At 38.2% G+C, this 144,179-nt stretch overlaps 1 pseudogene; it reads left to right on the forward strand.

Moving 5' to 3' along the window:
* The first annotated feature begins 9,901 nt into the window (after positions 1-9,901).
* On the forward strand, positions 9,902-10,676 carry LOC116643198 (annotated as a pseudogene).
* The last annotated feature ends 133,503 nt before the right edge of the window (positions 10,677-144,179 follow it).

Genomic DNA, 144,179 nt, shown 5'->3' on the forward strand with positions numbered 1-144,179 from the left:
CACTAGACAATGAAATTCTTGACGTCAGAGTCTTGCCATCACACCTAGTTCAAGGCTAGCATCTGGAAGAATCCAAAAAGCCTTGTTGAGTAACCTAATGAAGAAATAGTACCTGGCTAATTCTAAATTTGAACCACGAAAGAATCCAGTGACTGGCATATAATTTAAACTAGTCATTTTTGTTCACAATCTGAGGTAGATTGAAATTTCTAGGAAGCAAATTTCCACAAAGGCAAGGATTTTTGTCATTTTGTTCACCGGTGTATCCCAAGTGCTGAGGAATGACCTATCCCCATCCTTACTCCCACACACAGCTTCCTGACTATTACCAACATGACTTTACTATTCCATTGCTTTCATTAGCATGACTTTCCCAATCCAGGAGACTCTTGCCCAGGCACATAACTTGGCTGTTCATGATGTGAACTTCCAGAAAGACCTATGAACAATAGGAAACACAGCACTTAACTGATGAATATTCTTTGGATTTCTTCAAAGATTTTTCACCTTGCTCTTCCCACAAATTCCAAACTGTTATATCCTGATCCTTATCCAATCCTAAGCAAGCCTCCTCCTCCCATTGAAATACCTGCCTTAAACCAAACTACTGATTCTCAGTAAATCCTGACCTTGCGTTCCTCATTAGAGACACCACTGCAGCTTGATTCAGCTGATAATGCCACTTATAAATAAATTCAATAAACTCAGCTTGGTCTTGTCAGCAGATTGTGTTGTTAATATTTTGGGGAGCCAGCTTTCAACATACCTAGCCTAAGGTACAGAGTAGGCACTGAATAAATATTTGTTGAATGAACGAGTGAATGCTATATAATGGTACATGAAGGGATTTTAAAAGCCTGATTAAGCCTAAATCCAAATGAGTCAGTCCCTGTAAATCCCCACTGAAAGCATGACTAATCTAGTAGAGACACATTATGCCATAAGCATTGACATGTTACAGGGTGGCTCGTCGCCAAAATTGGCATATTTACCATATCCTTTTTATTTTAAATTACTTTTTTAGAGTTTGAGCCAAATAGTGCGAATCAATTGTTCTTGAAAGAGCAGTGGATGAGTGTTTTCTGACCCACGCTTCCTTAAGAGTGACTGAGGTGACATGGTGGGATACTAGTTTATTCATTATTTGAAAATGTTTGTTGATTTACTTCAGGTTTTTGCAGGAGACATTTTGATTAGCTTTACCACTTTTTTTCTAGGAAAAACAAGTTTTCCTGGAAGATTTTCTAAGCTCAAAAAAAGGTCTTCTTTGTTTTATCTTTAAGGCATCCAGATGACAGTGTGAAGCCAACTTACCTGATTTTATTTTTTTTATTTTATTTTTTTTAGTAACTCCCAGTTGTAACTCAACCCATAGCTGCATGCAGTCAACTAGTAGATCTCTCAACTAAATGTATGATTTAATAGAGGGGAAAGAAAAAGAGGCTAAGGCCACTTTATTTTATCTTTTTAAAGATTTTATCTGTTTATTTTTTGTGTGTGAGAGAAAGAGTGTGCGTATGTGCGAGCTCGGGAGGCAGGGAGCGGCAGAGGGAGAAGCTGACTCCCCGCTGAGCAGGGACCCTGCCCCCCATGGGGAACTCCATCTGAGGACACTGGGATCATGACCTGAGCCAGAAGCAGATGTTTAACCCACTGAGCCACCCAGGTGCCCAAAACCATTTTATAATAAAGAATTTAAATATGGGAAAGTTCCGCTGCCCGTTCAACTGGAATAGCACTAAGGAGCAGTACTTAAAAATAATTTCAGAAAAGGTAAGATTACGTGCCAAGTTCAAATTGTAGTATTAACCCCAAGTAGGAGCAAGCTCTTTGGCTTTTCCAGTATACTAACATAAGACCGTCAGATTTTCTTTTTATTTTTAATTTTTATTTTTTTAAAGATTTTATTTATTTATCTGAGAGAGAGAGTGAGTGAGAGAGCACACAGGCAGAGGGAGAGGGAGAAGCAGACTCCCCTGCTAAGCAGGGAACCCAATGATGCAGGGCTCTCGACCTGAGCTGAAGGCAGGCGCTTAATGACTGAGCCACCCAGGCACTCCTGTTTTTATTTTTTAAATTATTTTGGGGTTTTTGCTTGTGTGATTTAGATATTATTTGCAGAATGTATAAAACCCCAGGAGTTTAATCGAAATATAATTCAAACTTGTGTTTTGCTTTCTTTCTCACAAGTTTATTCGAAACTAAAATACAAAATAACATGAGAACAATTTTTCTTTTTCCTTTCTTCAAAGGAACAATAAATACCCTGGTATTTATCAGGAGTCTGAAAAAGATTTTAACAATTAAGTATGTTTTGGGAGGCGGCGATAGAAGGAAGATGACTTAGGTCAAGATTATTTGCTGAAGCTCCTGGAAATTATATAATTATAGTCTTCCCTGGGCAAAGATTAGGGTAACGGATCTGTTACAACTCCATTACCAAAACTGTAAAATAGCGTCCGTGTCTCTGAAAAGAGGTGGAGTTGGGACATCAACACTAAGCTGGACAAATTCCCAAGAGCCCAATCTCCAGGCAGATTCCAGGAACTGCTCATGTTTCCCGGCCTCCAGAGAAACCCAACTCTCTAGAAACAATTGATATTTCTAGAATTTACGGAAAAGTATACAGCCAAATAATTTTATCTGTGCTTACTCAAACAGTACAGTTTTGACAAGAAATCTCTGACCTGGGTTCTGAACCCAATATATGTTTTGGCAACTGAAGGGGAGTAGAGTTTGTCACCGAAAATATTTTTGACTTTTTGGCATATGCATTATTTTTGAGCTGATTATTTTAAAGAAACTACAGACACAAGAGAAGCTCTGAAAACAAAGTGAAAGTTACCTTTTGTAAGGGAAATCTACATTTATAAAGGAAATTTATGTTAGCAACGGGACCTGTACCAGAAAGATAGCTGTTACCAGAGATCACTTTTGCATCTGAGAGACCTACTTACCTGGCCAGGCAAACTTTGTTTGACAAACATTTCCTCTTTCACCTGCCAGGTGAATTGCATTCCCTTCTTTAAAGCCCCAGACCCTATCCCTTTCCTTAGCTCAGGATGGTATACAAGCTTCAATTATCTGGCTGTCTTTTGAATCTCATATCTTTGTAGGGCTTCCACAGGTAATTAAAATTGTTTCTTTCTTCTGCTAATGTGTCTTTTATTACAGGGAAGTCTCAGCCAAGAGCTCAGAAAAGTAGAGAACTATTTTTTCTCCCCCACAATAGATACTTTTGTTTCTGAGATTTTCTGCAAAAAGCATGGAAGATGGAACCTGCATCTTGAAAAATATTTTCTATAAATCATTGTAGTAGTCATAACCTAGAAGAAAACTTCAGGGGACAAGCAAAAGCATTCAGCTAACTTTGTGGCTACAAGCAAATTAAGCCTGCAGATCACTTTTGCAAGACAAAAACATTATTAAATTATTAGTTGCTTTGGAACTGCCCATACTGGGCTAAGGACTAAGCTGCCTCAAAATTTCCTATGAATCTCTGACAGCTATTATTATGTAAATATCCTTAGAATTTATGGGAGCTCTACAGGGGGACAGTGAAAACTCAAACTTGGTTTCTACTACTATTAAAGAAAAATGATTGAAATGAACAAATTATCCCCCCTTCCCCACCAGCTTAAAGTAAAACATGGTCACAAGTCACCGTGAAAAGTTGATTTCAAATAGAATTAAGTCACTAACTCCCAGCATACACTTTTAAACCTCTAGAAATTACAATCAGAATGAAGATTCTTTTGCTGTTAATTTTAGTTATTTGATGGGTTACAGTCATCTTCAATTATTTGAGAGTGAGAGATGAAGAAGGGAAAAAATATGCCATTGCTCCTATGGGATATATTTAACAATCTCTCCTCTTTCTCCTCTCAAAAAAAAAAAAAAGTAAGAAAAGAAAAAATAGAAAAGGAAAAATATCACTAGATATTGTGAAAGGATTTCAATCTAAAATGGAACTAGAGGTTATGAAATGGAGAATCACACGTGCAACCTCAGGAAAACAAAACTTAAGAACTGAAAGACTAATTTCCCATAAATGCCTGACTTCCGGAAAACCAGATTTTATCTCCTGACCAATGAACATCCACCAGGAATCTCTCCCCATCCTCAAGCCAATGAATTTACTGCTTGGACTCTGGCTGGACTTCTGTCTTTACACTCTTGCCCCCAAAATACAGTTCACCTCAAACCGATGGACTCACCTATAGATTGTAATCATTTGCATTTCCCAAATTACAGTTCCTCTGCTACTCCAAAATGAACTCAATTTTTTGTAGTTTGAGTTGCCTTAGTTTACCTCTTTATTTAGTTTGGCAAGATAGATGGAATAGAACGATATGACATTGATGTAAGACATTTTGTAGGGAAAATACAGATTCTGAGTTGAACAATTCTGTAAGCGGACCTACAAAATATGACAAATGATGGTGTCTTTAAGTTGGATAGTTTACAATGGGAAAAATGTTAACATGCCTCTCTGTGGTGGATCTTACAAGATCTAGTTAAAATGGACAATGAGATTCATAGTAAGATTCAGATAGAATTACAATTTAATCAGCACATGTTTTGTAATTTATTTCTACTACATTTCAGAGGAGTTGTAAGACAGAAATAATCTTGAAAAGCTCTGTAATCTTTATATCTGAAATCTCACCCTCAGATAAAAACTTGGAGGAGGAACACTCCATTTGGTATTCTAGCTCCATCACTAATGGGCTAAGACCATAAGCAAGATATTTGACATTTCTGGGTCCCTTTTCAACCACCATGATGCTGTGGCTCTTACCTTCTACTCATCCTTTGGCACCTACCAAGATTCCATTTACACCAGCACCTGAGAGCCGCCTCACCTAGAGGGCTCTGTGCCCCCAGCTTAATCTCATGTTATCAACTGTGGTCTACTTCCAGGCTGAAAGAATAGAATGTGTCGCTAAATTTGGTTGCTAAAAGTGATGTCAACTTTTTCATCGGCAATCTTCTATATCAGCAATTCTCAAAACTTTCTGGTTTTCAGACTCTATTTACACAAAAATTATTAGGGATCCCCCAAATCTTTGGTTATATGGGTTATATCTATCAAAATTTACCTTACTGAAAATTAAAACTGAGAACATTTCCCTCCAGTTTTATTGAGAAATGATAGCCATACATCACTGGGTAAGCATGATGGTTTGATTTACCTATATCGTGAGATGATTACTGTAACAGGTTCCGCTAATATCCATCTTCTCATGTAAAGTAAAAAGACAAGAAAGAAGAAGAGACAAAAAGGAGAAAGGTTTTTTTCTCCTTGTGATGAGAACCTAGAATTTACTCTCTTAATGACTTTCCCACATAGCAGCACTAGCTCTAGACATCATGTTGTCCATTACATCCCCAGTACTTCTGTAGTTTGTAACTTGAAGTTTGTACCCTTTGACTTGCTTCTTCCAATTCCTCCTCCCCAGCTGAGAACTTTAAATATTCAGTATTTATTAATTTGGTTCTTAAAAGCCTATTATATAAATAATATATGTTTTATGAAAAATCGCTTCCTAATTCAAAAAAATTTAGTGAGAAGAGTGTAAAAGATTTTTACAAATCTCTGTAACGTCTGGCTCAATATATGACAGCTGGATTCTCATAGCTGCTTCTTCATTTAGTCTGTTGCAATATCACATACGTAGCTCCTAGAAAACCCCACTATAAACTCATGGAAGAATGAGAGTGAAAAAGAAACTAACTTCCTAGTATCTTTATGAAAATGCTTTTGATCTCTCAGTACTTCTGAATGAGTTTTGGAGGGCCCTAGGAGTCCCAGACTTCACTTTGTGACTGTTGTTCTATATGATGGAGTAGCTGGTCTAAATTGTAAGGCTATATTATATATAAAATATATGTTTTTATATAATATATATATTTATATATTGTATATAATATAATAAAATATATAAATATATTATATATTAAATAATTATATATTATTATACATTAAATATATAATATATTATATAATATATTCACTTATATATTTGTATATATTAATATTATATGATATATAAATAATATAAAATTATATATTATAAAATATATATTACATATAAAATACATACTTATATATGCATATATTATATAATATATAAGACATATATTATATAGTATATATGCACATATTATATATAAAATATATATTATATATAATCATATAATTATATTAATTTTGAATGAAGGCTGTCAGCAAAAATTTTTATTTTTTCTGAATTGATCCTTAGAATAACCATGAAAATAAGACCTAACTCTCATAAAGAATTTCCTTATATCAGGCACTGTGCTAAGAGCTTTGCAAATGTTGTTTCATTTAATCCTCAAAACAACCCTAGAAGACAGTGCCACCAATATTATTTACCATTTAGCAAGTGAGGAGATGGGCCTTGGAAAGCATAACTCGCCAAGGTTACACCAGTAGTGGACTACTGACTTGGCCTTTGAGCTTCGGCAGTCTGACTTCAGACCACACAAGATCCTAATTAAGGCACCTAATTCCCCTTCAAAAGAGATTGCTCAGCACTGAAATAATTATCTCGTGTAATTGTCACAAAATTTCATGAGGATGACTTCATATTCCTCATTTAACAGATGAACAACAGACTAAGTTTGCACAGTGGGCTTCGGGCAAGACCAGGACATGCAATATGTTTACCTATGCTCATTCTGTGTCACTAGTCACTGATCTCCAGAAATAATCTGGGTATGATCCAGAGACTGTTCAAGGCAGTTCACAGGTGGGGAGCACAGGGGAGGGAAGAGAAAATATTAGCACTCATTTTTCTCTTTATTTTAAAAATGAGAAAAAAATTGGCTTTTTCAATATCTAGTACATAGACTGACACCTGTCCTTCATTGAGCCATAACTGAGCACTTAAGATGTGGAAAGTGTCCTGAGGAAAGAATGGGTAGTCCTTGACCGAGGATTTTTCCTCTCAGTGCAGATGATGAATGCCCAGTCAAGAGGCTTTACAGATTCAATATTTTTTATTTTGAATAAAATAATACTTACAGAATAGACAGTAGTGTACAAAGATTCCTGTGAGAAACAAAACAAAACAGCAGACTGAATCAGATACTAATAATTCAGGCATAAATATACAAGAAAATGGCACAGCTGACATTTTTCCTAGATTTATTACTAGTTTTTTGTTAGCAACACCACACAATTTTTTTTTAAAGTCTATTTAAACAATACTGGAAATAAGTTGGCCAAAATATTTGAAATTATCAAAAGAATAGTTGGACTATGGATTTTCGTTCACCATTGTAGTGATGAATCCTGAGAAGTGAATATTGTGCAAAAAATGATAACACGAAGCTGTCATGGTTAGCAAGACATTATAAAATATCATCTATTTCATCTTTAAAATGGTTCTTCTGTAATTTTATTTTTAGTGTACATTTTATAATATATTCAATACATTAATAGAGTAGTAGAAGATTATAGTTCATTAGTAATATACACACATATTCAGTAATTTTCTATTCATAGAAGACCTTGATCAAAATGGTTTGGAGAATCCTGCACTATGTTTTACTACCTCTAATGGTGCTTATCTCTATAATAAAGCTCCAAACATTTCCCAGCTCTAGTATCCTATAATTTTAATTTCCTGTCAAGTATATTGAGTTTTTAATTATGGGTCTGAATGAAGAATGGGAGAAAAACCCAAAATTCTATCTAACTCTACGGGTTATTGTAACACAGAGTAACACAGGAAATTATTTTCTTTTGAGAGTTAATACACTCAGAACATGGCTTGACAAATGTTAAGTGCTCAGTACATGTTAACTGATGGTTAAGTGACATGTTACCACTTACCACTAGATGACATTTGTTGTGTTATGGCTGCCTATTATCCCATTTCATCTTTTTTGCTTGTTTAATAACACCCTAAATTTCCCATGTAAGCCATCCTTTCCCAGTGCACAGTCATAAAGCTCAGGGAAGAGCGTGTTATCCATGCCTAAGTCAAGTGGGCATTATACCAACCTGCCCACGTGACTCAACTCAGGTCATTGAGAAGCTGGAATTCTACTGCATGTGCATTTGGAAGGTTGTAGGGCTGCAGTGGCCGGCAGATGTTGTGATACCACATGGATCCTGCTCTCGGAGCTAATGAAGAAAAGAAGGGCAGAAGAATGGAAAAAGACTCCAACCAACATGACAGTAAAATCACTACCATGTAATTTCTTTATTATTCAATATTACTTACGCTTAAGGGCAAGTGTATTCTCAAGACTTCTCTTCATAAATGAGCCAAAATTGACTAACATTAAGCTCTTTAAGAAAGTAAGTTTTTTTCCCTTTGAGATTCAGGTCATTATTTGAAGTGGCAATAGTCTTTCAGTCCTGGCAAGATAATTCTGGGACATGAAGTCTTTCATTGGCCTGGAGAAGGAAGGGAGTTTTGGTGTGATTTGGTTGGATATTATATCTCTTATTACTCACATGAACAGTAACTATAAGCTTCTACATTGCTCTCCAAGGGGAAGAAAGGGTAAGGAAATCATATTTCAAACTAAATCTGAAGCAAAAAACAACCGAAAAGCTAAGGCACAAGCAGAACAATAGAGAAATCAAGCATAGTCTTTTATATTTTCAAATGTTCGGAACTCTATTAACTAGAATGTTCTACTAATCTGCATATATGCAGAACCAGGTGCAGTAATTACTACTTTATGTAATAACAGTCCTGAACCACTACTGTAAGACCCCAACAAGTTATCAGGCTTACTTTGGTTCTGATGGCTTCGGTTTAAACATTCCTGACTTCATATCCTAATAATATATTCATACAAAGTGATATCTGCTCTTTGATATTTCCAGCATAGCCATAGGAAAAAATGGAAAGAATAAAAGGACTAGGGTAGGCAGATGGGATTGATGAGTGTGAAGAAATAGCACAGAACTCTTGGGTGTATGCAACCTATTTAGACACAGCTTGAGATGATGACAGTGTTTTTCTTTTTTTTTTTTTTTCCTGGAGGACAAAGATACACAAAGAATTACCAGGTGCTGGTAGAAGAGGTGTGAAGCAAGCTGTGAAAATAGCACATTTACAGGGGGCTGTTGTGATGTGCAATCTTAATTAAGCACATTTTCTGCCTTTATGAAGTAAGAGCCAGATCCACTGTTATTATCACAGTTGAACAATCTTTTGGAAAACCTAGAACAAATGAAATACATCGAAGTCATTTATGATCAAAACAAAGCCATCTCATTAAGAGAATGCTTATTTTCTCTAGTGGGGTTTCCTTTTCTTTGTCAATATTTGTTATTCCAATCAGGTAATTAAATGATGGTAGTAGTATCCCAGAGTAAATACACTGTGTTAACTTTACCAGTTAGGTGGTAATTTAGTTAATGTTCCACATAAATAAATCAGTTTCATACTCCGATTGCGAAGTATAGTTATGTCTATCAGCACTTACCATGTTATGTTGTAATTATTTGTTACATTTCTCTTTCTCTCTCTCCTACTGGACCATGAATACCTTGAGGCATACACTTTTTCATTATAAGAAGAAACACCGGGTGTTTAATTATGTGCCAGATTCTGTTTTAAGTGTCAGATCAATTATTTAGTTTAAACTTCACAAAGCTTTATAATATGGGTACTGTTAGCATTTTCATTTTAGCAATAAGGAAATTTGAACTCAGGGACGTTAACTTGCTTGAGTTCACAAAGAAAGTAAAAACTAGTAGACCTAAGAAATGACCTCAAGCAGCTTGATCTGAGTGATCTTGCTCTTAATCCTTATGCTGTTCAGCTATGAAGGCTCTGGGTTGATTACAACCAAGAATGTTACATGAGTCAATATTCACGGCTCGCACCGCAGCGCATCAGAGCCCTGCTTAGGCGCCCGATTAGAGTGCAGGGAGCTGGGTCAGGCAGTCGCTGGGGCACCCGTGCCTGGAAAGCGCCGGAGCGCTCTGGAGAAGCCTGGACAGACCCGCTCCCCAGCAGCCAGGTGCGAGGGGCCGGAGCTAAAGTGAGAGTCCGGGCGTCCTCGAGCGCCTGGGCCACGGTGGCGGCCCTGGGAGCAGAGGTGGAGCAACCCCGTTACGCTAAAGATGAAAGGCTGGGGCTGTCTGGCCCTGCTTCTGGGGGCCCTGCTGGGAACTGCCTGGGCCCGGAGGAACCAGGATCTACACTGTGGAGCTTGCAGGGCTCTGGTGGCTGAACTAGAGTGGGAAATAGCCCAGGTGGATCCCAAGAAGACCATTCAGATGGGCTCTTTCCGAATTAATCCGGATGGCAGCCAGCCAGTGGTGGAGGTGCCTTATGCTCGCTCAGGGGCCCACCTCACAGAGCTGCTAGAGGAGGTATGTGACCAGATGAAGGAGTATGGGGAACAGATTGACCCTTCCACTCACCGCAAGAACTACATACGTGTAGTGGGCCGGAGTGGAGAATCCAGTGAACTGGACCTACAGGGAATCCAGATTGATACGGACATCAGTACGGAGTGGTACTCTCAAGTTTGCGTGTAAGAGCATTGTGAAGGAATGTGAGGACGAACTCACTGAATTCTTTTCACGAGAGGCTGACAATGTTAAAAGCAAACTTTGTAGTAAGCGAACAGATCTATGTGACCATACCCTGCACATATCGCATGATGAGCTATGAACCACCGGAGCGGCCCAGACTGACAGGCTAGATGGATCATCCCCAGGAGGGGAAGAGGCTGGCAATGCCTTTTATATTATGTTTTTACTGAAATGAACTGAAAAATTGTGAAACCAAAAAAAAAAAAAAAAAAAAGAGTCTGTGCTGAGAATGTTCACCAAGGCTCTTATGTCTGTTAACTCATTTTTATAACCCTATAAAGTAAATACTAATATTATACTTATTTTATAGGACAGGAAACAAAGAGATGTGACAGAGCAAGGATTTTCAGCCACTTACCATTGTATGACATGCTACTATCACATGATTAGAACCTATAAAAAGTTGGTCCTATCTCTGAAACAGCAGGAGTATAAAGCGTCTCTGGGGTATTTAAGGAAGCGGCCCTCAGTGAGTTTCTCCTATGTAATTGAACATGAACCGTGCTCTTGCCATCAGTTATCACATCTAATCTTCACTAGACCCCAATGGGAAAGACATCCGCCTCTGCATTTACAGTTGAGGCTCAGAGGGAGTTGAGTTGAGCACTGTTTAGCTGAGTTTCTTGGCAAATAAGTGAAAGAGGGAAATGGATGTGATATTCATTGCCTGATAAAAGGAAGTACACCTGAAAAAAAATTTTTTTTTGTCCCTGGATTCAAAAAGCATACCTTTAAAATAAATGTTTTCTCTCCCAATCCTTACCAGGTTTAGGGATAGTTCAGAGGGGTGACAATTCAAAAATACTTGAGACTCAGCTCTTAACTGGTTTTATAATTCTGACTCAAAGGCTCCCGAGGTCCCTCTCTTCATGGAACCTGGGCAACTCAAATACTTTGTCATCCGTTACTCTTCTTCTAAAGTCATTTTGTGGTCTTATTGTTAGGTCTCATTCATTCATTCATTCATTCATTCAATAATTATTAACTGAGCATCAGCCATATAAGAGGGAATGTGCCAGGTGCTGGGGATAAAAAAAACAAAGTGAACATGCATAGTGCTGTTCTCTTGGAATTTATAGCTTGACACTAGCCAATAGATGGGCAGAAGGATATTTGTGTAACATTTTTCTGCCTCACCCAAGTTCTACTTGTATTTTGTGCTCAAATCCAAGCATTGCTTGTTTATATTTCAATGAGTAGAAACAAGAGAAAACTGTCTTTACCTCCCCAGCACCTAGCACAGTGTCCAGCAGATAGTAGACACATGATTAATGTTTGCTGAGGAAGCAGAGTGGCTTGGTAGGAAGGGAGAGAGAATCAGAAGGGAGGAAGGAAAAAATAAAGACTGGAAGGACTAAAGAAGATGGCAGAAAAGGAAGGCATCTGGGTATTCTGGTTAGGTGAAAACTGGAGGGTAAGAATCTCCCAGTCTGACTGGAGTGTAAAATCATCTCAAGGAAAGTGAAAAACGGGAGAAAAACATGGAAAGATAGCTTGAGCCAGCTTCTGGACTCTCTTAATGAAAGATTGAGGAATTTGTTTTTAAAGCAGAAGCTGGGGAACTACTGAAAGTTTATAAGCAGGCTTATAAAATGATTGAAATTCTGCTTTGGGAAAATTAATCTTCAACTTTGCTAGCAAAGACATCTGTTTCGTCAGTGATGCATCCCAAGCCCCCAGCAGAGTGCCTACCATATACTAAGCACTTCATAAATTTGCTGTGGAATGAATAGAAGATGCATATGCTCTAGAAAATAGCCATGGAGTTAGGAAGGTTGGCAATTTCTCCTGATAATATATTTTACCAAATCCTTGCTCAGACACAAGGCTACTTCCAATACCTCTGCATTGGATAGGTAAAATTGTCATGGTCTTCCTCATTCAAAGAAAGAACTTAAAAATATATGTGGGATGGTCAGAAATGAGACAAAGGAAATATAAATTTAAGAAATATAATTCTATTTAATTTATATTACCCTGAAAGATTTTGACACTACTTGTAAATTCATCACTTGAAGTTTTCAGAAAGATTCATGTGAAACACAAAACATTTCTCTTAAAGGACAAAGTTTATTTTCAGAAAGAACTCTATAAACTTGGGCCTAGGATCTAATGGATTCTCACACAGGAACGGGTGTGAGTGCCAACACACCTGACTCTTGGTTTTCTTCAATCCTTTGATCATGTCCTGTGATCACTGTCCTGTGACTTTATTCCAAGTAATTTTGTTTTGACAACTTTCCATGTTCTAACACAGGGACTTCATTAGCTGGGCTAATTTAGTGATTCACTTTTTTCCCTTCTACTTCAACAAGTATCACAAGTGATGTCCAAATTTGGGACATATTCCCATGGAGATATCAGTGCTTATGTACAATTCTCAAAGTATAACTTAAGATGTCACCTGTTTTTTTTCTCTTTCAGGAAAGCCTATCTGCAGTGAACTAAATGTGTTTCCCCCAAATTCACCTGTTGAAGCCTGAATCCCTAAAATTAGGAGGATTAAGAGATGAGCCTTTTGGAGGATAATTAGGCCGTGAAGGTGGAGCCTCCGTAGATAGAATTAGTACCCTTACAAGGAAAGACAGGAGAAATACCTTCTCTCTCTGAGCCATGTGAGGATATAGCCACAAGGTGGACCTTCGCTAGGCATTGAATCTGCTGGCTCCTTGATTTTGAACTTCCCAGCAAACAAAACCATGAGAAATAAGTCCTTATTGTTACGCCTCTCAGTGTACAGTGTTTGTTAGGAAAGCTAGAGGTAAGACACATTTACTAATGAATTTTAGTGGGAATAACATTATAGGAATAAACTTGAATAATTTCTAATTATAAGAAATTCCTCTAAAATTTGATAATTTTTTACTAGTAACAAATTACAACACACTGATGTGAGGAAAATGTGATGAGAACAGTTAATCTAACTCACATAATGTGTTAGTCCCAGGTTCTTTAGAGAATCAGAAGTAATAGGTTATATACAGATTTACAGAAATAGATTTATTATGAGGGACATTATGGGGCTCACATGATTATGGAGGCTGAGAAGCTCCTTGATCTGCCATCTTCAAGGTAGAGGCCCAGGAAAGTCATTGGTATAGTTCTAGTCCAGACCCAAAGACCTGAGAACTAGAGGAGCCAATGGAGTAAATCCCAGTTGGAGTTGGGAGGCCTGAGGACCAGGAGCACCAATATCCTAGTGTAGGAGAAGATGGATGTCCCAGCTCAAGCATAGAGCAGATTCATTCCTCCTCCTCCTTCTTGTTCTATTCAGGCTCTCAGTGGATTGAATAATGCCCACCAACATTGGTGAACGTGAGTTACTTTACTTAGTCTACTGATTCAAATGCGAATCTCTTCCAGAAACACCCGCACAGGCAAACCCAGAAATAATGTTTTACCAGCTGTCTAGGCATCCCTTAGTGTCAGGTTGACACATAAAATTAACCATCACATATAAAAATTAAGATACATGAAGATTTAAAAATTCCAGTATAAAAATGGTATCATAATATTTTCAATTTTATTGATCTTTTCAAAAGCCATTTTTAGGGCTTTATTAACTTGTCAATTTCTACTTCATTTCTTTTTGCTTTCATCTTTGCTATTTCCTTTTTTTTTTTTTTTAACTTCCTTTGGCTTTAATTTGTTCTTGCTTTTAAAAAAATAGATTTCATTTTTATTTTTTTAGAGCAGTTCTTTGTTCACAGCAAAACTAAGCAGAAGATACAGAGATTTCCCATATATGCCATGCCCTCACATATGAATAGCCTCTCCAATATTAGCATCCCCACCAGAGTGATATCTTTGTTATAACTGATGAACCTACATTGACACATCATTATTACTCAGAGTCCATAGGTTACATTAGAGTTCACTCTTCATGTTGTATATTCTATGAATTTGGACAAATGTTTGACATGTATCTATCAGTATAGTATCAAACAGAAAAGTTTCACTGTTCTAAAAATCCTCCTGCTCTGCTAATTCAATTGAATTCAATTCCTTTCTATCCCTCTACCCTTACCACTGGCAACCAGGAATCTTTCATTGCATCCATAGTTTGCTTTTTCCAGAATGCTATATAGTTGAAATCATACAATGTGTAGCCTTTTCAGATTGACTTTAATATTCATTTAAGTTTCCTCCATGTCTTTCTATGGCTCAGTAGTTCATTTCTTTTTAGTGCTGAATAATATTTCATTGTCTGGATGTACCAGTTATTTAACCCATTCACTTATTCAAGGATATTTTGGTTGCTTCTAAGTTTGGGCATTTATGGATAAAGCTGCTATGGATAAACATCTGTTGTTACGTATGTGTAGGTTTCTGTGCAGATATAAGTTTTCAACTCCTTTGAGTAAATACCAAAGAGTGCAATTGCTGGATTATAAGATAAGATTGTGTTAAATTTTGTGAAAAACTTCTAAACTGTCTTTAAAAATGGCTGTACCATTTTGCATTCCCACCAGCATTGAATGAGTATTCCTATTGTTCCATATTTTTGCCAGCATTTGGTGCTGGTGTTTTGGATTTGGGTTATTCTAATAGGTATGCAGTGATATCCCATTGTTGTTTTAATCAGCATTTACCTGATGACCTACATTGTGGAGTATCTTTTCATATGCTTATTTTTCATTTGCATATCTTCTTTGCTGAGGTATCTGTTAAGGTCTTAGACCAATTTTTTAATTGGATTATTTGTTTTCTCATTGCTGAATTTTAAAAGTTCTTTGTATATTTTGGATAACAGGGTTTTTTAAAAGTATTTATTTATTTATTTATTTGACAGAGAAAGAGAGAGAGAGAGAGCACAAGCAAGGGGAGCAGCAGAGAGAGAGGGAGAAGCAGGCTCCCTGCCCAGCAGGAAGCCCCATGTGGGGCTTGACATGCAGAATGAGGCAGGGCTCCAGGCCAGGCTCGAGGTGGGGCTTGACACAAGACCCTGGGATCATAATCTGAGCTGAAGGCAGAGACGCTTAACTGACTGAGCCACCTAGGTGCCCCAGGATAACAGTTTTTTATCATTTATGTATCTTGCAAATATTTTTTTTCCCAGTCTGTGGCTTGTCTTTTCATTCTCTTAACAGTGTCTTTCACAAAGCAGAAATTTTTAAGGAGTCCAGCTTATCAATTCTTTCTTTCATGCATCATTCCTTTGGTGCTGTATTTAAAAAAGTCATCACCAAACCCGAGGTCATCTAGATTTTACCCTTTGTTATCTTCTGGGAGCTTTATAGTTTTGTGTTTTACATTTAGTCTACAGTTCATTTTGATTTAATTTTTGTGAAGGGTGTAATGTCTGTGTTTAGATTAATTTTTTCCTTTGCATGTGAATGTACAGTTATTCCAGCACCATTTGTTGAAAAGACTGTCTTTGATCCATTGTCTTGCCTTTGATCTTTGTCAAAGACCAGTTGACTATAGTTATATGGGTCTGTTTCTCAGCTCTTTATTTTGTACCATTGATCTATTTCTATATTCTTTTGCCAATACCACAATGCCTTGATTACTGTAGCTTTATAGTGATCTGGAAGTCAGGTAGTGTCAGTCCTTCTACTCTGTTCTTCTCCTTCAATACTGTGTTGGCTGTTCTGAGTCTTTTGCCTTTCCAAATAAACTTTAGAATCAGTTTGTCAATTTTCATAAAATAACTTGCTGAGATTTTGATTGAAATTGTGTTGAATCTATAAATCAAGTTGAGAAGAACTGACATCTTGACAATATTGAATCTTTCTATCCTTGAACACAGAATATCTCTCCATTTATTCCGTTCTTTCTTGATTTTGTTCATCAGGTTTTTGTGGTTTTCCTCATAGAGATCTTGTACATATTTTGTTAGATTTATAACTATTTTATTTTTTGGAATGCTAAAGTAAATGGCATTATGTTTATAATTTCCAAATTCCATTGGTTCATTGCTGGGATATAGGAATGCAACTGACTTTTGTGTATTAACTCTGTATACTGCAATCCTGCTATAATTGCTTATTTTTTCTAGAAGTTTATTTGTTGATTCTTTCAGGTTTTCTAAATAGATGGTCACGCCATCAGCAAAAACAGTTTTATTTCTTCCTTCTCAATCTGTATACCTTTTATTTCCTTTCCTTGTCTTACTGTTTTAGTTAGGACTTCTAGTACTTCTAGTTGGAATGCAGTAGTGGTAGGAGATATCCTTGCCTTATGATTGTTCTTAATAGGAAAACCTCAAGGTTCTCAACATTAAGCATGATGTTAGCCAGAGGTTTTTTTGTAGATATTCTTTATCCATTTGAAGAAGTTCCCTTCTACTTCAAATTTGCTGAGAAGTTTTATCATGAATAAGTGTTAGAGTTTGTCTAATGCTTTTTCTGAATCTATTGATAAGATCTTGTGGTTTCCTGATTTAACCTGTTGATATGATGGATTACATTGATTAGTTGTTGAATGTTGAACCAGCCTTGCTTACTGGGGATAAATCCCACTTGGTTGTGCTAATTCTTTTTATATATTATTTGATTCACTTTGTTAATATTTTGTTGAGGATTTTTGCATCATATTCATGAGAAATATTGGTCTGTAGTATTCTTTTTTTTAAGATTTTATTTATTTGTCAGAGAGAGAGGGAAATAGAGAGCACAAGCGGGGGAGTGGCAAGCAGAGAGAGAAGCAGGCTCCCCTCTGAGCAAGGACCCCGACCCCGGACTCATTCCCAGGATCTGGGGATCATGATCTGAGCCGAAGGCAGATGCTTAACCAACTGAGCCACTCGGGCGTCCTGATCTGTAGTATTCTTTACTTGCAATGTCTGTTTCTGGTTTTGATATTAGAGTGATGCTGGCCTCATAGAATAAGTTTGGAAGTATTCCCTCTGCCTCTATCTTCTGAAAAAGATTGTAGAGAATTGGTATAATTTCATCTGTAAATGTTTGGTAGAGTTCACAAGTGGCCTCACCTGGGCCTGTAGCTTTCTGTTTTAGAAGATTATTAATTATTGATTCAATATCTTTAATAGATATAGGTCCATTCAGAATATTTTTTCTTGTGTGAGTTTTGGCAGATTGTGTCTTTCATGGAATTGGTTCATTTCATCTCGGTTATCAAACTTGTGGGCTTACAATCGTTTATAGTATTCCTTGATTATTATTTTAATATCCATGGAACCTGTAGTGATACTTCCTTTTCTTTTATGCTATTAGTAATTTTTGTCCATTGATCTAAGAATTGTTGCTTTTTCAGTTTGATCTGCTTTTTACTTGTTTTTAGGACAGAGTAGAGACTTCCAGCTTCTTTTTTTTTTTTTAAAGATTTTATTTATTTGACAGAGGGAGAGCCAGAGAGCACAAGCGGGGCAGGGGCGGGGAGGGGGGTTGCAGCGAGGGGGTGGAGGGGAGAAGACAGCAGAGGGAGAGGGAGAAGCAGGCTCCCCGCTGAGCAGGGAGCCCAATGCAGGTCTTGATCCCAGGACTCTGGGATCATGACCTGAGCTGAAGCCAGATGCCCAACTGACTAAGCAACCCAGGTGCCCCAATTTCCAGCTTCTTACATGCTGGACTAGAAACCAGAAGTCCCTTTTTTCTTTTTTAAAAGATATTAAGGTGGAAACATAAGTGACTGATTTTATACCTTTCTTCTTTTGTAATATAAGCATTTAAAGCTATAAGTGTCCTTTTAAGTACTGCTTTAGCTATATCCCATAAATTTTGATATATTATATTTTCATTATCAGTTCAAAATACTTTGTAATTTTCTTTGTGATTTATTCTTCAACCTGTGGTTTATTAGATTTTCAAATATTTGGGTGTTTTCCAATTATCTTTTTGTTATTGATTTCTAATTTAATTCTGTCCTGGTAAAAGAATATGCCTTGTATGATTTTCATCTTTTAAAATTTATTTATTTTATAACTTAAAAGATAGTCTCTCTTGGTATTTGTTTCATACGCCCTTGAATAGAATATGTATTCTGCACTGTTGAGTGTAGTTTCTGTAAATGTTAATGAGGTCACATTAGTTGATAGTGTTGTTCCAATCTTTTATATCCTTAACTCATTTTTTGTCACCATTTTCTAGCACTTATCGAAAAAGGAATGTTAAAATTTTCAACTATAACCATGGATTTGTCTGTTCCTCAATTCAACTTTATAAGTTTTTACTTTGTACACTTTAAATATCTATATTAGGTACATATCCATTAAGGATTAGTGTATCTTCCTGATGAATTGGCCCTTTTATCATTAATTAATGTTTTTTTTATCCTACTAATACTACTAATCTTGAAGTCTACTTTGTTAAATATTTTCCTAGCCACTCAACTTTTTTTTTAACTGGTGTTTGCATGATACATATTTTCCTCTAATTTTGCCTCTAACTTATTTGTATATTTATATTTAATGGACATTTTTTTGTAAATAGCTTGGAGTCAAGTCTTCCTTTTTTATGTAGTCTGATAATTTCTGTCTTTTGATTGGAATGCTTAGTATTATTGGCATGTTTGAGGTTAACTCTACTATTTTGTTGTTTGTTTTCTATTTGTTCCATCTGTACTTTCTTTATTGTTTTGTTTTTTTCTGCCATTTTTAAAAATTAATTTTGTATTTTTACTCTTCCACTTTGTCTCACCTTGGCTTTTTTAAATATACATTTTTTGTTTGTTTAGTGGTAGCACTAGGGATTATAAAATTTATCTTTTATTTATCATAACCTAAAAGTTGATATTATAAATTGATATTATATTACATCATATAAAAAATTGATATTATAAATTGATATTATATTACATCATAAGAACTTTACAACAATATACTTCCATTTACCCCTTCTTATGTTTTGTGCTGTTTTTACTTCCATTTTTTATATAAACCCTACAATGTGTTGCTATATTTTTGCTATAAGCAATCAATTATATTTTTTTTTTTTTTAAGATTTTATTTATTTATTTGAGAAAAGAGAGTGAGAGAGCAAGCACAAGCAGGGGGAAGAGCAGAGGGAGAGGGAGAGAGAAGCAGATTCCCCGCTGAGCAGGAAGCCCAACATGGGGCTCAATCCCAGGACCCTGAGATCATGACCTGAGTCGAATGCAGATGCTTAACCAACTGAGCCACCCAGGTGCCCCTCAATTATGTTTTAAAGAAATTAAGACATAAGAAAAAATTTGTATTATTTACACACATTCTTTATTCTATTGTAGATCTGGGTTTGCAAATGTTTCATTTTCCTTTATTCTGAAGATTAAAAAAATTTTTCTTATACTACAGGTCTGTGGGCAACAAATTTTTTCAGTTTTTGTTTGTCTAAAAATATATTTCACTTTTATTTTGAACATATTTTCACTAGATGTAGAATTCAAGATCAGCAGCTCCCTCTGCTTTCAGTACTTTAAAGAACTCATTCCACTGTATCCAGGCTTGCATTATTTCTAGTAAGAAGAAAGTAGTAATTTTTTTTTATCATCGATCCCTTGTATATGAAGTGTCTTTCCCCCCGCCCTGGTTGTTTTGAAGATTTTTTCTTTATCTTTGATTTTAACAATTAGATTTGATATGCATAGATTTGTTTTTCTTGTGCTAATTCTATTTGGAGATTGTTGAGCTTGGGTTTATAGGTTAGTATTTTTTGCCAGATTTGTAATAAATGTGACCATTACTTTTCAAGGATTTTTCTGCTTCATTCTTCCTCTCTCTCCTCTCTTCTGGTATTTCAATCACAAAAATATAAAACACGTGATATTTTTTTACAGGTCATGGAGGCTCTGTTCATTTTTTTTAGACTCTTTCCTCTCTTTACTTGGGCTTAGATAATTTCTGTTGTCCTGTCACCAAGTCATTGATCTTTTTATCTGTGAATCACTGTGAATTTTAAACTTCAAATATTGAATTTTTTTGTTCTAGAATTTGTATTTTTAATAGTTTTTATTTCTTTGTTGAAACTCCCCATCTGTTCACTTATTATGCAATCTTTAAAATCTTTAAATTCTTGAACATAGTAATAATGGCTATTTTAAAGTTTTGTCTCTCAATCCTGATATCTTCGTAATCTCTAGCTCTCTTTTTATTGACTATTTGTTTTCTTTTTTTTAAGATTTTATTTATTTTTGCACGCGCGAGAGAGAGCGAGCATGGGGGGGTGGTGGGGGAAGGGGCAGAAGGTGAAGCAGGGAGCCTGACTCAGGACTTGATGCCAGGAACTTGAGATCATGGTCTGAGGTGAAGGCAGATGCTTAACTGACTGAGCCACCCAGGCACCCAACTATTTGTTTTCTTTTTTATGGGTCACATTTTCAGGCTTCTTTGTATGTCTAGTAATTTTTCTGTACGTAGGACATTTGGGGTGCTATATTTTTGTTAATCTGTTTTTTTATTATCTTCAGAGCATTGAATTTAGATCTGACAAGCAGTTAATTTATTAATGAAGCATACTGATATTTTAAGCTTCATTTTTAGGCTTTGTTATAGAAGGTTTTGAGGAAGGATCAATAAATTACACTCCTGGGCAAAATCTGGCTCACCAAATGTTTTTGTAAATAAAGTTTTATTGAAACACATCCATGCTTGCTTATTTATTTATTTATTGTCCATGGCTGATTTCATTCTACAATGGCAGAGTCAATTAGTTGTAACAGAGACTGCATGGCCTGCAAACTAAAATATTTACTATTTGGTTTTTTATAGAAAAAGTTGGCTGACTTCTAGTCTAGAGTAGTTCTTACATGAAAGCTTGGCTTTTCTGAAGCCTCAGTTAAATACCAGGGTATTTACTGAGGTCTGTATATTCTGTTTGGTCAAAACTCCAATGTTTCCAAGCATTGTGTGGCCTCCAGAATCTACATTCAGCTCACAGCTCCAGAATATCTGTTCTGTGCCAGATCTTATAGGGTCTTGACCTACATGCAGAGTTTATTATTTAGCCAAAGACTTAAGGAGATTTTTGTGCAGATTTTAAGCTTCTTTTCTGCACAGCTCCCAGTTTGTTTTTTCCTGTTTCCAACTCCTCCTATCCCTGGCATTACTAGGACCCTCCCCCCCAACACACACACTGGCTATACCACCTATGTGAAGGAATGGCCACGTAGGGCAAGGGAACCAAGGTCTATCTAAGGGATCTTCCGGCTTCTGGTTCCATGGGGCTTATCCCGGTGGATTTCGCCTCCCTGGGTGCCCTATCTTGTCCCTGCAAGAGTTAGCCTTTACCAAAATGATTATGTGGCTATGCCAGACAGAACAATTCTACTCAGTCTAGTTGGTCATAGTGGGTTCCCCTTGAGTCCCGTGGGCAGGAAGCAAGAGGACAAAAAAGGAAAGGGTAGGGGAAACCAGGGTCACTCTCCGGAACTAGGGTCATGCCTGGGTAAGTGTAACTACTCCTAGCACCTCGCAGAGATGGGAGATGCTCTGAGTGGCAGGGGCCACAAATCAGGAAAGGATAAGGAGGAGCTGAGGTGGGGGTACGCCTTCTCATCTCTTCCCAAAAGTCTTCCTGATCAATGATAATTGATAAATGATAAGACATTGAGGTAAGGGACACCTTTTCTTCTTTTCTTATAGATGGGCAATTCCCTGACCCAAACCCATTCTCCTTCAGAATGCCTTCCTGGTTTTAACTGGGATGAGTTCAACTTGTAAAGTTTGATGCCTTCCTGGTTTTAACTGGGAAAAAGTGGCTCATTTTCTTTTGTTCTGAGGCATGGCCACAATACAAGTGGACTCCTTTAGAATGTCTTCCGGGTTTTAACTGGGAAGAGTTCGACCTGCAAATGGCCACGATACAAGTTGGAGGATGAGACATGGCCACCTGAGGGAAGTATTACAACTGGAAGCGTGAGGGAAAATGGGAGAAGTACCCTACGTATAATGTTTCTGGGCCTTAGGAGAAAACAAAGATCTATGTCAGCAATGTAGGATTGATCCCAGCCTCCTGGCTGTTCTGTCCCACCGCCTGAGGTGTGGGGCAGAGGGCACAAAGGAACAACACATCCACATCAATAGAAGCCTTCCAAAATCTCACTTATGTGTTTGAATTAACCTGGAAGGATGTAATGCTTCTGTTAAATCAGACCCTCTCTGAGGCAGAAAAACACAGGGTTCTGGCTGCCATTGAAAGATACAGGGACCAGTTACTTTGTTATCAAGGGACAGAGGAGCCCATGGGTGGCTTCCGGTTTCCAACTGGAGCCCACGCTGTACCTTCTCAAGACCCCAATTGGGACCCTAACGATTCTTTTGGAAACTGGTATCACTGTCACTTCCAAGCCTGCATCATAGAGGGATTGAGCAGTGCGTGGGGGCTTCTGCTTCATTCATTTCCTGGGTTAATGGCTACAGTTGTAGACTGTGGTTAGTCTACCTCAGGACAGAGACTTTAAGGAATATTCCCAAGCAGCTGCCAAAATTCCCTTTGTTTGGGGGGAAATTCCCTATATTTCTGGCCAGACATGGACTGCATATTTTTCCTTCGGTGGAAAAAACAAACAAACAAACAAACAAATAAAAAAAACATGGCATCTGCTGCCTCTTTCTCTGCCTTCTAGCAACACTTTGCCTCTTCTGTCTCCCCTTCACCACCTTGGGTGCAGCCCATAAAACTGGTTCCTATATCATCTCCGATGCCTACTGCATCATGGCTCCTTCTCCCCTTGCTGTCAAGGAGCAAGACTCTGGAGCACCGCGCGGACTTAACACTTCAGATGTCCCCACCGGTGCCCCAGGTAAAAATTAACAATGGGGAACAAATGGATTGAATAAATAGCTTTCAAAGTCTCTGGTAACCTGAAACTTTAAAGGTTTGCTTGAATGATTTTGCTAAGTTATTAACTGTTACCCAAACTCAGGAAGAAAACCCAAGAGTTTTCTCAGAAAGATTGAAAGAGGCTCTCATTAAATACACAGCTATCCTCCCCAGTTCTCCCATGGCTGACATAATCCTTAAAGACAAATTTGTCACCCAGTCAGCCCCAGATATCCAGAAAAAACTCCAAAATTTGACTCTTGGACCCCAGGGAACCCTAGAAGAGCTCTTAGGAGCTGCCAAGCTAGTCTTTACAATCGGGACCAAGAGGAGAGAGGGGAACAGGAGAAGAAGCTAAAGAGGGAGTCTGAGGCATTTGTTGCAGACTTACATGCCATTACCAGCTTGGCCTCCCAAGGCTTTGGCACCAAATGCCATCTCTGTGGCCGCCCGGGATACTGGAAGCGAGAATGCCCCCACTGGCAAAAACCAAGGCCCTGTAACCCATGTCCCACTTGTGGAGGGGGACACTGGAAATCTGAATGCCCTCCGGGACCTCAGTCTGTGAGGGCTCAGGAGCCCAGCACCACCGATCGGGACTGAAGGGGCCCGCGGATATACACGGTGACTCCTAGAAACAGCTCATCATAGGAAACCCAGAGCTTCAGGTAATTTTGGAAATAGAAGCAAAACCAGTCAATTCCTTTCTTGATACTGAAGCCATGTTTTCTGTTCTACTCTCTGCCCCAGGCCAACTGTCCAATCGCAGTATTGTCATTAAGAGCATCACTGGACCGCCCATAACAATTTTTTTCTGGCCCAATGGGATGCACCTGAGGTGATCTAATTTTTTCTCACTCTTTCTTAATAATGCCTGAGAGCCTCACACCTCTCTTAGGTAGAGATATTATGGCCAACCTAGAAAGGGCCTCAAACTAGTCTTTAAATGCCAAGAAAACACAGGTAAGTCTTCTTTTTTAAAAAAAGACTTTATTTATTTGAGAGAGAGAGCAAGCCTGAGTGGGGTGGGGGGAGAGGTAGGCTCCTCACTGAGCAGGGAGCCCGACGCAGGGATTGATCCCACTAGGATCATGACCTGAGTGGAAGTAGATGCTTAACCTGTTGAGCCACCCAGGCGCCCCGAGATAAGTCTTTTTTTTTTTTTTTTTAAGATTTTATTTATTTATTTGACAGAGAGAGAGGGCACAAGCAGGGGGAGCAGCAGAGGGAGAGGGACAAGACTCCCCACTCAGTGGGGAGCCCGATGCGGGACCTCGATCCCAGGATCTTGGGGTCATGACTCGAGCCAAAGGCAGACACCCAGCTGACTGAGCCACCCAGGCACTCCCAGATAAGTCAGTCCTCTTAAATGTTACTCTGCCGTATCATACTCTCTATTCTTTGGCTCATTCTTGTTTTGTTACTGCTTTTTGCTCACCTCTGTCTGCTTGGACCCTGTGATGAAGGATAGTTGGAAGGCAGGCAGGCAGGGGCAAGGGGCTTCGTTCTAAGAGGAAACCACCCTTAAAAGGATTTTACATCACCCTAGAAGGAGCCCTCCACCCTTTTCCACATGATAGGTAGATGACAAAAACCTGATTGGATGACGGGCACAGGAAGGGTTAATTAGATTAAAACAGCCCACACCAAAGGGCCCATAAAAGCCTCTAGATTTAGCCACCAAATCGCCAACGCTTATGGTCCCCTCCCTCTTCAGGAGCTTTGTACTATTTCTCAAACTTAGCTTCGCTGCCCACCACTCTTCGTCTGGTCTACCTCTTCATTCTTGGAAGCTGTGTGACCAAGAATTGTGGGCACTAAAGGAAAAGAAATCCCACAACAAACACCAAATCTTCCTCTCCAACTCAACAGGACTTTAGCGCTCTGCTTGGGCTCCATCTCCCATGGCACTGTCTAAAAATGCCTCCGGCCAAAAGCCTTAGACAATTCTTGGACCTGTCTCAGGTTATTTCCTTTTTTCAAGGACCACAGTCTTGCTGCGCCTATTGTCTTAAACCTGACAGTTTCTTCATATATTTGTTTGTGGATGAAGGGCGAATCTGATACCAGTTAAGCTCCCATGATGCAACTAAAGTCTACATCCCAGTATTTGAGACGCAAATAAATTGCAACTTATTTTGATGTGGGCATCTTCTCCCTTTCTCCTCATTTTTTAAAAATTCCTTCTTATGCCTTTTTAAGGTTTTTTTTTTTTTTCAGACAAATGCTTTAAAATGTGTGAGGCATTTGCTTCTTATCAGTCCGTAGTATCTTTATAACCCCACCTGTTTTGACCTATTTGTCATGCTTGAAAAAAAGAAAACAGGAATACTTTGCCTAGATTTTGGGAATGTCTTCAATATATATTTCATATATTTCAATAATTTTAATGTCTTCAAATACTAGAGGGATAATGACAATATTATTTTCCTGTATTTGAATATTTTGCCTTGAACTTATTCCTTTCAATTATCATTTTCATCAGAACACATGGAAATTTTAAAATAAGGCACTCCAGACTTGTCTGTTATTTATCATATTTTCATATTTCTCTGTAATGATTGGTTGGAGGCTATATAGATTTAACAATCTGACAACTTTACAATGGCACTTTATAGCTTGCACACTGACTAGGTTACAAATAAGCCCCTGCTATAGGGTGGGTAATTAGCTCCTATAGTGTCCCAAACACTAATTTTAGAGAACCCAAAGTCAGAGTTAAAAACTACTTTCTGTGACATTTATTTACTACTTTTTAAAGAAAATGCACCTAACTCACCCTCCAATCTTCACAACTGTCACACTTTAATACAAAAATCTGACACCTACCCACATCTCTGTAGACTTTTCAATGACCCTTAACCCTGATTGCTCTTGAGACAATGCTAGAACTTCGAAATATGGACTACAAAGACTTGTATGATCTTGCCTTTACCTCTCCACCTTTATCTCTGGTTCCTCCTTGCCCTCTGGAAAAACTGGTCGTCTTTCTGGTTAACTCCTACTTCTGCTTCACATCTTGTTTTATACATTCTTTCTTCTGAGAGTATTTCCTGACCTCCAAATTCCTTCCTGTCACAGGTTCATTCCCAGTGTTAATACCTACTCCCCCCTGTAGCACACTTCAGTGATTAGGATTCTTTGATTTAGGTCTATCACTACATGAGCTGAAAATGGAGACCATGCCTCTTTTTCCTCTCCATAATGCTAAGCACAGTGAAAGCGTACAACATGCACGCAATAAATATTCAACTGAATAGATAGGCAGGCAGGTAGGTAGGTAGGTAGGTAGATAGATGTAAACATATAAATATATCTTTAAAAGAACACTGAGGCCCCTTAGCCGCTTGGGAACAATGCTCATGCTCCAGTCTTAATCTTCCTTGGACACACTTTATAACTAAATGTTTACCCCAGAACACTAAATGATTGTTATCAACATATAACTAACACACTTCAGAGGTTCCTATCTCAAAACTTAAATTAGATCCTTCTGATAATCTATTAATATTTTTCATATCATGGTTGGCTAGTATAGGCAGTTGGGTTTTGTTTTGTTTTGTTTCTTTGTATGTTTGGTTTGTTTTTTAATTTTCTCCTAAGGACCATTGCTCATGTAATTTATGAGAATCCTTGGAAAGTAACTGAGGAAAATAATTGTTTGCTGAATAAATGTCATAAGACATCGTGTTGGTTCTGTATGCTCTTAAAGTGATTCAATAATAATTTACTAGACCCAGCAGGTGTCTGGCTCCTAGGCAAGCCAATTCTACATAGTCCATAGGTAGAGAAAAAGAGCATCCAAGGGGCTTTTTGTGAGCAACTTTTTTTTACCCCCTGTTTCGTTGGGTACATACATTTTTTATCCCTTATTGCATTACGTACATAAGTGTTTGGTTGTTACTATAGTGGAAATTATTTCTAAACAGAACAACTGGCTAAAGTCCATCAACAGACTGAAAATGATATAAGCTCCTTGAGGGCAAGAATCCACTCATTTTGATTCTGTTCACCCATCTCATCCCCATCCCTCTTTTTTATAAGGCAATGAACACAGTTATTTAAAAAGTGCATTCTGAGTAATTGTCTGAAGTAATTATTCATATCATCTTTATAAAAGCAAGATATGAGCAACTTTCAATATCTTTGAAACTGTTTTAAGTTTCAAGCAAAGTGGGCTTTATTACTCCTTTCATAAGGAGACACCTGATGTTAAATGTATCCATTATAAAATGAGGACCTAAAAAAATAGCTTCATTATATTAAAATATTGGGCAAACTTCATATTCAACAGAAATCCTAAACCACCTATTAATGTAATCTTTCTCTTTCATTGCACCTACACTCATTTTGAATATCACTCTGGAAACCAAGGAAACTGTCCTTGGTGAAACATAATGGGGCTTTTAAAAATATATTTAAAATCACCCGCAAACAATAGCCTCTAAACCAAGAGCTCTAAAAACAGCTTTTTTCCCTTTGAGAGTCCTAAAAATAATTAAAATCATTCAGTTATCTAAGAAAGGGCAGTGAGCTGCTTTTGAATAAAGAAATTTCCCCTCAATATTTCTTTAGATTGGGACAAATGTGAATAAGCATTTTTGTTTGTTTGTTTCTGTTTGTCTTTTTGATTATTCTGAACTAAGACAAAGTAAGAATACACTGGGATACAACAATCATCTGAGTTCAAATTTTCCAAACTCAGCTGTAACCGGAAATGCTGAAAATCTCATGAAAAATTACTTATATATACTGAAGAAAAAGCATTTGGGAATAAACTTTATATCAATTGATTTTCTTTTTTAGAACTACATGCAGTGCTAATGTTAACTGATGCCATCTGTTTGAGAAAGCTGAATGGGCCTGTGGTTCCTTACATCTAGCACTGGCAATAGGTTGAAACAATCTACTCAGTTTCTGGAGGGCGAGAGACTGTATTCTGATTGTCGCTCTATTTTAAGTATCTAGTTGAGGTGTATAGTATAAGTGTGCATAATGTTTATCCAGTGTTGAACAAAAGACTAAATATAAATATAAACAGAAGAAAGCTAAATTCCCCATGTATATTCATTGACAAAGCCCATAGTTCATCTAACACCTGAGAAAGATTTGAGGGTTATAGAGAAATGACAAGAAATGAAAGGATATGATGCTATCTTAGTTCATGTTGATCTAACCCAGTTGTTTTCTAACCTTGACTGCACCAGAGGTACCTTGAAAAAATAATGAATTTTAATCCACACCTCCTGAAAATTGTACCTAAGCGGTCTCGGGTACGACCCAGGAATCTCTCTCAGCAACACATTTGCCTATGTTCTTTTTTCCAAAGTCTTTACTTAGACCGAAGAGTCCAATTCAACAGTTTCAAAGAATCAGAAACAAGAAAGTATGGTCAGTCCACTAGACAAGATCCACTTCTAATGTTAAAATACTTTCTCAGGGTACACAGGAATTCTCTGTCCCAAATGTAACATTTGAACTACAATATTCCATGCCAAAGTGGGTTGAAGTTCCTAAGGTGGTTTGCTTTCAGTGCTCAGCTCTTGTATTTCAAATACACAGTCATTTTATTCAAGGAGGGCTGAATCCGGTACGTATTTACTGCTCCTCTAGTTCTCCTCTTTGGCACCCAAAGCCTTGACATTGAACACAGGTCATTCCATACAAGACCCTCTCTTGTGATGAATTTCTTCTTGGGGTTCCTGCTAACCTTGGATAACAACTGCCTCTGTCAGGAACACACCAGTCCATTGAATATTCTCAAAATACTGTGAAACTTTAAGGAAAGACTTTGGAATTTACACCACTTGCTATGAAATGGCTCTTTTGTCCCAAAATGAAGCCAAAGTTTCAGACATCTGTACTAATGTACCTAATTTCACGAGCACCAACGTTTATATCCCAGATCACTGCAAAGCAAAAAAGTACTCTAGTATCTCTTACCCTTAGGATATTTCCCTAACCTTTAAAAAAAAAAAAGATTTTATTTATTTTGAGAGAGAACGCTAGCAGGGGAAGGGGCAGAGGGAGTGCGAGAATCTCAAGCAGGCTCCCCTAAGCGGGGCTCAATCTCACAACCCTGAACCCCTGAGATCATGACCTGAGCCAAAATCAAGAGTCGGACACTTAACCTATTGAGCCACCTAGGCACCGCCCCTTACCCTTTTTTTTTAAATTAAAAGAACCATTTGTTGATTATTACTAGACAAATAAAATCTATGAAAAAATTATTTAATTTCTTTATCTATCAAAATAGACTGTCAGCAGCTTTTAAATGGTAACTCTCTCACATAAAAATTTTCAAAATTAAACCATTCCAGAAAACCACAAATTTTGAAATGTTCTCTGCTGTGGTTTGGCAATAATATAATCAATTTGTCAATTGCTAAAGTGTCTATGCAGAGTAATCTTATCCTGCAAAAGAATGGTGTTCTCTAATTTGTTTTAATTTGGAAGAAAAAGGTATCATATGGATATGGAAATGTAATTGTAAAAAAAAAAAAAGAAACCTATTTCTGAGAAGGCTGTATTCATGGTATAGTATTTTGTGGACAAGAATGGCAGCAAACTTTAGCTTCACTTTGCATTTTTTCATTTCACTTTTTAATGATTTTATGTATAAATAATGATGCTGATTAAGTTGCTTTAGCTCTATTTGATCTTTTTTCACAATGGAATTTTATCTCTTTTAATGAATTGGCTGAAGTAAAAAATAGTGCCAAATTAATAACTGTATCTGGCCCTTGAAGTCTTGTATTGAGTTGAATGGCTATTATGTCAATTAAACAATAAATAACTAGGGACCACATTATCCTTCTAATTAAAAATTTTAAAAACCTGTGGGGGAACAGAAAACTAACACTCTGGCTTTTAAATGCATCAATAGCTCAAAGCAGACATGTGAAGATCTAAATAGAAGATTTCTGAAATGTAATTTTTTTAAAACCAGGATTTTTTCCACGCAACTTACAAACCAATGGTGGTGTTCTCTGTTGTGGACGTGTTGGAATTTCATGCAGCTGTCCAGCCCAACCTCCTTCTAGAGGGCTAAAATACTAAAATTACATTTTTAAGGAACTCTTGCAGCTACGTTTCTAGATGTGATTAGGTTCGGCTTGTCATTTACACCGCTCTTGGAAGGCAGAAAGGAGGCCTAGGCCATGCTTCCCTACTTCTGCTTCTGCTCCTTGGAGAGCCATTTTTTTTCCCCCTTTGGCAGCATTAGCAACGGTACAAGGCTCCAGGTAGTTGATGGGGATTGAGTGACAGGACGCGGGCATCCATTTTCCTGGCAGAGAAGGCACGTGGTCTGGAGTTGTCTGCAGAAACAGTAGCTTCCTGATCACAGCATTACACCATTGGGGCAGGTTTCTTCTTGTTGCTGCGACAGTTTGGTTCTGGTGACACAGCCCCCCTGGTTAGCATGACCATAGAAGAGTACCCAAAAAATAGATCTGGAGTGTTTCTTTAGCCCTCTCAATGATTCTTTTTTTTTTTTTTTTTAAGATTTTATTTATTTATTTGACAGAGAAAGACACAGAGAGAGAGGGAACACAAGCAGGGGGAGTGGGAGAGGGAGAAACAGGCTTCCCGCCGAGCAGGGAGCCCGATGAGGGGCTCAATCCCAGGGCCCTGGGATCATGACTTGAGCTGAAGGCAGATGTTTAACCGACTGAGCCACCCAGGCGCCCCCTTCTCAATGATTCTGAAAGCCATTTAATACCCTGCAAAAGTCATTTTTTGCTTAGAATACTTTTTTTGCAATGAACATTGATAGATACATTCACTCTATATTAATATCTGGTTGTTATAAGATTTGTTGTCAATATTCTATTCTGCTGAAACCAGCTAGAGTGAATTCTGTTCTCTACAACTAAACACTGATGAATGCATTCACTCTATATTAATGTCTGCTTAATACAGGGTCTATTATTACCATTCTAGACTATTGGGTCTGTATGTGCAGAGACTAGGTCCATTTTTTCCCCCCAAATCTAATCTAGAATAGATATAACACAATGCTTGACACATAATAGTAACACAATAAATATTTTAAAAATTCATTAGCATACTATAATTCTTTCAAAGAATTCAACATTCTTTTCACATAGTAAAACAGCCAAACTTAAAGGATTTATTATTTACTTTAATAAGTTTGTGTTGCTGATTCAATAAAGTCTTCCAAATCCTTTCAATGAAAAATTCCTTAAAAGTAAAAAAAGAGGGGAAAAAAAAGCAAAACAAACCAAAACAAAACAAAACAAAAACAAAAACAAAAGCCTTTCATGATGGCATCTAACACACCAGGAAGACATACTTTGCTTTCTTTCCACATTATCTTAACACAAGCTTTTTAAATCTTTTTGCAGGAAATTGTCATTTATTATTTAGGGTTTTCATGCTTACAAGTGACAGAAATAGAACTCAAAGTAACTTAAGCAAAAGAACTGAAGCAAAATAATAAAATATTAAACAAATATACACATAAAGGGAATTCTCGGTTGGCTTACATAGCTGAGTTTTGCTGTCTCTCTAGATGCAGGGTTTCCAATGATGCTGTGATCGCCTTCTTTTTTCTCTCCTAATGGGTGGGCTTTCTCCATGTAGCAGGTAACACTTGGACTGAGTCATGTACCCATTTTTGAGGCTGGGAGACTGTGGACCCCCTCCACCTGAAACATCCAGAATAGGTACCTATAAAGGATGTATAGCAGTGCAGCTATTAGTCTGCAAACAGAAGATCAGATTCATAAATTGTTCACATAAGTAATTTAATCATCTTTGAGGTTACAATACAGAAGTGTAGTGAAGTGGCATGGAAAGGGTACTTCATCACTTTGAAGATCCTGAATATTTATAGAATCAGAGTACCTGCAGAAGCCTGCCCATCAGACTAGCTTCTTTCTATACCCTTTTTCAGTTGTATGAGGCACAGTTTATATTTACAAGCTACACTTGATCCATTTGTAACTCTAGGCAGCTGTTCTTATAGAGGTCATACTCTAGACAAACATTCTTCAGTAAAAGCTCATTAATTCTATTACAGTTCCCCAAGGAAGAGATTCTATTATCCATAGAAAGGAAAACGGGTACTGGATAGGCAAATATAACAGATGTCAACAACATTTCCCCTCACAGCAACACAGCATTTATATACATATATGATTATATATAATAGATACATACAGATATAAATATATATACACTCACACACATATACATATATATACATAATACATATGTATGTATATATAGATTTTTATATATTTATTATAAGAGCCCCCAAAGATTTATATACATCTTTATTTAATACATGTAATTTTTAAAAATTACTTGCTTTTGCCACATACAAAATTGAAAATGCCTTTACCCATACTGCATATTTAAGGTAACTTAAAAGTCCCATCTAGTTACTGTATCCGATTCCAAGTTGGTATCTCTGAATGATGTACATTTCCCCTTGGTTAGTTCAAATGAGGATTAACAACTTTAATTTACTGGTAAGCCCATTAGCAAAACCGGAACAAAAGCTCCCTTTTGGAAAAGGGAGGAAGAGTATGGCATAGAGGTCTCCAGTCCATGGCATGGACCCTGTCCCTTTGGATGGGAGAACAGAGACCTGCTCTGGCAGAGGAGTGAGTTTCTTGGCCAGCCAATCTTTGCTCTCAGCTCTGCTCCCTGAGAGGAGCTTTGTCCTATTGTCTGATATCGCCTTGTATACAAAGGTGGTTTGACAGAATTCCTCAGGAATGTTCTGTTTTAGCCACGCTTATCAGTGTCGGTGCAGAAACCTGAAGGTGACCTTAGGTTTGAGCAGTCAGAGACTTCTGCTTACCGGGTTTGGGTTTTATCTGGTTCTTCAGTACTCTTAATGCCCCACCTTACTGCTGACTGAATTGAATTCTTGAGACTACAGGTTAGAAACCAAAGCTGAACTCTATCATTTCTGCCTTTTGTCACTTAGCTTCTACCCTTACCCTCCGCCTAAGGTTTGTGTTGGCCTGCCAATACGAACCGGCGGGCTATAGTGCCGAGGCTGGGCTATTAGCTCCGTAGTACCAGGCCTCCACTTCAAGGGGTGACACTATAATAGAGATTGTTTTTCCTTGTGTGGGGCTGGGAGTGCTCAGCCAAGTGTTTGGGGACACTTAAAAACCAGACTTTACTCTGTTCTCTGGCTTTTCCAGTGTTCCAGTCTTATTTTCCTCTGTTCTTCCTGTTTCCCTTTGTTTATATTAACTTTAAATAACTTGGGTCAGAACATTCCACGTTTTCATTCCCCTGTGGTCCATGGCTATTTGGCTCTCAGCCGTCGTGAATGTCTGGCCTCCAGCATAAAGGACTTCATCATCTTATCATGGCTACATACTGTTTCTGTTTCCAGGTGTGTCTACTTTTAGGTATGTGCCTTTTTTATGACTTGACTAAAGGCTGCAAGAAATGACGAACACACTCTGACATATTGATGCTTTTTTCCTGCCTCCTAATGCTCTAACCTCAGTGGTAACATGGCCTATGTCACAAGATACAAGTAGCCCATACATCAGCTGACATAAGCACAGCGTAAGACTTGCCACATATTCCAAAATAGGGATAAAAGGATATTCTTTGTCTTTTATTGCAACTTACTTAGAATAATTTCCTATTTTGGTGTTTACCATTTATAACATCCCACTCCTAATACCAGTTTTGGCTAACCGGGACTCTTCTGGATTGAAGTGACAGAACCTATTTTTTTAAAAGATTTTATTTATGGGCGCCTGGGTGGCTCAGTTGGTTAAGCGACTGCCTTCGGCTCAGGTCATGATCCTGGAGTCCCTGGATCGAGTCCCGCATCGGGCTCCCTGCTCGGCAGGGAGTCTGCTTCTCCCTCTGACCCTCCCCCCTCTCATGTGCTCTCTCTCATTCTCTCTCTCTCACATAAATAAATAAAATCTTTAAAAAAAAATAAAATAAAAAAGATTTTATTTATTTATGTGAGAGAGAGAGAGTGAGTGAGCAGGGGGAGCAGCAGGCAGAGGGAGAGGGAGAAGCAGGCTCCCCGCGGAGCAGGGAGCCTAACACGGGGCTCCATCCCAGGACCCTGGGATCACGACCTGAGCCGAAGGCAGACGCTTAACCAACTGAGCCACCCAGGCGCCCCAGCACTTATTTAGACAGAAAAGGAAACGTGAACATATGTAATGGCTTGTATGCCTTCAGGCACAGTTGAATCTAAGGGGCTCAAATCATGTCAGGTTATCAAGTTGCTAACTCTGTATTCTTCATATAGGCCATCTTCCTATGATAGGACAAATGGTTCCCAGCACCCCCAGACTCATATCCTATGAGCAAAAAGAAAGTCTTTCCCAGTAGTTTTAATAAAATATTCTTAAGAAGGATCTTCCTGGTTCAGCTTGTGTCAATTGTCAATACACAGTCACTTACTGTGACCAGAAATAAAAAATAATTTGATTGACCAGGTCTAGCTGGATACAGACCCTATAGTTGGGACAGGATGGAGGGTGAGCCCCAGCTGAGCAGCATGGAATAGATTTCGTGAGGAAGGAGGAGGTCTGATCCCAGAAGCAGTGGGAGGTGATTTGTGCATAGCAAAATGGCATATGTTCACTGTACGTATATTAATAAGTGTGTATGAAATATTCTTTGTCTGTATAAAGTCCAGATTATACCAAATTATTCTAAAAGACAAAATAATTTACTGTGATATTGTTACATAATCAGTTTTATCATATTCCTTGCAATTGAGCAATCTAATTGATAGATATGTTTTAATGATCTCTTAAAGTCTAGCTCACAATGATAAAACCTAGTTATTGGCATATAGGACATTGCCCCTTTTATTCACTAGGTCAGGCGACAGGAGAGAAATATTGACTTCATCTAAAGCCTCATCTCATTAAGACACACATTTAAATAAAGATGGTATAGAATATATCTGATTTTTATACCACTTGAAATGATTGTATGGTCTTTCAAAAGACTATCGCTCTGATTCTGGTTGTGTTATTACAATACACACTTTACTAAAGTAGTCTTCTTTTTTTTTTTTTTCAATTAGGAATTGTATTCAACTGCTAGGACCTAAAATGGCTTTACCAAAATAGAGGTTTATTTCCCATCACAGCAAAGCACATTTTGAGGCACTCTTAGAGCTGTATGGGGTTCCACAATGTCAGCGACGTCCGGGGCTCCTTCTATCTCTATGCCTTGACAATCTCAGCACACAGCTCCCAGGCTCAACGTAGCTTCCTGCTCACAAACTGGTCACTGCCACTCTAGCCATAATTTCTCAGAAAGAAAGTGATAAAAGAAAAAGAAGAAATATTCCTTCCAGATTAGTCAGCTCCCTTTATTTTCTGGAACACCCACCCAGCAACATATACTTATAATTAATTGGTCATCCCATCAACAGTGGGAATAAGACATATAGTTTTGTATCTGGGAGCATTGCTGCTTCCCAAAATATAGGGACTCTTTTACTAATGGAGAAATCGAGAATGGATATTAATTCCACAAGTGGTAGTTTTAGCATTAGCATTTTTAACTTGATATAATATCATAAGCTCAAACATATAACCCACCACAGCTTCTACATAGTAAAAATTAGTGAAAAATCAGTAAAAGCCATAGGCTTATGCACTTCTGATAATTTCTCTATAAATTAAAAATATCATATAAATTACCATCATCAACACTAGAGTTTTATGCCTGAAATTATTTGTTCCTTAATGTTAATATTGGACAAAAGAATCTAAACTTTAATTCATTAAGAAGGAAGCCATGATAAAGTTTGAATGAACCTTGAGCATTTTTCTTATATACAATTATTATAACAGGTAAATAATTTAGCAAGATGGGTGTAATATTTTTAAGAAATGGAATAAACTTCATTTTAAATTCATCCAGAGGGAATCATATTTAAGGAATTTCAGGGACCAAAAAAAAAAAAAAAAAAGGTAGCTCATGAGTCAGAACCAGTGTTAGTGTTAAAGAGTAAACAGTCCTGTTAGCCAGTATTTGAAACATTTCCACCTGCTTCCACAAAGATGAGGACTTTAGAACAGAATGATTGCTTCCGTGAGTTGGTAGAGTTCTGGTAAGTGCATTAGTGAACTCATTGTAAAGGGGCCAGTGAAGGTGAGTACAAGACATCTCCAAGGGGAGCTATTGAAAATCTAATTTTGCCAATCAGGACAGTTACAGCTGATTAGATTCCAGGTTAAAAAACAAAAGGATTTACACAGTTGTCTGAGGGCAAGTGAGCAGGAAAAATTAGGGCTCCTAAGCATCAGTGACATGTGCCTTTGAGTCTTCTGTACTCTGAGCCATAATATATTAAACTATATGAAAAATGTAATCACCGGGGTCGCCTGGGTGGCTCAGTTGTTAAGCATCTGCCTTCGGCTCAGGTCATGATCCCATGGTCCTGGGATCGAGCCCCACATCAGGCTCCCTGCTCAGCGGGGAGCCTGCTTCTCCCTCTCCCACTCCTCCTGCTTGTGCTCCCTCTCTCACTGTGTCTCTCTCTGTCAAATAAATAAACAAAATCTTTAAAAAAAAAAAAATGTAATCATCGTTAGAACTAGGAGCCAATGGTAGAGTTATCTGAAATTTTATATGCCCTATCATTTTCATATTTTGCTGACCCAGAATAGGATTTATATGATATAAATTAGGTAATTCATTGGTATTCCCCTTGATACACAGCCTACTAATCAAGTCAGGTGTTTTATTTGCTTCTCAGAAGTTACTATTAAAATAAGAATAGAATGGATAAAGCCCAAATTTGTTCACACATGCAATAGCAGGAATTAACTTTAGGTATTCACCAGTTAACATGAATTATAAGGAGAAGCCTATTGAAAGAAGCAATTAGAGATGAATATAAAAATTATTTAATCAAGGGCGCCTGGGTGGCTCAGTCGTTGAGCATCTGCCTTCAGCTCAGGTCATGATCCCAGGGTCCTGGGATCGAGTCCCACATCGGGCTCCCTGCTCCGCGGGAAGCCTGCTTCTCCCTCTCCCACTCCCCCCTGCTTGTGTTCCCTCTCTCGCTGTGTCTCTGTCTGTCAAATAAATAAATAAAATCTTTAAAAAAAAAATTATTTAATCAAAAAAATTCTTTTGTCAACAAATGTATCTTAGGTCCCTTAACTCTCTGTATTTAGTGGTCCCACTAATAGGTTTTTGTTTTTTTTTTTTATTTTATTTTAAAGATTTTTATTTATTTATTGAGAGAGAGAGAATGATAGAGAGAGAGCATGAGAGGGAGGAGGGTCAGAGGGAGAAGCAGACTCCCTGCTGAGCAGGGAATCCGATGCGGGACTCGATCCCGGGACTCCAGGATCATGACCTGAGCCGAAGGCAGTCGCCCAACCAACTGAGCCACCCAGGCGCCCCCCCACTAATAGGTTTAAGCAAACTTAAGAGCTGCTTTGTAGAGAAGCAGTTTGAGGATAAAATGGTCACTTTAAAGATCATCAAAACCACTTTTTCAAAGTTTTAAGCTAAGAGGAGCTGTCTTTCTGTAACATATTTAAATAAAAATGAAAATAGAAATATTTATTCATCTGGCAAGATTTTAGGTCTGTGAGTAAAGTTGGTTTTCTTTTAAAGTCCTACAATTACCACTAGGGAGGTAAACTTTGAGAAATATTCAACTGGAGTCCAGATTGTGTATGTATTAAGATTTAGTAGTCTTACATATTACTATCAGGCACATAGACAAAAGATGTCATGTTGAGATTAAATAGGTTTAGACTGTGGCAGGAAGTATAGGGACATTAAGTAATATCACCTCCATTTTATTGGCAGAAAATATTCCAAATGGAAAGAAACTAATTCCTGTTGTGAAGTTGGAATAATGAAGACCCCATGATGCATTTGAAAGGTCACTGTAGATAAGTTCTAAGCCAGGCTCTGACATTGACCTGCTGTGTGACTTTGGACATGATACTTAGCACCACAACCAAAAAGACAAGTCACCCAATTTTACAAGTAGCAAGTAATATAAACAGAAAATTCACTAAAAAAGAAATAAAAATATAAAATAGACATGAGAGATGCTCAACTTCATAACAATTGAAAAACTGCAAATTAAAATTAAAACAGGACAAATTATTTCCATTTTTCTCTGCTGCCAGAGAGTTGTCCATCAGTCTGGGTCCTAAAGTAAACCTGGACACATGGAGCATGGCCCTAGCTGACCACAGTGGACACACAGCTGGAGCTATAATGAATACACCCTTGTAGTCGTAAGTCACTAAAATTTTGGTGATATGAGGTTGTTTCTTACTGTAGCGTAACTTAGCCTACACTGACACAGAAATTAGTGCCTGAACAACAACAACAAAATAAACTAATCTAGTGTTAATGGCTTCAAAGCCAGGTTGTGGGTAGAAAGGAACAGTTACTGAAGGTTGTTTACATGGTAATTCATGTTATGAAATGGTGAAATACTTTATAAAAACTGTGGCCTCTAAAAACTTAAAGGACAAATAACATTCCTAATGAGCTCATTGCTCTTGGCCAAGAATTTGGGAAAGAGTATCATGTGTCTTTAACATTCCTAATGAGCTCATTGCTCTTGGCCAAGAATTTGGGAAAGAGTATCATGTGTCTCAATTGCTGTTGACCGCATTTGATAAGGTACATTTGACCAAGAGCTCAGACAATATTGGCCAGTTTGCAAAAGGAAATGAAAGGAAATATGAAAAGACAAGACACTTAGGAACTTGCAGGGTTGAAAGATACAAGTGATTCTCATGTATAACCCATGAATGATAAAACTAAGACAGCTTTTGTATGACAAAGGGAGCCAATGAAAACTCAGGTAGGAACAAATCAAGAATATGGTCATTATATCCTTTGTTAAAACCTTACATTGATCAGTGTGACACCACGTAAGTACATCTTGCATCAAACAAATGGCTCAGGGGAAAGGGACTAATGGTGTGGCATGCCCAAGGGAGCATGATAGGCTCAAATACCTGGACTGAATGCAGAAAGAGAGGCATGTCTATTGACAAGCAGAGTTGCTGGAATCAAGTAGATGAGAAGCCAGCTACATTTCTGAGTGAGTGGTACTGTCAAAAAAACCAAAAAAAACAAAAACAAAAACCCCACCACCTGGACTAAAGGAGACTGATTTCTTGAGGCTTGGGCCCCTATATTTCTATGGGTAAAAAGGGACTACGAATATACCTCAGCTCCCAGTGAAAGCATGATCCCCAATATTCTCTTCATATAACAGAAAGGGAGACTTCTCAGAGGACAGAATTAGAGCCAGGGAGAATAATGAACTTCCCAGGGTTGGAATCAGAGAATTGTCAAGGAACATTCCCCACCCTCAGGTTAGGGGCCACTTAACAACTTCCCAGGGTGATCTCAAAATTTATGGACCAGTGACTGCTGTTAGCTCCCATTCTTTCCTCTTCTGAATGAAAATACCTATTATAGTTATCCTGATCCTGCTTAGACATCAAATATTGGATGAGTATGGGCTTGATAACTAGTTAATAAGTCTCCTGACCAATGTAAAAACCATTATGAGCCCCAGGATTTTGAGCCTGATGCCATGAGTAGCAGGATTATCTCCTGTGGGGAGTGGGTAAATGTGTTCTGTATGTGGGAGTTTAGAGAAGTGAATATTTGTGGTATTTGATGTGTCTCCCTGAAAGCAGATTGTATTATCCCAACGAACTAATGTCAGGTTTATACATATGACTTTCCTCGGTCAATGAAAAAAAGCATCATGAACAGAGCCACAACTGAGCCTGATGGACATAAAGCATGGGCAAGAAATAAACATTTGGAGTCATTTGTTACTGCAGCATAACCTCGGCTATCCTGACTGATATATATTTATTAATTAATTTATTCAACATTTACTAAGTAATTACCATACGCCATGCACTTGAAATACAAAGATGTGGTCAGAGGAAAATAATGGCAGTAGAACAAAGGGGCAACTAGTTATATCTGATCTGAGTGCAGAACACATGCTGAGAGTTCAAGATATGGAGCTAGAAAAATATACTTTTATTGCTTAGGATTAACTGTATACATATTTGTGTGTGTGTATTTTTAAACAGTGGGGAGCAAGAAGGGGTGAGGAGTACTATGACATATGTAGTATGACTTTTAGTTGTGTATTTTCTATCAAAAGTTCATGCTTTAGACTTGCAATAAAGCTTCCTTGTACCATTTAAAAAAAAAAAAAAAGGAAGAAGAAAGAAAAAAGGAAAATGTGAAAGCATCCTCAAAGCCCTGGCTGCCTTTGTTGTTGCTATTTTTAGCCTGCCCTGCTTCTGTCAGACTGGGTCAGTGCTGAATGCCTGGGGCAAGATGGCGCCCTTGGCAGAAGCAAGTTAGTGTGGTAGGGATGTTTTTAAAAGGCTGCGCCTAAAGAACCCAGGGTGTGTAATGAGGTAATTCTTACTTTTGAGGGAATTATGTTGTGAACCCTTAAATGTCAAAAGACTTTGAATTGAAAAGATAACCACAAATGCCCTTGATCAAGTGAAATAAGCACCACTGGCCACCTTGGCCTTTCCTTCAAAGCACGTTAATCTGCGCACTGGAGTGCTGATGGAGCACACTCCATAAAGGTCAACGCTCACTAGATCTTAATTTGGAAAGATTACCTAAGCATCGCAATGTCTTAAAGTTCAATTTAACTGACAGGGTCAGAAGCAAATCCTGAACTGTACATCAAAGGAATATCTCAGAAAGAGGAGAAGGTTTAATCTTGATTTTGGGGTTCTTATAGTCATTACACAGAATTGCTAATTAATTGTGATACAATCTTCCAAAAAGGCACTGCTTTATTGTTTTCTCTTACATTTTTGTTAAAGAATCTGGATGACTATCGTATAGTTTCTTGAATCCAGGTGAAGGGTGAAAGATGTGTAGTTTAATATTCTCAGACAGAAGGCTTCCCATATTTAGCATTGGCTGGGAGGAATCTGCTGCTAAGTTCCCAAGGTCCATTCCAGATGGTCAGAGTTAGACTCAGTCATTGTCCCATATTCCTCATTTGTACTCCGACTTCTCCAAAATTGGCCATCTGCACAAAATAACATATCTTCCTAGTCAGTCTTTTTTAGATTATCAATTCCCCCTTTTATAGCAGGTAGTGTCCTGAGACAGCACATGAGTCTGAATTTTCCAAGTTCAAACTGTCTAACCGTCAAGTTTCTATCTTCAGCTGGTTCTGAAAAAGACAGGTCCTTACCAACTGGTCATGCAAATCCAAACTGCAACTGAAATTATGTTTCTCTTAAATTTATTTTTTTTCTTCCCACATAGAAAGCCATCCTTTTCACTTTTCTTTTTAATTAGAACATGATGGAAACATGTGTTACTGAGTTGACTCAAAGAAGCTATGACATTGATTCTGTTAAATAATATAATACTTTGGCTATTGAATAAGTGTTTTTGCTTTTGAAAACCGCTATTAAGTTCTAAAAGTTTTGTGTTTATCTTTCCTAAGGTAATTGTTAATCAAAGTCATTGTGTCATTGTACTCTATTACAAGGGTTTCTCTACTTAGTTAGGAAAATCTTTGGGCTGAAGTTAATTTTTTAAGAGGTGAAAGCTACTATGACTGCAATCATGAGCATACACTAGATATGTTTATAGATTCAACATACACCATATGTCCTTTACACACAGTGACCTGTTCAAAATTATACTATTCCTTGTAGGAGGGTAAGGCACAGAATGTTAGCTATTTTACTGTGATGTAGAAGTGCTTTAGAGAACTGAGTGAAATAAAGACTTCGGGATCCAAGAAGGCATATTTCCATGCTCATTATTAAAGGTTGTGTAATTATATTGGCATATTTCAAAACTTTTTCCAATAGTGATATTGGACAAAGTAACAATTTTGTTATGCCCTCTTCTAAACATTTTGCATGTTTTATCTTATTTAATCTTCACAGGTTTATTAGAAGGGTCTTATTATTAGCCCCATTTTTAAATAAAGAAATGGGATACTGAAACAGTAGGTTACAGGTTTAGTTAGTGGCAGATCCCTGATAGAAGGCAATAAAAGGCATGTTTTCAATTCATTGAACCAGTGGTTTATAAATATGTTGTGAAGTTGTAAAATATATGCAAGTTGTGAAAAAAGCATCATGCAACTTTTAACTATAGAGAACAAACTGAGAGTTCCTGGAGGGAAGGTGAGTGGGGGAGATGGGCTGAATGGGTGATGGACATTAAGGTATTAATATTGTGATGAGCTCTGGGTGTTGCATGTAAGTGACGAATCACTAGATTCTACTCCTGAAACTAATACTACACTATATGTTAACTAACATGAATTTAAAGAAAATCTTGGAGGAAAAAAAAAAAAAAAGAGAGAAGGCATCATGCAAATGTCAGCATTTTTTAAAGAGGTTCTTTTCTGAAATATCATATAAATCTATTCAAGCCTGTTTTGTCATATTTATGCACGAGTGTGTGTATCATGCTTCACTCTACAGGATTACACTTAAGACTAGAAGCCAGGACTCTGTACTTTAAATCTTTCTAGTATCCAGTAAGGAAATATTCAAAAGAAGTGGCATAGAAATTAACCCTCTAATTTGCCTCTGTTTATTCACAAGGCAAATGAAATTATTTTCCAAAGTCTGGATGAAGGATGACATTTAAGAGGCAGTAACCCAGGATAGATAGCACTGAGTCACAGGTTTAAACAACTAAGCTTCACTCTTAGAAAGCATGACTGTGACCGACCTAGAAATCTATACAAATAATCTGTGGCTCGCTTTACCAAAAGATATAATTAAAGTCATAGGCCCTTGAAGTGACAGAGTGCTACTTCTCTGTACCGTAAACTGTGTGTTATGAATACAGTTGTATAAACAGTTGTATAAACACACGTGTGTGTTGTTTTCCACTATCCATAAAAAAAAATCCACAGCTCAATTCAATGAACAGATTTAACAGGGTAAGCCATACGCTGAATGCTAACTGTTGATGATGTATCTCCTTACAAAGCTGGATTGCCCTCTTATCTAAAAAGGCCTGGTTATGTGATCTGTCCTAACCTTTTTAGTGGGATGAAGGTAGACCCTGTTCCACAGTCAGCCTGGAGGGTATTTCTTCTCTTTCCTTTTCTGCCTCTTTGCTGAACAATGCCAGCCAGTTAAGCGTTTCTCAGTCTGTACATTAATGTTAGGAAGAACTTTGAGAGATTTTAAAACCTCTCACTGTACAACTCACTCATCTACCTGTGAGGTACACACACACACACACGCACACACACACACACGCACACACACACGCTGAGTACCTTAAGAGCATGAAGTTTTCATAACATCCTCATGGGGAAACATTATATTCTAGTGATTAAGAAAAGGGCTCTGGAGTACAATTTCCTGAGTGTGAATCCTGTGACTGACTTGGGAACCTTGGGCAAGCCATTTAAATCCTTTGACTCTTCAATTTTCTCATATTTAAAATTGAAAAATCAGTAACCATGGTCATCTTAAATGATTTTAACTAACATGTTCCAAACATTTACCATGTGCCAGGTACTGTCCTAATCGCTTGACATACACTAAATCATTTAATCTCTACCCTAGCTCTAAGAAGTAGGTATTATTAGTCGTAGTAGTACTTCCCCATTTTAGATAGGGAAATAAATGAAGGCACAAAGAAATTAATGTATTCAAGGTTACACAAGATAACTGCTTTGTCTTTATTTAAAATAATGATATTTTCTTCATCACTGATTTATTTGGATTACTTTTGATTTTTAAAAATAGAACATTAAAATATTGTTCATCTTGATCATTGAATTTTTTGTTGCCCCCTTAAATTTTGTACCTGATGTGAGGGCCTCGCTTGCCTCACCCTAATCCTGATCTGGAATCGCTTATGTCCAATGGTTGCTGATGAGCTTAAAAACTTAGCACTGCCAGGGGCCTCTTAAATGGCAACTGTCACCATCATTACCATTCTTTCATATAAATAAAGAAAAAGAAGAGCTAAGCAAGTTTTCTAAATAAGCACATAATGACAGTGTGAGGAAGAATTTACCAGTCTTACCTCTCTTCACAGAATAGCATATGACTTAAGAAATAGGCTTTTCTTGTGGGGAGTCTGCTTCTCCCTCTCCCACTCCCCCCACTTGTGTTCCTGCTCTCGCTGTGTCTCTCTTTGTCAAATAAATAAATAAAATCTTCAAAAAAAAAAAAAAAAAGAAATAGGCTTTTCTTGCTACAGTTACCAAAATTTATATAACACTTTCTCCTTTTCCAAAAACACTTTTATAAATTATATATAATATTATCTATGCTATCTTTTATTAGGTATATGTAGTATATATATATTGTATACATATAATTTGAGCTTTCCAACAAGAAGATTAGATAGTAGGGGGAGTATTTGTATCTTCTTTCTAATATGTGAGAAAACAAAGGCTCAGTGGGATTAAGTGGTTTGCTCAAGGGATCTGGCTGTCAAGTCGTGGAAAGCTTTATGTTGTCTTTTGCACCCGTTCAAGGGAAATTCTTCGCGATTGCATGAGCCAGACACGCTTCTGACTTCACATCTATGTCATGCCAGTTCAGAAGTTTGCCTCACATTTCTGCCTACTGCACCCCTGCTCTTCTGTAGACAAAGTGCTGGAGGGGATAGAACGGATGGGGAAATGCTAGCAATTGCTGAATCCCACAGACCCTTCTTTTCGCTGTGAAGGAACCATAAATGCGTGCTGCTTCCACTGAGAGCCAGAGTAACGAGAGCGCCAAGCAGGAACAGCGGTGATTGTAGTTCCAGGGAAATAAAGAAGTTACAATCTTTGTTTCTTTTTTGTTGCTTTTACGTCTTCAAAGTCATGGATAAGAAACATGCCATTAGTATTGCAACTTTATTTGTGAAATGATTTTTTTTTTTAAAGAAACCTTTGAGTTTTTAGTTTGAGGGGTCTCAAGCCCCGTTATTTTTTACTAATATGCCCAGAAAACGTAGAAAAATTATTGTTGTAATTTTATTCTCTCAAATAATTTAATTTTAAACATTTTTATTTTCATCCTGTGCTTTATGATTAATCTGATCTTACCCTTTCTCATTTCAAATTTTGATTATAGTTTCCTAATTATCAAGTGCAATTAACCACAGAGCAAAAGTTGATGTCTTTAATTTTCTGGAAATAAAACACCGTCTTATGACTTCTGAAATCCGCTGTTCACACTTGGGCTCTTGCAGGGAAAGAGCAGCTCTTAGTACAAATATCTTTTTCAAGGAAAATGGAAATAAGCAAAAATCTACTGTATAGCACCAATAAAATAGTCATGGTAAAATGCTGTTTTCTTATTTTTTCATCTAAAAAATAGTTTTAATTCTGATACTCTTTTTTAAAAATTATTCTAAAGCTATGAGATAAACTCTGTCACTCAAGTATTTTAAATTCTGAGGGTTTTTTCTCTCATTATTTTCAATTAGTGTTTCTCATTTTGAAGTCAAAACACCATGTTCATGAAATATGGAGGACTTACAATTAACAACTACAGAAAAGTCAATGAATAGTTGATATACGACAAATTCTTTAAATTAACTGCCTGTCACAATTTAACACTAGCTGCTATTCATTGAGCATTTATTTCTTTTTTTTTTTTAAGATTTTATTTATTTCTTTGACACAGAGAGAGAGACAGCGAGAGAGGGAACACAAGCAGGGGGAGTGGGAGAGGGAGAAGCAGGCTTCCCGCCGAGCAGGGAGCCTGATGAGGGGCTCGATCCCAGGACCCCGGGACCACGACCCCAGCCAAAGGCAGACGCCCAACGACTGAGCCACCCAGGCGCCCTGAGCATTTCTTTGATAAGAAGTGTCACCCAGAGGCTAACCGGGTGGACACTGGAGCCGGATTGCCTGGCTTCGCATCTGGAGAGCTCTGTGACAATAGGCAAGTTACTTAATCTCTCTAACTCTCAGATTTGTCCTTCATAAAATGGGACAATTAATACACATATCTCAGGATCTCTTAAAGGATTAAGGTATCAATTTATTAAGGCACACAGAACCGTGTCTGACACATAGTAAGTACCTATAAACATTAGCTATTATTATGAAGTGGTTAGAACGGAATGAAATGCTTTGTGATCGCTCTAAGGGAGTGCTAAGATAGATACTGATGCCCCAGTTTTGTACACAAGGAAAACTCACACTCTATGAAGTTTGTCAGCAGTATGGAATAATAAAGGAAGATGTGACTTAGCTTCTGGTATGACCACCCGCTATATCTGCGACACGGTCGACCGGTAATGACCTTATTCAGTTACTCATCCACATGTACTTAATTGAGAGCATCCATATCACTATGAAAATACTAAAGAAATACCACTTTACAGACACAAATGCACAACAGTGTTGAAGAAAATTCTTACGTCTTTTGGAAAGATTGGCATGGGATGCAGCTTGAGTTAGGTGTTGTGTGAAGTGCAGGACTTGGATTGAAGAAGAAATGGAATGCCAGTACCTGCAGAGAAATAGTCATAGGCAAGGTGAGGGGTCAATATTGCCAACTGAAGTGTGTCTTCCTCAAACTTCATGTACAGGGAGACTAGCCTCATCTTTCTAAACAACATATCCTCAGTGTTTACGGTGGGGATAGGCATAAAACGTACTTAATAAGTATTTTATGAGTGAGAATGAAGGAATGAGTGAGAACAAGCAGCGTGTTCAGGCTACAGACCCACAGCAGCACAAGCAGAAAAGTCCCTCTTGTAAGTTGACTCCTGCACAGAATGGAAGAGACCTACGGAAGGATCCGTAATTTCATTTAGAGAAATTTATCTGGCAACTCTTTTAACCTTATGGTTAACATCATTATTTTCAACTGAGTCAAATTAAGTTATAATTTATACCATAATTTTTCTTAACTCTCTCCTTTCCCCAAAGAATTAAAATTTGAAATCAATTAAGCAGAGCAAGTTCCCTACCTAATATCTCCTAAATTGACTTTCTATTATATAAAGAATATGTAACTGTGGAAAACATTTAAAAATTTTAATGTTCTTTTCAACTTGGCTTTTATTTCTATTAAATTTTTATGTACACACTGTCCATTTTTTTCCTACAATTTTTCCCTCACAAGATGTGAAAAAAATAGAGCAATTCCTTCAGGGTCATCAATTTCGTTGCATTTTCGCTCTCCAAAAACAACCATTTTTCAACTTTTTAAAAAAGGATTTTATCTATTCATTTGAGACAGAGAGATACAGAGAGGGAGAGAGCAAGAGCAGAGGGAGAGGGAGAAGCAGACTCCTCGCTGAGCCACGAGCCGATGCGGGACTCCATCCCAGGACCCTGGGATCATGACCTGAGCTGCAGGCAGACGCTCAACCATCTGAGCCACCCAGGCACCCCCATTTTTCAACTTTTTAAGCTAATTATTGGGGAATTTACCACCATTTCTCCTAATAATTGCCAATATCTTCCTTCTTGCTTTTTCAGATTGGTTCATTATTTATGGACTTTTCACTGTGAAATATAAGGATTTGGCTCTTGTTCTTTCCCCTCCTCTACTACATCTTCCTATAACACTAACTTTGCCCCATGCACTGAATCCAGTTATATAGTAATTTTTATTGAATCAACATTCAGTGTATGTCTACTTATGACTATGTAAGTGCTAAATCATGTAGTATACCATGATCATTTTTAATATCTTGCACAACTCACTACCTCACCTAATTAATTATGTATATTTTTTGTTTGAATCATTATCACTAATATAATTATCACTAATTCAATACTTAAATTTACCCCCTGCCGCAGTTGTGTAAATTTTCTCCCAGTACATTCAAACACTTGAGTGCTTCAAAGAGAAGCCTCTGCCAAGAACCTTCTGGCCTTCTCCAACCTGGAGTGGTTGCTGTGTGGGATCACTGACAGCTACCATTTTAGAATCTCCCTTTACCAGGATCCTGCGAGTGCCCTTTGCCTCTCTTACGTTTGATCCCTTGTTTCCTAAATTCTGTGTGTATCTCTTTCTTGGTTTACCTGCTCTTTTGATAAAACAGAACTTCTAGTAGATTTCTTATAAGTGGTGCAGGAAATGTAAATTATTTGATATATTGCATATCTGAAAATATCTTCACACCCAACAATTAGCAATTTGGCTTGAAATAGTTAAAACTATATATTTTTCAAAATATTAAAGATATCATTCTATTGTCCTGTATTTTCCAATGTAGTTTTAGAGATATTCTCCATTACTCTTCAAATGAATTCTATACTCTTTAGTTACTGAATTTCCTCCCTCTCTCCCTTTTTCCTTCCTTCTATATTCAATATGTAACATTTACACAGCTTTGAGGACCTGTACAAGAAAAAAATACAAAATTACATACGAAAATGAATATTCCTTTGAATGAGAAAACAAATCACAACAAAATATCAGCAATAAAAACTATCCAATATCAAGATACAACTAAATCTAGGGGCGCCTGGGTGGCTCAGTCGTTAAGTGTCTGCCTTCGGCTCAGGTCATGATCCCAGGGTCCTGGGATCGAGCCCCGTGTCGGGCTTCCTGCCCTGCGGGAAGCCTGCTTCTCCCTCTCCCATTCCACCTGCTTGTGTTCCCTCTCTCACTATCTCTCCCTCTCTGTCAAAATGAATAAATAAAATCTTAAAAAAAAAAAAGATACAACCAAATCTAGAAAAATAACATAGTACTTTTATTCATTAGATGCCTGACACACTTCTAAAGTTTTGTTCTACGTCATTTGTCTGTAAACACTTTGATCACCTACATGCATAACAATAATTTTATCGTGTCATTTTCTATTGTGAGGATAATTCAAATCTTTCTTTTAGTTGATCACATTATGTTATTAATTGGTCAGTTAGAAAAGTTTCTTTCAGATTTATAACTCATTGTAATGTCACAAACTTTTAGGATTGTTATCAAATTTGGGATAAACTTCCCTCAATTTTCTTTCATATATGAGCTATAACATTTCGAGGCAGCATCAAGTGCATTCTTAACAGCAGAGGACTGTCGACTATCATTGAGGAGAACTGTATTCTCTGCTTACAGTCTATGCGTCTGATGGATGATAGAAGAATTTTCCACATTTCAACTTCAAGTTCCACTTTTGTCACCTCTTTGTGCTGGGTGCCATGAGCTAACACTACAGTGCAGTGTGATCTTTGGTTCCATATCTTCGTGTCAGGACACTGGGTAAGCCTGTATAATATTAGCTTTGAGGTAAGTCTACTTATGGTACAAAGAATATTCAGATCAGGAAGTCTTCACAAGTAAATTCTTCCAATCAATGAAGAAGTGACATCAATCTTTACAAATCCTTCAGCAAATAGACATAGAGGGAATACTTCCTAACTTGTTTTATGAGGCTAGCAAAATTTTTGCACTGAAACCTAACAAGGGCACTGCAAGAAAGAAAAACTGCAGGCATTCTCTCATGATCTAAACCTAAAAGTATTAAACAAAGTATTAGCAAACCAAATCTAGTAATATGTAACATGAACAAGTTGGGTTTATTCCAAGAATTCTAGGTCTAATCAAATACTGAAATCAATATAAACATTAACAGAATAGAAGAGGAAAAAAAAATCACATGATTATCTCAATAGAGGGATAACTGCCTTTGTTAAAATATAACATTTACTCATAATAAGTGGTGGGGGGTGGGAGGGATGGGGTGGCTGGGTGATAGACATTGGGGAGGCTATGGGCTATGGTGAGCACTGTGAATTGTGTAAGACTGTTGAATCACAGACCTGTACCTCTGAAACAAATAATACATTATATGTTAAAAAAAAAGAAGAAGAAGAAGAAGATAGCAGGAGGGGAAGAATGAAGGGGGGGAAATCAGAGGGGGAGATGAACCATGAGAGACGATGGACTCTGAAAAACAAACTGAGGGTTCTAGAGGGGAGGGGGGGAGGGAGGATGGGTTAGCCTGGTGATGGGTATTAAAGAGGGCACGTTCTGCATGGAGCATACACAAACAATGAAGCATGGAACACTACATCAAAAACTAATGATGTAATGTATGGTGAATAACATAACATAATAAAAAAAAAGACAAAAAAAAAGCATTAGCAAACTAAGAAAAGAAGAAAACTTCCTTAATACAATAACGGGAATTTATAAAAATCTTAAAGCAAACTTCATGGTGAGATCAGGAATGAAATAAGAACATCTGCTAGCCAAAATTGTACTCACTCTCCTAACCAGTGCAATAAGGTGAGAGAAAGAAATAAAAGATACAAGGATTTAAAAAGAACAGATAAAACTTTTTATTCACAGATGGCACATTTGCATATGTAGAAAACCCAAATGAATCTACCTATAGGTCTTTAGAATTAATAAGGGAATATAACAACATTGCTAGATATAAGATCCATATATAAAAGCAATTGTATTTTTACATAATGACAACAATTAAGATATTAAAATTTTTAAAGTTACAAATGCAGAAAAATAATCCCATCAAATATTTATGAATTAAAGATGTGTAAAACCTCAACAGAGAAAACTACAAAAAGTGGTTGAGGAATTAAAGGTAGACTAAATTGAGGCATACACCATGTTCATATATTAGAAGGCTCAGTATTATGAAAGTTTGATTCCTCTCAAGTGGATCTATGAACTCAATGTAATCCCCATTAAAAAATCATAGAGGAAGGGAGGGAAAACTGAATGGGAAGAAATCAGAGAGGGAGACAAACCATGAGAGACTCTTGACTCTGGGAAACAAGCACGGTTTCAGAAGGGGAGGTGGGTGGGGGGATGGGGTAACTGGGTGATGGACATTAAGGAGGGCATGTGATGCGATGAGCACTGGTTATTATACGCAACTAATGAACCAATGAACACTACCTCAAAAACAAATGATGTACTATATGTTGGCTAACCGTATTTAAGTAAAATAAAATAAAATAAAATCTGAAAAAAAATCTCTTTCACTTCTCTTATCATTGACTGACTAGCTGGGTAAGTGTGGACAAGTTAACTTCTGTGTCTCAATTTCCTCATCAGTAAAATGGGCCAGTAATAGAACCAACCTCATAGGCTGAAACAAAGTTATCACAGAGCTGACACAGTACCCTTATGGTTTTGTAAATTTGCAAAAGTAAGATATATAAAGCACCACTGACAACCAAAGTCACAATTAAACATAAAACCTGCGATGCTCCAGTTATTTATCCATAATACTTCCTTCTTCATAAAATGGCACCTGACAAGCAAATTTTTTAAAATAAGAATTTCTTAAAAAAAAAAAAAAGAATTTCTTTTGATGATTATAAAATCAGGGAAGGGATTTTAATTTGGGGAAACAACTCCTCTAACGTCTAGGGCAACTTTGATGAAATAACTGCCACCCATGTGAGAAGATTGCTCTAACCTCCCAAATGCACTGTCTCTCACTTGACTAGTGCTGTGTGAGCTCTGTGGATCTTGTCTGTCAACATGCTGTCTTTCCTGCTGACCACTACTTCTCTCTTGAGATGCAGTCACTTTCTTTAGATGCAGTCAAAGTCTGCATTGGCCAAAGGCACATTGTGTCTTTAGACCTACAGCATTTTGTCTCCTTTCATTACGTGCTGATTTAATTAAGCCATTTCTCAGAATTCCCCGATACCTGACTGGCAGAGCCCACAAATCACTGTGGAATTCTTCACTACAAATCCACAAGCATTCAGCCAGCACCTATGTAGACAATCTTTTGTAACATGCAGTTTTTCTCAACTCAGTTCCCATTTTATATAGAAGGTATGTACGTTTGAAATGCTAGAAATTGTTTTAATTATAGTTAGGAAGTTTGCTTTCAAGTATTATTTATAATGTCCTTTAAAAGATGGCATCATGTTGATCATAACGATGAGGCAGATATACAAAGCAGCCTTTATAGGTTGGAGAGAAAAGGAATGGATCCAGCAAAGACAGGAAGAGTTAAGTGCACAAATTACACAATCAGCATGGCAGAGACAAAGGACTTGCCATGTTATTCTACCCACGCCGTGTTTAAGACCGTGGTTTGGTGCCAAACGAAACCTCCACACTGGGCTGTGGGAAGATACAGTCATCCCAAGTTATGTCAGTCCCAGAGACAAAGCGGATCCCACCTTCTCTTTGCCCTTTATTGTCTCTGTCACACACGAATTGGTTCAAAGCTTTTAAAAATCTAAATTATCTTTATCCTTCAGTTGGAACAAATTCTATGGTTAGTTCCTTAAGTGAAACCAATTCTGTGTGACAATGTACTTACATCTTACTTTATTATTTTTTGCCTCTCAAAGATTATTCATTCATGTTAATGTTTCAAGAGCTGGTGAGCAAATTTGTGCTCCCTTTATTCAAATTAAGCTTTGTTTTCTAAATTTTGCCTTTGACCCCTTTCAGTCTTTTAGGGTACAGACTAATGAGTTATCAAGTTTTGTGAAGCACTGACAGGGGCGTCATTGGTCTGCTGCAGAGAGAAATGCATGAGGACTCTTGTATCAGAGAATTTTAGAAAGTTTAAAGAGGGCAACTGTAACTCATAATTAGTAACTTTTTAAAATACAGCATAGAAAGTGAGCAGGTGGCTAATAATATTGGAAAAAGATGATTGTATCCCTTTTCTAAGAAATTACCACAAATTTAGTGGCTTAAAACAACACAGGTTTATTATCTAAGTTTCTGTAAGTAGAAGCCCAGGCAGGGTATGGCTGGATTCTTCACTCAATGTCTCATCAAGCTGAAATCAAATGCTATGATTTTCATATGGGGCCTGAGGTCTCAGTAGTCATTGGAAAAGTCCATTTTCTCGTGGTTGTAGGACTGAGGTCCCCGTTTTCCTGGTAGCCTTTGCTAGGGATCATTTTCAGTTCCTAAGACCTGCCTGCACTTCTTTCCTCCGTGGCCTCCATCGGCAGTTCATGCATGGAAGTTTGGTTTCTCCTGGACTAGCCAGAGCACATGTCTGATTTTCTCTTCTGTGACCAGCCAGGAAAACTCTCTCATCATAACCCTAACTTCCTGGTCTTAAAGTCAGAGATTTGAGAACTTAATTAAGTCTGAAAAATCCCTTCATTTTGGTACATAAGTTGATGTTTAATTGAATCACTGGGAGAAAGTGTGAGTATATCAGGGTCCCGGAATCTTGGGGACTTCTTAGAATTCTACTTACCAAAATGAGCTAGGAAGAAATGGAGATTTTTTTTCATGCTGCCCATCTACAGTATAGAGAGAATGAGCTTATTCCGACTGGTGGGTGTAAATGATGGAAGTAAGTTGCCTCTCAGAAGAGGTTTGTGGGCCGAGAGAATTTCCTTCCCAATGGTCTTGCCCATTTCCTTTCCAATAATGGCAAGTTTTATGCAGAAACCCCTACCTACAATGAAAATAGGGTCTTTAAGATTTCTGAAGTTGATATGAAATTTGTAGATCTTTTAGCTGGTCCACTTTTAAAAAATAAACTTCATTATCGAAGTATTACATGTATATGGAAAAGCAACAAGATCAAAAATGTATATACCTCAACAAATTATCCCAAAGTGAACATACCCATTTCACCACACTCAGCTCAAGAAATAAAAAATTGCCAGCATCTGAAAGGCTCTTCAATGTCTCCTATCAGGCTCTATGCCCTCCTACCTCTCCCAAATTAATCACTTTTTTATTATTAGAAACTCACAATAGGTAACATTTTGTGTGTGATTTCTTTTATTAAACATCATTTTTGTGAGTTTCTATTGTAAGAACGTTCCACAGTTAATTTATCCATTCTATTGTTGATAAGCCTTTGGGTGGATTCTAATTCTTGACTACAAATGATGGCTTCTGTGGGCTAGGCACACCTGCCTATCGTGTGTACTTCAAAAGATGTAACTGGTTGTTTGTGGAACGTGAATGAGCTTTAGGATAGTAGCCCCTCCCAGAGAGAATCCCCATCCTTAATGTGTTTAATGTCTCCCAGTTTGGAGACTCTCTCTTTACGCTCTCCGGAGAATAAACTTTCAATTTTCTGCTACAGTGGGGAGGCTTAGTATCCAGCCTGTTGGAGTGAAGGAAACAATCTGATCCAGCTGCTTCTTAGCTATAGTTTCAATTCATTCTCCTTATTTTAGCCAAACCATCTCTTTTCATCCTCTTCCAGAGGTACCTGGTGCTGTCCACTCCAGAACTTTTGGGGTCTCGCCATGTAAATCAGATTGATTTTCAGCTTTCCCTGCTACCAGTTTTAAATTTACCTTCGTTGGATCTACTGCCTTTTCCATCTTTCTTGTTTTCAAAATGTTGATGCTATCATCCTCATTTCTTTGCCTCTGTGGGGTTTATATCTTTAAAACCAAACCCATTGTCTTTTGTGCTAGTGGGGAGTTGGGAAAACACAAGAGAATAAAATATATGTGTTCAATCCAATCTAGCTGGTAAGGTAATTTTCTTTAGGTGTTCAACGTTCTTCCCAGAGTAACAGAAGTTACTTTGCATTATGTAAAATGTCTCGTGGCTTCATAAAGTGAGATTCTAGCCTGCCTCCTCGGTTTAGAATTTGTTTCCCTTTCCTCTGTGATTGGTTTGGGGGCATTTGTGCATTTTTAGCTTGCTTGTCATGAGGAAATATACCATCTGCATCACTAAGTCTAATATTACATAACTGTATATTAATAGAACCAAAATATTTATGAGCTGTGACTTCCACAGTAATCGGTTTGTTTTTGAGATGTTCTGGAATTATTTAGATATTTTGTTTCTGTTTTATTTCAGTAGTCTGAGAAATGATGTAGTTTAGACAGCAATATAAACTGTTTTGCTGAGCAGATTTTAGAGGGAAAGATAACACTGGTGTGATCAATGTAAGCCCAATATGTACTTATTGTCCTAGGGGGGAAAAATAATAAAACTGAGTAAGGGACAGGCAGCTCTAGGTAGGGAGAGATAAGTAGTGGGCTGTGGGATCAGGCTCACAGAAATCCCCAACATGCGGAGGTGTAAGGAAACCAGAGATAAGGAAACAAATCAGACCGTCCTGTCCTAGGTGTCAGAGGTGAGGTCCTGTTATGACAGCTTCTTGTGACCAACAAAGAATTACAGGACCCTAAAAAGGAAGTAAGCCATTAAAGGTGTTATCACTAGTCCTTACTCAGTGGTGCTATCAGCAGAGATGTTAAAGGATTTAAGTTCCCTGGTCAGCCTTGAATAAAAGACCAACCCTAAGAGCCCTCAGTGACAACCCCATTGGGGCCCCTCTCATTCCTGAGAGCTTTTTCCATATCCTTGCTTAATAAAACTCTATTGCTTTATTCCCTCTCCTTTGTCTTCGAGATTCATTCTTCGACTTCATGAGACAAAAACCTCACTCTCTTGCTTCAGAACCAGGAGTGCCCTCCTGAAAGTAGCCCTCTAAATACCACGTACAATGGGAACTGGTTCCAGGAAGAAGGTAGAAAAATTTATCCAGGCACCAAGGAAATGCTTAGAAGGAAAGGAATCAAGACCTGGTTCCTTTTTTTTATTTCAGCATTGGAAAAATCTCCTTACTGCACTGGAATTCGTGACAGACGTCCTCTGGTGGGAAAGGATGTGGTAGACCTCTGAGTGGAAGCCGCCATGCAGAAAGGTGGAGCCTGTATTGTAACTTGGGTCTAGAAACTCACAGCCTAGAGCTAATTCTGGCACAGTGGGTAGATGAGGCTGACACCCTTGCAGATCCAATCCCCTCAGGCATATTGATCTTGTTTTGGGATCAATGGTTGAGTACATGAATGTAAACTAAAGAGCCCCAGTAAATGGGTTTTCCAGCAGCCTCTGCAAGAGTCAGGACCAACACAGGCTTCATTGACAGACAGAATAATGTTGTTTGCACCCTGGGGCTTGGAAACATCAAAGTGTTCAATAGGACACTGTGGGACAGTAACGGACGCTGTGGGAGAGCAGCAGAATCGATGACATGAATGGACCAGCCAAATGCTTCAGTTTTCTCTCTGCCTGGCATTTAGAGGGAGGATTAATTCTTTTGAACTGAGTGGGTTAGTGGCTTTCTTGAACAGTTTACAACAGGAAAACATGTATATTGACTCCTTAAGAGAGAAACTTAGACTTTCTATTCATGAGTGCAGGTGAATTCCTAAACAGTTAATAAAAAAAAAAAAAAAAAAAAAACATGGGGCACCTGGGTGGCTCAGTTGTTAAGCGCCTGCCTTCGGCTCAGGTCATGATCCCAGCGTCCTGGGATTGAGCCCCGCATCGGGCTCCCTGCTCGGCGGGAAGCCTGCTTCTCCCTCTTCCACTCCCCCTGCTTGTGTTCCTCTCTCACTGTGTCTCTCTCTGTCAAATAAATAAATAAAATCTTTAAAAAAAATAAAAAATAAAAAAAATTTAAAAAAACAACTAAGAGATATGATTATAGTTTCAGCTGGTGAAGCAGGTGTTACCAATTTTTATTACTAAGCTCCCACCTTCCTGCTGTCTGTAGGTATGTGTTATTAGTCAATGTTGGAAATGACGGTCCCCACACTACAGGATTGTTACTAGCATTAAAGAAAGTAAAGAATGCAAACATTTAACATGCTGCTGAACACATAGGGAATGCTAAATAAATCTTTGCTGCTGCTTCCCCCCCCCCCCCCCAAGTTCTTTGTAGTAGCTACAAAGTGTTTGTAATACTGGGGTATAGAAACAGCTGTGTTATTGGCTCTGTGATCTTAAGCAATTTAAGGTCTTCTTTTTAAACCTTGGTTTCTTGGTCTTTAAAATGGGGACACTACAGCAATCTCACCTCACCAAGGGTGCTGCAAGGAGTAAACGAGAGAAGGTATATAGCAACCCTCTAAAATATTAAGGGTGGTGTGAATGAAAGCTCTTCTGATTTTTAGTATCATTCCAAGCAAATGGAAAATCTGGTTCACTAAACACTTATAGTAGCTAATCCTGAATCTTGACCTCTACATGGAAATTTTTCCCTAAGCCTTCAAAGGCGTGAAAGATTTGAGGTGCATTTGTATGCTTCATTTCTTGAGGAGGGTGTTATTTTCAGTCATTCTTCAAGGAGTTTTGTTGCTGGTGTTTCCCCATCAGGACATAAAATAGTGGACAAAAATAATTGGTAAATATTGTTTGGGTTGCTTTGACCTATGAGTCTGACTGACTTTCTCCGTCCTGCCCTGAATGTCCTCCTGTGTCAGTATATGAGTTCCACTTTCTTGTTCAACACCAGAAGAGTTTCACGGTCTGAGGGGGAGAAAGAATAGTCAAAAAGAGACTGACTTAATGGCTCAGTGACAACCAGTCGAAGGACAGTGGAAGAGTGGGAAAATGTCCATGAAGGCCACTCATTTAATTCTTTGAGAGTACAGGACTAGCTCCATAAGTAAACCAGGCAAAATTGCATAAAGCCGAGCCTCCAAGCAGGGCAGAGGGCCACGGTAGCCCCCTTTAAGGAAAATTCCTGAAAAGTGAGAAGGCAAGCACCTTTCCCATAGGTACTGCATAAATACCCCACACGCTGCGGGAAGCCGTGTGCTCACTCAGAATGCCCCAGGCCGCGGTGTGCTGCTCTGGTACTCACCACGAAGCCCCCATTAGGAGTCTGGGTCGCCACCACCGGGAGACCCATCAGCACCCCGAGGAGGATGCCAGCTCCACACCTAACGCCCTCTCTCCTGCTCTGCTAATGATCCATCCTTTCTTACTTGCTCTCAGTCTCCCTGACTGTTTTCCCTGGCATCAGAATGCATTTTCTTCCCGTTGTTTCTGCCATTGCAGATGATTCCCTGCGATTCAGAACATCAGCCTGTGAAGCCTGGAATGCTGGCCTCATTCCAGTCAGCCCCTTGCACCCAGTGATTTGCGTCCTCCAGGAGTCCCTCCCCTCCCTGCCCTGCACCCACCCCAAGTGTCTGGCAATTAGTGAGTCAGCACAGCGTTCTTCTTTCCTTTAGCTGCTCGGCAATAAATGGAGACTTGTTAACAGCTGCCGAATTACCTTCCAGAGACAACAGCCCTTCTGCAGTGGGAACGCTGCTTTTCCTGAGTCTCTATGGGGTTTCTACACACAGGGTCTTGTGTAAATCAGGCTTCGTTGTGAGTGGAATGGGCAATACTGAGAGGGGCCAGCACTGAACACAGATGTCCAATACATGTGGGGACTTAGGGAGTTGTTACTCTTGAATTATAACACTGTGCGTTTAGATCTGTCTCGTGTTGTATTCAAGATTGAGTTTCACAGTGTTTGTCATACCAGAGCACAGAAAAATCATCCATGTCTTGCCTCTACCCAGGACTCTGAGTTACCTCAGACACAGGGGTGGGTGTAAAGGTTTCAGTCTTCTTAATGACAGAACAGTCCCATTTCCCCTGTGTTTTCCCTCACAGGTTTCACCCTTTCCATGGTATCTCACTCTAGTGCAGGGTTTCTTAACTTCGACACGACTGACATTTTATGCCAAATAGATGTATTCCCAGTCCTGACAACCGAACATGCCTCCTCGGGGCAAAATCACCCCTAGTTGAGAACTACTAGTCTAGCGGAGGAGAAAGTGGGGAAAGGGGAGGGATGCCGGGGGCTTGCATCCAAGTCCTAGCGCAATGGCCTCTTGCTATGTCTTCTAAGTCTGCTCTTTGATTCTGGAATGGGTTGTGCTCTTAAAGGCTGAGAGCTGCCCAGTGCTGTTGGCAGGAACTCAGGGAAGATGAAGCGAACACCAATTGTCTGATGCTGAGTGGACCACCAAGGCCAATCATTTCCATGACCCCAGACTGTGTCTCTGATCCCACGCAGCTGTCATTCTGAAAATCCCTTCTTTCCAAGGCATGAAATTCTTCTTTCTTTAAATTTTTTTTAATTAAAAAAAAATCTTTTTTGAAAAGACTATTTGTTTGACACAGAGAGAGAGCTAGTGAGAGAGGGAACACAAGCAGGGGGAGCGGCAGGCAGAGGGACAAGCCGGCTACCCTGTGAGCAAGGAGCCCAATGTGGGGTTCGATCTAAGGACTCGGGGATCATGACCTGAGCTGAAGGCAGACGCTTAACTGAGCCACCCAGGCGCCCCTGAAATTCTTCTTTCTACCCTCCTCCTCCAACCCTTTACCACCTAGCTATTGTTAAGATCTCAGGTATCCTCCCAGAGTCTCTGTTTGAGTATATGAACAAAGGTAAGGAGAGATTCTTATTTCCCATCTATTTACCCCAGAGAGGCCATATTATACTGAACCTTTCTTCCTTATCAATGAATCAGAGAGCTCTTTCCATATCAAATTATACAGCAATTTTTTTTTTTTTTTGTAAACAGCTGCTTTGTGTTCCATCATGTAAATATATTACAATTTCATTTAACTACTCTCTCACAGATGGATACTTGTACTATTACAAAAAAGTGCTATAGTGGAAAATTTGTGTATACATCAAGAAGTAGAATTGCTTGGTGAAATAAATATGCATTTATAATTCTGATAGATAGTGTAAAATTGTTCTCCACAGGAGTTGTAATAATTTACCGCCCCACCAACAGTACACGACAGCACCGATTTCTCTACAATCAGATCAATAGAGTGCCTCTATTTTGGATTCTTACTGATTGGTGGAAAATTGTGTTTCAGTGTAGTTTTAGTTAGCAGGCATCTTATTATTGATGAGGCTGAGTGTCTCCTCATTTGTTTGAATCACTTTAATTTATTTTCTGTGAACCATCTGTTCATTTGTTGCTCATTTTTCTTTTGAGTTACTGGGTTTTTCCTCCTGAACTTTTAGGAGCTCTTTATTTATTAGAGGAATTAGCCTTTTCTGATATGAGTTGCAAATATTTTTCCAATCTGTCAGTTGTTTTTTGATGTTGCTTACAGTATTTATTTTCCTAAACAGACTTTTAAAATAAATTCTGATAAAACAATTTTCCTTGGTGATTTTTGATTTTGAGTTATAAAAAATTCTCCCACATTTTTCTTCTAATATTTTTAGGATTTCCCCTTTTATAACATTTAAATTTTTTATCTTGTAGAATTTATCCTGTTAGCTCAGTGTGAGTTACAGATCCAACTTTGTGTTTCCCCGGGGGTCACCCAGATGTCTAATACTATATATTGAAATATCCATTGTTCCTACATTTATTTGAGATAGCACCATTATCAAATACTAAATTCCTTCTTGTTTTTGACTCTCTGTATATGTCTGGACTTTCTATTCTGTTCTTTTATTATGTCTATTAATGCAACACTGCCTCACTGTTTTATATATACACACACATACACACACACACACTTTTAATATTTGATCAGCTCCTTTACTTTCTTTTTTTTTTTTCCAGTTGTATTGGCTGTTCTCTTGTTTATTTTTTAAGGGCCTTTATTTTAAAAGAGAGCACACAAATGTAATTTTTCATGATTCAACAGTGTCTCCAGGAGCGGGGTGCTAGACTGGGGTTCAGGACTGTGGGCCATCTCTTGCTACATGGCCAGTCCTGCAAACTACTTCAAGATCACTTACTTTCCTTTCACAAAATCCTCATGTATTTGTTCATAGGATTTGTGGTATTATCTGGGGTAAAAAGAGAAAGCATGTAGAATAGGGAAAACCGTACTCTTTTATTTTATATAAACTTGGTCAATTTGAAAAGAATGCCAAGCAGATGGAGTATTAAGTTAGTAGGCTCATTCTTGAGTTATTGAATGTAAGCCTGAGTATTTCAAGCATTTGACTTTCAAATGTTTGCCTTCAAGCAGAAGTACTCATTCCTCTGTTATTGCACTTTGTTCTTCTTTTTCCCTATGTTAACCTGTCTTGCTTGAATAAAAGAAAGATAACTATAAGGATGGATGGTTCTTTTGGATCCTTGCTATCAGGAAGGTCTCTAACCTGATACCCATTTTCATGGAAAGGAAATAGATCAAGATCCCATATATAAGTAGGTCCACCCACATCCACTGTCTCTTATAAAAGATCTTGCCATTCCCTTACCAATCTTTTGAAATGCTTATTGTTGAGCTGGTCAAGTTCAGTGTCTTCTATGCGCTTGCCAAAGCCTGACTACAAATGTATCTATTACTCCTTCAGGCCCATTTTGTCAAGCTGGTACAGAATAAGAGTGGGGATTCTAACAGATCAGCAATAGCACCCGCACACCTTGGCATCAGAGCATAAGCACACAATTACTAATGTGAGAAAATAAGTATAGCCTAGGAAAAACCAATAATTCTGATGACTCATTATGATGGCATCATTTAACTCTGTAAGTCCCAGACTTAACCTGTATTTTTTATATACTGTGTATTTGCAAATAATACTGTCCTTTCTTTTATAGGATATAAGTCAAGAATTCATAAGGCATGATACTTACTTTGAAAGCCCAAGCTCACCCTGATTCATGCCAAAATCGATGTGTTTTTTTCAAAAACTCTATTTTGTCTAAATTAAAGTCTAAAAATAATTGATTGATTATCACTATCTTTAAAGACTATGAAAATAATAGCACAAATTAGTCCATTATGTGTTCAATTGCTCAAGATGTTAGAACAACAAAACCAGCAGAACACTTTGATTTCCTTTGTTTTGAGGATAACACATTTGCTTCATTTTAAACATTATGGTCAGAGAACACTAAGTGGTATAAGAATGATGGCAGCGTGTATACCTCGCCATGCACACATGGCAGATCTAGGCTGTGCGAGCCAGAAACCTATGGGAATAAGATATTTGGAGACTGCTCTGCAGCATAAGATTTGCCCAGAGGTCCCAAGATCAGCGCTCTGGTCACCTCTCAGTCTGTAAGTCTCAGGCTCAGCAGGGACAAGGGAAAGAACGGGCATGCTGTGGGGGTGTGCTGGCTAGGTCAGCACCGTTCTGCCCCTCAGTCTGCACTGTCTGAGACATCCTGACAGCTTCGCTCCTCAGGCAGCTCCCTCTGCAAATGGAAGTTACCCTGCTGAGCTCCTACTGTGCTAACGACAGTAATGGAGACACAGTCTGTTGTCCCCATTAACTTGTGAGCACCTTAAGGTCAGAGGTTAGAGACCATCTTTTTTTTTTTTTTTTTTTTTTTTTCTGAGACCATACTTTCTTAATTTTTGCATCTTCCAATCCCAGCTTCCTGCCCGGCACAAAATAAACTGGCAACACATTTAGAATCATCCCTGATTCTCTGACTAGTAACATGGTTTCCCTTTAGAGTACGGGCTTTAGTGTGTGGCTTCCCACAGTCCACAGTCGTGCCATGTCCTAGATTTCTTCTCTACAAATGAGGGCTCAAACTTTATAAGTGCCATATAAAGCATTTTAAGCTTTCTTTGCCACGCTCTTACCATGATCAATTTTCTTAGAATTTAAGCTGAGAGCAAAAGCAAGGTGTATGTGGTGGAGGAGACTGGGTGGGGGGTGGGGCGGGGTCGGTGGGAGGGCCAAGTCCGGGTGAGGGTGGGGTATCAACCTAGCTGACTACAGCAAGACCATCTGACCTCAGGGCTTTTGCATTGTGAGAGGTTTCTCCCAGCAAACAATTTTAAAGCCACATTGCCCAGCTATACAGCTTGTCTTAAATGTTCTTTGTGCCATTATCAGACTTAATGGATAGTTAGGAACCTTCACGTTATGCTGCTTATTAAAAGTCTGATTGAGAGGGGAAATTTCTTACCCTTCCTTGCTGTAGTTGGCTTTAAATATACAAAAAGGAATCACGGTGTTTGCATCAGCACACCTAATCCTTCCTCCTGGGCCATGATCCTACCTGTTTCCCCTCATTTCTCTGGGGCAATTTGGTTGCTTCAGCTCCTTTGAGTTCATCCAAGCATTACCTCAGCATCATTACAGTGGCCCCTATTGCCCACATTAGAAAAATCTCTATGTTCTATTTTAGCTCTTTTGCCCCAAAGGTATGGCATAAATATGGAATGTCAGACTTGTGCAAAGTGCCTACACGCTGTTAGTTACTCTCACTCAGTCTTTAGTGGATAGTTGGCTGAGGCCCCATGTTTCCCATCTATTAAAAAGAGAATTGGTGGTGTATTTAAGGCCTGGACCTGCTGTTTAAGAATATGTAATTGCCTACGTAATGGAGTTTCAAGGGTGAGAAGCTGAATCTGTCTTTCACCACTGAATGTTGTCTAAAATTTGACTTTTGGAGTACGATCCCTTTATCTTTAAGTAATAATAAACAGCAGAGTGTGGAGAAAGTAGGAAAGGAACTACAGTTTTTGAAATCTGTTATGTGCCTGATATTCTTTCATGCAGAATCACTTAGCATTACCTTATTTGTTGAATTTGCTCAAGAAATTGTGAAATAAATATTATCATACCCATTTCATGGACGAAGAAACCGAGGCCTAGCAAGAGCTTCAGGTCACACAGTTAGTAAGCATGGAACCAACACAAGTACACAGTCAGTAATTAGGGAAAATAGAATTTGAAGAGTCTGTCAGACTTCAAACTACTTCCTCCCGTCGTAACAGGGGAGCAATCTCAGCAGTTTTCCCAGGTAACAAATAGCATCTCTAAGAAAGAGGTTACTAGCACAGAGAAAGGGAGAGGAGCAACAGGACTGAGTTTGTGGGGTGATGGCTGCAGAGTAGGTCTCTCCTGGGACTCCAGTGAGAGCACGCTCTGCAAATATAGAATCAGATAGCACAAGAACTGTGGGTATGGGATGCCAGAAACCCTCTAGTCCAGCCACCTTCCCTCACTGCGCATGAAGAAACAGACAGGAAAAGACCTGCCCAGGAAGACAGCAAGTTAGAGGCAGAGCTGAATCTATAGCCATACACTCCAAACTCCCAGTTTCTTCAGCTTCTCGAACTCTCTGCCTTCTTGAAGTGCTATCTTGGGTTGTTACTCTTGGTCCCTATATCAAAGTCCATCACTTAATAATATGCCAGCTTCCTGCAACTGTAGAAGTGAATTGTGAAAAGTTCTGTATTTATTTATTTATTTATACTTTCTGGATGACTCAGACTCCTTTTACCCAGGAGTACATTAATATATGTATAAATTACTCATAATGTACAATGGAACATCCGCGCCTATCTTGTTACACATCTATCCCAATTGTATATGTCACAATACCACCAGCTTCGTGACCCATGCATGACTCACAGAGGTTCCACATTTCTATCCAGCCTCTCTTTACTTATTTTCGAAGATATTAAGAGAATGTTTTCGTTATTCCAAAATGAAGAGGATAGAACAAAATTCCAGCTTAGAGAGTTAATTATAGCTTTTAATTTCAAATTTACCTCTTCATAAAGTCGCTCCCCGACTTAGAACAGTCTTATCCCAAATTGCCTACAGCTCATATTCCCTCACAGCTTCCCAGGGCTCTGCTGACTCATAGCATAAAATCACTTCACCTTCCAGTGCCTCAGGTTTCTCATTGGTGAACTGAAGTGGCTGATACAGACCAGCTTTGAGGCATTTTTGTGACAATCAGTGAAAAATGATAGCAAGCTAAATTGTAGCTTTCTTGTACTCAGAGGATAAGGCTATTCTCCAAGATCTAAATGACTGTTCAGGTCGACCATCAGTAGCTCATTTGATTCAATATTTCTTATGTTTTTGTTTTATACTTCTATCATTTCGTGTAAGAGGGGAAATGAACTTGTGCCTTCTTAAAAGACATACTGGAAAAAGGTTAATTTCTTATGTAGAGTTCTGGCCTGAAGAGGGGTCACATTACATAAAAGTAGATCACAAAGTGACCAGAACTCACACATTTTGCAGGATCATCAGAATCTGTAAGGAAAGGAAAGGGAAATTGAATTATTATGCCAGGATTAAAAGAAACCTGAAGAGTAGATATGAAAAAACTTCTGTCTCTCTGCATATATTCTCTGTTATTTTTTAGTTACACTTCTTTTATTGTTGTTGTTATTTTTTGTTCCTATGTAGAAAACTATTATAAAGTAGTTGTGCTATGTGTACACAGAGGATGTTACATATTAGATTTGAAAGGATTAATGTTTAATGTTTTAAAACAACTCTTTGCTGAATCATATTGAGAGGGATTAAAGTTATTTTGTGTTCAAAATAATTCCTCCAGTCTCCATGTTACCTTTGTGGCTCTTTTGTGGATCTATTCTTGCAGTTTACTTGGCAATTTATGGTTTTGGTTTGGAGGCTGTCTCTCTTACAGAATGCAGGTCTTCTGAGGATTTTTTTCTGTGAAATCTTATTTTCAGAACTGTATCTACTACAAAATGGATACTCAAAAAACGCTTGTTGACTGAATTACTGGATTCATGAGTTGGTGGATGGATGATATCAGACTAGAAATACAGAACTGACCTTGAGAGGCTAGTGTTTGGCATGTGGAAAGTAAAGGTGCTTCTAGTGTAACCAGAAAAAAAAAAACAAAAAAAAACTGTGACCAGTGAGATAATCGTGGGCAAGAAGGAGGTGTATTAAAGGAGTACTTCTCAAACTTCAATGTCTATATGAATCACCTAGGGATCTTGGTTAAATACAGAATCTGATTCCCTACATCTGGGGTGGAGCCTGGGGTTCTGCATTTTCTATTCCTTCCTTCCTTCCTTCCTTCCTTCCTTCCTTCCTTCCTTCCTTCCTTCCTTCCTTCCTTCCTTCCTTCCTTCCTTTTAGAGAGAGACAGCACATAAGGTGGTGGGGAAAGGGGCAGAGAGAGAGGAAGAGAGAGAATCTTAAGCAGTTCCATGCCCAGCACAGCGCCCGATGTAGGGCTGGATCCCACCACCCTGAGATCATGACCTGAGCCAAAATCAAGAGTCGGACGCTCAACCGACTGTGCCACCCAGGCGTGCCTGGGATTCCACATTTCTAACAACCTCCCAGGTGATGCTGATGCGGTTGGTCCGGGTATGAGTGGCAAGACCTCCCAGGACCTGTCTTAGAGAAGTAGATGGCAATATGATGGGGCAGCTTTGAGAATGGCTGAAATGGAGCACAGAGTAACAGGGCCCTGCAAATGGAATTACAGTGGATTCTTCTAATTTGTGGTAGTTATGTTCTGTAAAGTCACTCAACACTGAATTAGCAAATACTGAACCGTGGCTCCTAGGGGGAATACAGAGCTAGGTTCCTGTGAGGCTCCGGTTATAATATTTTTGCCAACCAATCAATACATAACCTTATTTTACGTGTTTTTCTTTTTAAAGACACTTTAATATATATTGTTGATTCATTAGCATTAAACTCATGGCCATCAGCACTAGAACTCATGCCTGAGTGAAGCTTATCTAACACATGTGTTTTCTCTGTGAGGCACATCACAGCCTGCCCGAGCTTAGGAACCCCTCAGACAGCACTTCTGTACTATGCTTGGGAGCCATGTAAACAACAAAATCCCCAACAAAAAGCACAAAGATCAGATGTGTTGCAGTAAATACCCTGTAAAAAGATACAGACTTCCAGTATGAGAGGGGAACTAAGAAGCCAGATGTCACCTTATTTGACCTCAGCTGGGAACTAACAAATTGGGTGACTCCAATGTTTTGCCTCTCAACACATGTCTGCTACTGACTGTGAAAATGTCATGAATATTGATTTTGGGGTTACAAATAAATTTTAGCTAGTAGATGAAATTACAAACATGCAATCTGAATAATAAGAAATGACTATATAATATTCAGATGTGGGATATGCCAGACAAGACATACTAACCTGAAACTTATGTAACATTGTGTGTCAAGTATAGTGCAGTTAAAAAAAAAGATTAAAAAAAAAGACATAATAATTGCAGCAACCTCAGCAGAACAACAGCAGAAAGCTTCAGGACGCTGTATTAAAATAACTGGATTCTTCTGAGAAACGACCAAGAAAGTCTGAGAGTCTCACTGGTCAGCAGGCAGGGACTTCTGTGAAGTCCTGAAAGGGAACAAAACTGGTTAGTCTCAGGACAATGCAGCAGGTCCAGCACGAGCCACATTTCAGACATGTGTGGGTAAATGAAGGCACTACGATTAGACAAGATTGTATTGGTGTTACCACACAGTCATTAGTTATAGAAGTATCTCCCAGTCAGCGTTTCTTAAACTTTCCCAACAGAGTTCCCCTAATAGCAGAGGAGAGTCAAAAATGTATTCCCAAGAGCCTGCCTCAACAAGGTCCAAAGTGGTTTTCTACTTCATAAAATATCTGGGCTTGTTGTAATATAAAATTGTTTCCTATTATTTACCACCAAATAAACTGACTTTCCATCAAGAGGGACTTCATGCCTTCTCATCCTCCTGGCACACATCTTGGCCTCGGGGGGCCCATCAGTCAGCGCGTGTACTGGTCATCTGGATCAGTGGTTGGCAAACTACTACCTATGGACCAAGTCTGGCCCACTGCCTGATTCTGTAAATAAAAGTTTTGTAGCAACACAACCATACCCCTTCATTTAATCTTGTCTATGCCCGCTTTCACATTGCGACGGCAGAGATGAGTAGTTGTAACAGAGAGACTAGTAGGCCCACAAAGCCAAAAATATTTGCTATCTGGCTCATTACAGAAAAGTTTGCCCATTTCTGGTCTAAATTATTATGTTTCTTTTTCTTAATAATTGATGTTATTACTTTCCCAATTTCTTAAGTTAAAAACCAGGCAAGCCTGAATTCGTTAGATCCAGCCGATGATTAGCTCAGATATTGATTTCTATGGAGTGAGCCAGATCTGCAATTAGACAGACCCAAGTAACTCAAGTGAAACCAAACAGGGACCAGGCTTGCTAGAATGAATCAGCTTTACTTGCCTGAGCCTGAGCCTTCCCTCCTGACTGGAAGAGCCAAGGGTGGTTAATATCATGTAAATGCCTCTGTCGGTAGGTGGTTGTGTAATGGCGATGAACAAGGGGAAATTAGTGTTGGGACTGCCTGGTACTGCTAAATATGAATTAAAATAAGGAATTTAAACATAAAGGGAGGAGAGGGCACAAGGAAAGGGAAGAAGTAGCCACATGCAGGGCGATTGAAGGCATTTGGCACCCCAGAGCCTGGCAGCCCAAGACGGTCGAGAGTAGAACCAGCTAGGGCAGAGTTCAAGCAGAGCTTTGAGAAAATACTGAGGGCTTAATCTGGGATAAATGGGACTGACAAATCCAAAGGACAGGCACTGAGCTAAAAATAGCAGATAAGGCAAGGGAAAGGAAACACGGATTTGAAATAGAGCAAGAGGAAGGGAGACAGCAAAGCTAGGAAACATCTAAAAGTTTGCATCGTAAAGAGGAAAACTGGCTTGTCTTTAGTGACTTTAGGGTTAGTGATTGGAGTTTGGGCAACTTGAATCAGTCGGAAGAAATTGAAGGTGATTAGGAGGATCATTTGTCCAATAAATAAAATTTTCAGAATGCTTCTGAAATTTTATGTCTTTATCTATATTTATATTCTCCTCAACCCCTGGGATTCGGGGAGAGACTTAGGAAAAGCACACAGAAAAGACTTTAATTCCTCAGGGTTTGGGAGGTGGATAGTCCCAGGAATTGGGGAGTGGAAAAGCAGAATGGGATTTGTAAAATAAAGGACATTTTTTGGAGCAAAAGTTTAAAACTTGCTTCTGGAAGGGCTTGGCTTAAAGGAATGTAGAGAGAGATTCGTGTTGGGGAAATCTCAGAGATTTTTTTTTCTTACACTGGGTAATATGGTTTCTATAATTATATATGTGAAATCTGATTGGCTTTATATATCATCTATCCCAAGAACTCTCACATCTGGGAAATGTACTCCGAATAGGTGTTCCTCTCTCCTGTCTCCTGCAAATAAAATGACAGGGCCAGTTATGGTTGTTGATTATCCACTGTTGACTAGAGGTACAGAAAAATAAAAGGACAGGGATTTCTTCCGAAACAAGGGGTCATGTAGTTCCCCTTGCTTCCCACAGGCAACCATATTGATGAATGGAATTGGCCTTAGGATGAAGATGACCTAGGAGGTAACTAAGTCGAGCTCTTGTTAACATCAGGAAGCCACTGATATACTCTGTGCTGGACTTCCAGTTCTATGATAGGCTATATTTCTTTTTTGTTTAGGTCATTTTGAGTTGGAATTTCTGTTACTTCCGGCCAAAATCACACTGATATGTACCTAATAGGTGCCAGGTTCTCCTCCAGGCACTGAGGCTACAAAGGCAAATATGAGCCAGACAAGGGCTAATTGGGAAGACAAAGAAACTGGACGATTTTAGTAGAATAATCTATAATGATTGTTAGATCCCAAAATTCTGATTATCCTGTCCATGCTAACCTTGATGGAATGATTTGCACTTAGGGAAGGGAATAGATCCTGGGGGAGCAATACAAACCATAGTAAGAATTAACGTTTCTAAAGATGAAGAGAGATAGATATACATGATGAAGACTGGGGAGACATCAGTGACAGGGGAATTTCTATGGCTCTGGAGACAAGACAGAGATGAAGGGGTGTTTCCACTACAGAATTCTTTTGAAGGAAATTCAGAAGGAATATCCAAGAATGTGGATGAAAACCAGGAGAATAGAGAATCAAGCCAAGAAAAGAGTAATTAAAGGAGGCAATGGCCAACTGTGTCAAAAGCAGCTAACAGATCAAGAAAGAAGCAAACCGTGAATTGTCCATTAGATGTGACAACAAGGAAGTCATTGAGAACCATAACAAAGGTAGTTTCTGTGTAGCGAGAGGGGTGGGTATCAGAAGGGAGTGAAATAAACAGGGAAATGAGGTTAAGAAGTGGAATTAGGAGTTTGATTATTTCTTGAAGCAGCTTAGCTGGGAAAGAGAACAGAGAGATATGGACGGTTGTGTACATTTGGTGGTAAGATATGTAAGTTTTTTTTTTTTTTAAAGATTTTATTTATTTATTCATGAGAGACAGAGAGAGAGAGAGAGAAGCAGAGGGAGAAACAGGCTCCCAAGGAGCAGGGAGCCCGATGCAGGACTCGATCCCAGGACCCTGGGATCATGACCTGAGCCGAAGGCAGATGCTTAACCATCTGAGCCACCCAGGCGCCCAAGATATGTAAGTTCTATAGGAAATTCTGTTTGGCCCTCTTGATGAAGACCTTCCAATATAGAGGAATGATTGAGTTCCTTTAGGTCTGATTATGGGACAGGGGCCCATATTGGTGTTTGGCGAGGCCTGTTGTAAAAGGTCTACCCTGAGATTCACACACTGAAAAATGAGGAATTAAACAGAGCGGCCAGGATTTCCTAATAGTATACTCAATTTGTTGAGTTTGGCTGTGAAAGTCATGGCTTTTCATCCGTTGTGTAAAATTGTTGTTTTGAGTACCTTTCTCAGCTAGATGTGCTTACCCCACAGTTTTAAATCAAGTTCACAGCTTATTCAGCAAAATTTAAATGTTTGTTTTTAATGGCTAATGTTTTATATATAGATGATGGGGTAATAACACTGGTCCCACCACACACACAGAGAAAAACCTCTCTAAACACTTGGGTCTATTTCCTTTTAGTCTTTTTGCTATTCCTGTATTTATTAGTACCTCCCATGTATTTCACTAGGCCTGGGAGCCACCAGCACCAGTTATGAAATGTGAGGTTTAGGCCCCTGTCCAAGAGCTGAATATATTTGAGAAGGTAACACATATGGAAGTGAGCAGTCATTCAGGAAGGGGGACTAATGGTCCAGGCAAAGACTGGGGGAGGTTGAGTAGGGCCACATCATGCAAGTCCAGAAACAAATGCTGTCTTTGTTTAAAATTTTGATAGTTACTTCCTTATGGAATTTTTACCCTAATTTTGATTTTTTAAAAATCGATTAAAATATTATATATCTTGATTACTGAGGTTTTTAGTGTCCTTAAATTTTGCACTGAAGGCAAATGCTTCCCTCACCTCACCCTGGTCCCGACCTGTAACACCCTGGTTGAGAGATGGGCTTTGACCTCAGACAGAGGTCCGTTTGAACCCATCTCTCCCACTTACTAGAAGCGTGACTCGAGCAAGTTACATGACCTCTCTAAGCCCAATATCCTCACTCGTAAAGTGGAGATCATTAGATTAAGTGAGTTAATACAGGTAAAGTGTTTGGCTTAGGCATAACAAATATTCAATAAATAGAATATTATTCCAAAATAAAATGAATAATCTAGATAATTACTATATAATTACCCTGTCCAATATGTATACGTATATGAGTTTAAGTTTTGTCATAGTCACTTTTGAAAAGATGAGAAACAAAAAGTAAAAATAGTTTTAATAATTTATGTAACCCCATATATACAAAATACTAACATTTCAGCATGAAATTAATATAAAAATTATTAACAGGGTTCTTTGTATTATTTTTTATACCAAGTCTGGGAAATTGAATACATATTTTATACTTACAGGACACCTCACTTTGGGCAAGGCATGTTTCAAGTGCTCAGTGGTCACACCTTGCTGGTGGCTACCACACTGGGTGCTCAGACACAGACATTCTTAGATCCATGGAGGCAAGAGCCACTGGGACAAGGATGTGGAAAAAATGAGGTGTTTTCTAACCTTTCTTTTAGTAGGGCAACTTTGGCAAGAGCACAACCTCCAAGTCCAGAGCAATTTCTACTACCTTTTTGGTAACTCTCATGTGGTCTTTGAAATATGAAAGACTGTGAATATTTGGGAATATGATTAGAAAAAATATCCAATATGGGGCGACTGGCTGGCTCAGTTGGTTAAGTGACTGACTTCAGCTCAGGTCATGATCCCAGGGTCTTGGGATCAAGTCCAGCATTGGGTTCCCTGTTCAGCGGGGAGCCTGTTTCTCCCTCTCCCTGCCACTCCCCCCCTGCTTGGGCTATCTCACTCTCTCTCTGTCAAATAAATAAATAAATAAAATCTTAAAAAAAAAAGAAAAGAAAAGAATATCCAATAGGAAGAGTACATTACTTCCTCTTTAATTTCTACCAATCGATCAAACACTATTTGCTTATTATCGTATTCTATTGGATTCTAAGAACATCTTATATGACTTATAAGCATAGTGGCCATGGATTTAAAATACTTTGAGCTTTAAATTAGTCTGTTCTTTGTGCCAAAAATTTAGGAGCATTTGAAAACATATCACCTCGACACTTTACAGGTATTTTGAAGGCTCAAAAAATTAAAATTTAAAGGGAGGGAAAAAAAACTAAACTAGAAGTTGGTAAGGAATTATCATTTTTAAAGAAAGTCTTATTTAAAAGAAATTCCTAAAAAGAACCAACGAGCCTGTGGTAGTGTGCTTTTATTTAAAGGGGAGGATCTGTGTTTGCTCAATTCACTCGTGTTAAGAAAAAAGAAAACATTTCCCAAAGAACGTGTGCAATATTCTTAGGTATGGTGGATGACCTGAAACATTTTTTAAGATGTTAATTCCAAGTCCATCTGCTCCCTGGCCTCCCTTGGCTCTCCCTGTGGCCTCTTTACGTTCCTCACCATGTATCTCGCACCTTATGTTAGCTGTGAGGGCAGAACAGCCAGACTGATCAGGAACAAGTTATTTTCTTAGTGTAAAAAAATTGCTGCTTTTTTTGTGCTGATAGTTTATTTGTGGCGTTTAACATTTCACTTCAAGTCAAGACATAATTTTGGAGTGCATGAATTAACTCTTTTGGGGCACGGAAGGGATGAAATTTCTTTAACTAAAAAGTGTTTCCCCATGACCTATATATTTTTAAGGTAAACATTGAGTCATTTATGATACCTTAAGAAGAAGTCTTTCTTCTTCCAACTCCACCCTCCTGGATTGGAAATAAACGTGACAAATCTCACGTAGAAATCATTTTTGGAGGTTTTCCAGGTCTGGGATTATGGGAAAGGAGGCCATTTAAAATACTGCAGCCCTGCTGCTCCACATAATATATGCCTAGACCAGCAGTATCAGCCACACCTTAGAAATGGAGTCTCAAGACCAATTCAGACCAATTCAGACCAATCATATTAGAACCTGCATCTTAATAAGATCAACAAGATGATTCCTTTGCAAATCAATGTTCGAGAAGCACTGATCTCTAGGTAGTCTCCATAGCTTTGTTTAAATAATCTTTGTTAAAAGATCATAATAAATGGCTGTGTGACTATTACCATTCTTCGAATTAAAATGAAAAATTTTCATATTTAACCATTTAACTACAGATTTCCTTTACAATAACATATAATACCATGCTGCTATTTTAAAGTATCTGTGACTTGAATATTACTTTAAAAAATGTATTTTCGTGTAACCTACAAGTATATCATTGTAATCTCTACAGGTTTTCACAATGTGGAAAGCTGTTCTTAGTACTATGGCTTTGTGGATAAGGCCAGGACGTGGGTGTTTTTTTTAAAACTCTCCTGGGAAAGCTGATTATGCAACCAGGGCTGAGAGCCACCTCTCTGTCCCCAGGACATCTGAGCCAAAGCTTCAACGTCTTGATGGGATTCAGAACCAATGTGACCAATGTCTCTCTTTTTCTCTCCCTCTTTCTCTTTAACATAATTTTAGCTCTGGTTCATTTAAAATGTGTAATAGCCCTGCCACCCCCACCCCAGGGACTGATACAGGTGAGGGTTTCTTTCCTGCTTTTTCTTGTTCTCTCTGGTTTTCAAAGTCTCAGTCATACCCTGAAAAAACAATCTAGAGTTCTTCTGCCCCGACTTCACTCATTAATCATTTCCTTTTACACTTCTGGTCTCTTTCCAGCTCTCCAGAGTCTTTCTGGAATCCAGGAGCCTGAAAATAGCATCCCAGATGTGTCTACCTCCGTTTTCCTCCCTCCCTTCTCTGTGATAGTCTTCAGAGACAGCCCAAAATAGCACTGGCCTTTTCTTGCTGGGACTTTAACATTCTCAGGCAGTTTTGCATTTTTTAAATGAAAAAAAATCTGGAATAGCTAAATTAGATCTCTAACAATTCAGATCACTGATTGATTTTCTACAAAGCCATAAGTTATATTTAAAAACTAGAGATTCTATTGGAAAGGTAGCTGAGCTCAGAATGCAGTAAGTTGCAGCCTGCTTCTGCTGTCCAGGCTGAGTCAATGGCTGTGAGAAGCATCTCAGGGCTGGTTTCTGTGCTTGGGCATTGAGCTGATGATGCCCTATCCTGTTACGTTTATTTTAAAAGCATTTAAAAATGCTTTTTGGATGAATACTATTAAGAATCCAAAGAATGATTAAAAACATCCAAAGAATGATGAATTTAACCCAACTACATTAATTGTATAAAACAAATTTTAAAAAATTAATATTTTAAAAACAATTCTAGCTAATTATTTTTCCATATAATTTGGAAAACACACGTATTTCACAACTATGGGACCAATGTGGCTTTGAGAATATAGCTGTTAGAGTGACCTCTATATTATATTTCTATCTGCTTGATTTGGGGACTAAGGTTTTGATAAGCCCTTAGTAAAGACAGATCTTAAAGAAGAAACAAAAACTGTTGTTTTCTATTTGTTATCATATGTCTAGATGTTCTAGAGTGCTGGATTCTGTTTCAGGAATCACTTTGGATCTTTTTGTCCTCTGGCCCAGGCTTCTCCTCACTTTGGGCTCGGGGCTGAAAGCAATCTCTGCAGCCTATAATCTGTTTTTCCATTTGATCAGTCTACTGGTTTGATCTTTATAATTCACATCTGCATTGAGCCCTAAGACAGGAAGGCATGTCAAGTGGGCACACAGAGAAAACCAATTTAAAGATGGAAAAGAATATTCAAGGATTGCCTTGGGTTTTGAGTTCACCATGAAGAGAAGTGAAAGTGCCCACAGTCTTGGATTCATGCAACTTCTTCCACCAATATCTTGGCTAGCCAAAGACCCCAGATCAAGTAGGGTGGTATAATTGGCCAGGAAATGTACTTTTCAGGAAAGTGCCTTAAAGATAAAGTTCAAAAGCACTTTATATGAGACACTACCGGCAATATTATCATTCAAGGGCATGCTTAAAAGTTAAATTTTACTAGAAAACTATATAAATAAAAATGGGATCATCAAATGCTTTAAAGTACAAATTATCAAGATTTTAAAATTAAAAAAAAAATTGATGTAGGGGTTTATAAATGGATCAGTAATCCAAATTGTTTTTGGAAAAAAGGTCTGATGTAAATGAATAAATATAATTTAAAAAATAAATTCTAAGTACTATTAAATAGGCTGTGAAGAACTCATGAAAGCATTTCTGAAAGAGAAACATTCCAGAAAACACACACACACACATTTTAATATATTGTTAACTCATTGTTATATAGTTTGTCTTCCCTATGGATCAGAAAAGGCCAAGTTGAAATCCTGAGCTGACTTCCTCACTGTCAACATATTGAACTGACTTCCAGCTATCTTTTCCATTTCACCCAGCTGATACATGCTCTTAATTCAGCTTTAATGCCTGCCAAGATGAGTCTGCTGATGAAAACAAAACAAAAAACAAAACAAAACAAAAAACAACCCAGCAAACTTGACTCCTACGTGTAACCTTGATTTCCCTAGACCAGGGCAATTACAGGGAAGAGTCAAGGATTTCAGTAACAGCCACCGTGGGATTAGCTCCAGTTCCATGACATTTGTTACTTTGAGTCTAGACCCCTGGCACATGCCCAGTACTAGTGTTATGTGCTGTCTGGTAACCAGTGTGGGACTGACCAGAGAGGGAAGTTCCCTGCACTGCTGGCTGCTTCCAGTGTAAGCCCATTTCTCCTCACACTGCTCCCCTACTCATCAGCCCCCCTGAAGTCCTGTCTCTCTGGGCTGCTAACCCACCTTGGCTACAGCCAGGCCAGAACTGCTCTCCATTTGCCCCCCATGGAAGGCCAGGTGCTCTCAGCCCAAAAGAAAAAAGAGATTTGATTGTCTCATGTTTAGCCCTAGTGTGATCAATAAAGAATGATAGTTCTTTGATGTCTTTCAGGAGTACTTTGTGTTTTCCTAGTTCCCTTTAGCTTTGTAGTTTTATAACCTGTTAGTGCATGGAAATACTTAGGGAGCTTTTCAAAATCTATTTAGACACAGGCCTGAAAGGTTAATTTAATTGGTCTAGGGTGAGGCCCAGGCTAAGTGTCTTTGAAAAGCTCCCCAGGGATTTAACACACAGCTAGAGCTTAGCTTGGAAGGTACCCCCTTGAGCATTTCTGGGAATCCATGGAAGATATTACCAGTGTGCTCAGGATTAACTGGTCAGCCACCAGGGAGCTCTGTCCTTTATTCCTTCCTTTTCTGGTTGTGCCCCCTTCTACTGGGTTCCTCCCTATCTGCTTGTCATTGCGACATCCCTGTGCTCTCCCACCAGATGTGTCTTTTTCTGTCCTGTCATCAATACCACTTCTACAGGCTCTGCTACTCACCCCTGGACCCACCACAGAGTTGCCTAGGTGCCAACTTTAGGAATAGGGCCAGGAGGCCTCAAACCTACTACTACTAATAAAATAATAATCCTGTTCTTATGTGCCAGAACTGTTGTAGGCGCTTTACATATATTACACCATTTAACCCTTACAACAACTTCATTAAGTAGGCACCATTATTATCCCAATTTATAGATGAGGAGACTGAGGCAGAGAGGTTAAGTAATAATGGCTGGCAAAATCCCAAAGAGGAAACCTCCAAAATTCCATTCCCTGGTTATTCAGTCAATCACTAACACAGACACTACTGTTAATGGGATTTTGTAGATGTACTTAAATTTCCAAGTCAATTTCCCTTAAGGTTCAGAGATCAACCCAGATAAGTCTGACCCAGTCAAGTGAGTTCTTTAAAAGAAGAGTTTTCTCCAGCTGCAAGCAGAAGGGAAGTCAGAGAGCTTTTAAGCATGAGTAGGGCTCAACATGCTATTGCCGGCTTTGAATATGGAGGAAGGTTATGTGACAAAGAATGCAGATGGGCTTCAAGGAAAGATAGTGGTTAGAGGCTGATGGTGACAAAATGCAACCTCAGACAAACAGGGATGAACTTGGAAATGAATTCTGCCCCAGATCCTCCAGATTAGGTAGAGCCCAGCCTCCCTGACAACTTGACCTCAGCACTATGAGACCCCAGAGAGCAGAGAACCCAGTCACACCCTCCTGGACTTCTGACCTACAGAACTGTGAGCTAATAAATGGGTGTTGTGTTAAGGCTGTAAAGTAGGTTAATTTGTTACACAGCAGTAGAAAACTAATACTGGTAAAATTGCCCAAGGTGAGCCAGACAGTAAGCAATAAAACCACGATTCGACCCCAAGTAATATGGATCAATAGCTCTTTCAGATTACTTTAAATTCCCACACCCTATGGATCCAAGCTGCACTGAATGATAAATAGCATACTGTGCTTTGCCTCTGATGATCTCCTCACAAGGGCTTCGTAATGAGGCCAGATGGGTTGATCTGTCTCCTCCCTTCTGAAGAAGTCTCCCAGCTGGCTGCTTAATCCCTTAGGCAAAACCTTTTGGTAGGTTTGCATCATATTTCCCAGAATTAACTCCGCTTGTGCTTAGGTTGAAATGTGATATCCTATGTACACAGATTTATAGTTCTTTTTGTCAGGAATGTATAATAATGCCGAAGAAGGCCAGGGCTCTTTATGACAGGACCCATTCATTGCCCATACTGAGCCTGCATTTTGAAAGTTGATGTGATATTCAGATATAGGACCTATTTGTTTGGATTCTCTCCTACTTCCGTGTGCATGAATTATTGGATATTTACATTTCTTTTTTTCTTTCTCACTAGAACAGATATTGAGTATTCACTGGCCAGTATGTATGTAATAGCTTTTCCTTCTATAGCTCTAAAAGTTTTTGTTTGCTGAATGACAACTGTGTGCCTGAGAGGATGCTAACTGCTTGGTAAATAATGTCTCATTTAATCCTCCCAATAATTCTATGATACAGGAATCATTATTTTCAGGTTACAGATAGGCAATTGAGACGCAGGATTATGAAGAATCTGAGGCACACAGTTGACAAGCAGTGAAGCTAGGTTTCAAATGGGGCTCTCCAACTTCAAAGCACCTCAGTTAAAATAAAAAAGCTGCTACTTACCTTCTGAGAACCTTGAAAGTTTAGACCCACCCCATGCATAGGGCTCCAGTACGATTCAACTGAATGACTCAAAGACCCTCACAAAGTCGGTCAGGCAACTTCTCCATTAGCCTGCTCTGCTATCATAATACCTATACATCTGGTCATATCATCAATATAAAAACCACCTCACTTATGGATGCTGGCTTAGGTGGGGTCTCCCTGATTTAAAGTTAATTAAGTAAAAATCCCAAGGTAAAACACATCTTTGCGTGGATCCATTCTTAACCATACTTGGTTAGTTTATTTAGAACAAATAAATCACACCAATTTTGAAGTGTCTTCTATACATTTCTTGTGGGTTCTGATAAATAAAATGTTTATCATATGCATATGTAAGAGCTGGTTGATAAAACATTTCTGGATGTTATCCTTAGTCACTAAAGCTGACTGTTTCTTGATGTCCATGAACCTGTCAATTAAGCAATCCTCAGATTAAATTCTAGTTTATTCTTTCATTTGTGAGCAAAATTATCACATTTTTCTTTTCTAGCATATCCTAAAGTAAAATTTGTGAATTTTTAACACAGAAATGAAGGGTAAAGTAGTAGCTAGAAGAAAGACATCATGGTATGTTTGAATGTGCCCTGGGCTGGGAATGAAGAGACCTAAATTACCCTTACAGTGTCACCTCCCAACTATGCTTAGTTGTTTCTCTGAGTCCCAGTTTTTATATATGAAATGAAGATAATGCCTAAAGCACTGTATGAATTTATGATGTTATTATTATTACTATTATTACAATTGAGAAATGACAGAGGGTAGCTATCTGAGACCCTGAAAGTCATAACCCCTGTGTAGGGGGCTTTTCTGATCTGGTCTCAATTCTCCAGGTCAGTCCCTTTCTGTATTGCCAAGTAGAGCCCTTTCCCGGCAATAGAACAGTAAGATGATGATCCTATTATTAGGGAAATAGTTGGTGGGGAGGAATCCAGCACTATAGTTGGCTGTGATTATCTGCCTTTGGATTTGAGAAAGTTGCAAAGTACAAATATGAGCTTCACAAAGACTGAGAGAATGTCTCAGTCAGGATCCACCCCAGCACCCATCACACAAAAGTGCTCGATAAAGTGATCAATGAAGTAATAAATGAAGGAATGGCTTTTTATCCTCAAACGGAGCCCAGAGTGGATGATCAGGCTAAGAAATAGAATCAGAAATATTTCCTCTTTTATTTTCTTTAGTTAATTATTAATCAGAATTTTTGTCTACGGGAAACCAAACCTCAAGTGTAACCTTCTTAAAGTGTGAAATGCAAGTGTTAAATAATGTCAGATACTTCCCTTAACATGCAAGAATGTATATTTTACCAGTAAGTATTTTCATTCAGTCATTTATTCACAGATTCTACCAGGACATGAGTAAGGCTATTGATTTTCTCCTAAAGTCCCAGTACTCAGTAAATTTATCCATTTGATAAATATTCACTGGGTTCCAGGCACCTTGGTAAGTCAAATATTTACTCTGGTGAAGCCACCAATGATCAAAACATTCCAGAATTTCCTTTCATTTGTTTCCAGGCCTGAAGTATGTTAATTATATAACACCTCTCAGTCACGGAACCAGTGCACAAACACTATCTAACCCAGTCCTTGTAAGAACAAGGAGTCATCATGCTATATGTGCAGAGAGCACACCTAATAGGACCTCAAGACATAACTCAAGGGATCATTATTAACCATGTCTGACAAATGAAGACATGGAGACTTAAAAAAGTAAATGACTTTCACAAGGTCAGCATCCTGGGTGTAAGAACTCCCAACTCAACTTCTGACCCTCAATTCAGTTGTTCGAATTCAATGTACCAGTATCTTCAACAGTGACAAATCATTACCTTGGGAGACATCTTGGTATTTTGAAAATCTTCAAAATTCATTGAAAGCTAGTTTTTATAAATAAGGTGGGGAACCAAACTGGATAATAATAGGGGGTTTGTACTGATTGTTTTGTTTTTAAGATTGAGGCTTTGACTATCAGAGAACGAGCCATATTTTCTTGGTTGGCTTATGAAGTGGCTCTGTAGATAATTCTGGGAAAGTAGCTCTAAATTTTTGTGAGCAGTGTCAGGTTGTCTAAGAGAAGTTCGTGTGTGTTTATACAGAATTGTTTTTGGAGGAGTGGAATGTTTTTGCAGGATATAGAGGGGATCACAGCTCCAGGGATCTTGGTTCTTTATCTTTCCTTGAGCATAGACAGCACTAGCTGTATTTGTTATTTACTTTTAAAGCAGACAATAGAGCATGGGACCTGAGGTTTAATGACTACGCAAAGAGTAATATATATAAACAAGCAAACGCAACTCATAATCAAACTCATCTAGGCCCAGTCAAGAACAGGGAATAAGGGTGGCATCACGTACCAAGAAAACTCTGCCCAGGCCTTCCCTTTCTCAGGACTGTACCAGGAGCAAAGGAATGAGACAGCTTTACTAGCTGTTATCCTGAATAGAAGCCTGTCTTTCTTCTTTGAAGACCTGAAAGTAAATGGCATCAGCAAGTTAGGCAGAAACCTTTAGTTGTATTTTCTAGATAAGGATTGCCGCTCTTAGGCCTATCTGTGATAAGGCCAAGGAGAGAATGTTACATAAACAAAAGCCAGGAGGGATTTGGGCTTAGACATCTTTGTGGGGCTGGCTGATCAAGCTGAACCATTTCACCCTCAGGGGTAAACACAACATGCAGAGTATGGTTACAGAGCATAGGAAATCTCAAATTCATAGTCTTTTATTTCTAAATTTTAACTCTTATGTCCATGCCTAAAATTTGACATATTCTCAAGTTTTCTACACCCCATAGCTATCAAATAACAGCAAGTGATCTCTGGCCATTTTGCAGTAGAAAGGAAATAGTTTACGAAAATATTGAAAGTAATCTTTGACTCTTAGCATGCTAGTGTTCATTTGTTTTTTCTCAGGTCCTGCATCAGGAAACTTTGAAGGTGAACCTTCACATTGCAATGAGGTTGTTAGAGGTCACATGGAGAGCTAGTTGAGTGCCAAAGAAATCACCAGGCCAGGTTATCATCCATGACCTAAGAAACTCAGCTAAGGAAACAGGCATTTCTAAATATTGAGACTGATATTGAAGGAAATGGATGGATAAAACAAACCTAGGTAAAGGTACAGTAATGGTTATCATCTGGCAGAACAAAATTTGTAAAGCCATGACCATTGGAACAAAGCAGTTATTCAATATTAGGTGAGAGATTGATAACCAAATATCAAAGCATACTTAATTAAGAGCATTACCTCATTCAGAACCACTCATAGAACTTCCCCAACCACACCTGCCACACTCAATACAACTCCCTGGAAGATAAGACCACTAGGAAAATGATACCTGCTTCCCCACCATAACCTCTGGCACTGCTACCAAGCCCAAACACTTACCATCACCCAAGAGGAAATTAATCCACCTTTCACTTATTCCTGGTTTTGCCAGTTATTACTCATGAAAACCCTCCTTTGTTAAACCAACCTATCATCTCCAGATGGCTTGAACCCCAAGCCCTATTACTTCCTGTCTCCCAAGCACTTTGGTTATGCTTTTCAGAAATAATAATTATGTGTTTCCATTTTCAACTTCCTCAATCTCCTTGGCTTACTTGAAACCTGGATGTTCTCTACACTTTCCACAACACTCTCAAAGGGAGACATTCCTTCTTTTACCTTTCATGTAACATAGGAGTGAAAAGTGGGAACAGTGACTTCGCTTCCCATACCACTTTTAGATCTTGCTCCTTACCCCCATAGCAGCCCCAGCTCCTACTCCTGGTTTTAAAAAGAAAAATAAATGGGCAATTAATTTACAACAAAGGAGCTAAGAATATACAAAGTGTGCTGGGAAAACTGTAGAGTCACATGCTATGAAAGTGGATCCCTACCTTACACCACATACAAAAATCAATTCCAATTAGACTAAAGACTTAAACATAACACCTGAAACCATAAAACTTTTAGAAGGAAACATAGGCAGTAAGCAACTTGACATCAGTCTTGGTAATGATTTTTTGGATTTGACACCAAAAGCAAAATGAACAGATGGGATTAGATCAAACTAAAAAGCTTCTGCATGGTGAAGGAAACTATCAACAAAATGAAAAGGGAGAGAAATATTTGCAAATCATATATCTGATAAGGGGTTAATATCCAAAATATTTTTTAAGGGGCACCTGCGTGACTCAGTCGTTGGGCATCTGCCTTCGGCTCAGGTCATGATCCCAGAGTCCTGGGATTGAGCCCTGCATCGGGCTCTCTGCTCAACGGGAAGCCTGCTTCTCATTCTCCCACTCCCCCTGCTTGTGTTCCCTCTCTCGCTGTCTCTATCTCTGTCAAATAAACAAAAAATCTTTAAAAAAAATATTTTTTAAAACTCATACAACTCAATAGAAAAACAAAAACAGATCTGTACCTCTGAAACAAATAATACAATATATGTTAAAAAAAAAAAAGAAGAAGAAGAAGATAGCAGGAGGGGAAGAATGAAGGGGGGGAAATCGGAGGGGGAGACAAACCATGAGAGACTATGGACTCTGAAAAACAAACTGAGGGTTCTAGAGGGGAGGGGTGTGGGAGGATGGGTTAGCCTGGTGATGAGTATTAAAGAGGGTACGTTCTGCATGGCGCACTGGGTGTTATACACAAACAATAAATCATGGAACACTACATCAAAAACTAATGATGTAATGTAGGGTGATTAACATAACAATAAAAAATTTTTGAAAAAAGAAAAAACAAAAACAAAAACAAACAATCCCATTAAAAGATGGGCAGAGGAACTGAATAGACATTTTTCCAAAAATGATATCCAAATGGCCAGCAGATATATGAAAAGGTACTAACATCACTAATTGGTACTAACATCACTAATTGTCAGGGAAATGCAAATCAAAACCACAAAGTGGTATCAGCTTATACCTATTAGAATGGCTATTATCAGAAAGACAAGAAATAACAAGTGCTGGTGAGGATGTGAAGAAACAGCGACTCTTGTGCTCTGTTGGTGGGAATATAAATTGGTGCAGCCACTATGAGCAACAGTATGGAGGTTCCTCAAAAAAATTAAAAATAGAACTATCATATGATCCAGTAATCCCATTTCTGGGTACATATCCAAAGGAAACAAACAAACAAACAAAACATATCTAAACCCCTTTATTCATTGAAGCATTACTTACAATAGCCAGGACATGGAAGTAACCTAAATGTCCATTGATGGATGAATGGATAAAGAAAATGTGATATATATATTATATATATATATATAATATATATATATATATTATATTTTTTAGCCATAAAAAAGAAGGAAATACTGTCATTTTTTATAACATGGATTGACAGTGAGGGCGTTCTGCTAAATGAGATGTCAGAGAAAGACAAATACTGTATGATCTCACTTATATGTGGGATATAAAAAAACCAAACTCATAAATTCAGAGAATGGATTGGTGGTTACCAGAGGTAGGGGGTGGGCCATAGGGGAAATGGGTGAAGATGGTCAAAAGGTAAAAACTTCCAGTTATAAAATAAATCCTGGGGATAGAATGTACAGCATGGTGACTATAGTTAACCATACTGCAGTGTATATTTAAAGTTGCTAAGAGAGTAGATCTTAAAGGTTCTCATCATGAGAAAAAATAGTTTGTAACTATATGAGGTCATTGCCATTAACCAAACTTATTATGGTAACCATTTTGCAATTTATACATATATCAAATTATTATGTTGTACACATTGGGCTAATACACTGTTGTATGTCAATTATATCTCAATAAAACGGGAAGAAAAGCCATATCTGTGTTGAGGTTTCTACCAGTGAGCTAAACCACCCTTTCTCCTCATTGCAATCATCCACTGACTCCCCAGTCATATCCCCTTCATTTATTGTGGACTCTGTGTCTGAGACTCTGTGTCTTTCTCTACCCCAACATCAGCCATCATCCTAGGAGACTTTAACTTTGATGTGGATATTTACATTCATTTCTGCCATAGCCATTTCGTCCCACAGTTGCACCAAGGACTTGTCTTCCAGGTGAAACAGTACAACCTCCATAATCACTCATTGAAAATCACCCTTCTCTTAACCTTCTAGCTAGCTTGCTCATTCAAGCATTCATTACTGCAATTGTTCCTTCACCTTATTGTGTTCACTGATGCCTGGATCACCCCCTTTCCAAGGAAGCTTCTTTTTTATCTACTCATTAATCCCCTTTGGCTTCCAATTGCTTATTTAACTGGCTCCACAATATGTTTGTTCAATCTCTCTCTTGCAAATAGTCTCCTCTCTTCTACTGCATCTACCTAGGAAATAATCTCATTTCAAGTCTTCTCAAATCACTCTTCCCAGCCTCTACAAGTAATATCATCCATTCTTGTGCCATCTCTATGCTGACAACCCCCACATTTGCATCTCCACCTCCACACTCTCCTCTGCATCTGAACACACACACAGTTAACTGCCTACTTGACACATCTCATTGGATATCTTTTTCTTTTTTTTAAGATTTTATTTGTGTGTCAGACAGAGAGAGACAGAGCACAAGCAGGGGGAGTGGCAGGCAGAGGGAGAAGCGGGTTCCTTGCTGAGCAAGGAGCCAGATGTGGGACTCAATCCCGGGACCCTGGGATCATGACCTGAGCCGAAGGCAGACACTTAACCTACTGAGCCACCCAGGCATCCCTCTCATTGGCTATCTCATAAGCACCTCAAAAGCATTATTGCCAAAATTGATCTGTTTTTCAATCATCCGGGGCTTAGTAATTCAGTAATCTCAGTAAATGGCACCTCATTTTGCATTCACTCTTGACAGTCAGTCAACCAACAAAGTCCTGTCAGTTCTATCTTTCTAATTTCTCTCACCTGTCCTCATCTTTCCTCCTCTGCCTTTGTCCATCTGGTTCAAGTCTATATTCAAGACAAGAACAATAGCTTCTTCACTGCTCTGACACAGCCCCTCTCTATTCTACTTCCAAGTTCATGCTCCAAACAATAGCCAGATTGACCTCTTTAAAAAATGCTGATCGTGTCAGCCCTCCTTAGAAACCTTCAATGACTTTCCTTTGCTCTTAGTATAAAGTTGTAAGTCCCTAGCATGACCCTTAATGGCAGGCATCATCTGACCCGCTATGTGTCCAGGCTTACCCAGGCACCACTCGCTCAGACATGCTGGCCTCCTGTCCGTTTCTCAATGCACAGAGCACCACTCTCTTTCCATGTTACACTGTGCTGTTTCCTCTTACTGCTGCTCTTCGTTTGGTTAATGCCTACTTCTCTTTGAAGTTGCAGCCTAAACATTCCTTAGGGAAATATTCTCTGACCTACAGAACTGTTTTTTTGTTGTTGTTGGATTTATATCAAAATAAAATACTGTAAAATTATCAATGAAATGACTGTAACTAAATAAAAATACATATTTTGTAATTATGTGTTTAGTGTGTGTTCCCCATGCTAGACAAAAGCCTATAAAGTCAAAGATTGCCTTGGTCTTATTTGCCACTCTGTCCCTAGTAGAATGACCAACCATCCGGGTTTGCCCAGAACTGAGGAAGCTTCTAAGATGTGAGACTTTTCATTTTTAAAACCAAGAAAATCCTAGGCAAAATGAGAGGGTTGCTTACTTCAGTAATCTCCAGTGCCTAGAACAATCCTCAGCACATGCTTGTGAAATGAACATGGTCCTTGCTATTGAAATCTTTGAAGCCTTTCCTATCATTTCCACATTATTTCTATCTTCCAACCCAACTCCCTTGTTAGGTTTTCCCTCCTCTGGGTTCCCACAATACTTCGCAAGGAACCCTATGTTAATACTATGGCATTGCATTTTCCTTGTAACTGTATGTGTATATACTTATCTTCCCCACTGGACCTTGAACTCTGCCGATAAAGACTTTGAGTTTCTAATCTTTCTTTTTGCAATACCTATACACACTGTCACATGATAGACACTGATAAATACACAAGGAAGGAAGGGAGAGAGGAAGGGAGAAAGGAAAGAATATAAAATAAATGAAAAGAAGGAGGCAGGAGGTTGGAAGGACAAGAGAGAGAGAAAGGAAACAAGACAGGCAGTGATCCCTCCAGTCATTTGATACAAATGTCTGAAGCCACGTGTAGCCTACTTGATGGGCTCATTATGCCAGGTGGTATAATCCTCTAGCAAGAAGTGGCAAGCAATGGAACAAACTAATGGTGCAGAAGTATGAGATAAAAACCTTCCCAATTGCCACCTGATGTGCTTCTACATATTTCCAGACCTGTATAGAAGCATTCTCCTTAGTTCCTATATGCATAACTCTAACAGAGGCAATTATAATGATAGGGGCTTGGAAATCGGCATTCTTTAAATGCTAGATCAGAACATGTGGCCTTGATGCAACAGTTTCCCATAACCCTACCTGTCCTTAGTGCCCTCAATGAAATAATAATATTGGGTACCAGTATCAATCTGCTTATTTATTGGCTGTGGAACCTAAATCTGGATTACCTTCCTGGGACAAAATTAGTTTCTCTATAGAATGAAGATTTTGGATTATGCACTTTTTTAAAGATTTTATTCATTTATTTATTTGAAAGAGAGAGAAAGCAAGTGCATGAGTGGGTGGAGGGACAGAGGGAGAAGCAGGCTCACTGCTGAGCAGAGCCTACAGATGCGGGGGGCACCATCCCAGGACCCTGATGAGATCATGAGCTCAGCTGAGAGCAGACACTTAACCGACTGAGCCACCCAGGCACCCCGGATTATGCACTCTTATCAAACTCTGAAAGTCCTATGATTTTATGGATCTATTTTCCTTCTGTAAAATTTCCTGTATCTGCCTATGTGCTTTCTCATACACAATCTCATATGAGCATTGTGAGGCTTCCCAGGTATATTAACTAATTAGAATGCTCTAGAATGGTGAGAGGAATAAAAAGAAAGGGAGGGATTCTGGGCTGTGTAAGGCTAGCAAGTATCTAAATAGGGACTACCGATGAATTTTTAAGGATTCCTCTTTTGAATAAGAATCATACAAATTATTCAGCAGGGTGTATTGGGTTGGAAATGGATAAAATGCATATCTATTGATTGAAGCCCAAATGCCTTTTTGTAGTTCCAGGTGCTTGTCTCCTACTGTAGGATTATGAATGCCCTGTGGTCTATTTGGCTGCCTCATTACTGCAGGTGTCATTAATTAACTCTTCAATTTCTTTGAAGAAAAAGTATGATTTTTAAAAAAAAATCCTTGCAAAATAAATGACAATAAGGATACAATCAGTGAACTTTTAAGGAAAATTACAGTAAAGAGAATAAAGATTGTGAGCATTTTATTCCTGTTATAACCTCCAGAAAGTACACATGCCATTTTCCAGAAGTTAGACCTGTCAGCAGCAGTCTTGATCTTGATGAAGCAATGGCTCCAAACTGTATTTGCTGTGAATGGGAGAAAATGAGACAACCACGCGTGCACTTGTATGTGTGCACCCATGAGCGTGCATGTGTTGCACACTCATGCACACACACACACTCTCACCATTCTAGAACTTCTCCCAATGACCATAACATGAATTCACTTTTATAAATCTTGCTTGTAAACCCTTACTTACTTAACATTTATGTATTATGTATTGCTGACTTCACGCCTTCCTTAGATCTAAATAAACATTTTTAAAGCGGAGGACAGACGATAGTGCCATTTCTATTTCTTCTATCTATATCTATCTATAAATGTTGCTTCCAAATAAGTGATGAGATTAATATGTTTCATGAAAATTATTAAAACCTATTTAATTATATGTCCAGAAAGCCCAAACTATACCTGCCATGTTCCCCTTTTCTTTCTCCTATGGTATTTAATGAAACAAGGAGGAAGCATAGAAAATGTATTAATAGTATTGAACTCAAGCAGCAGCTTATTCCAGCAGCTTATACCTTTAGCATCAGCCAGTTCCCCAAGCAGAGGACCTATGGTAATTGCTAGATTACATAGAATTTTAAAGGATTCTGATAACCAAGTAAATATAGTATGGCATTTCCTGTTGCCTGAGCAATAGACAAGATTGGTTAGTGGTCTGAAAGAGAATGCTAGGAGATGCAGGAAATTAATTAGGAGGCTGATGCAGTACAGCAAAAATGGCAAGAGCTTGAACTAAAGCTCTGCAGGGAGGATGGCATGAAGGTTATGGATGCAAAAGATAAGGCTCTGGGACTTGGTGACTGGATGTGAGGGTTGGTGGATAGAAAGGCATCAGGTAGATGCCCAGATTTCCAGATTGGGACACTGTGGGGTTGGTGAGGGCATTCCTGAGATGGGCATTCAGGTCAAGGACAGGATTGAGGGCTCAAGATGATAAATTCAAATTTCACCAGGTTAGATTTAAGGTCCCTGAAGAACTTAGGAGAGATGTCCCACTGGCAGTTGGAGTTATGATGCTAAACTTCAGAGGGGCAGAGGTGTGGGCTAAAGATGTGTATTTAAATGTCACCAACATATAGATGGTGGTTGAACGTTAGGGATTAAGAGGACCAAAGATGATCAATGTTATAGTAATACATTTTGTGTACTTTTTGAGTCTAATAAGTGGACCGAGTGTGCTAAGCTTCCTTCAAACACCAGAATCACTTCACATCTTGGGATCTTCTGACTCACTGGGTTGCTACCGTGTTATTTACAAATACAGACAGTGCTTCATAAATACTTATAAGCTCTATGACTCCTGCTTTATAAACCTATTTCACCAACAGAAAAAAAATATTTGATTTGTCTATAGAGATTTCTGTAAATTACCAGCACGGTATCATGGGGAAATGGTTTAGGAATAAGAACTGGTTTAGGAATAAGAACATCCAGGCTTTGTTTTCATTTTTACTACCAACCTCTATGTGATCATGGGAGAATCCCTTTCTGTGCCTAACCTTCAGTCTCTGCATCTATAAAATGATGGGGTAGGACCCCTCCAGTTGTCATCTTATATTGTCCATAACTTTCAAAAGGAAAGTAAACCCTGGAGGTTTCAACTGATAGTTTATAAAGTTTTAAAAATGTCCAATGTGCAAAACTCTTCCTAACAAGAAAGTCTAGTGTAGTAAAGAAGGAGTTCTTCTCTGTGCCTAGTAATTTTCTCAGTAGAGAATTTAATTATTATGTGGGTTCTAAAAATGAAGATAGGCTGGAATCTGCATTATACCTCAGATAAATAGTGATCCCAAAATAGCATGTTTGTATAACCAAAGGAAAGAGAACGGACTGAGAATGGAAAAGAACTAACTTCTGCAAAGGTGCTTCTTGGGAAATATTTGGGGGAGAACTTCTGACTCACACACAATTCATTCATTGATCCTTGTTTATGTGTTTGTTTGCTTGGGGGAAAAAAATAGCCTAGGAAGAATTTTGCACATCTAATTATAGAGCCAGAAGACATGCAACTGTATTTTTTTAAATATCTTCCATTAATTCCTGTCTCTTTACACTGAAAAGGGAAACTAAGATACTATTGATTGTTAATTGTTCATTTCTACTTAGAGATTAAATATACAAGTCTTGCTGAAAGGGTTTGGTGCATATCTAAGAAATGTTTGTCTTTTAAGTTTAATCATGGTGTAGCCTTATGATATGTAAAAATGATTAATTTAAAATAGAAACACTTTGCACAAAAAACCTCAACCACTAGCAGTTGAAATTTTTTTTACGTTCAGTATATTTGAAAAATTGTAAATGAGTATGGTTAAGTTGATGTCAGCAGTATTTTAAGTAGTCATTTTTTTTTAAATACCAAAATGGACATTTTCTTATATTCTAAAGGAAGAGCTTTTGTTTGACCCAACGTAAAATGTCATTGAAGTCCTTAGTGAGATTTAATTCAATTTCACCTAATTTCCACCATGATTTTGTAACAATCTAGAAGCTGATATATTCCAATACGTTTAAAAAAATAAACATTTCTGTGTGATTAACCCAATTAAATTATTAACTACTAATCTGTTCCTTGGACATAGTGAAGTGGCCCAAGTAATGGACTGGGGAGACAACACAAATGGTAATGAAAACTAGTTCTATGTTTAAATATATTTGAACAAAAAGTAGGCTAAACAAAGGTAAGTATGTTTCTTTACTACAGAGCCCTTCTTTATGTGCTAACGTGCATGTTGAATCTTCAAAAAGAGTTTGAAAATCCAAATTAATTTGGCCATGGAAGCCTCTCTCCTTCCCCACCCCATCACCTCTTGAGAATAATGAGCCCCAGAATGCACACTGCTGCTCTCCAGCTTCTAAAATTTAACCCTGAGTTAACTAGCCCAGTACCGAGCTGCAGAGCAGGACGACGTTGTGGCCCTCTAACATTACTTTACTGAATTGGCTTTGGTATGATATAAGCCCCAAGACATAGACCTTTAAAAAGTCATCTTTTATAAGGATGTTGTTGAGAACACTATACACAGTCTATCTTCTTCAGGAGGGTCCATGGGAGAAATTTTCTCAATTCTCTCTCAGCACTGAGAAGTGTTGCCCTTCACCTTGGTGCTGCTTGTTAATCTGTCTTTTGGATACAGTGAATCAGGTTTCCCCCCAAGCACTAGGAGCTAAAGTGCTTAGAGCCAAATCTGTGTCTTGCCTCTTAAAAACCTGCAGGACGAACCTCTTAACACTTGTTTTGAAATTAACCTCATTCCTGATTTCTCTCTTTTATTTCCCCTCTAACTTGATTTCCTCAATCACAAAATTTTACTTTTATGTGATCTAGTCATGTGGTATCGTATTTCTTTTTTTAAGATCTTTTACATCCTTTCTGGGTCAGAGGGGGAAAGGCGCAAAGAGGAGGGAATGAGAGAAGCAGGAGAGAGAGCTGGGAAAGGAAGGAAAAATCTACCCTCATATATATGCCTTGTGAGTCCTGACCATGAAGTTTTTGCAAACAGAAGTTTCCAAGAAACTATTGGCAAAATGGAAACGTATTCTAATTTTACCAAGGAACATGAAAGAGATTAAGCTGAACTTAAAGGAGTGGGAAGCAAAGCTCATTGACTATAATAAGAGAGCAAAAAGTTTTGCAACAGGACAGATCAAAGATGTGAGCTCTGCGGCAAGGGCCCCAAACAGAGAAAGGTCACAGATGAGGACAAGAGACCAGGAGGGCAGAGGTGACTAGGTCGCGGGACAACATAATTTTGGCAGAACAAGAAATGGGAATGAGGCAATTGAGTAAAAGAGATGACAAGACAAAGCTGCATCTCTGAATCAGGGTGCACTGCAATCAGGAAAGGCAAAGAACAAAGCACTAGTACGCACTACAGTAATGATGTTTTATGAGAGTCATGCCTCACTAATATATAATTTGGCTTTTCCTGGCATGTATTCCTAACTTGTAATTCTACTACTGTTATGTCATTCCTTAACATCCCGACCGTGTCCTACACTGACATTGAGTAAAGGGAAGCATCGCTCCTTCAAACTATAATTACCCCGGGGTTCACCAGACCTCACTTTCATATGGAGCTGAGGCAAAGATGGATACACTTGGTAAAGCTTAGTTTTACAAAGAATTTATCAAACAAATAAGAGACTAAAGGAAGAAGATAAACAGATATAAATCCCAACACTAGAAAGGATCTGTCACTTAAACCAAAGTCCTTAAATGATAATGAGGAAATGGAGTCTCAGAAAAGTGACTTGACATTTACTCAGTTTAGAAATTGTAGCTCAAAGCAATGTAAACAGACAATAAAAGGAAACAAAACAAAAACCAACACAACATGTAGCTCAGTGTCAGGAAGAGGCTGAGATTCACCTTCCCTAAGGAGGTCCACAAGCACCGCACCCCCCCGCCGACAGCCTCGCTGCCGGCCACCATCTCCTTCCGTCCCTCTTGACACCAATTTCCTTGTGACCCCTTCCGCCACCAGCAGCAAGGCTTCAAGATGGTCCCTCATCTTGTCGTATGACACCCTCAGACCTCGGTTCCACGTATGCTTTCGTCTCCACAATGTCCTTACATTCTTCTTCATTCCTTTGCCACCTAACTCCTCAGTCTTTATCGTTCAGCCTGAGTTCCATTTCATTATGAAAGTCTGCCTTGACCTGCCTCCATCACCAGCTTGGGTAAGACACTGTCTCTGCAGTTCCCATAGCACCTCCTTGTATCACTGCATAGCTTCTAAGGTCAAATTGCCTGCATTTAATCCTATCTCTGTCCCTTACTGTCCTGTGTAGCCTTGGGCAGGTCACTCTGTGCCTAGTCCTTGCACCTGTGAAATAGGAATAATAATAATAACTAATAATCATATATATCTATCTCCAAAAGGATACTATTATGTATTAAAAGAGCTTATACACATAAAGTTCTTAGAAAACTACCTGGCACATATTAAGTACTCAATAAATATTAGTAGTACCAATCTTACCAAAATATTTATAAGTTCCTTGAGGTTAGAGAGAATGACTTAATCGTTTCTATCTCCAACTCCTAGCCCAGTACCTGGCATCGTAGATACTCAGAAAGTGTTTTATAAATGAATGAATGAATGGATTAGTAAAAACACAAATTTTTGTCGTTTAGTTTGCAGAAGTGGTTTAGGATAAAATATATTTGAGAAATGGTGGTCAAATGAAGCAGTGAAATAGATCAACTACAGTTTGAGGCAGGCAGATCTGACCTTCTACCGGATGTTGAAGAATTCTATGAGATATACTTTCATACAACTAAACTGTTAGCTCTTACCAGAATCCAACCGACAGGTATAACAGAACAAGGAAGGGAATTTAAACCATTTATCCAAAAAAAAGGGGGAGGGCACCTGGGTGGCTCTGTCGTTTAAGCCTCTGCCTTCGGCTCAGGTCATGATCCCAGGGGAGCCTGCTTCTCCCTCTCCCTCTGCCTCTCCCCACCCCACTTGTGCTCTCTTTCTCTCTATCTCCCTCAAATAAATTAAAAAAAAAAAAAACCATTTATCCATTATATCAGAGTGGGACTGGTGGCTTTTTTTATCTCATGTTTAGAAGCCCTATATAAAATAGTTTTTAAATATTATTAAAAATAGTTAAAATATTATTGTCATTATATTATTTATATTATCAAAAGGCAACTTTAATAATAAATATTAGTTTAATGTGTTGATTATGTTCTATTAATGTATTAATTTAATATTAAATATTAAACGGTAAACATTTTAACATCAGAAGGCATGTTTTTTAAATGGAACTAGTTCCCAAAACAAGCAAGAATCTGTTGATCATCCATGTTCAAGTAAAAGCTTTCCCACTTCTTCCCCACGGAATGGTCTGAATGGATGTTTAGCAGCAGGAATGAAGGAAATAGTGATGAGCTGCAATTGTCACTAATTACCTTGTGACAGCACAGACAATGAGAATAATCTATAGCGTGTGTTTCATCCCCATCTAAAAGGGGAAAAAAATAGTTTCTCTGTTCTGTCACAGTTCTGACACTGTCTTATGAATGAACTTTTGTCCTTCCCTGGCTATTGTTTGGTTTGTATATATGCAGCCTGGAGCTTCTGTAACCAGAGATAGAAAGTTCAGTGATCGTGAAGATTAACACTAGTGTACGGACTAGAGTCTGACAACACTGACAAGAAACAAAGGACAACATATCTATTGTGATTTCTAGTTTGGGGAACACAATACGAAAATTGTAGCTTATTAGGATCTAGTCCTCACTAAGCTTGGGATTTAAAGAAAAACAAAACCCAAAAAACTTTGTTTGTAGATCATTGGCTTGATTCCCCTTTGTCAGACAAAAGAGAGCCTTAACTTTGGAATGGAGCCTATCCTGATGGCGTCATCCAAGTAGCAAGTGACTGATCTCCACTGTGGTAATCCCTGGTCTTCCTCTGCACTTTTCTGCTCCCTATTGCCCGTCTCTTAACCTTCCCTTGGGAGGTTAGTGCTCTTTTTTAGGATAGCCTCCTCCATTTGGTTCTTCTCTTGCAGAGGAGGTGAGAAACAAGAGCCTATATGACCTTAGAGCCTAGTGGGAGATTTGGAAAGAAGAGACCTGCTAGAGACATCAGTGCCAAACCTGTGTAGTGACTTTGAAACCCCAAAAGAAGTTTAGATCCATACCCAGAAGTCGTGAGGTGGAGCATAACTTTTGATAAGTGAAGACTGGTTTCATAAAGTCTAGACATGGCTTGGGTCTCCTTTGATTCTTTGGTGCCTTCCCAGGTACATCAACCAAGGGGTTTTCCGGTTGCCCCTCAGTTCTTTCTATCTCTCACATAATCAGCCTCCTCCTCACCATTCTCATCACTACTATTAGGACTTTGATTATCTTTTCCAAGAATTACTTTAATAGCTTCACTTACATATTGTGTGACTTAAGATGACACAGGTATTCCTGTTAAACAATTTCTTTCCCTTCAAGATTAATTTAATTTTAGTATCCACCTCAGAGGGCAATGTCCAGATGAAATGATATGAGATAAGCCCTATCACAATGTTAGATGTGGCACATAAGCAATTAATGTCTGGCAACATACTAAAAAGTACTTCCAGTACTTATTTCCATGTGCTTGATGGCATAAACATAATGCAAGTTTTAATTTTATGGATTTCCATAAAAGACTGATTTTTTGTTGCTGACACAAAGTCTGTTTTTCCCAAACAAAAGTTGAATCATGCTGGGGTAGCACAAAAGCACAGGAGAAGCACATGACCTAGTAATTGTGTAGTAAGGAAGCTTTTGAGTAATGACTTCTAGTCATTTTAAGAACTGTAATCATAGTGTTTACATGTTCACAGAGCAGTTATCAAGAGACCATTTACTGAAAGGAACATTCGTCCTGGAAAATATTGGAAACTTCATTCATAATACTGTTTCTATTAATAAGAATGTGTCGATAAAATGTTGATTTTATTTCAGAAGTTTAAGGTGTTGACAACCTGAAAGAGAATCAGAGCCCCCAGCTGAGTGAGTAACTGAAGACCAGGGTAGTGACGTCTCATTGGACTGGGTTTGGCTGAAATGTTTTCCTATGAAGAGCAGTATACGCTTGCATACTTGTATCCATCATACAAGCAGTAGGTGATTTATCTCCAGTGTGGGTAGATTACAGTGATTCTTAGCTTATCTAATAATTGCTTTACTGTGTGAGGGATAACAAGTGGCTTAAATACTCTGAAATTTATTTTCAAAATTAAATGAACTCTAAGTGTGTTCCTAAGTGATGTAAGGAAACGGAGACTGGGATTTCCTGGGATTTTCCAAGATGTTTGATTATTTGGCCTATTTCTCAACCTTAGCATGTGGGTTGGAGCTAATTAGAATAAAGACAAGATTGACTGATTTTCGGGGCACCTGGGTGGCTCAGTCGGTTAAGCGTCTGCCTTCAGCTCAGGTCATGATTCCAGGGTCCTGGGATCGAGCCCCACATCGAGCTCCTTGCTCTCCTCCCCACTTGTACTCTCTCACTGTCTCTCCTCTCTCTCTCAAATAAATAAATAAAATCTTAAAAAAAAAAAAGATTGATTTCTACTTCTGGTCAAAATTGAATTTATGAGATAAATTTTCTGGATAGAGTTTGCCAGATCGCACTAAATTCTTGGCTGTTTTTCTCCCCTGTATTTTTAGGATGAGCTTTGGCCTCTTCCTGAGTGTCGGTACAGTATTGCATTTGGCAAGTTTCTCATATTCCCAGGTGATCCTGGCCTTTCACTGTTTAGAATACTGTTTTTAATTAGCACTAGTGGATCAGCAGCTCTCACTTCAGCTAAGCTAAATACCATGTCTAGATGCTTTTGCTTCATGACTCCCTCCTTCAAAATGCGGGTGGGGGGTGGGCATTTTTCCATCTTTGAAAATCAACAGGAGAATTGCAGGCCAAGAGCTCTGTGCCAACAGAACTGATCCGTGAACAACCAAAAGAATGGAGCCAAAAGAATGGTTGGTTCATTTTTGTTGTAATATACAATTACTTACAGGTGTGCTTATTGAGGAGCTCTAGACAGAACAGAGCATTAAATAGCTCCTGCCAACAAAATGGCTTAGATGGATAAATAGAAACCAAAAGTCAGCATATGATAAAGAAGAAAGCTAGTATTTGAGGAAAGAAAGCCCAGGTAGTGTGACTCAGACGTTGCAAATGTTTAGAGTTACCAAGAGCCCCATTTGGCCCTCTCGGTAGTTTTCCATGGAGATGTTCCATTCAGGTTTCTTTCACCTGCTGAAGTGATCTAACCCTGCCTTGCACTTCCTTTCTCTAAGCATTGGACATTCTATATTTTTCTAAATACTGTAGGCTAAATATCAAGTTGATTTCAAACTTCAGAAAAATGTTTTTAGGAGGGTAGGTAGAACCTATTTTGAAGAGCCTTTTTATTATTAATTTCCTGGGTTTATTGCTTAGAACTTGAGTCCTAGAGATGGAGTCTAAAACTACAAACAGATTTTGATCTCTTTTTAGTAAGTTAATTTTTCATGGTGGTGTATATGCAACAATTCTGAAACTATTTTGTGAATATTATTAGACTGAGAAACTGAGAAGGGAGATCAAGCAAGGAAAATCATTGTGAGTTTGGAATGAAATTGGATGTATCAGTATATACTCACCATTTCTGAGCTACATAGTGGCTTGACTTCGAAGATGGTTGCCGTCAACCTCTACCCTCCCTCTCCATACGTGCCAGTCTGCCGTGGAGAGGTGGTATCTATTTCTCCACCTACTTCAATGTACTTGCCTGTGTCTAGGATAAGATGGTCTCTCAAGAAGATAGATTTCATAATGTAGCTATGTTGTTGAAATGTCATCAAGTAAACACCAATTCAATCATTTTGATTGGTCAATCAGCATTCAACATCATAGCAATCCTTTCAAAATGGCAAAACTGCTTGAAAATAGCTAACCATTAATGGATACCGATAATTGGTTAAGTGGTACATATTTATTATGTCATATTTTTAACTATTGTAGAAGTATTGCAAGCTATCGTAAACTGTATTGTCATTCTCTAATATTTGCTGCCACCCTCTGAGAGTGAAATATATTTCCTAGCTCTGTACCATCAAATTGGGCCATGAGATTTGCTTTGGCCAACAATCTTTTGAAATGAAAGGTTTGGATGTGTGCAAATCTTATCATAAGAATTAAGAGACGGCCTATGGTCATCTGTGGCCTGCTCCTTCTAACTCCCAGGATTGGTGAATGTGTGAACGTATGTAAAGATCAGCCTTAGGGCTCTTGGTTGGCTCAGTTGGTTAAGCGTTGGACTCTTGGTTTCGGCTCAGGTCATGATCTCATGGGTCATGAGATCGAGCCCCGCTTCAGGCTCTATGCTCAGGGGGAGTGTGCTTGTATATTCTCTCTCTCTGCCCCTTCCCCTGCTCTCTCTCTTGCTCTCTCTCTTTCTCTCTCAAATAAATAAATAAATCTTTAAAAAAAATAAGAAAGAAAAACAAGATCAGCCTCTATCTGCCTGGGTTCCAGAATGAAGATTACATGGAGGATAACCCTCATACTGACTCATTATGCAGGTATTGCTTTTGTTTTAAGACAGAGATTTGGGGATTGTATACTACTGAAGCATAACACAACCTACTCTGATTCATAAGCACTTGGTTAAAAAATAATAAGGTATTTAATAATTAATGATGGGAAGCCTCTATCCTTTATCTCACCTCACTTTCAGGGGCAACCAATTTTTAACTTTTTTAGCTATTTCTTCTGATCAATAGCTATCAATAAATTATATTTTTATTTGCTATTTCTCGATTTACCAATTTCAGACATTTTTTATTTCCCACTATAATGGGTAAGGTTTTAGTTCTCTTACACTCCCATCTAATTATCTATCTTCTTACTATAGTTAAATAACCATTTTGGGGTTGTTTCTTTTCTCATTATTTCCTGGATCCTAGGTCTTCCTTTTCTTGATGTATTCCCTCAAGAAACTTCTCAGAAAAAAGATTTCATGGAGATGTTTTCTGAGCCTTTTCATGTCTTAAAATATTTTTATTCTACCCTCAAAATTAGATCAATAGTTTGGCTAAGTATAGAATTCTGGATGAAAGTCATTCCTTAAAAAAAAAAAAAAAAAAAGACTGCTCTACTCTTTTCTGGTGTCCCGTTGACACGTCACTGGCATACTATTGAGAAGCCCGGTGTTACTCTGATTCTCATGTTCCGATTCTCATGTTCAAGGTTCTTTTCTTCTCAGAAAGCTTTTAGAAAATTCTCTTTTCTAAAATTTCACAACAATGTTCTTTGTATCATTTTTTGTCATTCATTCAGCTAGACACTTATTCGGGCCTTTTCTTTCCGTGTGTGTGTGTACTGTGCTGTGGAGCTTTTCTTTTACCTCCATATTTTACTTCCATACTTAAATCTATAATATAATCATTGAAAATATCTTTTGGCTATAAGCAGTATATTAGAAAAATCTTTACTTTTCTTAATAAGTTTTTCTGAAAGCAGAAGAAGCTATGAGAATATACCCTTTTAATCCTGAATTTCAAGAACAAATCAGCTGATAAAAGTTTCATGCAAGAATTGTGGTAAAATGTGATCTTTAAATTTGGGGCACCCAAGAAAGGGAACCCTAGTCACAGTCAGACTGATACCTAAAATTTAGGAAGTAAAATATGAAAAAGTCTAAAAAGAGTCTGACATAGATCTACTTTAAAGAGGAAAAAGTGACTCAAAAGAGCAGCAAGATTATTCTACATTTAACACCTTTTAATAAGAAGAAGGGACGGAGCGCCTGGGTGGCTCAGTCATTAAGCATCTGCCTTCAGCTCAGGTCATGATCCCAGGGTCCTGGGATTGAGCCCCACATCGGGCTCCCTGCTCGGCAGAGAGCCTGCTTCTCCCTCCCCAACAACCCCTGCTTGTGTTCCCTCTCTCACTGTCTCTCTCTCTGTGTCAAATAAATGTTAAAAATCTTTAAAAAAAATAAAAAATAAATAAAAAAAGAAGGGGCTTACTGAATATGGTTACAAAAGGAGCTTCCCAGATTTTAAAAGGTTGGGGAAAAAACGTGGAAGGAAAAGCCAATATATTATAGCAGTTGAGAGCACAGACTCTGGAATAAGATTGCTTATTTTAGTCTAGCTGTCCTGCATACCAGATTTCTGACTTGGTTAATATCTTTAATTTCTTATTTGTAAAATTGGTTAATAATACATACCTCCTAGGATTTTGTGAATATTAAACAAGATAATGTATAGAAACTATTTAATAAATGTTAGATTAAATCATGACACCTAGCGAAGATGAATACAAAGTGTGAAATGGGTCTACTCTAAGAACAGTATAACCAGGATTAAAGCTTGCAAAAATATCAAGAGAGAACAAACAAATTTTTGTCCTAAGTGCAATCCCAGGAAAATAGAGAATGGGTGTGATGATGATGGTGAACCGTGACATGTTAATACATGACAAGGTGAAAATATTCCAGCATTTTCTCTATCAAGGAGGTGATTGTGGTATTGTAAAGAAAACTTAAAAATAATACAATGAAATTACAGCAGATATTAGGGAAGGAAATGGTTAGAGAATACTTTTTTTTATTCTAAATGAGTTTAGGTCTCCTAGACCTAAGGGTACAATGAAAACATTAAACATCGAACCATTGTCCACAATCTTTAAGGAAATGTTCTCATAGAAGGTATTCAGAGACAGGAGAAAAGGTACTATTTTTCTGAATTTGAAAAAGAAGGTAGATGATATAAACTCTATAGACTGGTGACCTTGGCATCAGTCTCTCACACAAAATTCTTTTACAAATATGACTTATGGAATACTTAAGGAGTAAAGCCTTATTAATGTTAACAAGGGATTAACTAAGAAAAGTTTTCTCTTTTTGATAAGGGTTTTAGCAAGATATCTGGCAAAGTATACTGTTATCGACATAGTAATACAAACAAAAGACTGATTAATGAACAAATCTAAATTTGAGTGAGGTTTTATAATGGCATAGTCCCATTGTTCTATCCAAGACTGTGTATTTGTGTATGTGTGTGTAAAGTTTTGTGGTCAGTGACTTCAGTGAGGACATAAATATAATACTTGGCAAACTGGCAAATTCATTAAACAAGTAACTGTTGACATGACATGAGGGCAGAAGGAAATAAAATATGTTAGAGAAATGGATTTTAAGATTAGGATAAACAGATCTAATATGACAAAATTTAATAAGGCAAATAAATATAGCAAATAAATATGTAAACAAACATAAGTAAAATATAAAATAAAGCTTATTTTTATATATTATACAAGATGGCTATACAAATAATATATAAATGTTATATATTAAATACAATAACACAAATAAATATATGAAGGATGTAATAAAATATAAATTAAAAATTCCTCCCATCAATAATCACAGGATTAGGATAGATGGTTATAGCTCAGTAGTTCACATATGAAAATCAATTTGACATTATAGTTGCCATCAAAACTTAAAAACAGTGAATAATGTGATAAGGCTGGGCCAACAATTAATATAATCTAAGCAATATACATAAAATTTTAGAGTCCAGAACAAGGGAAGTGATTTCCCCCTCCTCAGTCATGTACATATTAGAAGGTCATTGAATTTCTGTGTACATTTCCGAAAATCACATCTATAGGGGTGGTGGCAAACTTTAATACTAAGAAGACAGAAGAAGAGAAAAATGTAGACTATTTGGTATGAAGAAGAATAGCCTTTGAAGAAAAAATAATATGCTTGAAGGACTTTCTTAAAAATCACTGGATCCGAAGATTAGACAAATTCTTCGGCAGCTCTGTAGACCAGAAAAGGAACAGTAAGTGGAAAGTCATCCCTCCACAGAGATTCTATGGTTCTATATACCACACAGGGTTTGGGGAGGAGGAAGGTAAGAAAGTTTATGTAAAAGACTTAACAGTGCCTGACACTTACAAACCACACGATACATGGTAGCTAGTAGTGTTGCTGTTGATGTCTTTATTCTTCGGGGTCTCATGGCCCCCCCTTCTCATTGATTTTCCTACTGATCTGAGAACAAATTCAATATAAAGTCAGACTTCTTGAATTAATTGTTAGATATCTCTTCTTAGAATCGTATGGCAATGAAGGCGACAGAAGAAATTATTTAGAAAGTCAATAAGAATAAAACTTTTTAGCACTACTCTGGTAATCACAGAAATTTGCCCGAATATATTCCTCCCAAGAGACACTGGCTCTTACTCATTTGTCCACTAGAGACTTCAGCTGAGAAGAAGCAGTTAATCGAGTTTTCTTTCAAATGAGAAGAGCTATTCTTACTTTCATTATTCCTGTGTTCCTGGATTTACCTCTGGGAGCTATTTTAGACACTTTAAAGTGATGTTTCTTTATTGAACTAAATACTTGACAAGCCAGCCCCAGGCAAATTTGTTATGTTTATTTATGTAACCTAGTAATGTGACTCTGGTGGCTAGGTATTTCCTACAGAAAACATCACTGAACCATTCTACAATTGGTTAATAAATAATTATAACAGCTCAAATTTCCTAAAATAATTGCCTGGCATTAAAGTGATTCCTGAGTCATTTAATTAAGTTTCAAGGACTTAACTCATATTTTCTTATAGTATTCAAAGCTACCTGTGACTTTTCCACAATTAAGAAAATGAACTGCATGTTTATAAAAATACTTAACCATCAAAATTTATGGTAAGACTGATACATAGCTTAACAATAAGCAGACAGTATCTTTCAAAAATATGAATTATCATCACTACCATCATCACTAAAAGAAAGAGAAAATAATTCAAAATGACCAGAACTTTTGTCATACTTAATATTCAGAGTTAAAACCAATTCCAACTTCAAATGAATTCTGTGAAATCTGTGGGATGTTGTAAAAAGTTTAAAAAGTTGCCTGAAGCACGTGAATGCTTTTCTCCACTTTGCTCTTTTTCTCCTTCACCTCTACATACTTTCTCCTCTTGTTTTCTCCCTTTCTGTTTATTCATATTTGTCTCCCACTTTGTTTTTTCTCTCCACTGTTATTTATGGAAAAATCCAAAAAAGCCGTAGTTTATATGTGAAATATCTACTTGTCATATAATAAGAAATATATTTGGTCTTTGTCCTGAGTTCTGGCACAGAGCTCCTAAAACCTTTGGAATTTCCTGAGTGATAGGAATGTCTTCTGCTATTCATAACAAACCCTTTGGGTCACACCTGAGTTTATAATGCAGTGACTTAGGATGGGGTCCCTAGATAACCTCAGGATGGGCCTGATCACCAGAGCAGGAGATTAGAGGGTTGGAATTTTTAGCCCTATCCACCTGCCTCTTGGGAAGGGGAAGCCTTGCTGCACACTGAGCTCTCTGGGAAAGCTCTGGAACAAGACTTGGAGAGCTTCTAGGTTGATGAACACATGGAAGTTCTGGGAAGGTAGTGCACCTGGAGAAGGCTCGGGAGCTCTTGCTCCCCTCCCCACCCCCTTGCCCTATGCATCTCTTCCATTTGGCTGTTCTTGACTTGTATCCTTTATAATAAACTGGTCAACATGAGTGAAGTGTTTTCCTGAGTTCTGTGAGACATCATGGCAAATTATCAAACCTGAAGGGGGGTGGTGGGAGTCCACAATTTATAGCCAGTCAATCAGAAGGATGAGAGGCCTGGTACTTGTGACTGGTGTCAAAATTGGGGGTGTCTTTTGGGACTAGGCCCTTTAATTTGTGAGATCTGATATTAACTCCAGGAAGACAGTGTCAGAACTAAATTGAATTGTCAGACACACAGTTGATGTTGGAGAATTGGAGAATTAGTTGGTGTTAGAAAACACCATACTACAAATGCTTCAAAATTAACAGATGATTAGATAATTGCTCTAGATCTTTGCCTATTAATTGAGTATTCAAGGGTTATTTGTTATAAATACCTTTTGTATTCAAGGACCGATTTTGTTCACTTTTTAAATGAGCTAAAAGTGGGACAGGTGGGAAATTCTGCTGTAAAATTCTTTCTTAAAAGACTGGATTTGTAAATGCCAAGCAGCATGAAGACATTTTATGCAAAGTTTATCATAATAGTTCTTATTTAATACACATGCAATATGTAATTATTATTGTACTAGCTGAGAGAATCTCTCAAATTACAAGACTCATCACTTAACTTGGGGACACTACCAGGTGGCCAAATGTATGCCTTGGATAAAAATGAATTAATTATGAGGTCAGTGAACTTATTAAAAAAATATACCTATAAAAATTAAATTTGTAAAACACCTATATTGGGATGAGCTTTGCATTACGGATCATTTCTTTGCATACTAAAACTATTTACATTAGATTCTTTATAAAACAATTTGAAAAAAAATTCTTTCAATGGTTGAAAAAAACCACAAATGCCTTTAGGGGTTAGCAAACTAACAGGCTAGATCTAAGATAATGGGTAGTGGTGAAGAGTGTGAAATAGTGCATTTCCAACTAAAACATCCACAAGCAATCTATTAAGAAATAGTGAGTGGTGGGGCGCCTGGGTGGCTCAGTCGTTAAGCGTCTGCCTTCGGCTCAGGTCATGATCCCAGGGTCCTGGGATCGAGCCTCACATTGGGCTCCCTGCTCCACAGGAAGCCTGCTTCTCTCTCTCCCACTCCCTGTGCTTGTGTTCCCTCTCTCACTATGTCTCTCTCTGTCAAATAAATAAATAAAATCTTTAAAAGAAAAAAAAAGAAATACTGAGTGGGCAAATAAATACAACTTCAACACTATTATAGAAGATAAAATCCTATTTGTAATAGCAACAAAAGAGACAGCAACATTTATAATAGCAACAAAAAATATAAAATTGAACAAATAATAAGAACATGGTAAAGCTATATGAAGATTTAAATAATAAACCCTCAGTCTAAAAAAGCAAGAACTGCAAGCAAATCTTGATCTCTTTGCACCGTGTTTGTTTTTCATAGTGAAATGCGTGCAGCAATCCTGTGTTATGTGTTATCTGATTGAACAACCAAGAAGAAGGGAGCTACAAACAAGGGAGATCATTGTGGGGTTGTAACAAAATCGGAGGTATCGGTATAAATTCATCATTTCTGATATAAATATGGTAGTTTGTCTCCAAAGATGGCTCCTGTCAACCTCTTCTCTCCCTGCACGTGCACAAGAGAGGTGGTATCTATGTCTCCACCTGTTTGAATCTGGGCTTGTCTGTGTCTACTTTTATCAATAGAATTTTCAGGAAGGGACATGGGGCCAGTTCCAGACTTTGCCTGTAAGAGCAGAGGCAGTTCTGCTTCTCTCTCTTACTCTTGGGATACCTCCTCTCAGAATCCACCCATCACGCTATGGAAGCCTAAGCTGCCTGGAGAGGCCACGTAGAGGTGCTCTGGTGGAAAGTCCTGGCTGAGCTCTCAACTGACAGCCAGCTTCAACTGCCAAGCTTTGGAGGTCAATTCCAGTCAAACCTCCAGACACCTCTAGCCCCAGCCACCATTGAACAACAACTGCTTAAGAAGCCCAAGTGAGAACTGCCTAGCTGAGCCCAGTCAACACACACAACTGTGAGAGACATTAATAAGCTGTTGCTTCAAGTCATTATGGCTTGGGGTGGTTTGTTATGCAGCAACAGATAGCCAAAAACTACTGAAAGACCTTGAAGAAAGAATACATTCCAGAAACAATGAGCATAATGCCCAGATCAGAGTTCAAACTTTTCTAAATATCATTCCACACCAAGAGGAACCAATTTTTTGTTTGCTTTAGAAATGGCTGATTCTGGGGCTGACGCAGGGAAAGTACAAGACAAGTCATAGCACAGCTTGTGCCAGAATATAAAGGAGAGCAACTAACTAACTAACTAACTAACTAAGCAAATCAAAAGGACACAAGTAGGCAGTATGAAGGGGACAGATGTGGGACAATTTGAGAATCAAATGAAAACTAATGGATTAAAACAAAATTGAATAAGGGGCGCTTGAATGGTTAAGACCTTTGGCTCAGGTCATGATCCCAGGGTCCTGGGATGGAGCCCCACATCCGGGCTCCCTGCTTAGTGGGGAGCCTTCTTCTCCCTCTCCTTCCATCTACTGCTCCCCTCTAATGCACGTTCTCTCTCTCTCAAATAAACTTTTTAAAAAACCAAAAATGAATAAAAAATAATCTATGAGTTCATACTGATAAGAAAGAGAGAAAGAGAGGAGAAAGGAGGAAAGAAAAGAAAGACAAAAGAGAAAAAGAAAGTCGACTTCCTTACAGTCTACTGCTGACGAATATAGAGAAGGAATATTGAAATTGGAAATTCATCACTTTATGACTATCATAAGAAAAAAAAACCCTTTAGGCAAGAATCATTAATGGATGCTCAATCACAGTGGGGAAGGGAGTCAGATAAGGAAGAGGATGCTTACATGGTGTCAAAACATCTCCCCGCAAATTATGTATTAATCACAAAAAGTAAAATAGTAACAATACAATGGAGAAAATAGACAAGATGTTGCCAAGGTAACCAAAATTGCCATCACCGAGGAAGGGCACATGGGCATCTTATGCTGCCAGACATGGCTTCCTGAGAAAGACCAACATCTGCTCTGTAGCATTCCCACCAAAAATGCAGAACCAAAATCCAATCGCAAGGAAACATTTGAAAAACTCACACTGGGTGACAGTGTATAAAAATAACTGGCCGGAATTCTTTAAACATGTGGTAGATGTCATCACAAGGAAACAAGGGAAACCAAAGAAAGGCTGAGGAACTGTTCCAGACTGAGGAAACCAGACAAGACAACTAAAGCCAAAATGTGATCCTGCTCTGGATTACGTATTGGGGACAGCTGCATTAGGCAACGCCACTGGGATAAGGGGATAAAGGTGGAATATGGAAAAGAAATGAGAGAAATATATGCATGCTAAATTTTCTGAATTTGATTATTATGCTGGGGTTACTGAAGTTATCACTGTATCAGAGTTATCATTGTTCTTAGAAAATACACACTGAAGTCTTAGGGAGTAAAAGGGAATGATATATGCAATCTACTATTAAATAGTTTTTTAAAAACATGAAAAACTAATCATTGAACACTACATCAAAAGCTAATGATGTACTATATGTTGGCTAACTGAACATAATAATAAAAAACTAAAAACAAATAAAAACAAAAAAATAAGAACATGAAAAACTGAGGGTGTGTGTGTGTAGAGAGAGAAAGAAAAGCAAATGTGCCAAATGTGTAAAAATTGGTGAGTTTAGATAAAACATATATTGATGTTCTTTCTCCAAATTTTCAAAATTAAATATTGTTTTTTAACATTTAAAAATTATAAGAGAAACCGTGTGGGAAATAAAAAGACAAAATCTACCTGTAAGTCAAATTCTATCCATGAGCTTCAAGTTTGTGACCTCCAATTTCAAGTATTATCTGACTTCTCTGAAACAATTAAGGAAATAGTTAAACAAAACTCCCACCTAATTGCAGTAAAACTGAAATCAATGAAAATACAAGACTGTTAAGCCTTCCACCTCATGGCTGATTCTGTTATAATCCTGAATATGACTACTTCCTAAAAATTAACTTTAAAAAAGATGGAGGAGGTAAATTTCAAAACAAGAAAGTAACGTGTTGTAAGAATTTCAGCCTACAGTCAGAGACTTGAAGATTGTTGAGGGCCTTGGGAGTCAGACTATCTGCCTGCCCAGCTCCTTTTCTCTTATCACAAAACAGGAATACTGTTATTGGGTGGTTTGGAGAGTAAGGAGTTATACCAGAGGACGGTTTTCCAGATAACAAGCTTTCACCTTAAGTGCTTTTAAAAATGATTATTTTTTTCTAAAAACACTTCTGTCATTAGGGTACACTTTTACATATCTTCTTTTCATCGTGCTTCAGCTAACGTTATTTGGGGTTTATCTGTCAGTGCCATCAACATAGGACTTATTTATGTTCAGTTTGCTGGTGGAATATTGTGGGTTTTTTTAAGATTTTATTTATTTATTTGACAGAGAGAGAGAGCACAAGCAAGGGGAGCAGCAGAGGGAGAGGCAGAAGCAGATTCCCCGCTGAGCAGGGAGCCCAATGCGGGACTTGATCCCAGGACCCTGGGATCATGACCTGAGCCCAAGGCAGACACTTAACCAACTGAGCCACCCAGGTGCTCCGCTGATAGAATATTGTTAAAAGGAGAGAATGTCCATGGGTAAGAAAAAACATGTGGGCTTCATGATAGAAATGCAAATGGATTATCCAGACCCCGCTCTTCCACCAACATGCACATCATTGATAGTCACTGGCTCTAGTTCATCTTTAGAAATTGAATTAAATGATACCATCTCCCAGACCCATCGAGATCTCATAATCTTCACCAACCAATTCAGAAATTAATCTGCTTCTATCCTCTACTTAGAGACTGAAGAAGATGTAGTCACTCATACCAGTTGTCCCCATGCTTTTTTTTTTTAAAGATTTTATTTATTTGTTTGACAGAGAGAGAGGGTACAAACGGGGAGGAACAGGCAGAGGGAAAGGGAGAAGCAGGCTCCCAACCGAGCAAGAAACCTGATGCAGGGCTCGATCCTAGGACCCTGGGATCATGACCTGAGCCGAAGGCAGACGCTTAACGACTGAGCCACCCAGGCGCCCGGCACTGAGTCCTGCATTGGGCTCCTTGCTCAGCAGGGAGCCTGCTTCTCCCTCTGTCTGCCACTCCCCCTGCTTGTGCTCTCCTTCTCTCTGTCAAATAAATAAATAAAATCTATAAAAAAAAAAATATCCATTTACTGTTCCACCAATAGGTAAATTTTTAAAAACACATAAAAATATACATTTAAAAAGAAAGAGACAAAAAAGTAAATTATAAATGGGACCCTAATACTCCTTGCTCACACTACTTTGGATAACACATTTTGTAGAAAAAGTCTAAATTCTTACATGTATCATTTGAGGACAGTCACGTTTACCCTCCTCGCTTCCCTCCCCACTGCTCTCCTCACACTCTACACTCCTGCCACCTGGGATTACTCTCCATTCTCTGAACAAGTCATGCACTGTCACACCTCCTTGTCTTAGCTCTTGCTTTCTCCTGGTTTTTCTAGTCAGGCAGAAAATAACCATCACACATATGCTACCTAGTCTTTAAGACCTTGACCCGAAGTCACCTCTCTTGTGAAGCCTTTCTTCTGCATTCCAGGTTTATTTCCTGTCTCACAGTACAATACGATCCAAAGCAGTGTGTATAGATTGCGTTATGCCCATGAATTACAGGAGTCTGTAAACTCCTTCACAAAATGTCAGTGTCTTCTTTTTATCTTTGCCTGATTTCCAGCACCTTGTGCTTGGAAGGGCTCAATAAAAGCTTATCGAATTTAATTTCTTTTTTTTATACATTACATCATTAATTTTTTTAAAATTTTATTTTATTATGTTATGTTAATCACCATACATTACATCATTAGTTTTTGATGTAGTGTTCCATGATTCATTGTTGGTGCATATCACCCAGTGTTCCATGCAGAACTTGCCCTCTTTAATACCCATCACCAGGCTAACCCATCCCGCCACCCCCTCCCCTCTAGAACCCTCAGTTTGTTTCTCAGAGTCCATAGTCTCTCATGGTTCGTCTAGGGAAGTTTTATCCTAGAGTTGAACCCTTCCTTTCAAAAGACCCTGTTTTCTAGTACAGCTGTGAAGGCAGTGATCGACCGCAATGAGGATTAGAAGTAAGACTAGTCCTCAGGCATCTCACGTATATAGAAGACTATGTGTTACCGACGGTAACACTCATGATGAAACTCTAAGTCTTGATGTCTTCTTTCGGTAACAAAGTGTTGTTCAAAGAATCTATTCCTATGAGGTGTGAGATAAAATAAAATGAATAAAACTAGTGATTTAATTGTTGACTACACCAGCTTCATTTAATATTTAACTGGACCAAACTAATAATAACACATTCCAGGAATAAAGTATGACCATTGCTCTATTTTTTTCCTCAGCCATTTTCAGCTTCTCTGATTCACGGTGAGTGTGACAGAGCATCTCACGGCGCTGTGCACTGTGCGGAGACCACATGAACTCAGGAAGAGGGTGGTGAGTCAGGATCATGGAGTTCCTGGTTTACACAGACAGCTGCACAGCCTGGACGGTGTAGGAAGCCAAGAAAGCCCAGTCTGCAGTCAATGAATGACATGACAGCAAAACTCACACAAAGAAGGAGGTGTTGCCTCTGTGGTTAGGACTTACGACCTTCTCTGTGTAAAAATAGTTATGGGTTCCTCCATTTGTTTGTTGTTTAACTGGGTGCTCAGCTAATGATAAAAATAAGATTGATTACTTTTAGAGCAATGGGAGGTCCTAGACCAGGGGGTTTTAACTATTTGTTTGCCAAGAATTCTTTTGAGAAGTTGAAGAAAGGATCCATGAATAATTTATGAAGATGTGTCCTATGCCTGGGAAAAACCTTTATCAGGTTAAAAGGTTCCGGAGCCTTCTTTCTCTCCTATGGTTTCATGATTTGTGTCTGCAATTCATTATTTCTGTGTTGTGCTTTTTCAAAATCAGGGCAGTCATTGGTGTGGTTCTTGAACAACTTCTTAAAACTCTAAACATTCATGTAAGGTCTCCAGAAGCATTTTGGCAGAAATATCAATGGCCAAGAATCAAGCCAAACTTCCTGGAAGTTTTAGCAAAATTTTTTTTTTTGCATAAATAAACAAAACATCTTGAATAACATAGTTTATAAGTTCCAAAATACACATTTTCCTAATAAAATGAAGACTGCACAAATAAGATTTTAATATATACTAAAATTAAGTCAACTCTTTCCATGTTAAACCTGGGCCCTCCGAAGTCACCAGTTGTCAGTAAAATAATCATACAGATTCCTAATTATATGGCCAATATTGAAAGCTCATAGGACTATTCTAATGTAGTTGAATCAATATGTATTATTTGCTTTACTAAACCTAGACCAACAGAAAGACTTTTATGAAGGATTCCATGTTATATGAAATTCTTCTATACAATCATGCATTCACTTATTACTATATTTTCCCAAAAAAGAAAAGAAAGCAGGCCACAAAATTCAGCAAAATGATTAGCATTTCTCAGAATTCAGCCAAGGGTAATATAAATAAGAAAGGAATAATTTTCAAACCTTGGCCTTTAACCTCAAAATAGATTGGGATATCTATAAAATCTGAAGCCTATGTATGATTCTGATTATTCCTTTTTTCTAGAGTAGACATTTTAAAGTATTAACTTTTAAATCATCCATTCCACTTTTTAGAAACTCAGTTTAGCATGTCCTTATAAAGCAAAGGAAATCTTTGAGAATATTTTAGCTTGCTTTCAACAAGATATGGTTTAGACAGCTACTCTAAGAGCAGGAGAGGAAGAAAAAAAAAAGCATTCTAAGATATATAAGTGACTTCTCCTACAACTTAAAATATGGAGAAAATTGAACATCTCATCCAATTTTCTATCTCCGTGTCTCTCCTGTGCTGCACTGAAGGCTTTGTAAACACAAGGCTGGAGTGTTGTCAGCCAAGGTTTCAAAGAGCAGGGTATTTCTTACTCTGTTTTTTGTTGGGACTTTGAGCTTATCTCTTCTGCTTATCCCAAATCAAGCTCCTGTTGCCCCAACAGCTACTCCACTTTGGGAACTGAGGAAAGCAATAACACTCTGTTGACCAGAGAGAGACCAGGACTGGAGGGGTGGTGGTGTGGGAATGGGAGAGAGGCTAAAAGCAGAAAGCAGGCCGAATGACAGCGGATGGGGGGAGGCAACAGACATCCTGTCCCAGAGAACTTTGGGGACTGCCCCATGAACTCAAGGTTCAGTGGAAAACTGTATATTTAGCCACTGTTCCCACATAAGGATGTAAAAATTGAACCATAATAAATGGCTACTTCTTAATAAAGCTATTTTATTAAAATGTCTTACATAGTAATACCTCCTTAATCATTTAAATTGCCCAGAACTAGAGGTGCAGACACGCAGGTTTAGAAAACTTAACTCTAGCTATCAGATGGAAACAAGAAGATATATTCTGCCATCTGTAATTCGTAGGGGAAAACGAGCTGATCCAAAGACAAACCTATCTACACAACTTGACTGGAATCTAAGAAGTAAGCCTGTGATGCTTATCTAGTCATGGCCCTAACATTTCATGATTACATAGTGAACACGGTGATACACCCTTACGATATTCTTAACTCTCTCTTCCTCCATCTCCACATCCACTTGGTCACCAAGATTTATCCAGTTGAAATGACTCTTGAGTAATGCCCCTCTTCCACCATCCAAGTCACTGCTTTACCTCTTCCAGATGGTCCACACAAGGCTACCCAGGGCAGCATTCCAACAAGCACGTGGCGAATCCACTCTCTTTTGCACACAGGACGAAGCCCAGCTCCTTGGCACGGTCTGCAGGGCCCTGTGCAGTTGGGCATCATTTTACCACCACCTAACTTCATTGCCACTAAGCCTGCTCTCTACCCTATGCACAGGGGATTCCTTGTGTTTCCTCCAATCCCTCTCAGGCTTCTATCTTTTACATAGACTCTTCCCTCTCCCCAGAAAGACATTTCTTTGGTCTTCCCTGGTGAGCTCCTCTTAATCTTTCAACACCAATTCAAATGTCATCTTCTCTGTAAAATTTTCTTGGACTGACCCACCCCCATCCTCACTCCCACAGGTGTGAGAAACCCCCTTACTGCAGAGGGTTTCCTGCAGCATTTTGCTCATATCCCTATTAAGGTCTTTATCACATTCTTCTGTCATGGTAGGGCACAAAGACCAACTTCAAAGTTGACTCTGTCACAAATTGCTGTGTGACCTCGTTGAAATCACCGTACCTCCTTGTACTTAATTTCTTCTTCTATAAAATGGGAATAAACACAGCTACCAAACAGAGCTGTTGTAAGAGTTCACGAATGCATTAAAGCATCAACACAACTCCTGGCTGCAGTAAAAACTTAACAAATAGAGCTAAAATAATTATAATTAATAACAGTTATTACTGCATTAAGTATGTATGTAAATATCTATATAAGGCTTATTAAAATTCTATGAGGGTAAGAATTGTGTCTTTTTATACAATCTTCATCACACATAAACATAAATTCAGTTTTTTGGTTTATCTCCTACATATCTAAATGGATTTTCTCTTTTCTGATGTGACCCCAGTTGTAAGACTCCTTCCCAGGTTCTTGTCTCTGGAAAAAACTGCCCAATTTGAAATAGATTTTTCAAAGTCCTGCTAAACCATAAGACGCAGGCCCTGATGGGGAATATAGTTTTCAGTAACTACCGTGATTCAGTGATGATGTGCTGAGAATACTTACTCGAAATATTTATAGTTCCTTTCTAAAAAAAAAAATCCTAAAGTATTTTTGAAGGAGATAGCAATAGGGAGGGGGGAGGGGACGGTGAATGTTTGAAAGTGCGCATGCACAGAATATATATTATCATGGAATAACCCAAATGTTTAAACTATGTTTGTATTGCTCATTCCCAATATTTCCAGATGTCCTAAACCTTCCTTAATTTCCCTAAAGGGATTAAATTAGTACAGCTATATTGAAGACTTGGTGTGAACAGAATTTTAATCATAAGCATCCCTTTAGTGTTTTATATTTTAGATCACATTCAGTCCCCTGAAGAAATATGCCATTTCAGGAACTTTATTTCTAACCTCCTAACATGTCCCCAAATAGTGATTTTAAACAAATGAGTTCAGGTTAAAAATCACACTGATGAAAGCAGAACACAACGTGTCTTACAGCATGTCTTTCCATTGATTTCTCTGGTGTAGTAGCATTTATTGACATGAAAAGGTCCACTTCCTGCATCATCCAGAATTCTCCAGAAACTTTTAAATAATATATTTTAATGATATTTAATTGTATGTGTATTATATGTTTAATTATATATACTTAAAAATATGTTCTATTTTATTATATACATATATTTTAATTCTCCATATATTTTAAAAAGTGTGTGTATTTTTAAAATATATAGTGCTGTATATATATTTTATATATTTTTAATAGTTTTATATATTTTTATATATTTTATATATAGTGCCGTATATATGTGTATATATTATATGCCATATATATTATATATATACACACACACTTTTTAAAATATATATAGTGCTGTATATATATTTTATATATATTTTTGTATATATATATTTTATATATATAGTGCCATATATATAGTGCCATATATATGTGTGTATATATTATATGCCATATATATTATATATATATATAGTGCCATACACACGCACACACCTTTTTATATATATGTAAGTATATATGTAAATATATTTACATATACACATATATATTTTATATATGTATATATAATATATAAATATATATTACAAATATATTTACATATATATTTACAAATATATATATTTAGATATGTATTTACATATATATGTAAATCACACATATATATGTGTGTGTGTGTGTATATATATATGTGTGTATATATATATATATATATATATAGCACAGGACAGTTAATATATATTAGCTATTATCCTGCATCCACCTTCCCTTCTTTCTGCTCATACTTTGTTCATTCTTCCTAAGACCATCCTACCTACCAATCCTCACGTGGTCACTGTGTAGTTATGATCTCTGCGGCAACTAGTGTTGTTAACAGCTTAATCCTGTTATGTCAGATATACAGTGTGTCATTAATTCTAAGATGCACACTTTTTTCAAATTTTAACATCTCTCAAATCAGGATGCATTTAATCAATGACATACTGCCAATATAATTTGACTTTGCTTTTCTTTTTTAGTGGCACAGACAAGTAATAGTGTATATCATAATCTATAGCATCTTATGTTCAATGAAAATTAATCTTGCTGGTATTTGAAATGCCATCTTATCCACCAGCCATATCCTGTCTGTATATTTTACTTCCCCAACTTGTATATGAAATTATATTTTTATATTACTGTACCCCTAACCACTAGAATGTTATTATGTTTCAGGAATTCATCAAGAATTTGATTAAAAATTAATGATACACCCAAAGAACCATGAGATTCTAGATTTCTGAAGAAACATTCAATTTTATTTAATTGTATGTAGCATAATATATTTATTGAGGTAGAGATATGGATATATTTTAAAATGATTTAATCTATTTGAAAAGATTTTCAGCAGGGATTAAGTTAAAAGAATCCATCTTTTCTTTATCACTAAGATACAACCAGATGTTTTTCTTTTTCTTATGCTTTCTCTGACTTTTCCTCTATCTTAAAGATAATAGGAATCTCGGAGAGGGCTTGGACCATTCCATCTTTCTGTGCAGGACTTTACCAAGGCTGCTAAGGGAAAATAAGAAAAACTTTTAAAAACTAGTCTTCTGTCTTCTCTGCAGTTCACATTTTACTGTTTCCAGTTGTAGTGAGAATTCATTCCAAGGTAGAAGTATTGATGTTCATTGAGTTTATAGAACTGCCTAAACTGCCTGTCCCTTAACCAAATAAAGTCCACAATTAACCTATAAGACAGAAGTAACATTAGACAGTCATATTCCAAAGGTCTGGGCAATAGTGGCTCACCTTTAAAAATCTCCACTTTAATGTATATCAAATAAATTATGGAACCAGAAATGAATTTTCAAGCTTGCACTGAGCTGTATTTCTCTTGTGCTCACTCCCGGCTCCCTCTCGCCTGCCCTCAAACGGCACTGGGGTTTACCTGTCTTCTCGGCCAGATAAGATTCATTGTATAAACAAGTGCTAACCACTGGCTACATGTGGATACTCCGCCACGTCAGCGAAGATGCAAAAATAAATTGCTTTCAAAGGCCCTACAGGTTAATACAGACATATAAGACATGAGACCCCAGCTACCTCTTGAGAATGTCACCGCTGTTTGGGAGCAAGGACACTGGCAATTTTCCTCCCTATCAGCACAAACGCTTATATTGAAGCTATGGTGAAGGAGACACGGCAGAAAACAGTATTTCATCCCCCTTGCCTTCCCCAGATGTCAGAGGCCTAAAAATAGCATAAGTATCTTTAAAGGAACTAGTGCCAGAGGAAATAAAGTTATTAAAAAATCGATATCCGGGGACACCTGGGTGGCTCAGTCGTTAAGCGTCTGCCTTCGGCTTAGGTCATAATCCCTGAGTCCTGGGATCGAGCCCCGCATCAGGCTCCCAGCTCAGTGGGGAGCCTGCTTCTCCCTCTGACCCTTTCCCCCTCATGCTGTTTCTCACTCTCTCTCTCTCTCTCTCAAATAAATAAAATCTTTTAAAAAAAATTGATACCCATTTGGCATAGAGAGAACAAGTTTCTACAGTTCAGAAACATGCATTTTCTGAGCTCAGAAAAATGAGGCTCCAGGCATTGAGATTCCAAGAAAAAGAACCCATTTTGGAGCTCTGAGAAATGTGTTAGGAGAGTTGCAATCTGCTCTCCCCTTGGAGCCGTCACGGGGTGCAGGAGCAGCAGATATGTTCTTTGGCCAGAAGCCCATGCAAGGCCACGTCTGGCTGGGCAGGACCTGACTGCTCTCCCTGTGCAGATGCGGGACTGCTCAGACCAGGGGGACACAGACACCTTCTAGACAGCTGGGGCTGACAATAACACAGAGGCTGTGAAGACACACACTTTGTGTGTGTGTGTATGTAAATGTTCAGTTACAGTACAGACTAACACGAAAAGGAAATACACCTTGGAGGTCATAAATCATTTTAGAACGAGAACTAATTATTCAAATAATCTTATTTTGATTTGAAATTTACCTATGTAGTAATCAGGTCAAATGAACATTAGCTACAAAAATGTACAGTCAAATAAATTTATCACAAAATCTGGACTGCCAAGTTGTCCTATTAAATGATAAGAGAATGTTAGGTAAAAATAGGTAGATAAAGATAGTGGTCATTTTAGGATTATGATGAAGTTAAGTCTAGCCCATCTACCACTCAACATATATTACCTGGAGTGGTTCTACTGGGTAAAGAAAATAAACCAAATTGGGAGTGAACTACCTAAATTATGATTTTACTTTAAAAATTTCTCTTTTAAAAAATTCCACTCTGGAAAACAGTATGGAGTTTCCTCAAAAAGTTGAAAATAGAGCTACCCTATGACCCAGCAATTGCAGTACTGGGCATTTACCCCAAAGATACAAATATAGTGATCCGAAGGGGCATGTGCACCCCAATGTTTATAGCAACAATGTTCATCATAGCCAAACTATGGAAAGAGCCAAGATGTCCATCAACAGATGAATGGATAAAGAAGATGTGATACACACACACACACACACACACACACACACACACACACACAATGGAATATTATGCAGCCATCAAAAAACACGAAATCTTGTCATTTGCAACGATGTGGATGGAACTAGAGGGTATTATGCTGAGCGAAATAAGTCAATCAGAGAAAGACATGTATCATATGATCTCACTGATATGAGGAATTCTTAATCTCAGGAAACAAACTGAGGGTTGCTGGAGTGGTGGGGGATGGGAGGGATGGGGTGGCTGGGTGATAGACATTGGGGAGGGTATGTGCTATGGTGAGCGCTGTGAATTGTGTAAGACTGTTGAATCACAGATCTGTACCTCTGAAACAAATAATATATGTTAAAAAAAAAAAAAAAAAGTAGGAAGGAAAAAAAAAAAGAAAGGGGGGGAATCGGAGGGGGAGACGAACCATGAGAGACGATGGACCCTGAGAAACAAACTGAGGGTTCTAGAGGGGAGGGGGGTGGGGGGATGTGTTAGCCTGGTGATGGGTATTAAAGAGGGCACGCTCTGCATGGAGCACTGGGTGTTATATGCAAACAATGAATCATGGAACACTACATCAAAAACTAATGATGTGATGTATGGTGATTAACGTAACATAATAAAATAAAATTAAAAAAAAAATTCATGTAACTATCCACACAGCTGCACTAGCAAAATCATATGGCTTCATAGTTGCAAACATATAAGTCTTATCAAACTGCACGTTTTAAACATGTGCCCCTTACAGTATATCAACTAAACCTCAATAAATCTGCAAAAAAAATCAATGTAGGTATGTATGAAGTTATATTAATATACAAGACAGCACAGTGGGCACAAAGGATTATTTAAGGAAGGAGCAGTGTTTCAGAGAGAGATTGGTATTAGTGCTTTAATCAAATCTTTAAAACCATTTATTCTGATATCTTTTTGTTCAGAAGTAGAACTTATCAAAACAGGTGTGATGAAAGGAAATAATACTAAATGATTAGTGTGTGCTCCCCCAAGCTGTGTGTGAAACTCCATTACTGTGTGAGCTGTGCCAGTCACAGCAAGGTAGCCAGGAATCGCTCTCATGAAGCCCGGAAGGACCCAAAACCCCCACCCCGATTTAGACCCGCGGGTGCTGCCCCACAACCTCCACCAAAGCCCATGTCAGGAGCTGAGTCCTTAAGGACTGAAGAAAACTGTCCTCTGAAAAAAAAAATGAAATGAAAATTATACTTCAGAAAAAACTTAGAAATAATTGTAAAGTTGATGAATAAAGGCAATAAATATAGCTGCTATTGCTGTAAATCTGAAAATATTGCAAAATAGTGATAAACGTGGGTGGAAAATACTAGGCAGAAATCAAAGACTGTAGACCGTAGAAGAAATCTTCCTACAAAAAACAGATATAACAAATAATAAGCGTGATAGTTTATTTAAACCTTACCATACTTAATCCCAGCCTCCATATACATTGATTATTTTATAGTTATGGGAGGAAAAATTTCTCCTAAATTATGGACATTTAATTTGTTACCTTCACTAACTTTCTTTTGAAGAGATTAAATAAATTTGTAGACTGCCTCTCTTCTGAATTAATTTCCACAAGTTCTTTTAGATAAACTCAGGAAGAACAGACCAAGAAAAAGTATCTACCACTTACGTGCCATTTTAACAGGAAAAGACATTATGTTTAAAAGAGTCATCTTTTTTTTAAATTTTATTATGTTATGTTAATCACCATACATTACATCATTAGTTTTAGATGTAGTGTTCCATGAGTCATTGTTTGCGTATAACACCCAGTGCTCCATTCAATACGTGCCCTCTTTAATACCCATCACCAGGCTAACCCATCCCCCCACTCCCCCTCCCCTCTAGAACCCTCAGTTTGTTTCTCAGAGTCCATAGTCTCTCATGGTTCGTCTCCCCCTCCGATTTCCCCCCCTTACCAGTGCTCTCCACCCTTGTGAAATTTTAAATATCATAAACCAAATTCTAGATAGTCCAGTGTAACCAAGGGAGGGATATATATGTAATCAGTTAATAAGTCTGTTCAAAGTTTTGGATTGATTAGGAGATGAAAATAAAGCACGAAAAAGAATGAGGGTACCAAGAGGAAAAAAAAAAATCCTACTTACTTTTGATTTTATGCACATAGACACACATAAAAATAAAAATTACAGCATGTGATTTGAAATACAAAAAAAAAAGCATGAAAATGTGTATTTTGTTCTAAACAGTTTGCAAAGACCTTCAAGGTGTGGCCACACCTTGTCAAACTGTGTGAAGGCACCGTGAGACATGTTTGCTGAGGGTAGTTCAGTGGATGTTAAGTGATAAAGCAATTGGCAACACCAGGACTTAATGGCCTTCAGTCAGTGGCAAATTCACTGGTCTCTGGCACATTTAGGACTGTAAAGTTATGTAAAGGGAGAATCTTTCAGGAGGCAAAAAATATAGATTTGTTCCTTAAATAGTCATAGTCCAAGAAGATCAACATCACACAATTAGAACTTTTAATTGCAAATTCTTTTAGTCTATAAAAGCGGTTGGGAGTACAGATGGTTTTATAAAAAATGAATATCACACTATTTAATCCCTGCATATGTATCAATGGAAGAATTAGAGTCTACGACAGTATTATGTGACTAAAACATTAACTTAGAAATTTTTTTTAAAGACTTTATTTATTTATTTGACAGAGAGAGACACAGCGAGAGAGGGAACACAAGCAGGGGGAGTGGGGGAGGGAGAAGCAGGCTTCCTGCCGAGCAGGGAGCCCGATGCGGGGCTCGATCCCAGGACTCCGGGATCATGACCTGAGCCGAAGGCAGATGTTCAACGACTGAACCACCCAGACGCCCCTAACTTAGAAATGTTATAGCTTGTTGTTTTCATGAAATGTGTTCCCTTCCTCCCCATTGCCACCAAATTGCACTTTTCCTTGAGTAACATGTATGGGCAAAGTAGACATGGACACAACACACATATAATAAATGTCTAAATGATTTTGGATAATGACTAGTCTTAGAAAAATAGAGCAATCATGTTCCTTGAGGAATCAGTTTTTAACGTGGCTTCATCTTGGTGACTATTAATAATAATAAAATAATCCATTTCTACCCCATTCAGGGTGGTGGATTATCCCAGATTTTGTTGTCTTTCCTCATAACCTTGGCAAATTGATTCTTTCACAGGGGGAAATGTGAGATGAAATTCAAGCCAGGTGATTTTTCAAGCTAAGATGTAACTTGGTGGAAAACCAACACTGTAATTAATAAGAGTATCAAGCAATTTTTATCTGTAGGATCAGTAAGTTGGAGCGAAGCAAGCACTACATCTGGGGAGTACAACCCTACTTAATCCGCATTTCCCCTCTCTTGCCTAGTAATTGTGCAAGCTCAGGCAATTTGTTCAATTTTGCTAAATATCCTTTTTTTTTCCCAATCTGTATAATATGGAGAATAATGTCTATTATAGAATTTTTGTGAAATTAAGGTAGATAATATTTTAAAGCACAATTGATGGCACTTAATAGGAACACAAGAAATGGAAGGTATTTCTATCACTGTTATTATTTCGATGCTTACTATGATACCCCCCTTTATAGTTCTCGCTGGTAATTGAAAGCTGCTTCATGAACAAATCTACACAGCACTCACAGTTGGGTTTGTATGAGAAGCAAGTGAGTTCGCAAGTGCATGTAATGAGTAAAAGAATAAGGCTCTTTCCCAACTTGTCCCAGAAGCAGAGCCAGATACCTAAGCATGGATGTCAACCTTGAGAAAGAATGACAACCAGAACCGTTGTACTGAAAGATTATAATCTATATGAGGTAGATAGAACTAAAAGGAATATTCAAAGGTCTACCAATCTTCCCTGCCCCCCCACCATCATCACCACCACCCCTCCCTAGAAAAGAATAGCAGGAAAAATTCTTCTTCTTAAAATGGGAATTCATTCAATATTACAGTCCAAGCTTTCAAGAAAGAAGTTCAAAACATATACCATCTGTCCTCCCACCTCCCTGCTGCCAGTCCACAGGAAACAATAATCTACTTTCTGTCAGTGTAATTGAGGTTCAATTTTCTGGGGTTTTATATAAATGGTGTTATAGTATGCACTTTTGGGGGGGGTGAAGAGAGAGCCTACCCAAGGTCCTTCCTCAACTGCTGCTGGATGCTCAAGTTCCACTTTCGATACATTGTCCCCTCACAGTGGTTCCCAACCTTGCTTATGCTACAAGGCCCTGTGAGAACCTGATAAATTCTGGGAGCCACTTTCTGAGAAAACACACACACACACACACACACACACACTGGTGTAACACGCCAATAAAATATTGCATAGAATTTCAGGGCATTCAGAGGAAAGAATTTGCTTTATCTTATAGCTTTTATGGACATAAAATATGATCAAACTGAAAATCTCCCTCTATTTATCACATCAAAGCTGGAAAGACAAGAGGAACTGGAAGCTCTGCAGAGCTGTGCATTCATATTTTCGGTGTTGACCAGAGGAGTTTTATTGCTCAGTGGATATTTTTTTCCCTTCTTTTTAAGGAAGCACAACACATGATGGAACCAACTTTCTTTATTGTTTAATAGAAAGGTTGTCTTTAAAAAAAATCTGTAATTAGCTTATTGTGTGTGTTTTTGAGGGGGAGGGATACTATATCAATGTAATATTAACCTGTACATATATATTTATATATATGCAATATTAAATATATAAATTATAATTTATGAATATAAAATATAAGGGCAAGCTTACTCAATCATTTGCACACATATATTCTCTTGGAAAATGATAACTAAATCTGTATGCAAAACCACCCATCAGATTAAAGCTCTATTTGACATGTCTCAAAATATTTCATTTTGTGCCTAAATGATAACTTTTTTACTCTCTTCCCTTCAGCAGTAAATGCTGCAACATTGTTTATCAAAGGAACAAATATAAAAGAGAGACATTGCTTTGAAGTGAAGACAGATAGATCCCCTGGCAAACTACAGCTTGAGGTGCAATTTCCTAATGTTTCCATTCCTAAAAAAGGAAATGAAAGAGACTCAACTCTTGAGAAAACTTTACTGCCAGCTTTGATCTCAATTATAAAAAGTTATTAGCGGAAAGTGCATGTTTACATTTAGGATTCAAGAGGGGATATACTATGGAGTGTTTAATAAAAAGTTGAGTAAAAAGAAATGGATGGCTTTGTATTATTGATTTGAAAATTTTACCTCTTTTTTTTAAAGCAGTTGAAAAAATTGTTAAGATTGATAAGTCACAGGAGTTGAAACAAAAAGTAACTAGTCCTGGAGGCCGGGGAGGTGAACAATATGGCAGAGCCCTCACCGGGGAAGCCGAACTCTGGGTTTCATCTTTAGCTCTGTCCCACTGCTAGTGATATAAGCTTGAGCAAATTCCTGTAATCTATCGGGGCTCCAACTTGCCGACTCATAAAATGTGTGGGATGAGCTAGATCATCTCTGAGGTACTTCCTGTCTACAACGACCTATTTCTTAGTCCCTGTTAACTAAGCCATACCCACACTCCAGCAAATATAAGTAAAATCTTAGCCTTGATAGAAATAGTTTTTTTAAAAAAATAAATGAATAATAAGAATTAAATAGTAACCATAGGTCTGTTCATTTAATGAACATTATTGGGATTCAGCATATAAAAGGCGCACATACAAAAAAAAAAATTCCAGTCAGTTTTTGTTATTTGCATAAACACTATGTAATTGTAGATATCAAGAATAATTTTTGTCAGACTAAAATGTTCTAATTAATGCGTTCATCATCTCTTGCCTGTCAAATGTTTTATTAAAGTCAGTAAAGAAATGATTTCATATTCTCCAGGCAAATATTTTTGAGGTAACGGAAAAACATCTCAGAATGGTCTAGAGAAGCAAAAAGGAGGGAGGAAGAGAGGGAGGGGGAAAGAGACAGAGAGGAATAATCCACAAAACGGAAAATGTCTCCTGCAGATACTAGAGAGAAACTTATTTCAGGGAGGGGAAAAAAAAAAAAAAAAAGCAGCAAGCTCATGAATAGGCCAATAGCTTCAGCTACTAAGATATTTTGATTGCTGGGTTAAACTGGTATGAGACTTTTGTTCAGACTATAGCTGCCTTTCTTTTTCATGAGAGAGTCTCTTTTTTCTTTCTTTCTATCTTCCTTTCTTTCTTTCTTTCTTTTTCTCTTTCTTTCTTTCTTTCTTTTTGAGAAAACATATGCCATGTCTAGACAATCTAGGAATGAATATTCTTCTTATTCTTGCTCCAATCTCATTTTCTTTTCTAGTTCTTTCCCTGTTCTTTGCAGCCCAGAAGGAAAAGGCAGGCAGAGTAGGAGGAAAGGGAAGAGTATTCATCCAGCATGACCCCTTGAGTCACTGTCCTGCATATCAGCTTCTCCAAGCACTAAAGGAGTGAGTCAGATCCTCACTCTGCTACTCAGAGTCCCCAAAGTCTGAAGGAAAAGTGGCAGGTCATCTAGTCTGGTGTTTTCACAGTATGGAGCTCTTTGAATGCCATCATCCCATTTTTTCCGTATATGAGTATCAGTTGTGATATTGTTTGGTAAATATTTTTTAATGGCTCATTATTTATTCAAATATTTTTTAAAAAATCAAATGGTATTTTTACTAATCAGTTTATCAAAAATAGAAGTCCAATATAAAAATATTTACAATATGTACAAAATGTACAATGAAAGTAACACAGTATTATTTAATCCCCAATAAATACTGTTGACTGCTAAAACTGCAGTTTGATCCCTGTCCTTTCTTTGTTAACAAAGAAGATTGCTAAAATGATAAAGTCTTATTAATTTGGAACTGAGACACTGTTTCTTGACATAATCAGAAGGCATGAATGATAATTGAGAAGGAAGAATTTTCTCACTCTGTGATTCAAGGTTATTTAATGCCCTGTCTATGAATCATGAATAATCTTTCCATACAAAGCAGGGGTAAAAACAAAATGGAAATAAAGTATCTTCTACTGATATCATACAAAGTAAAAAAACATTCATTTATTCCACAAGACTAACAAATTTTAGATTGATATATCTGAATGTAATCTAGTCTTCCTCTTTACACAGGATTTTCTCTTGCTTCTGCATTAAATACCTCAAGAAGATTTAAAAACATAAAAACAAAACCAAAAATTTTTGTCTTTGATGAAAATTTAATGATTTGTTTTTGGAAAGGAAGCAACCACACAAAGAATAGAGAACAAAACAATCGTTTGTTGAAGTGTCGGGTAACATAGGAATAGCTGCCCTTTGTCCTTCTATTATTTTTTTTTAAAGATTTTATTTTTAAGTAGTCTCTACACCCAATGTGGGGCTCAAACTTACAACCCGAGGTCAAGAGTCGAACCCTCTACCAACTAAGCCAGCCAGGCACCCTGCCAGAATTATTTATTGGGGTGCCTGGGTGACTCAGTCAGTTAAGCATCTGACTCTTGATCTCAGCTCAGGTCTTGATCTCAGGGTCCTGAGTTCAAGCCCTGCATTGGGCTCCACACCGAACGTGGAGCCTACTTAAAAAAAAAATCATTTATTGAGCATCTACTATGGGCCAGGCATGGTGTTAAATGCTTTACAAACATTATCTCATTTAACCTTCTTACCAATCCAGTAAGGTGGGTACATTGCTATTCCCATTTCTGAATGAGGAAACTGAGGTTCAGAGAGGAAAATAAGCAAGCCCAGGATGGCACAACCATAATGCAGGATCAGGACTCAAACCAAGCCCACCTCAATTCTCACATTCTTTATTGGATAAGGAATAAAGGCGTCTAAACAGGGGAGCTGTTTCAGAATCCCCAACATTTAGTGCAGTTTTAACCCCTGTTGGCTGCCAGAATTGTCAGAACTCGTCTGGAGCTCAAATTCTGCAGGTGAATTTCTTGTGAGTGTGGCTCAGTGCAGTGTCCAGTGCTTGGAGGGTTATGACAGAGGATTGTGTAAAAATCCTTTAAGCTGCCTTATCTGGCCCACAGGTGCTTAGTTTTAAAAACAAAACAATGGCCTTGACCATCACCATCCCTCAGCCTGCATGGAGGGGTCCCCCCAAAGCATATTGCTTTTAGGCATTACAAGGTGGGGGCAGAGGGTAAATGGTTTGTTTTTCCAAAACTTCAAGCTTGTACTGAAGTGTGACTCTAAATTGAAAGGCAAATTCAAGTTAAAATCATGAACTAAAATCTGATGAAAGGAATTTTATCAAAAAATCCACCAGAACACCAGGGTTGAGAAAGTTTAAACTGTTGCACAGGCAGCCACAGCTGGAGGGTATTACGTGAAGTTAAATCTCTGTCCTGGGGTGGAATATACAGGCACTGGGCTGCCATGTTTGAGGAACTCCAGCAGATGTTGTCTGGAGTTTGACCAAAACAAGAGTGGCCCGCTGCCACAAACTGAATTGCTCCCGAAACCATCCTAGGCATAAACGACTGTTCTTTGTACTCTCTCCTCCTTCTCTCCTCCAATTTGATCCAATCTTCTAGGTTCTTATCATTTAGAAATCCATACATTTAACAGCAAGTAAAAGTAGTATCAAGATGGAATGCCAAAAATGTAGTGTTCATTCTGTATCAGGCAGCCTAACCTGTTTTGTAGGTTAATTTCTAACCAAGAAAAATTAATTTCTTTTAGAAATTAAAGGGCAAAAAAATTACAACTGTTTTCACAGTTAAAAAATATGTCTGTTATGATGAAGGTACCAAGAATATACAATGAGGAAAAGACAGTCTCTTCAGTAGATGGTGTTGGGAGAACTGGACAGCCACATGCAAGAAGAATGAAACTGGACCACTTTCTTCCACCATACACAAAAATTAACTCAAAATTAAAGACTTGAATGTAAGACCTAAAACCATAAAGCTCCTAGAAGATATTATAAGGCAGTAATTCCTTGACATCAGTCTTGGCAATGATTTTTTGGATCTGATGCCAAAAGCAAAGGCAACAAAAGCAAAAATAAACAAGTGGAACTACATCAAACTAAAAAGCTTCTACACATTTAAAAAAAAAAAAACCATCAACAAAATGAAAAGACAACCTACTGAATGGGAGAAGATATTTGTAAATGATATATCCAATAAGGGGTTTATACCCAAAATATATAAAGACCCCATACAACCGAATAGCAAAAAACAAAAACAAAAACAAAAACCCAAACAATCCTACTAAAAAAGGGGCAGAGGAACTGAATAGACATTTTTCCAAAGAAGACATACATATGGCTAATAAGTGTATGAAAAGGTGCTCAACATCACTAATCATTAGTGCAATGCAAATCAAAATCACAATGAGATATCACCTCACACCTGTCAGAGTGGCTATTATCAAAAAGACAAGAAATAACAAGTAGTGTTGGTGAGGGTGTGAAAAAAAGGGAATCCTTGTGCACTGTTCATGGAAATGTAAATTGGTGCAGCCACTATGTAAAACAGTATGGAGGTTCCTCAAAAAATTAAAAGTGAAACTACCATATGATCCAGCAACTCTACCTCTGCATATTTATCCAAAGGAAATGAAAACACTAACTTAAAAAGATATATGCACCCCAATGTTTATTGCAGCATTATTTACAAAAGCAAGACATAGAAGCAAACTAAGTGTCCATTAATGGACCCTGTGATCTCATCTCCTGCTGCTCTACTCTTCCTCCACTCTGTCCCAACCATCAACCTCCTACTCTTCCTCCAACATTCCAGGCACACTTTCTACTTGGGCCCCCTGGCACTTGCTATTTCCTCTGCCCGGAGGCTCAGTGTTCTTCCCCCAGATAGCCACAGTACTCACCCTCTCATTTCCTTGGGTCTATTATGTAAAAGTCATCTTCTCAGCGAGGTCTTCCCTGGCCACCCGATCTACTATTTCAATTCCCTTCCCTTCTCCCACCCTTCACTTCCTTATCTTAGGTTTTATCATTATAATATCTTCCTCATCACTCTCTACAGACAATTTACTTATACTGTTCACTGTCCTCCCCAACTAGCCAATAAGAATATAAACCTCAACACCAAGGTTTTTTTGAGGGGGTGTTGTTTGTTTGTTTGTGTCTTTTTATTCAGTGTAGTGCAATATCCCATAGCCTAATACAAAGTCTGGGACATAGTAGACACTCAATATCTATTAAATTAACGAATATGCGTATGCCTTATTTCCCCAGTTCAGTACTTCAGCCCAGCATAATAGAAGGATCTGACTATAAAAGGATCTCAATAAATATCTGTTGTTGTTTTTAATGATTGAGTAAAAAAGAATTGTTTTCATTTCCTGAACTTTGGCAAGAAACTAACACTTCATAGTTTCAAGACTATCTTTACTGGCCATGGCAGTCCACTGCAGTGAAAGGAAATATTTTAGGGGAAAAATATGGGTGGCAGACAAACCAGTGCAATTTTTTTCTCTTTTTTTTTCTTTTACGTATCTGTACAATTTTGCCTGAATTTCCCCAGATTATGCTGACTTAATGGCACTTTGGTAATGACATAATTCACATCCACATACTCTCAAAACCTACCACTTCTAAGAGTATTTAAAATACTACATGAGTACTCTTATGAAAAGGCTATTAAAGAAGTACCAAGAACCTAAAATGCCATATGATATCTATATCAAATATCAGGAAAGGTATTTGCATCATTATCTGCTTCAGATAATCTTCTGAAAATTCGAAGTTCATGCTAAGCCCATATTTCTGCTTTGGCTCATATCACCAAATTCTTGACAATGCTTCTTATAGACAGGAACACCCAATTCATTTCATTGGCAATTGTCAGAATTATTTCCTTTTATTTTTTTTTTGCCCTTCAAGAGATCTCTAACTTTATAGACTTTTTATCTTTTTTATCGTTTCCCCAGGGTTTCTCTTCCTTCTTAGATCATTATTTTACAGTACATTTCTATACATCAACACGTTTATATATGAAAAGGAAAAAATAGCACATTTATATTTTCTTCTTATAAATATATGATGTGGATTTGGAAGCCACAGGAATAATAAAGAAAAAAAACCTAGTAAATATCAGTCAATATTAATATAAAAAGCAGCAAGATAAATACATGATAAAGAGATACACCTTCTTTCCCTCATGTGCTCAGAACTGTATTTTGTTGCTAATTCTCACAGGCTGAGAACAGCTGACTCCTTGCTTCTTTACATTTGCTTCTAGCCATGAAATCATGCCAACGCTACTCAGGAGGCTACCTGCTTTGGTCCAAAAGAAAAAAAAAGACTCTCATGAACCTATAATTACCAACAAATAAGGAGGAAATTGATTTGGTTGACATGTCTAGAGCTGTTTACTAACTCTAAAGAAACATTATTTCATGAGGCTTCCAAATTTCAGTCTTTCAGGGTCTTTCAGTCCTTCAAAATGTGCCAGGCTCTCCCAATAACACTCAGGTATATACTAACATCTCCTCTTTATAATGAGGAGTCAAAGCTGCAGATACAATACTAGATGGTCGAGCTGGAGGCAAGAAGGCTTTCTGACAACCTGGCCCACATCCTTGACCATGTAGCTTTACCACCTTCTCCACAATTATGTGCCACCCACACAGAGTTCCAGTTTGCCCAGGGCTTAAGGTGCTGCAAATTTGGGGCTTAATTCTTACTTGTATTTTAGCCCAGCATTTCTGAAGCTGTGATTACCAAAAATGTAATCAGTATTCCTGGGGCAATGATACTCTGTTAAACTATGTCAAAGAGTCCAACTTAACTTCCAATTTCATAAAGGCTTCAGTAGGCTTCAGCGCATTATGAATCATCAAAAGAAGGGTCCCAAACTTATTAACCCAAACTTCTTTATTTACCACTAAACTCTTTAAGTGTGTGTGTTTGTGTGTGTCGTTGGGGAGAAGGGATGGTGATTGAAGAAGGTGAAAAATTTTTCTTACAATCTCAAGAGACATTGATGTTCCACAAAATTTTTAAAATACTGAGAACAAATGTCACATTTATTTGTTTGTTTGTTTTAGTTCAGTGAAGTTTTAACTTGCATTTTTCTTATTATGAAAAACCTTGAGCATCCATTCAAATCTTTAGGGGCTCCTTGCATTTTTTCCCCTGTAAACTTCCGTTCTTGTCTCTTCCTGTTTTCTACTGAAGACCATCCATTTAATCTTAGCTTTAACCCACGGAACAATGCACATTTCCGATGATCTCCACGATCATTCTGGGCACAGCGCCCAGTATTGTCCACCCTTGAGCCTGCATGTGGAAGGGGGTTGCTTTATTAAGGAATCCAGAAAATCGAGGTAATTCCAGGAAAATCCTACCAAACTCAGGAACCTTACTGAAAGCCACAATGCTAAATAAGAAAAAACAAGAAACCTTTGTTCCTGGCAGCACAATTCCCTCACATTTATTTATATTTTAATTTGAGAGAAATTTTTAGTGGCTTAGGACTTTGTTTCCTTCACCTTCCAACACTCATATTTTTTCACTTTAACACAGTTTGACTAGTTTTAAATGAAGTACTAAGGAGAGTAGGTGTTATTAAGAAGGAAGGAATTCTGCCAGTTTGCAATTAATCCTATCTTTTCTTTATTGCCCAGCATGGTGGTAGTGGTGAGAGTGTGGGAGGAGATGGGCAAAGAACGAAAAAATAAAAATAGGCTCAAATATGAGATGTATAAATTCAAGAAATTATAGCCAAAGAAAGGTGAGTTATTTCTTTCAGGTAGACTTCAACTCTCTGGGAATAACAAGCTGGCAAAATTCTAACACAATTTTCTTTTCTTATTTGACTTATGGTGCTCTATGTTTCATTTGATCACTTTTATTTGCAAGAAACATCAGTGACTCCAGTGATTCCAAAAAAAAATTTTTTATTGCAAAAAATTTAGAAGGAAAATGATGATTGCTGTCTAAACACCTTGCTGCTGGAAGTCTGACAGGAAAGGTTGCCTTCTAGCGATCCTATGCCCGGCTCTTGGAGGTAGAAGTTGCAGAGAGAAGATACAGACCTTGGACATTTATCTCTTCTATCAACAATGCTCAGACTCTTCCAGCAAAAAAATTCAGCTTTGTGAATTCCAAATGCCCAAGAAGACTCTAAATGCCACTCATGGACGGAATCTTAAAGACATTAACACTTTGGATTTGATTTAGTTCCAAAAGCAGAGTTAAAGTTATAATTAGTCCTAACCTTTGACAAGCACTGTGTAAAGAAACTAAAGTAAGCTTTTCATGTGTAGAGAGGTGTTAGGAGCTCAGAACATTCCACAGAGAAACTTCAAAATTCAGAGTAAGTAAAGCGCAGGGTTTTGTACTTATTTGTCTTATGATAAAATATACTGTTATCACACCTGGAGCAAGGTACTGCCAGCTTGCTGAGGAATTTTACTGACAAATCAAATATGGTTAAGACTGGGTGTAATAGGAATCAAGTCTTCCTTGTTCTACCACTGCTCCTGTGGCAATCTTATGTTCACATTGAATTGAAATTTGAATTTTAGTGGAGAATTGGTCATGATGCCAACTTTACAGACAAGTCGATAATAAGATTAAGGGGTAAAATATGAAGAAGTTCAGATAACACTTTTTTAAAATTGGAGTTTGGAAATGCAAAGGTAGAAGTATACAGCAGAGGACCTAATGAAAGACAGATGTCACATCATGGACTGAAGCATCCATCAGAGTGGTATGGAAGCCAGGAAGTTGTAGTTGACCAAAACCCTGGTGCTTACTGATAGTCTTCTTCTAAAGGGAGAAATTTTAGGGTATTCAAGATGAAACCTTTTCAATAACCCAAAGCCATAACATAACAGATGGGGTGTTTGTGGCTTTTGCAGTGTCGTTTCAGGCATATTTGGAAATCCATTCTGCACTTTCCCCTCAAGCGCTGCAGGGAGAGTCATTTCCCAGTTCAGGGCTGTCGGGTTACTAGACTGAACATTGCACATGCTCTGAACCAGCATGATGAGACCCGCTCTGATTGCCAAGAATCCAGAGCTGGCAGGAATTCTCACAGTCCCCTAAGCCAACTTTGTTCAAGACCCAGTCCATCCTAAAAGAATCAACCTAACAGAGTTTTGCTTCATTTGCTGTGTTTATGTGCATGAATTCTCTCCAAAAAGGAAAAGCATGGGATTTTAAGTCAGAACTTTAAAATCCTCTGCCAACTATAAGCTGGGTGATCTTGGACATAATACATTTCTTCCCGGGTCCTTAATTTTTTTCTATAAAGTGGGGTTAATAATATTAAAAATTGAAAGGATTTCAAGGAGGAATAAATGAAAAATATATGTAAAATGCACCTAGTAGAACACCTAATTCATAACAGATATTCCCTAAATGTTAATTCAACTTTAAAAGCTTTATATATGATTTCATTAAGGGACTAGAGAACTGGCTTGCAGTTAAATTATTCTCATCCATAATTATTGACTAAAAGATGAAACACCTGAGGTATAATCAAGAACACTATCTTCCCTGGGACACATTGATGAAGTCTTAGAAAGTACAATTGGAGAGTTATTAGAAGGTTACTCTGGTTAATAGTTAAATTGGGGAGTAAATCTATTTAGATTCAAGTCCTCATTCTAATATCTCTTAATTGGGTAATCTTTTACTTAGTCTCTCAGTCTCAGTTGCCTGATCTATAAAGTAAAAATCATATTAATAATTACCTCATAGGGTAGTTTTTAAGTGTCTGACATATGGTATTTACCAAGTCCATACCAGTTTGTATTAGAATTATTAGTAGTTGTTTTATCAGAATTATTAGTAGTAATTGTTATTAATTGTTCTCCCTGTATTAGTTAGAATAGCTTAGGTTATACTGTGCTAAACAACACTCCCAAAATTTCAGGGGTTAAAACAGAAATATTCCTCTGTAGCATATGCCAATGACCAATGTAGGTTGGGAGGGGCTCTGCTCATTATTGCTCTGTTCATCAGAGTGCCTCAAGGAACCCAAACTAATGGTGGATCCATCTTTACACATGCCTCCATTGTTACTGTGGCAACAGGAGAATCCTCTGGAGTGTCTGGCACTTGCAATTAAAGGTTCAGCTATGGAATTGACCTACAATTCACTGGCTGGAACCAGTCACATGTCCCCAGTCAAATGGAAGGGCATGGGAAGTGTAATCCTCCCATATGCCTACATGTATAGAGGTAGTGGATATTAGTGAATAATAGAACCTACCACATTTTTCAATTACTTTCTTGAAGAGCTTTTCCCATTTATGCTGACATGAGCAAAAACAATTATTTGGGAAAGGGAAAGAGGATTATTTTCTCTCAAAACTGAGCATGAGAATTCTTAACAAGGAAGGCAGAAATGTAAAAGAAAAGGGCATTTATTCATTTATTTATTTTCATATTACTCAAAGAAAGGAAAATATAGTGTAATTGAATTCTAGATTCTCATAACTGATGTAAAAAAGTTGAAAAAGAAATTATTTTAAAATCATCTTGGATAATGATCTTATGTAAATGAAATGGGAATAATTACTCAAAAATTCATTCAAGAAATATCACTTACCTTAGTTATGACAGGAAATATAAATTCTTTATTAGCTCACATTTTACATTACCAAACAAAATTTGTCCTTCAAGACTAAACCGTTTATCATGGACAAATCAGAGTCCTCGGCAATAACTGCTTAGGAAATTAGCTCTTCAATAAACATTGTGATCCTGAAAGCCAGTCATACTCACCTGGCTTCACAAGAATAGGTAATCTTTTTCTGGAGTCTGACTAATATCAAATGACTATAAAGGTAATAGTTAGCAAAATGAGAAATTCTAAATATATAATATTGACATATACATATTACATATCCTCTGTGAGCTTAGTCTTCATGACTAATCCATAAAATACCAAAAAGCTTTAATCAAATTCACCTCAGAATTGTTTATTCATGGTTGATTAACCTCTGTGTAGAAAAGAATAATTTGGAAAATTTCAGTTCAAACCTCCACAGATTTTTCTTTCTTCTTTTAACGGCTGTGAAATCTAAACATTGCTTTTGATTTTCCTTTTTTTCCTGGCTCAATCATCAGAATCACTTGCAAAACTGAAATTTAAAAAAACCTTTAAAAGTCTCAGCTCAAAATCATTTACATTCCTCATTTTTCATTCCCCATTAACTCATGATTATTGACATGTTTAAAAGCTTAGTTTGTGGGTTTTTTCATTTTGCCCACACTTCTTTTCAATACTGAAGTTATTAAGCAGAAGGTGGCAATCGTCTCCTGCTGACAGAACATACTTCTTTTTTTTGTTCAATAATCACAACGTTGCAGGTTATTCATGAAACCACTTTAGAGACTATGGTTTTTGAAAATACCTTTTATACATATTTTTTAAATCACATATAAAAGGAATCTTGTCCTACTGAATGACTGCATCCCTTTCCTATCTAATAGGAGTGACAATTGAGATGACAGAAGGTGCCCACCACAGCAATGGCTTTAATGACTGCCCTTCTTCCCCTGTGTCTGACCCCCCCACCCCCCAACCCAAACTGCCAAGTCACTAGATCTTCAGTTTAAGTCCACCAACTGCTTGAAATCTGATGCAAGATTTCATGTGTATTTGCATGCATTTTTTCTGCAGAGGGGGCTTTCATTTGCTGTACAAAATGGATTCATGACCCTACAAATTATTAAAAGCTACTGCATTTAGAGGCATCTGGGTGATTCAGTTGGTTGACCATCTAACTCTTGATTTCAGTTCAGGTCGTGATCTCAGGGCTGTGGGATCGAGCCCTGCATTGGGCTCTGTGCTCAGTGTGGAGTCTGCTTCTCCCTCTCTCCCTTTCTCTGCTCCTCCCTGCCACCTCTCTAAAATATATTTTTAAAAATCTTAAAAAAAAGAGCTACTGAATTTGCTAGGTTTCCATTACAGGGCATGCAGCCATTTAGAGCTCAGGATATGTCTCTGTGGGCTGTGGAAGGACAGTTTTAAGTATGGGAGGAGAGCCAGTCTGGCAGGTGGACAGGCCATGTAGATTACAGGTCCACAACTACAGATAATATCCGAAAGCTCAACCTAAGCTATAGGTTGTCCTAGTGGTCAAGAAAGCACAGTAAGAAACAAACAAGGAGCTCGTGCTTATGTGGCAGATCTGGCAGATGTGGCAGAAAGGCAGCGTGGGGACATCTACTCACCACTGACAGGAGAGCCTAGCACTGGACACTGAGTCTCATGAAGTAACGACAAGAAGGACATTGGGACAGAATAGTCAGAAAATAGTTGATTTTACCCCCCACCCCCCAACAAAACAAATCTTAAGCATAGGAATCAAAAGGAGGCACTAGTCATCAAAATTAGAACACAAGATGGAAATTGTAACGGGGAACAAAGAGTAGCTGAGACAGCTAGCTAGCTGAACACTAAAAACCATTCTTTTCTTCCTCCAGGGTAATGGAATCATAGTTGAGTACATAAATACCACAAACAACTGTGACATATGTATATGTATATGTGCAGTGTGTATATGTGTGCATATGTGTGTATAAATATATATGTATTTGAAAAGTATCAAATATTTACTGAGATCCTATCATAATCCAGGCACTATGCTTAATTTAAGAGGCACAAAAGTTAAAAAGAAACGATTCTTGCACTCAATGTATTCAAAATCTATTAAGGCAAAGACACATGGTAAAAAAATTAGAACATGACAACTTATATAGAGATACTATGTGCAATGGGAGTTGAGTTGCCTAAATCTTCCCAGGATCTCAGGAGCAAATTCTCCTGAGTGAGGCTTATATGCCAGGACTACCAATGTCTCCTCCCTGGGGCTATGCTGTGCCTGCTGATGGATGTCAAGTATTCCCGGCTAAGAGGAGAGGCCCAGGCATGCGTTGATGAGGTCTGGTGCCTTAGTCAATCTGGATTGCTATAACAGAATACCACAGACTGAGTGGCTTACAAATCACAGAAGTTTATGTCTCACAGTTCTGGGGGCTAGGAAGTCCAAGATCAAGTCACTGGCAGATTTGGCATCTGGTGAGGGTCTGTTTCCCCATTCATAGACGATTGCCTTTTCACTGTGTCCTCACGTAGTGGAAGGGGTGAGAAAGTTCTCGAGGGCCTCTGTTATGAGGATGCTAATTCCATAATAAATGTTGGCATGGATGTGGAGAAACCGAAACTTTGTGCATTACTGGTGGGAATGTAAAATGGTGCAGCCACTGTGGAAAACAGTATGGTAGTTCCTCAAAAACAAATGAACATAGAATTACCATTCAATCCAGCAATTCCACTTTTTTAGGTATAAACACGGAAGAATTGAAAGCAGGAACTAGAACAGATATTTGTACGCCAACGTCCACAGTGGCATTAGTCACAAAAACCAAAAGGTGAAAACAACCCAGATGTCCATCTACGGATAAGAGGATAAACAAAATGGGTATATACATTCACTAGAGTTCTATCCAGCCTTAAAAGAAAATTAAATGCTGCTATAAGCTACAACATAGATGAATGTTGAAGATATTATGTTAAGTGAAGTAAGACCAGAAACAAAAAGACAAATAATTATATGAGTCCACTGAACAAGGTCTCCAGAGTAGTCAGATTCATAGAGGCAAACATCGAATAGTGTTTACCAGGGGCTAGGGGCAAGGAAGAGTGGAGAATTACTGTTTAATCGGCACAGAATTTCAGTATGTGAAAAAGTTCTGGAGATGCACAGGGATGATATTTGCACAACAATGTGAATGTACTTAATGCCACTGAACTGTACATTTAAAACAGGTTAAAATTATAAAACTTTATGTATATTTTGCCACAATAAAAAAAAGTTTTAAGAATTAAGTAGATGGATATAAATAAGATTTAAGTCAAAATTAGCTGATCATTTTCTACATGGGTTTATCCAAAGAGTATTTTTGTATGGTTAGTTTTTGGGGTCTTAATTTCTGCTATCACACAGTTCAAATGAGTAATATATTAAGAATAGCTTCCTGAAATACGCAAAGGAACACAATTAAAAGGAGGAGAATATTCCTGTGGATGGATTAACCTTAGAGAATTTATGGAATACCTCCAGTGGCAATCTTTCAAGGTAAAATAGGAAAACTATTTTTCCAAGATGGTTTAGATTTAATTTTATTAAAGACAGAAAGATAAACTATCAAAATCTCCTTTATTCATCGACATAATATTTGTGTTGCTATGTTCAAAAATAAAAGAAACTGATTTTGGTAAAAAAAAAAAAAAAAAAGAATTAATTAGTTGGAGTCTGAAAAGTACTTCTAGTTTCACCAAACAACGACAGTATGATTTTATAACACAGGCTGCCAAATATATAAGTGATGCCATGAAATCTGGGACAGATATTACTTCAAAGATAGCTCTGTAAAAGGTACGAGTGTCCCCTCAATTTCCTCTGAGAAAGGGATCAAAGGCATCAATGCATAACTAGATGCTCATTGGGAATTATCTGTAGTACCATGCATTCCCCAACATTGCAATCGGCCTGGGTCCACACACAGTACATGGGTTAGATCCATATTCCTTGAGGATGTTTCTTATTTCCATAGTTTCCTCTCCTCCTTTCCATTTTCCCCGTGTGTATAGGATACAAATATTTGATTGTGGCAAATAGTTTCAAAGTTCCTCGTAATGATTCATTTCAAATTCATCAAAAGGATATAAGAAGAAATAGATTTATTTAAGATTTATTTATTTATCTTAGAGAGAGACAGTGTGTGTGTGAGTGGGGGAGGGGCAGAGGAGAAGGGAGACAAGCAGACTCCCTGCTGAACATGGAGCCCCATGTGGGGCTCAATTCACGACCCCGAGATCATTACCCCAGCCGAAATCAAGAGTCAAAGCCTTAACTGACTGAGTCACCCAGGCGCCCCAAGAAGAAATAAAATTTTGATAAATACATAAATACCTATCTAAATATATATGAATATATATTATATGAATATAATATCAAATACATGAGACAGAAACAAATAGATGGACAGATGGAGAGACAGAGAAGCATGAATTTAACCTTCAATATGCAATGAACCTAGTAATTTTGAGACCATACTTCCTATTTGGTTTTCCCTTACTTTTTATGTCATTGCCACAGGAGATGAAAAGTCTTCAGTTAAAAATGAGGTACCAGGATTTGTGTTTGTATCTCAGTGATTCTGGACCTCTTCCTCTAGGAATCAGAGGCCAGAACCTATTCAATCCAGAATCATGTAGTTCAATATCTAAAAAGTCACTAGCTGGACTTTTGGTTTCTGGACAAAATTATTAAGGTAACAATTAGGGAAAGCAGAATAAATTATATCTCCAAATACTAAACTTAAACATTTTAATGATTAATTTACACTTTGAATAGATTTTTAAAAGGTCATAAGACATTTAAACACTAGATAGGAAATCAGAGAATGATTGTGTCCTGGCTTTCCCCACTTAACATCCAAGTGACCTCAGGCAAGTTCTCTAACACATCTGATTGTCAGTCTCCTCATCTGTACCCTGGGGTTAATAATAATCACCCTGCTTCCTTCCAGAGCACTTGAGTTCCATAAATTAGATGTAAGTACTTTCAAAATTATAAAATGCTTCTACAAATGTAAAGATTATTATCACTCTGTAGTTCCCACACATAACAAATCACAAAAAGAGGAAGAAAAAAATGGCATAAAATGATTCAGCAAATATTGAAATGTTAGTAATTCTACTTTACTGAAATTTAAGATGCTATTCTTGCATCTTTAAGGATAAAATAGGAAAAGGAGGCCCAGCTGTTATAAACTGTATGTATGAATTAAGAAACAATCCAAGCTAATCAGGTCTGCCTAGAGTTCTGTGTCTCCAGCCCTGCCTCCCATCTATAGATCTCTCTCTGTCTCAGGCTCAGTGACCACTGTTGACATTAGGCAGGTGGATTCATCTCTTTCATAGGAGTTTCAGTTATCTGCGGAGACAGCGAGCAATAAGTCAGCCTCTCCACTAATTGAGTTCTGACCTCATGGGCCTTTTCTAATAGCTGAATTTATTCTCAAGTTCTGACCCTACTTTGTAGACACCACTTACCCCTGGATCCTTTACCTCTTCTTGACAACCCTGTCCTCAGTCCCTCTGTCCTTGTGTCCATCTTCTTTCAGGAAGTGTCATCCTTCCCCTGAAGCCCAGCTTCCATCTGAGATCTTTACCAGCTGAGAGTCTTCCTTGCTGCGGGCTGCTTGGATGGGACAGCACTGCCTGCTGACAGACTCCTGCTTGTCACGCAGTCTGCCTGCAAGAGGGCTCCTGACCTCAAAATTCCCTGACAGTCTTCCGTGGTGCTGCCTGCTGCCTGGGGTGCCCCCTATGACCTGTTGAATGTTCTCCATTCTTAAAATTCTGCTTGCTTAGATGAAATTGTTCTTAGTACCTACAGTTGATTTATTTCTAAGTGTCTCTCTACCTCCAGGGATCATCCCCTTATGTGGTCTTCATTTGCCACATGCTTCCTCAGGGCCAAGCCTTGCCAAGTCCTGTTTCCAGCTTTGAGCAAAAAAGCCTTGACAGCTAATGAACTGTCTATTAGTGCTTATAAGTTGCCCTTCAAAACTTAACAACTTAAAACAACAAACATTTATCATCTCACACATTTTCTGAGAGTCAGAAATCTAGGATCAGCCTACAGGGTGGATCCTTCTGACCTAGGGTCTTTCCATGAGGTTGCATCAAGATTTGGCCATGGCTGTAATCATCTGAAGGGGCTGGAGGATCCATTTCCCAGATGACTCACTTACACAGTTTCTGGCTGGAGCTCTCAGTCCCTCTCTACCTATATTTCTCCATAGACCTACTTGAGAACCTTTGCATCATGGCAGGTAGCTTCCATTAGAGTGAGCAAACCAAAAGAGAGAGCAAGGTAGAAGTCCAAAGCCTTTTACAACCTAACTTTGGAAGTTGCGTACCAACACTTCTGCCATATTATAATGGTCACACAGAGAAATCCTAATATAATATAGGAAAGAACTATACAAGGGTAGGTGAATACCAGGTGGGGATTATTAAGGGCCACAACAGGGCGTAAATGGAAACAAAAGTTCCATAAAAAACAAACCCCCCAAAACAACAATAACAACAACAACAACAACAAGCATTGCTCTTTAGTCTATCCTTGACCCCTTTATATCTAACTGCTCTGCTAAAGTACCACACCCAATCCAGGATATAAGCCAACTAGGAGCCATAGCACTCAGACAATTCCCAGTAGACTCTTACCCATTGACTCTCCACTTTCTTGTGCTTTCTACTGTTCTCTTTGTTCACAGATCTCAGACTATCTCAATGACAATCTTGGATAAGAAACTACTGGCTTCATTCCCAGGCCCAGAGAAATCTCTAGTTTCTCATTATTAATCAGATATCATTCTGAGTATAGGAAAAATAGAGGAAAAAGGTCACTGAAGGATATGGAGTACTTGCCTGCTTGTTGGAACCATTAGTATACCTCATGACGTTGAGTTCAGTTCACAATGTCATGTAGACATCTTCTCAAGCACTTTCAAATGGTTCCCAGTGTCTATTAATAGTTTTTCTGCAATTTTATTTAAGAATTCCATACATCCCAGAAAAGATTCTCAGTGTAGTATTTGCATTAATAATATTCAACAAATTAATAATAGTGGCAAAGGCAATCTTCTTGATTTGATTATGAATTATACTTAACATATCTAATCTAGTCAATAAACTATCTCTTAGCTGAACTTCTCTATAGTATTATTCCCTCTTCTTTTATCTCTCTCTCACTTTTTCTTGTGTGAAATGAGAATAAGAAAAAAACTTAGAAATCACATTTTCCTGAAAGCAAACAGGAAAGTAGAACCCAGAGAGAGGCTGTCCATAATTTCTTTTGATCTTTGACAATTTTTTTGACAACGCCTTTGCTCCACAAACTCAGCCTTCTCTCTCCTAAATACCTAAAAGTGTATCTCTCAATTTAATTGGGAACCAGGCCTGGGGGATGTGTAGGAATGTGGAAGAACAGTACCAGAAGAAGGCTCGGACTTACGTGAGCATGTGTCTTTCTGTTCTTCACCAACAGAAGCCTAGATGCCACATGTCTTTCCGGTAACTCAATCACATTCCGTGGGTTATCTCTTTCCTTCTTCTTTTTCTGTGACTGTTTTTAGTTTTTCCTCCTACATTTAACCTTTCAAAGCTGGTGTTTGTCATGCTTGGTCCTGAGCTCTGAAGTCTTCCTTTTATAATTCTTCTACATTACCTCGCTCTTCCCTGTGGCTTTAAGTTCCCTCTCTATCCCAGCAATGCTCACCTTTGTATTTCCAGGCAAACTGCCTCTCTGAGCTCCAGTGTCATACGTGCAATGGCCATCCAGTAGCATCGTTAGCATATCCTACACGTTTCTCCAACTTAACCTGTCTAAAACCCAGTCTTGATCCTGGGCCCTGCTACCCAACATTTGTTTCTCTCTCTCAGTCTTTATATCTCTATAAATGGTATCATCTAGCTGCATAAACCAAACACTCTGGAAATTATCCTTGAATCCTTTTTCTCTCACACATTCCCTATGCTCAATCTATCACAAAAGTCTGGTCATGTCTATCCCTAAAATAGATGGCAATTCTATTTTTCGCCATTCCATTGCTCAGCTCCTCTGTCCGGGTGCCATCAGTTTTCACCTGGTTTCCAACATTGCTCTTTAACATCTCATTTCATCCTTATTAATTATTTCCTTACACAGCAACCAGACTAATCAGTTGAAATTTTTAGTCAACTCTATCCAATGATGTTCTATTGCACATAGACACAAGTCTAAATTTCTAACCACAGACTGTGACATCTGCAGGTGACCCACACCTACATAGCCATACCCCTCTCTTCCTTCTCCCCTGGCCCTTTGGTCACAATTCCTTCTTTGTCTTCTTGAAACAAAACAACACAAAAGATTCTTTTTCCCCTCAGAGCTTTCAGATATATTTCCTCTGCTTAGGATGTTCTCCCACTCCACCTGTAATGCTCAGAGGAAAGGGTATGGTGGCAGTTAACACTCTGCAATCAGCCAAGTTAAGATTCACAAGTGACCATCTGAAGAAACCTGGGGGACACTTTCCTCTCCCCCAGAAAGGCTGTAGATGAGATCATAAAGGTAGCACCTTTGCAGGGCGCCTGGGTGGCTCAGTGGGTTAAGCGACCAACTCCTGATTTCAGCTCAGATCATGATCTCAGGGTCCTAGGACTGAGCCCCACGTTGGGCTCCATGCTCAGTGTGGAATCTGCTCCAGATTATTTCCCCCTCTCCCTCTGCCCCTCCCCACTCTCTCTCTCTAAAAATAAATAAATAAAATCTTTTTTAAAAAAAGGTTATCACCTTTGCTGGACAATTTGTCATGAATGTAACCCTGTAATTACTTCATTAAATGTTACTGAGTCACCTATTCCTCATTCCTCTTTCACAGCATTCCTGGGGTTAGCTGCTATAAAGAGGGACTTACACTTTTGCAAACTGATGTGCAGCATAGTGCAGTGGTTAAGAGCCTGGTGGAGGTGTGGACAGGAAAGAGGCTGACAGTTGAATTAACAAGGGCTGGGAGATGCCAAGAACTCAATAGACATGAGGACAAAGGGTTGAGTGAATATCCTAATGGCTGGTTGAAATGGTTTGCTCTGGGAATTAATCTGGGTGAGTGACGGCATGAGGAGGTGAAGGACATTGGGTCCTAGTGAGTCAGTGGATTGTTGGTTGAAGGGCACTAAATGAAGCCAACTGGTAATTGAGGAAGTGGTGGCAGAGAGCAGGAGGATTACAACTGAGATTGTAAAGTGACTGTCTGAGGACGGGTGGAGGGCAAGATTATTGCATGGAAGGAGTCGAGAAACCAAGGAACTAAGGTCCTCGATGGATCATCGATGTGGCTATTGAGACCACAATAATGGTGACAACAGTAAGATAGAACAGAGTGACCTGAAGCTCTGGCAGGTGCTTGCTACAAGGAGAGGCCATGGGTCAACATTAAACCACAGCATTATTGGGGCACCTGGGTAACTCAGTCAGTTAAGCTTCCAACTCTTGATCTCAGCTCAGGTCTTGATCTCAGGGTCGTGAGTAAAAGCCCTGCATTAGGCATGGAGCCTACTTAAAAGAAAAATAAATAAATAAGTAAACCACAGTACTATTGTAAGAATACATATTTATATCATGCTGTATGCTCTAGAAAACATTTGAATACACATCATCTCTTTTAATATTTTTATAAAGTCTATGAAGTAGGATTTTGTGGGGAAAGACAACTAACATTTGCTCCATCTATTCTCTGGACCGGGAAATGTGCTAAATTTTTCACATATTATATCTTTTCAAACCTACCCAACTGCCTGGCAACCTGTGTTCTCCCAGGCATAGTCTTGGAATTAACTGTCTTGCTCACTGATTAATCAAGTTAATGAGAAGAACTGTTCTTTCTTAAAGACTTTTTGTCTGTCTGTCTCAACTTTTCTAGACTGGGGGGATAGTAATTAAAACAGTGTTAATTCTTTTGGGAAGACTTTGTTTGGGAGACTGAGCAGAAGAGGTCAGACAGGTTGAACCAGTGAAAGAGGGTAAGATGAGAAGGTCAAGTTATGTTGTCTTGTCTATTTGAAAATAACTTAAAAGAGGAGGTGAGAAATTAAGTAAGAATTGAGAGCAAGGTCTCACTACCATGCTCCTTGAGAGCTGGATAAGAGAGAGTTGGTAATCCATGTGTTTGGACAGTCCTGCCTGAGTCCTGAATCCCTCTGAATGCTCCCTCTCCCACAGAACAAAACTGTTCCCCGCTCAAGAGAGTGTTCACCAACTATCCAGCACTTATTATACACAGACACTGAGCCAAACTTTCGCGTTGTCTCTCAAGGATGGCTATTCTGACGTACAGCTATGATGATGTTGTTATCGAATTTAACGTCACCCTCTCTTTCCCGTGCCCTTCTCTAAAACCTGAAAATCCCTACCTATGTAGATATTAATTACTAGTCTCCTTCCTGAGAGAAGATAAAGGCCGGATATTGTTGAGTTTGGGGGAATTTTGTGAGCTTTATTTCACACAAGACATATTTCTTTGTCCCTAAAAGAAAACTGAGAAAGCCTGCATGTGAATTCAGTGAGGTCAAGCGACAGTAATTGCTGAGGTCAGGGCTCACACTTTGTATTCATTGGAGCAAGTATGGGGCCTCTTGAGGGATAAAGATCCATCCCTCATTTGAGGTTGTGGAATGTCTGCGTGGAAAGAACAAAAACTTCGGGTTTAATTCCTTGTTATTTTAAAGTCAGGAGGATCAGTGAATGCACATATCATCTGAATTGTATGTGTTTGTGGGATAAGTAGGGATTCATCATCCCTATTAAATGCTCCAAACTGGCCACAGCAAATGCTATTTTTAAACTACTTTGTATGTTTTGATATTTCTCTCTCTCTCTTTTTTAAACAGAAGAGACAAGGAGATTACCCTACTATTTTTGTTAACCTTTGGTATGCAAGAAGTCTTTTGAAAACAGCTCTTCCTCAGAGCTAAGCCAGAGTGAGGAAAAGTCAGCAGCTGTCCTTCCCTTTGGTTCAGTCAGGGAAGCATGAATTGGACTGAATAAAAGAAGCTAAGTGGGGCTAGAAGCCTGGGTTACTGGGTCATCACAGAATCAAGCCACAGCTGTCCAAAGAAGTATGAGCTGTATGTACCACTCCACAGTCACAGTCCATCTCAAAATGGAGAAGACAAGATACTGGCTAAGCTTGGCTTGACCTCTCTTTCTCTGAATGCAAATGCCCTCTGATTTATAGTCAAGTTCCTTGAATGAATGAGAGAGAATACAATGGAGATTAGAAAAGTTTAAGTTAAATATTTGTTTTCCAAAAATGTTTTTCAGAAATTTTTTTTTCTATTTCCAAGGACTCTTGTGTATTTGGCTTGTCTCTTTTGAAACAAAGATAGACCACTCTATGGTCTATGCATTGTGTTCCCTTGTTCCCTGAGGGCCTCACAGGGGTGTTGTTCCTGCAAAGATTGCCTGATTTGGCCACTTCGAGGCTGGGGAGATGGAGCCTCCCACTCCTGCAGCATCATCCTGGTGTCAGGTAGTTATGTCTAGAATCCAAAAGATAGGGCTGGAGCCATGGCACTTTTTTTTTTAACTTATGTATCTAAAATCTAAGCTAGTTTCTCTACCCTAATGACTAAGTACATTAAGTATTTTCTGAAGCAATGGAACAGGGACAAACTCTTCTCACCGTGCATTCCAACAATATTTCTGAACTGTCGATTCCTTTCAAGTGAGAGCACTTAAGAGTCCATCTTCTCTAGAGGGGTAAGAGAGCATCACACTGAGGGGTAGGACTGCCTACACACACACACACACACACACACACACACACACACACCCCGGGGGAAAGCAGCGGACCCTGCTTGCAGACTATAGTTCTACTGGAAAACTAATGTAAACAGTCACGTTGTTTGCTTGACTTGGGGAAACCAGAGCAGGAATTCAGCTCAGGCTTTGGGGAGTTTACTTCTTTATACAGAGTTGATTTGGATGTAGACATTGTAGATGGGACATCAGCACAAACATCTGTTTCATGGGCAAGTGATGGCATGCATTATAGATGCACATAAATACCTAGCATGTACTATTAAAACTTAGTTTTGTGTATATTTCACATAAATATTCAAATGTTTTGCAAACTGACGGCCTCATAGGCAGAACCTGGCCCTTTTGAAAATATGCTTTGGCCATTTTAAATTTGGCTTTGACCCCTTTTAGATGACACTAGAGACCTAATTCTTCACACCCTCCCCCTTCCTCATTGTCTTACGGCTCTGCTCCACCTGCT

This window comes from Phoca vitulina, unplaced genomic scaffold (assembly GCF_004348235.1).
Source record: "Phoca vitulina isolate PV1807 unplaced genomic scaffold, GSC_HSeal_1.0 scaffold25, whole genome shotgun sequence".
Lineage (NCBI taxonomy): Eukaryota > Metazoa > Chordata > Mammalia > Carnivora > Phocidae > Phoca > Phoca vitulina.